At 33.0% G+C, this 144179-nt stretch overlaps 1 long non-coding RNA gene across 1 annotated transcript; it reads right to left on the bottom strand.

Moving 5' to 3' along the window:
* Positions 1 to 75515: 75515 nt before the first annotated feature.
* Positions 75516 to 138057, bottom strand: LOC147824482 (uncharacterized). Its single transcript, XR_015442304.1, has 4 exons — positions 137966 to 138057; positions 136204 to 136273; positions 107300 to 107475; positions 75516 to 77029 (listed from the first exon to the last, which is right to left on the bottom strand). It is a non-coding gene; the product is annotated as an uncharacterized LOC147824482 (long non-coding RNA).
* Positions 138058 to 144179: the final 6122 nt, after the last annotated feature.

The following is a 144179-nucleotide window of genomic DNA, read 5'->3' as shown; positions in this document are numbered from 1 at the left end:
TCACTTTATAGTATTTTGTTAAGGCAGATCAAGTAATAAAGACAACTTCTCTATTTCCATCTAAAGTTCATTCCATATTAAGTCACATGGCTGTTCTCAAAGTGAAAAGGTGAGGGAAAGAACAGAACATTGCATGCCCAAAATGAATGTAAGAGATTTGGACAATATTTACGTGATGTTTATTATTTTCCGCATTTCTACCCACAATGTATTGAGCTCATTCATTATCCTGTAAAAAGGCGTACTCAGATCACCTCTACAGAAGTGATCTTCCCATTGATTTTGATCCTGAAGTTCAAAGTCCGCTGTCTCTGGATGATGCACACAGTGTCAACATCAGGGGAAATAAAGATCAGTCTCTGCACTATATCTTGACATATCTCCTCTTGACTTTCATGCTCAAGAACAAAAAAGATGAGTATCTGTCTTCACAAATACTTCCATTCTGACTCCAAAACAGATAAAACTCGTAACTGGTCCAGGATACAGTACAAGGATTGATTCAAGCAATGTACAACCCTAATGGAACAGTACTTCCTGGGCTCTGTACCTTGGTAGTTCCTTGTCTAAGTTCCTGACGTAGTCTTCCTCCATACTCTTTGGTTCCACTCACGTGGAGTTAATTAGTTTGTATCCATGTTAAACTTAACTCCTGTGACACTGGAAGCTGATTGTTTACTGACTAGATTGTTCAAATCTACCTTTTACTTTTAGGTGTTTGGAGTTTAGAGAATACTTTAGGAATTAAACATTTCACATGATTTTGGTGATGCTGGTTATATGTCAGTATAGTTGGTATTTGTCTCAAAGATGTATTTCAATATTTTTTTCTGTTGAAAGTCAACATGAATTGTGAAGGGAGGGCAGGGGACTGGGGAAAAATAAGAATAAAGATATATTTTGTAAAGGTACAAATCTCCAGTGATGAATGTCATTATATTTTATGCCTAAACTGTACCAATAAAATTAATTAAAAAATATATTAACAGGGCCGAGGATTTAGCTCAGTGGTTCCACTGCCTGTTTCACAAGCTCAAGGTCCCGAGTTCGATCCCTAGTACCAAGAAAAAAAAAAAGTATTAACAATTTATTTGATTTCAACTCAATATCCACACACACAGATACTCACTTGACTTCTTTGTAAATTCTGGGAATATTTCCTAAGAATTTCATATGTCTTTTTATGGCATTATATCTTTAATAACCTTGGCCTTTTTATGGATATTTAGACTTATAACAATTCCCTAAAAGAGGCATAAGTGTTCTTATTTTTCTTTGACCCTCTATTTTTTCCAGTAAAAAGACTGAATAATGCCACCATAATCAACATGATCATTTTATCAGTGGTTATAAAAGCCATACAGTATTAACCTCATTTTCTCCTTTAGAGTCAGTTTCTCCAAAATTATTCAAATTTATAGTTTATTTATTTTTAGGGGAGCACTTGCCTTGTTCCATCACTCCTGCAATATGTATAAATTCTCTAATCCTTACTCATTCTTGCTTGCAAAACATCATATCAACTGTGTGGAGCATTTCTCTCTTTTTGAAACAGAGCACCTTTACAAGTGCAGCATCAAATTCATACTGATAATATTTTCTACTTTCTAGACTTACTCGCTATGTTTATTAAGTACATTTTTAGATTTATCACCACTGGTACATTATCAGATTCACCACCAGTGACAAGTATAGAAAACATATACACCTGATTTTATATATACTGATCACTATTATTTGAAACTTTTACAAGTGTTTCTTAATCAACTGTTGCTATCTTGTCTGTGCTAATCTGTGTAAAGTACTACCCGAATTTTATGTGCCAATTCCTGTTTCATGACTCTTTTGTGGGCTATAACATACAATGGTAGGAAACAACTCTAAAATCTCAGGCACTTAACTGAGCGAATTTATTTCTCTAGCATACCAAATAGCTAATTAAGACTTGTGAAAGAGTGAGGGAAGAAAGGGCCTTTGATTACCATCACCACTTATATTACCTGAATAAAAAATATTTCATCTCTGCAATACTCACGTGATGTAGAAAGAAGGCCATGTATTTCCTATTGTTTTCAGTTCACACACCATTTGTGCCCATGTTTCACATGGTATGTAAGTCATATGTACACTATCAAGTACAGAACAGTGAAAAATGACATTTTATCCAATTCTGAAGGAGTGCAGAATATAATGGTGTATAAAATCAATTGTTTCTATATTCGGTCCTTTGTCCCATTAAATTTAATCTAATAATTCTGAACATAAAATAGGCAAATGTCATAGATGACAGTGGCTATGTAAATTGAGAACGTTAACTTCTAAACTTCAAAAAATATATTCCCAACACAATAGGTAATACAATATACAGTAAAGGTATTTGATGATTATTAAAAACATAATTAAATGGGATATGTTATCCCTAAAAGTATAGTATTTCAAGTTTTAGATTTTTCCTCTGCATGTGTCCAAAAGATGAGAAATCAAAACTATTGTTATTCGTAATATCCCTTCCCCCTAAATTTCCAGTTTAGCAAACAACTCCACACAATATACTACAGCACATTTCATTTGTGTTCAGGCAAACTCTAAGAACTGAAATTATAAATTTTTTGCTCATACTTCCACTAAGCCTGCAAATTAAAAAGCAATTCTTCGGCTCCAAAAGATTTTTATGTGCCCTGGATTTTAGAGGAAAAGTAGGACCCTAGCAGGCTCTTGAAGTTTCTGAACACAAAGCTCAGCAAAGTCCTAGTATTTAATCCTTTTCCTTTTACTTCACGAACCAAAAGTACATGGGAGAATACTCAGAGAAAGCACTTACTAGACAGTAGAGATGATAGCTGATTTTATTCTTCCAAATAATCAAAATTATGTTCATTTAGAGTGCTGAGAGTGTATTTTACATATTGGTTCAACTCATTTCTTTAGTAGTGACAATTGAAGAGAAAGTTCTTTTATAAATACTTCCACTTGTCTAACCAAGGTCAAATGTATTTTGATAATCATTGTCACTACTAAGATATGTCACTTTATGACATATATGTATATGTATATATATATATATATACATATACATATATTTTTAAATGAACACAGTTTTTCCATTCCAGTGAACAAATATGATCTTTCTCCAATTTTAAAGTGGAGTACCACATGCAGAGTTTAACAGCTCAATGGAAATTAGGAAACATGACATGAGTCAGTGCTTAAAATGCATTTCTATATTGGGAAATTATCTCTTGCTCCTACTGTGCCTGTTGTGTGAAAAACATATGTAGCTGAGAAACAATCAGGGACATTTGTCCCATCACTCCTGTTGTTTCAGTGCACATCTGTGGAGGGGGCTCATACATACAGTCCCATTGCGCATTTTGCTGAAGCATCTAACACTCCAACCTGTGGGGAAAAGCAGAACAGTGAAGCAGGCTCTGGGAGACCTGATGGGAAGATTGAGGCCTAATTGGTCTCCTCAGCGAGCACTGAGAAGGAAGAGGGTATGCAAGCTTGCTTACATGCTGCAGGGAAAAGTAGAAACACCTGAGATCTTCTTGTTTACCCAGCAAACACCACGGAAGGAGAGGGACATATGAGTCCTGTGTAACTCTAATTGCTTGTTCCCGTGATTGAGTGAATAAAGCCAATGTCTGCCAGTCACTTGGGGCTGTATGTCAAAGGGAGACAAGAGGGCCTTGGTCCTCCACATTTTGTCCCGATTCTGTATGTGTTTACTTTTCATCCTCATCACTCCTTGGTCAAGTTTGAGCTAATAGGCTGGTTCCTACAGAAGAGCACACCCGCTCTTTTGGTGTCTTTATGACATCTCTGAAGTGAAAGAGTACATCTAAAAACTTGTTTTTAGGAACTTTAAGAGTAGAAGGGTGAAGAGCTGGGGCAGCAGGCATGGCATAAATGAGGAGTTTGTTCAATAAGTACTTAGTTACGGTTACATAGGAACAAGAAGCTATGGGATACTATTGAACAGTATGATGACTATAGATGACATTTATATACTATACAGTACACAAAGGTAAAATAAAGAATTTTGAATGTTTTTACCAAGAAGAATTGATGAATTTTTAAGGCAATAAACATATTTACTTGATTTAAATATTATTTAGTGTAAACAAGAATTGGACATTACTTAGTACCCCATTAATAGCCACACGTTTTATTATTTTATTTTGTGTATCCATTAAAACATAAAAATAAAACATGAGATAATATTTTTAAACCCTTAATCATCGTTCACTCATTTTCTTAGACATCTTGAAATTTGTCAGCCCAGTGCCCACCCCACCCATCTCTCTCTTCCTTTCACTCTCTCTTACTAACATTTTCAAATTGATAAAGTGGCATAGGAGGGCAACATTCATCTGCATTCCCTCTAGTCATGTGCATTTAATAATAACACTCAAAGTAATTAAAATCAATTCATTTTAGAAAGAAAACATGTGTTTTAACTTGAATTTTGCTGGTTATAAAGATAAGGAACCATGCATCTATACTTTGCCATTTTTTGCCTTCCCATGACCAGGAATATTAACTAAATTGATCTTTTTGATTTAGTTAGAATGGCAAAAGTATAATTCCTTAGTTACTAAAATTATTTGTGCTTTTTCCAATGCTCTTTTAATAGATATCAGATGGCAAGGTACACTACAAAAACTTATCTTACATTGTTTTTTCACGGGTTTTTTTTGTTGGTTTTTTTGGGGTTTTTTTTGGTACTGGGGATCAAACTCGGGACCTTGTGCTTGCAAGGCAGGCGCTGAAACCACTGAGCTAAATCCCCATCCCTGTTTTTCCACATTATAACCCATAGTATGCCAAGTAGCTTGAAGTGTTTTCTTTATTTTCTTTTCATTTCATGGTTATTGGAAATTTCCAAAAGAAAAGAATCGCCATATGTGCACCACCAGGCAGGAAGATGAAAGCTGTAATCTTGCGTCTGCCCATCAAAATTTTCTTCTAGTAGGAACAGGCATATAGGAGGTAAAAGGGACACCTAAGAAACCAGATTCTACCAGATGAAAACAATAAAATGAGAGTCTATTGGAATTTTTGTAATTATCATTTGTGAGAAATTAGAAAGTAGTACAAAAAACATAATTCAATCTCATTATCACTCCAGGCAAATAATTACACAAAATTATGTTTTTCAAACCTAGGCTATATATTTCAGCAAAATGAGGTTTTGGAAAGGGTGATGGCTCAGACATTTAGCATAAGATAACTTTGATCAAGTGTTCTTTTGTGTTATGGCTTATACCTAGATGCCTCCACAATGGCTCAGGAGAGAACAAGCTGGACCTTTGGAAGGCAGTTGGATTAGAAGTGCATTACTGCTGGTTTGCTGTTAGGAAGTGGCAGCTGGTTGTGAGTGGGGTTTTCATGTAAGTGACCCTTCCCAGCTCCTCCTTTGACTGGTTCCCTGACACTGTGACAGGAAAAGCTTCTGGATGATGCCTCTCTGTCATCCTGTGCTGCCTCTGAGACAGATGATCATGGGCTAAAACTCCTACAAACTGTGAAACTATTAAACCTCCTTTAATTTGTAGGTGTCAGGTATTGTGTCTTAGTCATGAGATAGACAATATGTATCTTCCTCTCTAGGATGACTGTCCTCAAGATCTTTTTGCTTTGAATACCTTCCCAATTGGGTTCTCATCTCTCTGCTATGGACGGGTTCAGAATACAGAGCCAGACATAAAATTCCATCAGTGAGCTCAAGAAAGGCTTGTGTCCCTGCCCTAAACACCCCCACTGGTTTGTCCTAAATTATATACTAATTGCTCAGCCTTTTCAACCTCCCCTATACCTTTAAAATATAGTAAATTCAACTGAAACATGCCTCAAAATGCAGTTTGTTTTTGATGAGTCTTATAATGAATTGTAACCCATCAGCCACCAGGTGGTGAATGCACACATAGTTTAAATTTTTCATGTTCTGTTACCCTGCAGTAGCTCACAAGATCTCACCAGACTCCTATCTTACCTTATTCCCAGGTAGGCTTTTATTATGTCCTGTGAGGAATAAGAGGTTAACAGTGTTCTAGTTAGCTCTGCTTTAGTTTGGAAGAAAATGTTTTGCCCAGTTGGCACACCTGTGTGTAAAGAGCACAGCAGGATATTCCTGGAATCTAAAAATAAACTGGATAGTGAAAGTGTTACTCTGATACCAAAACCAGAGAAAGACTCAACCAAAAAAAGAAGTATGTGCCAATCGTTTCAATGAGCATAAGTGCAAAAATCCTCAATAAGATACTGGCAAACAGAATGCAGCAAATCTTCAAGAAGATTATACACCATCAGCAAGTAGAATTCATCCCAAGGATGCAGGGATGCATATAGAAATCAATAAATGTAAGATATTCTATTAACAGAATCAAGGACAAAAAACACATAATCATCTTAGTAGGTGGACAGAAAAAGGCATTTGATAAAATTCAACATCTATTCATAATAAAAAAGCCTACATGAAACTGGAATAGATCATCTATATCTCAATCTGATAAAAGCTATCTATTACAAACCAACAGCCAACATCATATTGAATGGTCAAAACCAGAAAGCTTTCACTCTAAAATCAGGAACGAGACAAGGATGTCCACTATTACCACTTATATTCAATATAATTCTGAAAACATTAGCTGGAGCAATTAGACAAGAGAAAGAAATCAAAGGAATAAAGATAGGAAGAGAAGTTAAACTATTATTATTGGCAGATGACATGATACTTTACCAAAAAGACCCCAAAAACTCCACCAAAAACACTTCTTGATTTAATAATCAAATTCAGTCACATACTTGTATACAAAATCAACACTCAAAAAAAATAGCATTTCTGTACACCAATAACAGATTCACTGAGAAATTAGCAATACCACATATTTCACAATAACATCAAAAAAAGAAAAAGAAAATACTTAGGAATCAATTTAATGAAGGATGGCAATGGCCAAAGATACAATTGCTCAACCAGAATGGAGTTTTGCAAACGCAGGCATACTTACTCCTTCTTCCCCTTTCATTGTATCTGGGTTTTGAGGCTATGGGTGCACTCGCAGTCAGGGTGGGTCTTCCTCCTCCTTTGCTGTGTTACGTCCCAGTCACTTGTGCAATCACTCCTCGGCCACATCTACAAGTATATATAAGTGTATTTTGTATACAAAATCAATCTAATAAAAGATATTTTCATTGAAAACTATAGTACTCTAAATAGAGTTCAAATACAATATAAGAAAATAGAAAGATATTCCTTGCACTTGGGTTGGAGTAATGAACATAATGAAAATGCCCTTACTTCCAAAATTGTTATACAGATTCAGTACAGTTCCAATAAAAAAAATCATATACCTCTCAGAATGAGAGAAAGCAATCTTAAAATTCATTTGAGACCAGAAGAGACAGAATAGCAAAAACAGTACTGAGCAACAAACCCAAAGCAGGGTACATCAAAATCCTTAACTCAAAATGGTACTACAAAGAAAGCTATCATGATAAAAGCATCACAGTTCTGGCAAAAGAAAAAGACTGGAGGACCAATGGAACAGATTCAAAAATGCAGAAAAAACTCTCAACACTCAGAAACCTTATTTTTCACAAAGTGGCTAAATACTTTCACTGGAAGAAAGATAACTTCCTTCAAAAATGGTGCTGGAAAAATTGGCTTTCCACAAGCTGAATATTAAAATTAGACCTGTATTTCTCAGCATGCAGTAAACTTAAATAAAAATGGATTAAATATCTAAATATTAAAACAGAAACACTAAATCTGCTGGAAGATAGAATAGGTAAAACTCTTGAAGACATAGGTGTAGGCAAGGACTTTATGAATAAAACCCCAATCACACAGGAAATATTACAATCAACTGGTATCTCATCTTATTAAAAAACTTTTGGACATCAAAATAAACAGCAATAGAGGAAGGAGACAACACATAGAGTGGGAAAAATTTTGCCACCTATTTCTTAGACACAAGGCTAATATCTAGAATATATAAAGAACTCAAAAAAAAAAAAATCAAACCTCCCAAATTTAAGGACCAAACCAAAAATGAGCATCTGAAATGAATGAATACTTCTCAGATGAAGAAGTAAAGATGGCAAATGAAAAAAATGCTCAACATCACTGGTCAGTCAAAAGAATTTAAACAAAAAAAAAAAAAAAGAGAGAGAGAGAGATGAAAATTAAAATAACACTGAGATTCCATCTCACTCCAGAAAGAATGGATATTACCAAGAAATCGACCCATAAAGAATGCTGGCTGAGCTGCAGGGGAAAAAAGAGTCCTTCTCAATGATGGAGAGAGTGTAGACTGGTGCAACCACCATGGAAATCCGTGTGAAAACCTCTCAAAAAACTAAAACTAGAGGTTCCATTTGACCTAGCTATTCCCTTACTTGATATCTTCCTGAAAGAATTAAAAACATCATACCACAGAGATAGATCCATACCCATGTTTACAGCAGCACAGTTTATAATATCTAAACCTTGGAAACAGCCCTAATGCTGATCAACTTATTAATGGATATAGATGTTATTTTATATATATATATATATATATATATATAATGTTATATATATATAAATGTTATATATATAATGTTATATATATATATATATATATATATATATATATATAATGGAGTACTACTTTTCCATAAAGAAGGACAAACTTGAGACATTGCTAGCTAAATGGATGGATCTTTAGAATGTACTTTTAAGTGAAATAAATCAAATACATATGTTTAAATATTTCATTGTTTCTCTGATGTGAGAAATTGAAAGGGTAAATTAGGACCAAAATGTATAATAGGTATTGTGAAATAGGAAGAAAATGTTCAAATGGGAGGGGGAAGAAGAGAGGAGGGAAAGGGATTAGAGGAGAATAGACAGCAAAAATGGAAACAGTGATTTTGTAAATAAGGAGAAGAGGGGTTGAAAGGAGGGAGGGGATTGGGGAAAAAACAAGAATCAAGTTATATCATGTACAGGTACAGATTCCATATGATAAATTTTATCATCACATGTATATAAAATACCTCAATACATTTTGAAGAAATAACTCAAATATTGTTAGATCCATACTTTTTGATATATAAAAAAATCTAGTAGCATGCTAAATACTGCATTTTTTCACTACTAATTTTTTATTTACTAACTAGATCATTTTGATATCTGGGAGTAGATTACACTGATAAACATTACAATGTTTATCACATGAATTTCCTTCAGTGATATTATTGGGAAAATATTATAATCACTTTCCACTGTAAAGTGCGTGAAGCCTGATTGTACTTATCAATTTGAATATGAAATGGCTATTGGGGTGAGTAAAACACACTTCTAGATATGCCTGGGGAGTGATTGCACAGGTGACTGGGAAGTAACACTGCAGAGGAGGAGGAAGACCCACCCTGACTGTAAGTGCACCCATAGCCTCGAAGCCCAGAAAAAGTGAAAGGGGAAGAAGAAGGAAGTATGCCTGCATTTGCAAAACTCCATTCTGGTTGAGCAAGTGTATCTTTGGCCATTGCCATCATCAAGGGACATTGCACTCCAGTACTTTGGGCTTTTAATGCAGATTTAGACTAGCAACTCTCCAGGGAGCCTGGCCCTTCACTCTGGGCCTGGGAATGCATCTTTGATCTCTTGCTCTTCAGGTTCCAAACATTACTGGATCCTCTGGCTGTCAAGCATGCAGAGGGCTTGTGGACTATCTGACTCTGATCTCAGGAGTCTATCTTATCTAATCTAATCATTTTTTTCTTTTCTAAATATGCTCTATTCTAAATATGTTTTTTCTGCTCATCTAGCAAACCCTAAGCAATATAGTTTATTATTTTACTCACTAGGAGTTAGTTGTTGTTAATATATTTTATATTGCCTTGCATTCTTAAAAACTTTTGCTTCCTGTGTTATTCATTCTATAGTGTGTTTTTCCAGAATAAAATATTTGTACTTATATTAGTCACTGGCTTTTCCTCAGGTAGGTGCATATCCATGTGGGAGGACACTTGCTATGTAGAATGAATACAATCAATCATATCACATTCACAAGGCAGACTCATAGTTACAAGGGAGGGACTAAGGCAGAGACAGGACATCCAATGAGGAAGAAAACTCTAAATTTATTCTGCAGGTAGAGAATAGAGTTGAATTCTTTTGATAATACGCTAGATTGCAGAAGTCTTTAAAGGAAATAGCAATAATTTTATAAGTATAATTAGAAATAAGATGTAGAGAAACAAGTTCCTTATAGTTTAAATTTTATTTTTCTAGATTCACTTTTCATTTTTTAATCCAAGCATTGATTCAAGCACAACTTAAGAGATATTTGTATTTTTAGTCCTACTATGCTTCTCAAGGAACTCTCCTGGGCTGTGAAACTTCAAAAATTTAAAAAACATATTTCTTTCTTTAAAGGATTTAGAAACAGGATGCAAATTACATTCCCCCCAAACAAACAAACATTATCCTGTAGCATATCAAAGAGCACACAAAATAATCTAGAGAGGGAATATGAATGGGAGAAAGAAGAGAAGAGGAAAATTAAGACAAATTTCAAATAGAAGTGGTATTTATATTGCATCCCAAGGAATAAAATAGATTTAGATATGCAGATAGGAAAGGGTAGATTCAAACACACAAATCAAAATGTTTAAAATGACCTACTAATAGCGCATTATTTGTGCACCTTGAAAACAGTGATAAGATAGCCGTGCTTCTGCATTCATGAAGCACTTAGTCAGTAGCAGCTGTGGCAGGTAACCTCTATGCAGATATAGAACCACCATCCACATTCTGGGTTTCATTCAGCACACAGCATAATATATTTCTATTGGCACTATCATTCTAGGTACCGATGCTCTCTGATTTAAGTAAGATTTGATTAATGGAAGTCCTCAGAGAGGGAGACCGAAGTGCAGTACAAAGTAAAGATCAAGATATTTATGGTCCAAATCCGCAAATTCTTCTACCAAGTAGAAATTTTTATAGAAAGGATTCTACTTACAAAGCAGCCATGGAAAACATAGCTCCTGCCATACCCTGACAGGGATTGCATTTCTACACATAGAAACTGTTCTGAGATAATTAAATGTAGCTATTCACATATACTCTCTGGAAATAAACAAACAAACAAAAATCCCAAGCAACAAACAAACAAAAATAAATTTAAAAATAAGTAAATGTTTTCATTGTGATAATCCTGATCAAAGGGCTCAACTAGTACTGATTTCACTCGGTGTAAAGATAGAAGTATTTACAGCCATCAAAAAATAGGCCCTCTGCTAATCTTCCCTGTCCTTCCCCGCTGTATTTCCACCTCCTATGACACATCATTACATCTCGTGAAGTAAAGGTGACTAATCATTTTCTGTTTACCTGGTATCCGTTGAGAAGTAGACTTGAGCAATCATAGAATTCATAAGCGTTTTTTGCCCCCTCGCTGTTGCTTGATGTTATTCCATGTTTTGTTTAATGTTTTAGTTGTATCAGTGGGAAGGTGAGTCAATTACCTCTTACCATATCTTGTATTGAACTGGAAAATTTAAGGGAGTAAGAAAAAATATATAAACTGTACAAAAGTTCATTGATTAATATTAGAAAGAAATTCCACAGATAAAATTTTAAAGTGCTTTTATGCAGCTTCATAAATATTGTGTTAAGGAGCATAGAATTCTATAAAATTAATATCAACTGTGGTATCTTGAAAACCACCACGTATTTCTCACAGTTGTGGAGGCTGGTTTCCCAAATAAAGGTACTAAACAATTCAGATTCTGATGACCACCTTTTTTCTGGGTTGCAGATGGTGAGCTTAAAGCCAGTAATGAGAAGGAAAGATCTATCTATTGTCTTCTGATTAGGATACTGATCCTGTCGTGCAGCTCCAAACTCATCACCTCATTTAAACTGAATTAATTTTCAAAGACTTCACCTGCCAATATGGACATCCAGAACACTAGATGTCCAATATGGAGATCTAGACACTAATTTTGAGATTAAAAGATACACAAACATCCTATCCACACCAAATTTGTATTCTCCAGTGAGAGAAAGGTAGATGATAGATAGACACAATTGCCTCCAATTTATGATAGTTTTGAACAAAGATTGAGAAACATAAATTATTGAATATCATAAGTCTTTGCAGTTGGCGATTTGGAAACAGGTTTTTTAAAAAACTCTCAACCTATATATGTTGATAAAATTATGTTATGTTAAAAAAGGATGGCCAAAAATAATAAAAAAGAATTCTCTTACAGAACACACAACTACAAAATAACAGAAAAAAGTCAATCATATATATGTGTATATATATATATATATACACACACACATATATATACACACACTATATATATATACATATACATATATGTGTATATATAGTATATGTGTATATATATATGTGTATATATATATATATGTATATATATATAGTTTTGGAAGGATTATAATATTATATTGTACACCCTGGCTTGAGAAAAGAGTAAGGAAAAACATTTACAGAGTTTTCTTGAATGTTATGATAAAAAATGTTGATTAGAAAAACTAGAACTAAAATAACACATTATTTTTTTTTTTAATTTCAAGTTTTTCATGAGTTTTTTATTTATTAATCTGAGTTGAACTTTTAAAAATGTGTTTGTTTTCAGCCCATTCATTTATTTGTATTATTTTATTTAAATATAGCTATCAAGTTTTCACAGTACAATTTCATTGTTGAGTTTTATTAAAGTTTCAACAATACAACTCATAATATTTTTAAAAGTCCCATAAAAGAAACAAGCAGCCATATGCATGAGAACTTCATCAAAAGTATTTTGTGCAAAAATTTAAAAATTTTAAATTTTAGGTTTTATTTAATGAGCATATTCATCCTAATTTCTAATATATGATGTATTTTCACTCAAAATAAAAGATAAATGAGATTAGGGTTTCCCTATATCTTTCAAATATATGGGAAAAATGTTTCCCTAGATATAGATTCCTTACAAAATAATTATATTTTTGTAGGCTAGATTATTTAAATTCATTTGTTTGGAGTTGATTTTGTGGTACGACATTAGCAGTTAAACAGATTTTATACTTGGATAAGAATATAAGTACAATATGAGTAGGATATTATTATATTTTTTAAAAAACATTATAGGATAACTATCTTGTAAACTTCACTAACTTTAGCTTAATTATACTGTCTTTTCTATAATAGGATGATGGTATTAACCAACTATCAATAGGGAATGTGTTTTGAGGTGTTTTTTTCCAGTAATTAGTAAAGTGATTGAATATCCACTAAATAAAGTTGGGGATTTTGAGAAGACCACTTGGGAGAAAGTGCACATTAAACAAGCGTAGGCTTTCTATAATCACTATGCTTTAAACCTAATTAAACTCAAGAGAATCCAATTAAGTTAAGGGAAAACAATAAGGCAATAAATGATTTGAAGAAGTGTTTAATACTTGTAATCCAGAATTCTTTAAGAATAAAACCTATGATTAAAGTTTTAAGAAAGGGTAAATGGATGGTTTGTGAAATGGTAAACTCTGGATTTCAATTGAATTTTGAATTTTGCCAACTATATCACATTACTAAAGAAATTTAAAAAGAATCCTGGGCTGGAGATATAGTTCAAGGGGTAGAACCTATGATTAGCATGCCTGAGGCCCTGGGTTCAATCTCCAGCACTACCTATAAGAGAAACAGTGCTGAGTGTGATTGCTGCTAGTGACTCAAGGAAAGATATAGTACTTTCCTTTTCTCATATTAGTGTATATTAATTTTTAAATATGATTAATGTATATTTGTTCTAGCATAGAATTTCTATTGACTACATTGTGAAATATTTAAATTCAGTTTCATAGGAAATACATGCATTATCATATACAATAATAACTTTGTATATTACATATATATATATAAAGTAACAAATCTCACTTTCAAAAATCACATGAGTCAGAAAGAAAACAGTCTGACGTTTTATGTCTATAGAAGTAAAATGATTAAAAGGGTGATTATGAACAATTCGATTGTTAAAGTTACTCTAAATAATATACCCTCTCTTCATCAAAATGACCCTAACAGAAGTAACCTAGAGGAATTTGCAAGGACATGTGCATGACCTCTAATTTGCATTTCTCATCTGGGGTACTAATTCACTCATTAGCTTTATGGATGATAATTGCACCGAGAAATAATTTCACAGCTATCTGAGTTTGGTAGCCCAAACAGAACTTTTACACAGTCGTTTTGCCATGGAAATCATCATAAAAGAAAATGGAAAACTAAATCTATATTGGAGTAGAAGTAGAGATGTGTATTTTTTCAAATCATAGCACTTGATTGTAAAGACTGGGAGAAAGAAAATACCAACACAGTGATGCAGATAAAAGTAGTGTATGTATGACCTAGTTTACAGTATGAAACTGAGCAAATGTTTCCTGAACTGAAGACTTGAGGTACCACAGAAGGTGAAAAGAATGAGTAAATTGGGAAAAAAATGATTGAAAGGGCATAAAATTTTGCCTTATATTCAGAATAAATGTTGCACAGTTGAGAAAATCATCATCTACTAAGCAATAGGGTAGGCTGATGCTTTCTAAAAAAAAAAGCAAAAAACAAAACCGAGGGCTCTGAAAAATGACAGTGTTAATATGCTATGACAGAAATAGGAATGATATGTCCGTGAAATATGGGGAAACAAACTCTCTGCTATGTTTTGAAGGTAATTAGTTCCTTAAAGGTTCATGTGCACAAATATGGCCCCCAGTGCGGAGATGCTGAGAGATGGAGACCTGTTAGAAATGGGGCTGGTGGAAGGTAACTACGTTGTGTGGGATTGCCCTAGACAGGGACTGATGCTGATCTTGCAGGGTTACTTAGGGTTCACATGAGTAGGCTGTTATAAAGTGAGGCCAGCCCTATAGAATTTGTCCTTCCTCAATGTGGCCATTTCCCTGTTTCTCCATCATGTTGTGGTTCCCGCCAGAGGCTAAACAGAGGAGGCCAGCTGATCTTGGAATCCCACTCTTCAAAACTGGGAGCTAACTAAATCTCTTGTCTTTGTAAGTAGCCAGATTCAGGCAGTTTTTAAATGATAACAGATAACAGACAGGCATTTTCTTACCTTACTCAAGGCTTAAACTTGGTAGGCAAGAATTTGGAAGTTCTTCACAATGACAAAAATTCCTTTTATTTTTATCTGTGCAAGTTATTATGAATTGATTCTGATCTTGTAGAATTTAAAAAAAACACATTACCCAGATTGTCTTGTAGATAAGATTACAAGTTAAAATTTAATTTAAACTTTACTAAATTTCACAAAGTGGAAAGGAGATGAAATTTTTCTGTATGTACTGATGTTACATAAAAACATTAGTTATAAAGTATAATTATCGAGTAGAAGTTGTGACATCCTGATCCCTGAGTAGAGTGTTCTAATTCCCATGATGGACCTGGGAATTGGTTTCAATGGCAGCACTGATTTCCTGATATATTATAGTTATCATCTTGTGCCTTAAAATTAAATGAGCCAAAATACAGTGTGAGGCTGCCTTCTCCTCCTCCAAGCCATCACACAAAATTTTAAGTACCTAATCTCTGTAAATTCCTTCAAAATTTGTATTTATTACACTCACTGATCCTGCTTGATAGAATAACTACACTCTATATTTTATGCCAACAGTGTTTTCCCAATAATATCTGTGGAGAACACAGGGATGCAAATTCCAGGTAGCCCTTTTGTGCCTCATAATTTAATAGAAATGAAAAGCAGTCCACTTATGCTATTTGAGCTACAATCCTCCCTGGCATAAGAATAAGAAAATATTATATGTAAAAGTGATTAATGAAGACAGAAAGATTTAGGACTGTGAAAGTAAATACCAAAATTAAAGCAACTGATTCTATTTGGAAGAAGTAATAGAAGAATTTTTAGGTTATTTACATAATATATTATATATTATATGAATAATAAAATGTAAACATTTTATTGAAATAAATAGACCTAAATATAATAGCAACATTATCCTCTTTAAAACATGTACATAGGGCCGGGGATTTAGCTCAGTGGTTCTGCCTCCTGCCTCGCAAGCTCAAGGATCTGAGTTGGATCCCTGGTACCAAAAAACAAACAAACAAAAAACAAAAACATGTACACAGTTGGATAATTTATTGATGAATATTAGTTCATTAAAGTAAGGCTATATAATGATATATTTTTGAATAAATTCTAAATCAAGTATATTATATGTAATTTCATATATTGTGCATATGTAGCCATAAAGTGTGCGCTTAGTTTCTAATCTATTGGTACTTTGCTAAAATTTTACACAATTAGTTTGGTACAAATCATTATTGTTTTATAAACCTAGACTTGAAAATATGAAATTTCTGGTGGATTTTATATAATACAGAAATCAATGCGTGAAGAGCTGAGACCAAATGGTTTTGAAAAACATGATCTTTTAGTATTTTCCACATTGTGGATTTGGAGTTTCATAGTGTTTTATGAACTAAAAGGATCAAAATGAAAGGGATTAATATTGAAAGGAAAGGAAAAATAGTTTATTGATTTTCATTTTAAATAAAGAATTTGAGCCATAAAGATATCAGCCAGTTCCTTTATTCCATCTTCTTTTGATTTCAGACATAGTAATTGGAAAAAGTTTGTGTCCATTAGGGACATGACAAAAAAATCATCAATTTCCTTATTTTTAATAGAACTTTATGTCTTTTGTTAAAATGTATGACTACACATACTAAAAATACCTTTAATTTTCCCATGTAACTCCAATTACAATTGACTACACTTATCCTTTGTGAGCTACATTAAATATATCTCCTTCATTTATTCAGAGTCTTTATGTTCTGTCATACGAAGGTTTTACTTTCCTGTATCTTTAGTGTTTTTTTTTCTAGATAAAAGACTGGAAATAGGAGGATAGATTAAAAAAGAGAGGAAATGAAGAGGGTGAGGAGGGAATGGAGAAATAAAAAGAATCAAGATCTGTCACACACATATATATATATATATATATATGAGTCTCTAACAAGCCTGTTGTTTTTAAAATATAATAATAACCTATCTTGATGAGTAGAGAATAAGGGACTTATGGAACTACATTAAAATGGGTAAGTGCTAGAAATTCAGAATTATATCTTTAAGATTTTAACATGTCTTCATTCTCCAAGGCATTCCATATGCCACAGCTTGAATTTTTTTGAATTAACAGTAGGAAAGTAAAAAGTATGCAATGCAGTTAGACATGAAGAAGATAAATATAATCATGGCATCTGGATGTTAGTGGGAAGTCATCTATTGTGACGCCCCACTGAGAATAATTGACTGAATAAGTGAGTCAGGGGATACTAAAGGAATTAAGTTCCTGGGGATGGGTGAACTTTGTTACCTTTCTATTGGTGATTGTTTTCTTATATAGAAAGTTTACCCATTTAAAAAATTTGATCCAAAATCTACTTGGCAGTTGTATTATATAATGGTAGAATTTTGGTATACTTTTGTTTGTCAAATTCTATAAATGTGTCATTATTTTTACAAAATAGATTTTAAGATACCATTAAAGATGATGGATTTTCTACTCATAAATAGTTCACACTTGTTAAATATGTTTATAAAATTATGTATTCAAATGATTAACTTGTTAATAAAAGCTGGTATTTAGCTAATTTATAATCTTAACAGGTCTGACCACATTCAACACAATGAAACACTTTTATAGAAATTAATGTAAAATTTCCTGCAGGTGGGGGATAAAGCGAACCAATGATCATTCTTCTAAACACAAAGAGAAAGATATGATAAAGGGATACTTGAAGAACTCAAAAGTGATGAGGCAGGGCAGAATATTTAAAGAATTTACTATTGAAAGATTTTTAGTGTATCATGTAAGAATTATGTGTGGTATCCCCTGTCAGGGAGGAAACCATAGTCTTCAGTTGTGGTATTGCCCAGTAGAATGGCTGTAGGTAATCATTATGTATCATGCATCTCAAAAATGAGGAGAAAGTCAATTGAATGTTTTCCTCCTGAAGGAATGATCTAGGAGATAGATATGGTTAACCTTGCTACATATGTATATATGTGTCAAAATACGACAGGGTACCCTATTAATATGGACAAGTTTATGATATCATGTATCATTTAAACTATAAATAAATCATATACTCTCATATCAGCATGTGTACTTTTTGATGTTTTATCTATCAATTAAAAACTAAAATGAAAATATACATTACAAGCTTCAAGGCAGATAATAGATTTCAGAGCATCAGAGTCATTATACACTTAGAGTCATTCTGAAAGAGCATAACTTTTATGCTAATCTCTGCATGACTATGAAATTTTGCATGTTATATGAGACCTAAGGAGCCATGTGCAAAAGTAGACATATTTCCATACACAGCTTATATGGTAAGAAAAAGGCTTCCTGAACTCAAATGGCAAAGGACTGTCACTGTCTTGTGAAGACCTAGAATACAGAGATAAACCAACAGAAAGGAAATTTTAGGAAGACTGATCTAAATATTAGAGTTTGCCCACATTGTTAATTCATTGGTAGATTGAAAAGGTGCAGGGATAATCTCCTGAAATTGACATCTAAAAAATAAGTCAAATGAGCTAAGTGGAGATATTAGCACTGGAACATGATGAAGGAAACATTTTGTAGGCTGAGACCATTCAAACCTACTGGCAAATACACCAACTGCTAAACATTGCTAAGAAATTCTGGAGTCATTGACATGTTATGTATGATGTCTTGTTTTGAACCAAAAAACTATCAGACATGAAAAAACGCAGACGGTACCATCTTCTGCAGAACACCAAGTGACCTTGCATTTATGATTTAATAGATGAATATTTACAAAAGTTTGAAAAAATTAAATGAAACATAATACAAATAAGAAAAAATTCAGGGACATAAAGCTTGTATTAGATTTCTATCATGGCTCTAAAAATTATCACAAATTCAATGTCATTAAATATTACAAATTTATTGTCTTACAGTTCTGAGGAAAAACGATCTACAATCAATCTTGCGAGGCAAAATCAAGGAGCCAGTAGAACTAACTCTAGTTGCATGCATAGGAGAAATATTCCTGTTGTCTTTTTAACTTCTGGAGGATGCCAATATTCCTTGTTTTGTTTGTGTATCAGTCTGATCGCTAGTTCTGAGTTTATGGCAACTTTTCTCCCTTTTTTAAGGAGATCTGTGGTTATACTTAGGGCCTACACAGATAAAGCAGAATACATCTTCATCTCAAAATCTTATCTAAAGTAACATTTTAAATTTCCCTTTTGCCATATAAAAATATTTCTACATTTCGGAGATTAAGGCACGGGCATTTGGAGAAACAATTGTACCAGCTAATTATAATTTTCAGAAGAATATATAGTCACCAAATAAAAGTTCTAGTGGTTAAAATTAAAAATATTTTTTCATTTTTATAGCAACTGGTGTAACTATATGTGATATGGCAGATTCTATCATTATTTTTTGACATATAGGTCTACATAAGTGATTAGCAACCCATTTACTCTCTAGTATTTTTGGATAAATAGGTATTATCTTTTAGAGGAATTATTGCTTTACAGCAACTTTGGGCAGAAAGCGTAGATATATCCCATTTATCACCTTCCCTTACAAACACTTAGATTCTCTCATTGTCGGTGAGCCACATGAGCATAGTACAAGTGTTAAGATCAATAAAACTGTGTCGATGTTGCATAAGCGCTAGTGTCTAAGGTATACACATGAGTCGCTCTTAGGGTTACACAATCTCATTTGCGTTTAACTACACACAGTCGGTACACCATCATCCTGCATTTCCAGGTACTGAAAATTCTCTGTACTGTTACCAAATCCCTCCTCAAAACCCCTGGCCATCATTGATCACTTAACTGTTTCTGCAATTTTTCACCTTTTCCAAAATACCCTATACATGTAAGTAACATATGTAGTCTTTTCAAATTGCCTTTCTTTTTTCATTATTAATTTGCATTTAAAAGTTTTTCAAGTCTTTCCATGGCTTCATAGCTTGTTTACTTTTAGCCCTGAATAATATCCCAATATCTGTATGTTTCAGAGTACATTCATATATTCACCTACTAAAAAGGCAACTTAGTTATTACCAAATTCTGTCAATTATGAATTAAGCCACCATAACCATCTCTGTGCAGGTTTTTATGTCTATATTACATTTCACAAAACTTGGTACATATCAAAAACCACAAATCTTTAAGTGAATGGTAAGAGCATATTTAGAAAAGCATGTTTAGTTTGTAAGAAATAGGCAAATTGCCTGCCAAAGTGGCTGCTTTACTTTGCATTTTCACCAAGAATAAACGGGAGTTCCTGTTATTCTACTTTCTTGCAATAATTTGGTGTTTTTGGTGTTTTGGATTTTAGTTATTATCATAGGTGCTAGTCCTGTCTGGCTGAAAAAATAATTCAAATGTCCTGAACTTTGAGTTTTCAAATCTTCTTGTGTGTAAAGAATAGAGAAACCTGCATAATAGATTTCTCTTCAGATGAATGAGTTTTAGACTTTCATATTTGAAAAAAATGGTGGAATTTTGGCCATATTTTTACTTGCCTGGAAGTCCTATGTTATTTTTTGTTTAAAGTTTGCTTTTATACTTTTCAGTTTTCTATTACTTCCCATTCTTTCTCTTCTTTCATTAACACATAGTATTTTAGCTCTGTCAAATTTACAAATATTTCCAAAGGAAGCTAAGAACTTCATTCTACCAGAAGTAAAACTTTGAATGTATGTGTAACATAACTTTGAAATCTCACAACTTTGAATATCTGCAATTTTCTTTTCCTGCCATTGCTTGTCATCCATCTTCACATTTTTGTTGTCTGAAGCCCAGGAGCATGAAAATATTCTTCAATATTTCTCCTCTAAAATCACACACACGTGTATGAAACATATATGAAAATATGGATATTTATCTATATATGCATTTGTGTATATATTTCATATATAGGCATATTTGTATAAGTATGAAAAATTTTAAATGACCAGGAAAGAGAAAAAGAGGAACAACTCCTAACCCGGCTGCTACCATCCACTTGCTTCGATTTGCAAATCAAATTCTGAATTATTTCCTCCTTGGCCATTCATTTCTTCCTGCAGTTCTCCCAATTCTCAGGAGTATTCAAAATTACTTTTCACTTTATTCCATAAGAACCCTGCTTGTCTCTGGGAACCTGTGGCAAACTCTTCTCCTTGTTCCATTTATTTATCTCCATATATTTCTTCTCAATTTTCAGGTTCCCTGATATCTAATTCCATGTCTCAATTTTCTTTAAACACAGTCTGCAATTTTTCAATTCACTTATTGTCTTTTTACTTCTCATTTTTTATTTTATATATCACCTATGTGTTACTTTTAATTAATGGATATTCCAGATTCCACCTCTCCTCATTCCAAATCACTTACATTGATCTGTTATTCCCTAAATACATTGGATTTAATATATCCAGAATTGTACTTCTTATTTGTAATAACTAAATTTGCTCTTTATCCCTTTTTCCCATTTCATCAAATGTCATCACCATCAACACAGTTGCTCATGTAGAAATGTCCCCCTTACCAGCTATCTCATTATTTTTTATAGCAAACAACTTTATAAATTAGATGTCATCATTCTCATTTGAAAAAATTAGAACTCATTAAGAAGGCTCTAATAAGCTTTACAAAGTCACTTAAATTTGAGCCCTGCACACTTATCATTTTTATGCTACTTTCCATAAGTAATTATATAAAAATTAAATGTAATTGATTTAAAAAGAAACATATTACTCATTTCAGAGCTGCTTTCTTTTCAACTGAGGCAGCTGTGTACCTGGACATTTATTCCAATGTTGATTCCATTGTTGAAAATATGTGTTAGCATTTGGGCATGCTTATCATTGACTTTTCAAGAGTCTAAATGGTAGCAAATGTGTTGACATTTTCTGCAGTAAGGAAAAGATAAAAAATTTCAAAATTATATGAAACAAATGCAAGGGATCAAATATAATTGTAGAGTTGTCCTTAAAATTAGTGTAAAAAAGATTAATGATACAATTTGATGTGTAAAATTGTTTGCTTACGCTTACATATTTTATATTTAACTAAATTTTCTTTCAATATAGTCACTTTCAGAGGCATGTAAATATTCCATTGATGTTCTTTTATTAAGTATTTTTGAAATATTTTTGGAATTGCTGACTCTGATAGTTTATGAAATATAAAATTGATCATAAATTTGTATTTATATTCAGTTTTAATTACAAATGTATTTGTTCTAACTTACGAAAAACACTGTGCTAAATAGTGAAGCATTTTATCTATGCATTAAATTATGCAGGGCAAAGCATATCCCAATTGAGTATGGGAAACTAATTGGTTTTAATTAGTAATTTAGGCCTAGTAAACTACTAGCTATCCTCCTGTGTACCATTAGGAAAATGAGTTCCTACTTGGCTGATGTTTTGGAAGGACTGCTAAGAATCTTCCTGTGGTGTTAGATAGTTTCTCTTGCTCAACTAGTACCTATACACTAATATTTTAAGGAAAGGGAATATCATTTGTTCTTAGAAAGGTACTTTTCTTCCTTCTCTTGGAAAGCTATCGGATCATCCCTGTAAAGGATGAAGAAAAATAAATCTCTCTTAAATGCTAACCATAATAAAGTTAATCATAATAGAAATACTAAAAAGATTTCACACTCTAGGTTTTCTATGCAGTTTGGAGACTTTAGGTCATCAATTCCTATATGGGCAACTCATTTCTATAATTTCTTGTTCCCTGTTTTAAGGCCAAAGGGAGAATTGAAAAGCTAAACAATTAGAAAAGTTTACACAGCTATTAGTGGAGAGCCAGTAACAAAACCAAACCTCTTTATCCTCAAGTTCAAGAATAATAAGAAAAGATCTTAATCTAGTTAAATTTATCATTTCAAAATTGCTTAACTATGTAAAACTTTGTTGTTTTTTTTCACCCCAATAATCCATATCAACACTGCACTCATTTAATGTTCTATGGGATGCCACCCTAGAAATGAAAATTGCTTTTTATTTGTTCATTTTAGTATAAATATACTTTAATTAGACTCTATTAGATTATTTGTTCAAGGTTATAAAGAAAGTTAGAACAAGAACCTTGTCTCTTGAATTATTCTGATCTTCAATCTAACCACTTTCTACTATAGCCTGCATGTTTCTCAAAAGCAATACTGACAAAATGTTCATCAACTTAAAGGATTTTCACACCACTAAAAGAAAATTACTATTTATGATTCAATTATTTTCTACATACCACTTATCTAAATCATTTCAGGAGGATTACCTCGTTTCAGTTTTGGTTCTTTGTCTGGTGTCACAAGGACTTGCTATCTTGCCCAGGCTGGCCCAAATCCTTAGGTTCAAGGAATCTTCCTGGTGCAACCAGCAGAGCAAATCAGAACAATGAGGAGGCACTAAGCATTACTTCATTTACTTTTTAAAATGATTCTTTGAGGTATCATTCCCCCTTTTTTTTCATGTGCAAGAAAACTGATGCCAGAAGATGTCATTTTTCACAAGAAATAATTCCTTCATAATAGATTTGACTAAGTTCATAGTCAATAGTCAAAGAAACATTTAAGAGACAGAAAATGAGTTTGTGATTAAAAATTGAGAAGACAGAGAAACAGTAGGGTTTTTCCCTAAATGAGTAATTTCCTGTCTTTAGATTAGATATTAAAGCAAATAAATATCCATGAACTTTTTAGCAGATACAGATGTGTAATGAAGGCTGAGACCACGGAGGTTACCAGCCCAATATATGTAAAATTTAGAAGACTTTAAACCTTTAGAATGGGAATAATAATATTTAAAACTCTTGTGAAAATGATTATTAAGTCATCTTCATTCAAATGTGAAACACTCTTGTGCAGTAAGCAGGTTATTAAATAATTTTTCTCTGTCCTTACCACAATGTTCAGGACTTCACAGGCAGGAAAATATTTATCTTTTTAAAGATTTTATTCTCATGCATCAAAAGTTTTGTTTTTGCTGAAAATATGTTATTCGGTAATATGAGAGCAACACAATAACAATTCAGTTATAGTTAAATAATACTAAAAAAGTTATGTAATTTATATATTTATTCTTTATAGACATAGGTTGTAAATTAAGTTCCTTATGTTAAAGAAAGAATATTCTGATAATTACAGAGATTACGAGGAAGATTTTATTCAGGACTATTGTGATAGGTTTCACAAATATCACAATAAGGAAGAGAGATTGTGCTCCACTGTGAATACAATTGGGACCCAGATGTTTATTGAGATGAAGTACACTGAGGGAATTGGTAAAAAGAATATTTCTAAGAAGACATCAAAGTTCAAGGGATTTGTATTAATCTACTTGCCAGGATTTTTGTTGAAAGCCAGCCATAATAATCAGGTCCAAAGGTGAGAGATGAGGAATTGTATCAGTTCTCTAGAATAATTCTCCATCCAGCAGGACCTTTGGTAAAACTGGTTTATAAAGAGTCCAACATGGAGACAAGGATGTGGGAAACGTTAAGGCCTAGTCAAGAAAAGTTCTCAGAGAAGGCTGACTAAAGTTAGGTAAAGGAGAGGATGTTTTTATGTGAATTTTGATATTCTAAAATTCTTCAAATGGTGAAAAATTATCTTTCGTAGGGCATTTTATAGTTTTCCTTCTCTTTTTTATTTTGAGGACCGATAGACCTAGGTTTCATTACAAGCTGCCACATATTATTTAGTCAGTTGGCTGTCTTCTAATTCTGTCAACCAAAGGAAAAGGCAATCTCTCTAGAAAAGCACAAGTTGACATTTAGAATTCTACATTACAAATGGGATAGTAAAGGGATATGTCAACATAATTCAACTATATTTCCATCAAATGGTTGCTCGGGAAAAGTTGATATCCTAAACAGAAGTGTTATCCACAGCATATACATTATTTTATTTCAGAATTATTTCTAAATTCACTTTTTTGGAGCTTAGAAAAATATAATTCATAAGGATACTAAAATTGATATTGAGGCTGTTAGACAACCACAAATACGGTGGCTGCAAATTTCTCAAAATAATTAGATATGTTTTATAATGTTGTTCAAGTTTACATGGAAGCAAAAATATTAACATGACAACTAAATTTGAATATGCTCAAAATTAATATAATAGATGTGTGTACCACTGCAGATGCGATCGGAATTTACTGGCAGGCAAAGATAATAAATGACAGAAAATATCAGCCCATCTTTTTTTTACTGTAAATACAAAATTAAAGGAAGGAGTGCATGGGCCAGAAAGTAGATGGTTTGGTTGAATTAGGGTTATTGAATTTTAAAAAGAAATAAATGATATTAAAAGTAAAAAAAATTGAAAATAAGTTATTTTAAGATGCCACTGTTTTTTGCTTCCCCAGTTCACTTTTTGGTCAATTACTTATGGAATTTCATATCACTGTGACAATATTCATTTTTCCTAAGCAGTGCTAATGATCAGAAAATAATTGTAGTCTTTGGGTTTACAATTATTAATAACTTCCATAAATATTAAAAGTTTACCAGTAGCAATTTTATGTTTTATTTCCTTGTGTTTTTTCAAAATGATTTTCACTCTTAATATTTGTACAAGCTATTTTTGTAACATTTGCCACAATGCAATCTTTTGTCATGAAGTTGAGATGTATCATTGTAGTCTAATAATACACGTATTAATGTATTTACCTGTGTTGAAAAACAGAAAACAATTCATAGATCAATTTTTTGAAAATGTGTAAGTGCAAATCTGGATATCCTTCAAAGGAAAAGTCCTTTTAACGTATTATAAAAAGAAAGTATTTTGTAAAATTTTGATAAAATATGCATATTCAATAAGCTTTTCCTAAAAAATCTAGTTGATTGTAAAGATTTTCTTCAATATTAAATTAGGTTAAATGTATTTAAAAAGTAAGAAAAGGATATTATCATACTCCATTTAGAAATGAACTCATTTTTCTTAAAATTCAGGAAAGTATATTGGTTCTGTAGAATAAACAAGTCATGCACATGTTTATCTACAAAAACAGCAAGATCCTTGTATATGTTTTATTTCCAATCATAAGGTGTCAAATTTCTAAAAAAAAATTGTATTTTTATACTAAAAACACAGACTGAATATATTTTCTGAGATTTTCTTCACATTAATTCCTTTATGAAATGAGTGTTGTCACTGCAAGTATAAAAATAAGATTGACTATGAGCTAAAACATTGTTCAAACTAGATTGCGGATGTATGGTGTGGTTTAAAAAAATATTATTTTCTCCATTTATGCACTTTTTGACAAAGTAAAAATGATTTCAATGCTATTTGATATATTCCTGTAATTAGTTGTTCACTCTGATGAATCAAATTTTTTAAAAAAACCTCTTCTCTCAAAAATGAATTTTTTTCACAAGCTATATTTCTAATATTGTCATTTCTTCCTAACTCTATCACCACTGAGGTATATAGACACAGGCCACTCATCTAAACTTAATATCCCCTCTACACTCATACAGAAATATCTTCTTTTCAAAACAATGTAATCTCCTTGGGGATATTGGGATGTGAGTATTTCCTTTCGTTCCATGTTGATTTTCACCTCCTACCTCCGCAAGCTGCCGTGCATCCTCGCATCAGTGCAGGATCATTTTTTGGCTCTTGATTTTGTCCCAGTAAGACACCAATCTCAGACTCAGCTCCTCTCCACAACACTCAGACAATTCCTTTTATCTACTCTTTTCCCCTTGCTTAACGTATTTTACTACTTATAGGACAAAAAATGGTTGCTCTATTTTCCCTTAGAATAGTAATAAGGGTACATCTTCAATTGTGTTGTCATGGTAGTGTCAATATTTCTCTGGTTAGTATTAGTGATTTCCATAATTTGTAACAATATGATTTTGCAATCATTTGGATAAACTGACTAGTTTGTTTAATACCGTGTCCCACAGGAACTATTGGAGTCTCAGACATAGTATAGGCGTGCAGTATTAGCAAATATGGGCCAGGGATTTAGCTCAATGGCACTACACATGCCTCGCAAGTGCAAGGTCCTGAGTTTGATCCCTGGTACCAAAAAGAAAAATAAAAAGAAAGAAAAAACTTAGTAAATATATCTTAGATTAAAATATTAGTGAAAGTCATTCAATGAATGCTCTGAACCAAGAAGATATTGTATGAGAAAATGCAATTATATTTTAACTATGGAATGATCAGTCTGTTTTGTGTAAATCTATTTTGTATATACCTAAGAATTATTTACTAAAACAGATTAGATATGCATCCTATTACTTGTCCATCAATTCAAAAATGTGTCTGCAAAGAATAAATAATAATGTAGTGTCTAACCATAAGCTTGCATTATAGTTGAAGATAGTCAAGTAAAATCTAAACTAGTTGGATATGGTGGCACATACAAATAATGCCAGTATTCTGGAGGCAGAACTGTAAGTTCAAGGACTGCATGGGCTACATAGTGAGTTCAAAGACAGCCTAGACTATAGAGCAAGACCCCTCATTTTTGTGTATCTCCCTAAAAGAACTAAAGTCATCTTAACATAGTGATACACGCATACTTTTTTTAAATGACCACAACTCACAAAAGGTAAATAATGAGAGCAGACTATATGACAATCAACAGATGAATAGATAAAGAAAATGTGCGATTTATAACCAATGGAATAATAGCCTCAAAGACAGATAAATTTGAGTGATTTGCAGGAAAAAAGGAGTGGATCTTAAGACCAGAGTACTACATGATATAAGTGAGATACAGAATGTTAATTGCTGCATAATTTCTCTACTATGAGAGATTCAAAATATAAATAAAGAGTAAAATAAAAGAAATATGTTAGAAACAATGAGGAAGATTCTGTAGAGATTGGAAGGGGACAGGTGAAGCAGGGATAGGGGAATGTATGGAACCGGGGAAGTACACAGATCAAAATGTGAAGAGTACACGGATCAGTCCTCCTCTCTATATGTATACAACCCAGAAGCTGAATGGAATCAATATGTATGGCAAACATACACATAAAATTGGAACCTTATAAATAACAATCAAAATCAATCCTTGAGTTAGATTAGCTGGGATGAAAGAAGTGCTGAGAATTGAATTTAAAGAGTACAAACAAGTGGGAATTTTTACATAAAAATGTTTGCATATATTATTATAATGAAGGGGGGGTTTTGATCAGAGCCACAGTGTGAGGTGATGGGCCATGCTGCTTTCTGGGGAAGAGTCCAGACCAGGGGAGATTCCATTGCCAAGGTCCCAGGCACAAGGATAACGCCCTGATGGGGCAAATGGGGGACGAGTTGAGTGTGGCTGAAATGGTAATGAGAACTTTTCTGGGAAGATTTCAAGTTTTCATAAATTGAGTTTAAAGAAAAACAAATGCCTCAAAATAGATAAAAGAATTATATTCCCATTCTGTATCATTTCCACCAAAACATTTGATGTGTTTACTCTTATCATTAATCATTTCTAAGTATAAGCTCTAAATAAGACAGATACTTTTTTCCTCAAATGGAAAGACACCATAAACAACCTTAGTGAATTTGCTTGCCGGAATAACGTGCTGCTGTGAATGACCTTTTAGTTAGCAGAACATTTGCTAAATGTCTAAATTGACTTCTAATATTTATTTTATGACTTTTTTATTAATTTTATTTGTACATTTTATGTATACAATATAATTACATTCATCATTAGAAATTTGTACTTTGGGCCGGGGATTTAGCTCAGTGGTTCCATTGCCTGCTTTACAAGCACAAGGACCTGAGTTCGATTCCCAGTACCAAAAAAAAAAAAAAGTAATTTGTACTTTAAAAAAATATATATCTTCTTATTTTTCCCCCATTCCCCTGCCCTTCCTTCAACTCCTCCACCCCTCCCTATTTACAAAGACTTTGTTTCCATTTTTTTCCTTTTCTCATATTAATTCCATTCCCCTCTTTCCTTTACCCACCCCCTCCCACTTCTCCTTCACCTTTGGACCTTTTCTATTTTTAATGAGTATTGATTTAATTCTGTGACCTTTTTTGTATATTCACTTGACTGTATTCAATCTGCAAAAAAGTGTTTGAAATTTCATAAGAAACACATAGATATTGCATAGATTCAGAACCCAGGACAAATAAACCCATGTTTTAAAAAAATTATATTGGAAGATCAAATAAGAGAATAGAAAATGAATGGAAATTTAGGCTGTGGTAGGGGAATATTGTAATATAAATATTTAACAATGTTGTTTTAAACAACAACAAATTTGAAATGATTAAATATCTTTGCTGATTTACTCTTCCCTGAAATAATTACCTGTGAAGAGTATAAATCACTTTAAATATGGCATTTTCTTATGTAGTTTTACACATATCTGAAATAGTAACCAGCAGTATCATCCCTGAGAGTCTACCTGAGCTCATCTCAAAATTTGTATGTGAATGTTCGTTCATGATACTACTACTATTCATCGCTACCAATCTTTTCAATGGGCATGTGAGCAACTACATTGTGACATATCTGTGGAATGGAATACCAATCAGCAATTAAAAATGATCAAATTCAGATACACTCTAAACCAGGATAACATAAAAAGAGAATTATACAAAAAGAAGGCAGACACAAAATATTGCACCTTGTATGTTCCATTTCTATTAATTTTTACAAAAGGAAAGTATAGGAATGGAAATCCCACATGAAAAGTTTAGAAATATTAATAAATACATTGCAGTGGGCAATGTACTGAGACTCATGATAGAGTACAGTTCTCAAATGCACTAAAATTTGATCTGGTCATGTTTTGAATTGTGCCCAAAGTACTGTGCATGGAGAAATGTGTGGAATTGCAAGGCTTGGCCAGCATCTGTCCTCATTGTTATGAACCTGTTGGAGAACACCAGGAGACTTTAGAAGTTATAGAAGACACCAACAGAAGGACATTTTATATATGGACAAAAAACTCATCTCCTGACAGATTTTGATACCAGAACTTTAATTAAAGTAACCATTCTGACTAGTTCTGTGTGAACTGCACACTCACTGCTCTCAAAAAGAAAATCAAAATTAGTTTAGCTTCTAAAAATTCCAGGTGTAAAAGAAAATTTGGGCAGAAGTTCTGCAAATCACTGTGAATCACAGATCACTCCACAATTCCTTAAATGCTCTGCTGTTAACAGCACATAATTTTTTCAATCTTGATACTTCCTACATACAACCAATTATGCTCGTGTGATACCCAGGGTGCTTTTGGGGTCCTTCAACTGCAGTAGGAAATGTAGCACCTTGAAATTGAACTCCACTCTCCCTGAGAAGCTTGCTGAGCCATGGCAGATGAGCTTGTCCTGAATCCTAGGCTTCTGTCTGCCCTTGCTGCCTATCAGTGCATAATGAAGTTGCTTGCTTAATGTGGATTGCAATGAAATAATTTGTTTTATTTCACTCATAAATATATTAGAATAGCTGTTTCATCGTGAACCAACTTCATGGCAAATATCAAGCTCAAAATAATATGATCTCAGCAAGGAAGCTATGAATAGTGAGATCAGTCTTTATGTTTGGGACAGTAGAGACCAGCAGCCATCCAGGTGTCCAAATCTTGTCTCCATGTATCACTTACCTAAAATCTAACCACACTCCCTTCGGTGTAATGGCTGTTTAGTGGTTAAGTGATTTTCTAAAGATCAAGATAAAAATACACAGGGCACTGAATCAATGAAGTTAGGTTAGGATGCTAGTAATCATTCTAAGAAGGGAGGAAAACCACATTTCTATTTGAGCATCTGAAGCAGTGTCCTTTCTGCCTTCTAATTTTTCTTTGACAACTCTGCATTTAGTACCCTCCCCAAGCTCCTGGTGTCCTGTAGGTGTGATTCAACAGTTGGTAACACCTGACTAAAATGACTAATGAGATGAAAGTGACAGCAACAAGTGTTGAGAAGTAAATGCAGACTTAATTTACCAATAAAAAAGTTCTTCTCCACTCTATGTTTCTTATGGTGCCAGTTGCACATTTCCTTTTTGTAATAACTTTTTTATTTTTGTAATGTTTTTATGAACTACCAAGTAGAGATCTTTATGGTGTCATCTTAATACATCTACTTTTCATTTGAAGACTTAAACTCCAGTGTTTTAAACATTAATAATTTTGGAATACCGATAAGGTAAAAACTCAGTGAATTTTGAGGAGATACAGAAATTCATAGAATTAATGGAAGTAAAATCGGTATTTAGCTGGATGAGAGTGTTGAGGGAGAGGTGATGAGTGTTTCAAGAGACTGCTATGTTGAGTTCTGCCTGTAACGTTCGTTGTTATTTTTTGATTCAGACCTTAGGAGGAAAATAAAAGACAGTTATTTAGTGGGCCCAATACACACTAGCAGTTGAGGGCAGCAGTGTTGTAGGAAAAATATACACTCAAGAGACATACATTATGTAGTCATCTACCATGAAGTAATCCTGCAGGACTGCACTAGGATGTGACCCAGAGCACATACTTTTAAAGCATTATGGTCAGGAGAATGGAGACTCAGAATAATCAGTAACCCCATGCCCATCAAGCACTGCTGGGTGGCTGTCTGCTGAAGAGATGTAATTTTCTCATCATTTCTGGTACTATCAGCACACAGTATGTGTCTCAGTGAGCCAGGGATAGGCTACATACTGATATGTGGTGACTATTGGAAATATGGCTAGAAGTCCTAATAAGATTATTTTAGTCCATTCAAACTTACAACAAAGTATAGGCACTGAGTGGCTTAGACAATAGACATTTATTTCTCACAGTTGTGTGTGCTGGGTTTCCAAGACCAAAGTGCTGACAGATCTACCTGGCAAGAGGGCTCTCTTTCTGGCTTGTAAATATCTTCCATTCCCTTTTATCCTCCACTGGCAGGTTGAAAGAGTGCTGAGATATCTCTCCTTATTATTAAAAGAACAAGGTGGTCTATATTTTCCTGGTTGTAAGTTACAGACTATCTAAGTACATTTAGTTTATTCAGTGATCAAAAAGAAATCCATAACATAAATAAATAGAAGAAACCGGAAATTGGAAAATATTTCTCTCTTTCTCTATTTGCTGACTGAAAACTTGCTTTTGTTTTTATTTGTTTTCTTGTTTTGTTTTGTCTTGTTTTGTTTTGTGTTTTTGTACTGGGGATCAAACTTGGGTCCTTTTGCTTGTGCAGTAGTTGGCAAAACCACTGAGCTAAATCGCTGACCCTTTATTTGTTACTTATTGCAAAGTTCTCCAAGATGCCTGGCCTGGGTCTGATGCATGTCCTGAAGAGATAGATATTCAGTTTATGTGTGTCCAAAGAAAGAGATCTACAGTTTGTTCAGTGCAGTCATAGGGTCACATTTGTTTACTTCTTTGTATAGGTGGGTGAGAAATTTTCATATTTGCTGATATTTAAAAGGCAGATGAGGCCTCTTCACTGTCAAAGTCAGTCCTTACACGATATGGAGAATAATCAGTTCCACAGGGAAAATTTGTGGAAGTCTTCTTTAAGGAGTGGCATCTGAGCTGGATTTGGAGAGAAGGAATAACTCAGTTCAACTCAACATGTATTGTGGGCTTATTAAGCATGAGATACTTTGCTAAGGTGCTGTGAAGAATAGAGAAGTGAATAAAATACAGCTCCTTCAATACAGGGATTTACAATCTAATGAAGGAGACTGACACATACACACAAGCCTCCGCAGCAGTTCTCTTGACATCATTAAGTTTAATCCTGAGACATCCTGAGATGCCTGGCATTTGTAAATGTCTTAGCCATTTCAACACATGCTGTTGCAACTTGGGACACACACTAGATAAACATGAGAATGTGGAGGATGGGGTTAGCTATAAATTGGCAGTGGGTCAATTCAATAAATAGTCACTGACTACCTTCTGACCAGAAAATGATGAGATCTTCTGGATACAGTGGTAAACATCTAGTTTGGTTTCATCAAAGAACTTGTTATCTACCGAAGGACATGGACTCATTATAATTCAGTTAAAGCCATGCTTCGCCATAGTGTTCCTCCCAGAATGTGATAAATCACAGGTGGTTTATATAAAAAAGGCTTTCAGTTGTGTGGTGTTTATGAGTCCTGACTATTTATTACAGTGACTCTTGTAGCTAGTGGCAATGGTGATCACTCTTTACAAATGAATAAGTCAATATGTAAAGAAGAGGTGAAGAATAGGATTTGAAAGAGGTAGCAGGCCTCCTAACTATGAAGAGAAGCAAGAAAGGTATGGAAATGTTCAGGAAATCCAGGAGGGTCTGAGCTTGGCATATTTAGCAAAGTTTTGGAGCAGGTGTGATGGAAAGGACTGAATAAGAAAGTTACAGAAAGGCCAGGGTTCTGGCCCCTGCCTTGCAAGCTCAAGGTCCCAAGTTTGATCCCCAGTGCCAGAAAAAGAGGTGGGGGAGAGAAAGGAGGTTGCAAGTTGTGACTTCTGAACTGGAATAGTTTTGAGTGTGCAAGCAATTCATGATTTGGCTCTGATTATTGGTTGTTGAACAGGTACCTTTTAACTGAAAGCGAGTCTTGATTTCAAAACTGTTGTAGTTAACAAAGCATATGAGACACAAACAAGATTGTCTATTGCTGCCTCATTCTCCCTGTGGTGAATTCTTGCCAAAGCAACTTTTAGTCTTACAACTTCTCTTCAGTCCATCTGCCAGGGTCTTATTTCATACCAATGACTTATACTATTTTAAATTAGTGGACCAAACTCTGAAGTGAACTTGTTGATGTAGATGAACACTTTTATTTATCTAAAAATATGAAACTAAAATTATTTCCAGGTAAGGTCAGTGTTAAATATTTCAGGTGCTCTTTAAGTGAAATCTGATTCCTTAAAGTGAATTAAATGGATGCAGGAGAACCATCCCTGACCTCTTTTTCTGCCTGGCCATCCTCCAGTCTCAACTCCTCTCTGATTTGTTTAAATTATTCTCTCAGCATTTTCATGTTTCCACTTAAAAGCATTTTTCTTTTGCTTCTCTTTTATTTCTTCTTCTTTTTTTCTTTTTTGCTAATATTCATAAAATTCACAGCCAATCTCATGTAGCAATTTCTTAGGCAACCTTTCTTTTTTGCCTCTAAAATGAGATTCTAAAATGTTTCTATTATTATTTCCATTTTAACTATTTGGTCATCATTATTATCTGTCATTATTATCATTAAACATGTCTATATTTACAGGGAAATTTCATACATGCTACATTGTTTACCTCAGTCTTTTTGATGACATTTTTACTCATTAGTTTTATTAATTAGTTCTATACTTAGCTTAATTCATGAGTTTTATAATTTACTCTTTCTCCATATATATATATATATATGTGTGTGTGTGTGTGTGTGTGTATCTTCTATATTTAATGTTAAGTATTTTTATATATTCTATATATTTGACTATATATATTTATAGTTTTCTATATATTTCTACAAATAAAACTATTATACATATATACTCTTGGCTGTGTTTCTTCAGAGAATCCTAATATATCAGCTAATCCCGCCAACACAGATGCATAATGTCATATGACAACTTCCTTATTGTTTCATCCTGTTGCTCAGGCATCAAAGTGTACTTTCCTGTAAAACTTGACTTACACATCATTTTCTCAGTCTTCTTTTTAAAATAGCAGTGTTGCAACTCTTTATTCTGTAAAACATTTCTCTCAATTAGATATTGAAAACTTATGCTTCCTGAAGACTTTTCAAGATAATAAATATTTTATTCTTTAGGGTTCAACTCTCTCTAGTTAATTTTACTCTCAGGGATAAAGTTGCACATTACTTACTGCTGGGTTCTTCAAGTCTATGTAAGCATATGTGGTGTTGGTTTCTCTTAGGCACTGATAGATTTTTAGAAATGACTATAATACCAATTAGATGAGATGATTTAGTTCTCCACAAATATTCTTTTATGCTTAATAGTTTATTTCAAATATAAAGATAAATCAATGTCTTTCTTTTTAAACTCCTGACATCATATTGTGCTTACATTTTTCCTTCCACATAAATTCCATAGATCAGCAAGGGTATTACATTTTCATACATGGAAAGACACATCAGCCAAGTGGGAAGCCTGGACAGTGCTAACATTCATTTGAGAATATCTCAACCTTCTTCAGAATGAGTGGTATGTACTAGTGATATTTGAAAGAACTGATAGCCACGAAAGGTTATCTTCATGACATCAGGCTTTATTCTGTGGTCACTGGATGCTTTTTATTTGCAACTCGGAACCATTTCTATTGCAGTAGCAGGCACAGAGTATATGATTGTGAATCCCAAGAGTGCTTATGAGGAGTAAATATGTAATTATTTCTAAGAAAATTGTTTAGGTTGGATAATGAGCCTTGATTTAAGTTATAAAGGATGAGTGAAAATAGATTCATAGAAATTGGGTGAAGAAAGGTCCTTGAAGACAGAGGAAAAGTTTTTTTTATGTAAATATATGAAGGCAAGAGAACAGATTACACACAGGGAACTGCATATTAAAATCTATCATTGTCAGTATAGTTAACCTTACCTTTTAAACCATTTTAAGTTTTGTGTTCAAATAAATGTTGATTTTTATTTTTCTATATCACATGGTCTGTTGTGCCTGAATGTGGGAATTCTTATTCATTAAGTATATTAGTACATTTTAGGTGTACAGTGTGATGACATTCATCATTGGGAATTTGTACTTTTACATGATATATTTTGGTTCTTATTTTTTTAAGCTCTTAACTCCTTGTTTTCATTAATAATTGATGCCTTTGCAAAAACATCCTCCCACCAACTGCTAGAAAAATAGAGTGTGGTGCTTTAAATAAAAATAACCTTTTTCTCATCTATGTGCTTACATGTTGCACGCTCATTGCAGAGATAAAAAGATATGTATTTCCCAGTGAACAATACTATTATTCTCTTCCTTTAATAATTGCCTTCTGTCTTCTCATTTGAGTCTCTGTGTTCTAAGGAATGTATCAATTTCAGGAAGTCCATCAGAATAAAAATGAAAAGCCCTCATAATTATCTGAGGAATTTCATGAGGTAACATGAGCATCTGCTATTGAAATATGCTCCCTGATGACTGCTTTCTTCTAGTCTCTTTCATTCCTTACTACAAAAATGTATGGAGAGTCCTGAAATGTCTCAAAATTTTCATACTTCATCATAATTTCTTTCTCCAATATCAATTTAAAACTGTTCTGAAGTGTTTTAAAACTGGTGTGTACTTACATATACACTTATTTATTCATTTTTCCAAGACTATAACTTTAAGTCAATGTTATGAGACTGGATGGTGTCTTTTCTGTGTTTATTCATAGCTATTGATTGATTTTCTGGGAAATGACTCCTTTTATGTGTAGGATATCAGTTAAGGATTCATTGAGTGACCAGTTTTTTCCTAATATACTTATTTTCAAGAAGTCAGTGACTCTATATGACTGGGCTAGTCTTCCACCTTGCTAAATAGCACATAGATTTGTTAAAATAAATAAAATACAGGGGCCAGGGATTTAGCTCAGTGGTTCTGTTGCCTGCCTCGCAAACGGCAAGGTACTGGTACCATAAATAAATAAATAAACAAACAAACAAATAAATAAATAAAATACATAATTCAAATTCCAACATTTTCTTTTTACATTTCCTTACTTTGTTAGAAAAATTGACTGCAGGCACAGAGTACATCTGTCTTTCTTTCGCATTTCTTTAAATAGCACCAGCCCTGATACACAGAACATTAATTAAATATGTACCATTCAGGGTTCTCAAGAGAAACAGATTCAAAATAAATTATATCTTTAATTATACAAAGGATTTATAAGGTAGGTTTACAGGATCAGAGCTGGAAGAGTGCCAGTGACCATCTGCTACATGAGAGGTGGAAGGATCTTGAACAACTGTGCACTGGAGAGCCTGAAGATTCAACAGCAAGTGAAGATTTAAGACCTCCAAGTTCACTGCCGAGTTACCAATAAGAGTCTCTCAGAAAATGAAGAGCCTGTATTGGAAAGCTGAAAATTCTGTGGTAGAAGCCCGACTGAAAAGCAAAGTCTCAAAGCAATGGCAAATCCCAGAGCACCCATCTGGAGTGAGTCTTACCACTCAGTTTGTGACCTACATATCAGTTATGGATGGACACACCCAGAACTTCACGATCTCTTAGGCGATTCTTCCTCAAGTCAAGTCGACACCTCTCAATTAATGATCACAATCCAACCTCTGTCAACTTAATAACCAGACACATTTCCTTCAACCATACTTAATCTCTAGATACAAAAGCAAGTTCATGATTATGCCGAACATGATAAAACTATCCTGCCTCCAAATAGAAACCTACTACTAATTCCTTCCAAAAAAATAGAAGGCAAATTTTCTTTGGATGATTCTTATTTTCCACTGGACATTCCATAACTTAAAAAATATAATGTATATTTAACAGTATTTAAGTACCAATATTAAGTTGACCAACATTATGCTATAATGAAAGAAAACATATCTGCTTAATATATGTGTGTATACGGAGAAACAGTAATGACAGAGGAAGGAAATTCTCTGCACAGTTATAATCTCCTTTCTATAACTGTTCATGCTGTAGTAGCTGATACTAATAACCAACTACTTCCACTACTTATTCTTTATACTCTTGCCTTTCAGCTATTTAATAGCTTTCTGCTATTGAAGTGTGCTCCCTGATGACTGCTTTCTTCTAGTCTCCTTCCTTACTCCAAAAATGTATGGAGATTCCTGAAATGTCTCAATATTTTCATACTTCATCATAATTCCTTTCTCCAATATCAATTTATAACTATTCCAAAGTGTTTTGAAACTTGTGTGTACTTACATATACATTTATTTATTCATTTTTCCAACAATATCACCTTAATCTAAGTCAAGGTTATGAAACTGGATGGTGTCTTTATTCTTTACTTGGCAAGGTGACCCATCCCTTTATTTGAAGATCCAGGGCCATTTGTCATTCTGGTTGGATTTTGTTGTAGTTTCTCATTTACCATAATAACAGGACATGGAATACTAAGAGATGTCATAAAGTATCTCCTACATTCCAAATATATTCTTCCTGAGTCCACTGTGGAGTAATTGTCCAATTCCTCCATTTTAGTCTGGATCATTCACCCCTGCAAAACCATAACTCACTTTTCACCTCATTTATTTAGATGCATAAAGGGCCCCAAATGACAAGAGGGACGTCTTAGCTTCTAGTTCATGTAGTCATTGTTGAGCTTCCTCCCACAACCCTTCTCCACTCTGGAACTGAGTTCTAGCCCAGCAGGTCCTCCGCTACTGAGAACAGGAAGCAAAAACTTTGCCATTGGATAGCTAAGTAATGATGAATGCTACCATACCCACTTCTACCCCTTGATTCCTGGATGTATGAATCCTGGTTATGGGAGAAATAGTAACATATACTGGACTCTCAGTAAAAGCATACAGAGCTTTCTGGAGAAACTTGCTCCAGCTCAGTCTCTCTCTTTTATTATAACAAGAAGAAACATTGAAGAAGCCAGAAAGGCAAGAGTTGTATAGGCCATATCAGTACTCCCCCCACTTTAAGCAGCCCCATCTGGAGATACCTTCTCCTTTGGAGAGTGAGGAAGAATTAAGTAGAGACATTAGATTTGAAATGCTGGGCCTGTCAATTCATAGTAAAATTCAGCTAGATTTCTCTTTTGGGGTAGCAAGACATGAATATTAGCATGAGACATGATCTTGAAGTTTTATACCTAGCAAAACTTTATTGGAAATGAAGAATGGACAAAGACATTACCACACAAAAAAGGCTAAAAGAATATATCTCCAATTCACTTTACCTTGTTGACTTTATAAAACAATAATTTTTATAAATAAGTGTTAGACAAAGCTTTAAAGTAAGTATAAATAGTTCAAATTGGTATATAAATATAACCATACATAAATAAATACAATTAAGCAGTGTCATAATTGTTAGAAGTAATACATTTTGTCAAACTTTTCTTACCCTAACTTTTAATCAAATGAAGATTGAGAAAGTAGAATGAAGCTTGCCAACATAAAAAATAAAATGTGATATATAAGGTTTACTTTTTCACAACTTTATTTCAGGAAGATGGTGGAAAGAATTATTAGTTGGTGCTAATATTTTGTCAGATGAATCAGGAAGGATCTGTTGCTCTCTATGTCTCCAATTTACTTCATGCCCTAAAGTAGGCCATTAGCTTGATTTTGAGTTTTTAAGACAATTTTATTAAGTTGGATATTCTAATAAGCACTGACATTCGGAAACCACAACACAAAGTCATGGTAGGAAAATTGTGCCTCACTAAGACTGTCATCAGTGTTTCAACCAAAATGTCACCACCTGTTTCTAGTTTCTCATAAATCTCACTGTGTGCAATAATTTTCAAGTAGCCATTATTAAAATATTCATGATTTAATATTACGGTAATTTAGGCAGTGTTATTTTTCAGAGACAAGTATTCCCATGCTTGTTAACAGAAAAAAATTAAATTTTGCCCTGTTAAAGACTATAGCAGGAGAAGAAATTTCTTTTCAAAATGTTCAGTAATTGAAATTTCAAAATGAATTCAATTTAAGTGTAAAATACAATGCTATGTAGAATAAGTACATTGCAGGAAGTTTCCACATTTCAAAATCAAAGACTATGCTTCATAGTTTTTGGTCTTTATATTTTGCAGAGTATATAAACCACATAAGTATTAATTTGAAATTAATGGAGTATCAGAAAGTTCAAATCATTGTAAACAATGAAATATCTCTATATGGGTTTGTGATATCACTAATTTAATTCAAGTTTTGCTTCAACAAAGCCACAACCAATGAACTGTGCTAAATATTAAATGTTCTCTTATATTTTGAAATAGTATACTACCATCTATATTTATGTTATTTTTCTATCAAATTTATCCATTTATTTATGAAAGTTTTTAAATATATGTCATAGGAATGTAGAGTGAAATTTAAATTCTAATACAAATGATTGTGTAGTCTTATTAAGTACCTGGTGTTTTAGCTATATCTTCAGCCGTTAAATAAACATACATGTATATTAGTTAATTTGAAACTGTTTCATACTTCTCTGTCTTTGAATATGTTTATAATTTCATAACCTCATAAAGTCTAATTTTACTACTTAGTTACTATTCCTCAAAAATGATTTCTTCTTTAACCCTAAAATATGGTTTATGTAATTTTCTATACATGTGGTTAACATTTATTAAACTAATATAGTCATTCATCATTTAATGAATGGGATAGGTTTAGAGGAATGTATCATTCAGCAGCTTCATGATTTTGCTGCTGTTCTGGATGAAACTGAGACAGCTATGACATTACTAGGCAGTGGGATCTTACTGGAACCACCATCTCACATGCAGTCCATTGTTAAATAAAATAATATTATGAAGCATAAACTTGTATTACTATTAACTATCATACCACACAATGTTTGATATGCTTTATATGTTTTAAGACATTTGAATCTTGGAAAAAATAATAAGCTACAAGATACTTAACATGTTGATCACTCGGTGAGAAAAGTGAGTTGTAGAGCAGTTCTGTAACTTGCATAAGGTCAGTAAAACTGAGAATCTAAAACATGTACACTAATGTAAATCTTATCCAGAGATCCCAAAACTTTCTTACTTCACAGAGCTCTTAATTTGATTTCTTGTTAAAAAGACTTTGAAAGTGTTCTAATTTTAAGTTATTAAATTCAAAATCCTTTACAGGAATTTAACAGCATGACAGTTGTTTGATATAATACTATATGCACATTTAAAAAAGGAAAAAAAAGTATTTTCATTTAAATTATTCCTAAATACAATACTTTTATAAACAGGATACATGCTCAAACTCACAGCCCTCTTGCCTTAGACTTTCGGAGTGCTGGGACTATACACATGTGCAGTCACACCAGCTTTAAATTGAGACTTGTCATTTAGTTACATTCCCACACATATGCACCTGATTAGAACATAAACATTCCTCTCTATATTTTGCCAACAATTTTCAGAAAATGTTTTCTATTCATTAATATGCATATTTTTCTTTAGTGACAATAGTTTATATTAATTCATTGTTCTAAATTAAAAGGCAATACATCGATATAGCTTCCATTGTATTTTTCCTTATAAAACCAAGAATATAATCAGAAATTTTCCAATTTTTTAAATAAAGTATTTTGTGAAAATTTCCCAACAGTTTTCAACCAAATTTCACAGCTAAGTTTCTGAATTTGAGTCTTTTGTAAGCATCAAGCTTTGTGAAAATAATCCCAGATGAAAAGAATTGAAAATTGTCATTATGTTTGATTAATATTTGGCTAACCGTACAAACAGTACATGGCAACCTCATCTTCCAAAACAAAGCTAAGAGCTATTATATCTCTACAGCATGATATTAAAATTAGATATTTTTATTATCCTATGAACAAGATTTTATTCTTGATGCTCAAAAAATAAACTCAATAATAACTAATTATCACTATATGATATTATCAGATATAAAGCTAGTTCTTATAACAAATATGTTAGAACTTTCTAGCACTTATATAAGCAGGATGAGATAAAGCAATATCAAGTACTAGATTCACATCAAATCCCCTTGCAAAAGGATTCGGAAACAGTGCTTAGCCAAGCATACATTACAACAGAGACAACCAATGAACAGGAAAATTACTGAAATAAATGAACCAATTAATATAAAATTAATATCAAATTTCTGAAAGAATCTTTTGAATATTGTATAATAATTTCACAATCCTTTTGCTATCAAAATTATCAATACTGTGTATGAGTGTATCCAGTAAGGAATATTTTATATTTTAGTTATTTCACAATAAGAACTTGCACAAACGTGTAGGGGAAAACATAGTTAAGTTTTATGCAGACATGACAAAGTCTTACCTCTAGTGGAGAGCCATGGTTACATGATGGCATTCACCTGGTAGCAATATGTTCTTTTAAATGGAATAGTAACAAATTTAAAAGTAAATTTCAACCGTTCTTATTTTAGAATTATGATAAAAATGTAGACACTTCAACATTCTGTTGATTTATTCCTTCCCCCACCTCTACTACAATCTTCAAGTAATATGCTCAAAATCTTTGTGAAATGCCTCCTTCTTCCGTTGTAACCCATGTGTAAAAGGCCCTATCGTGATTTCTGCAGCTTGCATCAAAATGAGAAAAGCTGAGCCATATGTTTCCATTTTCTTTCCTCGTAAATTATCCTTTCCCTCCTTTCCTTTCCCCTTGCCCTCCCACCACCCCTACCCCTTTGGACCTGTTCTTCCTATTTCAATTTATCAATTATTCATTTTAATCATTTTAATTCTTATTTACACGTTCAGTTTCTCACATTAGAGAAACTATTCGGTATTTATACATGTGGGTTCTATTTATTTCACTTAAGAGTATGGCCTCAATATGCATCCATTTAGCTATAAATGTTTCTATTTCTAGTTCTTTATGGCTGAATAGTACTCCATTTCATTAAAAAAATATATCTTTTATCCACTTTCCAGTTGATGGACACTTGGGCTGTTTCCAAGCTTTCACTCTCACAAACTGTGCCGCTATAAACATGGGTGCACATATACCGCTATGGTATGATTCTTTTATCCTTTTGGGAAGATCCCCAGCAGAGGAATAGCTGGGTCAAATGAGACCTCCAGCCCTAGTTCTTTGAGGTATCTCCATACTGATTTCCACAGTGGTTGCACCACTCTGCCCTCCCACCAGCAGTGGAGAAGGGTTCCTTTCTACCCACAGCCCCGCCAGCATTTGTGTTAGTGTACAGAGATGAAAAACTCAGCATGGTGTTGTTCTTTTAACTGTTTTAATCTGTCTCTGAGAGTGACATGCTGAGTACATTTTTATTTGTGTTTAAGAGTATGTTTTTTAGCAGAAACAACTCCAGACACACTCAGCCACCTCATCTTTGACAAAGGAGCCAACCACCCTCACTGGAGGAAAGATAGCCTCTTTAATAAATGGTGTTGGAAAAACTGAATTTCAACCTGCCAAAGATTAAAACTAGACCCAAACCTATCACCATGCACTAAACTAAGATCAAAGTGGATTAAAGATTTAAATATTAAGACAGAAACACTAAACTTGCTGGAAGATAAGTTAGGTAGAACTCTTGAAGACATTGGCATAGGAAAAGATTTTATGAACAAAACCTCAGTAGCACGGGAACTAGCACAAAGAATCGAGAACTAGGATCTCATCTTACTAAAAAGCTTCTGTACTGCAAGAGAAACCACCAACAGAGCTAAGAGACAACTTATAATGTGGGAAAAAATTTTTAGCAGCTGTACCTCAGACAAAGGACTACTATACATTCTTCATTCTATAACTGAGCCTCCTCTGTTACGCTAACATTGCATGTATCTTTTCAATTTAAACCAAAATGTCTTTAATGTAAAAGGCTCAGATTTATAAGACAAGTATATACTACAACGTAGATCTAACAAATTTAAAAATTGAAATAACAACGTGAAAGAACCTGCCTCTTAGGTTAAAACACTCATTAGCTTTAAATCTAACTATCTTCACCTTTATAAATCATGTTTACAGAAATTATGAGCATTGAAAATTTGATCCTCAGACATTGTATTTGAAAACAAACAAATAAACTTAACAACCAAAAATTCTTTCTTTCAACACCGATGTCTTTGGTATTAGATACATTTGACTATTTTTGTTAGAAAAAACAATATATTTTATGAAACCCATATAACTTTTCATGCCATGGAGATGGGCATATTCCCTTTTACACCTATGTTTTCACTGGTTTGTGTGTTTATTCTAAGAGTAAAAAATATTCTTTTTATCCTACTTTAATAATAATATGAAAAATCATTAGGATTTTAGTAGTCATACAATGTTTTGTTACCTTCAAAGAGCTGCTGTTAGCTATTCCTAAACCAAATAGACTACCAAAGTGTCTTAAAATTTGACGAGTTGTAAAAGTTGTTTGGAGCTGTTATTTGACTTCTAGAAGATTTCTAACTATTTCCAGACTGTGTAATTTGAAAAATAAATAATATTTTTCTATTTTAATTCTATCAATTATCAGTGTAAAGGAACTGCCAATTATCAATATTTTTTTTCACAAAAAGAAATTTTAGCGAAAAACTAGGAAAGGATTATAAGTTATAGACCATAATCACTTTATATTTATGAAATATCTAAAATAATGCCTTTATTTTTCTTAATATTAGTGGTGAAAATTGTTTTTCATAAATCAGTGTGATCTATGAATAGACTTTCTAAAGAACTGATTTAGATCTAACTAAAGTGGAAATAATTCCTAGTGTGCATTTAATCAGTATCCCAAACTGAAGACTGTCAATGAAACCTATTTTAATTTTATGAGTTACCTACCATGAAATATTCTCATAAATATTCTCTCTAAGAATGTGTAGGCTTTATGGCAGCATAATATGCTAAATTTATGCATGGTGAAAATATTTCATCTACCATTTAGACTCATTCTTTAGCATCCACCTGCAATTATACAATGTCTCTCAAAATCACTTTTTCATTATTTACTTTTCAATCTCAGAATGCAAAAACTATTAGAATATAGTCATTTTGTTTGTTTCTGCATACTCAAGAAAGAAAAGCACTCAGCAATAATTCAGTAAGTATTGAGTCATTATTTCTTAAACTGAATGAATTCTTTGAGTTAGCTGTGACTCACATTACATGTCACATATTAATTGATTTAACTTTATAATAATTATATATGTTTTACTGATAATAAAAGACTATTTCTGGTACAATGTCTGCACATCATAACTTTTGTACATATCTTTACATGTCAAGCATATTAGAGTGCATATGTGTATAAAACACATAGTCAGATTTAACATAGTCCAAGATTCTATGAATGGAAAACCTTCAAACTTTAGATGCAGCCCAAAGAAGCTGTAACTAGAGATTTTATGCATCTCTGTTACCCAGAAACTGTCATAAAATCTATGTTTTTACTCAACTGAGACTAGACTTCATATAAAAATGAATAAAATAAAACCTACCTGTATTTTATATCAAAGGATTACAGAGTAATCACAGAAAATAGATATGAGGCAAAGGAAAACTAAATTTTAATATTTGTGTCATAGTAGTCATTTGCAGGGTGTATTTGAAGGAATAAAGTCTACCATTACTGCTGTTAGTAAAAACTATAAACAAATGAGTAGTCAGGAACAAATTGAGACAGGTGCAATAATTTGGAAATAGTAAAGCCTTCTGGCAGGAGTAACTTTGACATGTTTGAAGATCAAGTGAGTGTTTATTGGAGATGGAGCTTTGTGAAATATTCTTGGAAAATAACTGACTTATGATATTCATGAACAGTGTAATTTCTTCCACTTGGTTGAAGCCTGGCCCTCCATAAAATATGGTTCTACAAAATAAAATGTGGTAAAATGATAAGATGTCAATTTCAAGACTGGATTAAAGAAATGTGTGATTCTCTTTCTCTCCCCCTCCCTCTCTCTCCCTCTGTCTGCTCTCCCTTTCCCTCTGTCTCTCTATATGCATTGATGTTTGTGCTTTACCTTATTTGTGGTTTGATAAGCAAGCTACTGTGCTGTGAGCTGACCTAGCAGGAGGACACATGGCAAAGAACCCAATCTGGTCTCTGACCAGTAGGAAACTGAGCCCCTGAAGAGTCTGAACACACAATTGTCCTGACATAATGTACCTTTAAAATGTTATTTCCGACTTAAATATTAAGTAAGCAGTACAAATTTGAAGTCAAGTTATTAGATAGAAGAATCTTCTTTTTATTCAGTGCATAGTGATAGAATTACCCAGGTGATAATGTTGGATGGGTGAAAATTAGTCAGATTCTGGATTAATTTTGAAGACAAGTCAAAATTACTCAACCTGTTCTCAGATTCAGTTGAAAAGAGGACTCAGAGATAACTCCAAAGAATGCTACTGATCTGCCAGAAGAAAAAAAAAAAACAGTCATTGAAAGAGATTGGAAGAACAATGATTAGAAAAGATTTATTTGGGATAACAGTTAAATTTGGGCTAGAGACAGTGATTGCATGGAATTATAGGTGCACACATGGTGTATTATGAAAAGAAGGTTAGACTAAATGGAGGTTTTACAATTTAGAATATTAATTTTTATCTATGTCATGTAGGAAATGGAATTTAGGAATTAAGTGTAAATATGTAGAAAGAAAATAGCCATTTCTATTAAACATTTCAGGTAAAATGAGGGAAGAGTATAACAGAATTGCTTTTTCTTTTTTTTGTTTTTTTTTTGTTTTGGTACCGGGGATCGAACTCGGCTCCTTGCGCTTTTGCAGCAGTTGGCGAAACCACTGAGCTAAATCCCCGGCCCAAGAATTGCTTTTTTTTAAACAGATATTAAAGTGCTACATAAAAGTTTCTGAAAAATATTTATTTAAGAAATACTTCTTTACCTATTTCCCAAATGGAAAGAAAATGTTCAAATGAGAAACAAAGGATGGGAGAGAAGAAAAGGAAAGAAAGGACAAGAAAAAAAGAGAGAATGGAAGGAAAAAATGGAAACAAAGCTTCTGTATGAGGGGAAGAAGGGTCAAGGGGGAAGGAAAAAAGAAGATGGAAGATACATCATGCACAGGTACAAGTTCCCTATGGTGAATGTGATTACTATGCATATCTAAAAAGTACCACTAAAGGGCCAGGTATTTAGCTCAGTGGTTGTGCCGCTGCCTGCCTCACAAGTGCAAGTTCCCAAGTTCGATCCCCGGTAACAACAACAACAACAAAAATCAAATATAAAATGTACCGCTAAATGTTTTGCTTTAAAAAAAAAGAACGAAAAGTAAATAAATATTTCTCTAATGATAAAATTCTGCTGCAGTAATAGTACTAGTTCATAGAACAATTATGGCTAAAAAATTATTGACGCTTGGAACATGGATAAAATGGAAGTGGGCAAATACATATTGGCTATCATAAGTATTGTTTTATTAGTCACGTCCCTCTTACCTTTTTACTGAGTTGTAATCTAAAGTACAGGAATTTATGAGCTATCAATTTACAGTGTCAGAACAACCTTTGTTAGGGGATTAAATCCACACTATAATTAGTCATTGTTAATTTACAGAGCTTAGTAATGTTGAAATTTTTCTTGTTACCTTTACAGCTATGCTATCTTGAAAGTAAATATGTCAAGCAAGAAATTCTGTCTCTAATATAGAGTAAAATTTACTTTAGACAGTTTTATTGCATGAGAACTATGAACACTATGAAGTTAAGATTTATATGTTAGACATAATTGCCCATTAAAGTGAGTAGGAAACATACTGTTCATTTTAAGTAATAAAAATCACTGAATGCTATCTTAAAATATATGCTAAGGTATAATTAATGCAAGTGAAATTTGAAATAACATAATTTACCTTATTATCATTAATTTTACAAGGTTAATAATCGCTTGACAAAGCTTTGCTGGGATTTTCTTTTGACTCTTTAATATTTACCATTGATTTACTAAATAAGAGTAAAATTTTATTAGTTTTATTATCTATTTTTGCATAAGTCAAAGTTTTTATTAAACTCTTTTTAAATCTTAGATTAATAAATTTTTCCTACTCTTAAGAAAAGAGGGGCAATCCACTTTCCAGTCCCCCTTCTGTCTCAGACAGAAGTTTTTTTTTCTCTCAATAAATTTTTCCTATTCTTAAAAAAATTAAGAAATCTTAGAATAATCCTTTAAGGTAGACTTTATTATTATGCTGCCTAAATAGGTAAAGTCAGGCAAAGAGCAGTTAATTTATCCAAGGTGTAATAGCTAATTAATTTTAAAATCTGACTTTACCTGTAATTCACTATTTTCAAAGTCTGTCTCTTAATATAGTAGTTCAAATTTTATTTTAATTAAATGAAGCAAATTCAGGGCCAGGGATTTAGCTCAGTGGTTCCTGGCACCTGCCTCGCAAATGGAAGGTCCTGAGTTTGATCCCCAGTACCAAAGAAGAAGAAGAAGGAGGAGGAGGAGGAGGAGGAGGAGGAGGAGAAGGAGGAGGAGGAGGAGGAGAAGAAGAAAATCAGATAAATTCATAATTGCTCAGATGATTCTAAAACTAATTTTTAAAGAAATAAATATGTCCAACAAAAGTAAATTACAGTAGACATGCCAGAGAAAGGCTGAATTTTTAAAAATTTATTTTTATATAATACCCATTATTATTAGTTACAAATGCATTTAAAACCTTTTATTTTAAATAGCTAATTAAAATGCCTTTGCAGAATTAAGTATTATTTGTCATACGGCACATATTCAATACTTAGGAGGCATAGAGGAAAGGAAAGAAGGGAAAGGAAAAAATGTAAGAAAAGGAAAAATTGGAAACAAAATCTTTGTAAATAGGGAGAGGTGTAGGGGTTGAAGGGAGGGCAGGGGAATGGAGAAAAAATTAAGAACCAAGATATATCAAGTAAGGGTACAAATTTCCAGTGATGCATGTCACCATATGGAATACCCAAAATGTACCAATAAACTTAAGGAATAAAAAAATGAACGAGATAAAACTGTGCATAGAATTTTGAAATCAGTTTCAAATTTGGTAGTGTAACATATCCGTTATTTTGTATTCTGTGAATTTTCACTTTAGTACCAATTTATTTTAGATAAAATGATTATGATTACACTGTAAACTATCTTTTTTTAAGAGGAAATTTTATTTTGATTTCTAAAATGGTGCCCATTAGCTTACTAATAATTGACAAGATATTCTAAAGATGCTCTAAATAAAATCACTATAGAGCTCTGTTAGTTTTATATTCCAAATAGTAATTATATTATATTAGTTACATTTTCATATTTCTCCACTTTAAAATTCTTCCAATTTGTATAGCAATAAATTAAAGTGTGATGGAAATGGATTTAATTAAAATCAATACACATATGTAATTTTATAGACATTTGGAAAAGACTAAATGAAAATGTTTTACAGGAAGTTATGCATTACTAATAATCCTAAGGATTTTCAAGGGAATTACATGTTTCCATGAGTAATATCCCTTTTTTCATCCTGAAAAAATGAAAATTATTTTGGCTAATTGATAAATACAGACAATAATTAAGGATTATGCTTGGTTGTTTCAAAATTAAGGTAACCTATTGAAAAATGGGTTTATTGATGTTAATATACTTTGCATATTAATTATTAATAATTTTATAGATGTTTGATATATAGTCATTTTAATAACTATGTCCTCACACCATTTCATTTTAACAATTTACACTTAAAAGTTTGGAAGCAAGTATTGCATTGTATTGTTCTTTTTGACTTTGTAAGAAACAGTACCATTATTTTGTCTGGTTTTGGTGTGCTAATATGAAAGCATATAGAGTTAGAAAGTATAACCAACCAGATGGAAATACTCAAATACCCAAAGCACATTAAGATAAGGATGTCTGAGTTTGGAAACAAACCCTGTATCCCTTTTTTGCCTTCAATATTTTAATGATTTTTTTTATATAAATGAGTCACAAAATACATGGGCATGGTCAGTCTGTTAGTTGTACAAAGATGTACCTTTTTTAAAGGAAATGGTGAAAATAATGGTGAATGAATGCAAAACAACCTACATTAAATGGTTAGCAGATATTTGGCCATGTGATGCATGCTTCTGGAATTCCTTACTAAAGAGAAAATGAAATTTAAGTTTGTGAAAAGCTTACACTGAAATTTTATGGTTCACACTCTGCAGAGATATAATTACCAGATGTGATAATATAGACTTAATGAAGAAGAGATGTATGAGTAAAATAAATAAATTAGTATATTTACTAAAACTGTATTAATAAAAATAACTGTAAAGAACATTATAAAATTGCAAATTTTCTCCCAATTATTAAAATTTCTCAAAGAACTGAAATGTTGAATAAAATGTAGTTTTGGTGTTATTTGTATGGCATTAATATGATGTTATTAGTATGAATAGTGATGGTGATCACTATAACTGCTTCTTTGATATTGACATACATATATTTGAAATTGATGTATATAAATTGATATTATATAAACATATACACATATATAAATTGGCATATATGTATATGAAGTTGACATATAGATATATATGTATACACACATATATGTATGTATACATATAAGTGTGTACATACATGTGTATATATGTGTGTATTGTGTGGAAGTATGTGTGTATACTTACCAAGGAGGATATATGAGAATGTAACTCAGTGTCCAAGTACTTGACAAGAATGCATGAGACCCTTGTTTTGATCCCAGACCTGCCAATGAAAGAATCATAACATAAGTCTTTTCTCTGCCTAGCTACAAAATAAAATTCTAAAATTCCAAATGAGTTACAGAAGTATCAATGGACCTCTGAAATGGGCCCTTGAATGTATAGCAAATATTTCTTTGTCCACATCATTAGCTAAAACTAGATCCATTTATACGGTGCCATTCTGTGGAAGGTATGCTACTTCTCACAGTTATAGACATAAAAGAAATATTAAAAAGTGTTGAGGGTACAGTAGGATTTCATTTGTTTCAATAAAATTATTATTGTTTTTCTCAGAACTAAAGCTGCTTCAAGTGATTTCCTTGGCAGTATAGTAAACAATCTGTAAATAAATACAAGTATGTTTACAAAAGGAATTTACCCTACAGATATGTTTCTTTTCATATAAATTTATATTTTATCATTCTCCAAAGAATACAAGGATATTTGTACTATTTCCATCTCAACTGAACCAAATATTTGTTACTCCCGTGAGTTAACGAAATTATACAAAATTGTATTCATTAAAACTTAACAGTATCTCATGTATTGATCAATTTCTCTCTCATATTTGTGCCTCCAGAAACAGATGAGAGGTTGATAATTTATTATTGAAAGGACTGTAACTCATGCTGTCCATTTCTAATAAGATGTTTCAGAAGTAGAGTTTAGGTAGTAGAGAAAAGATGCCGCTTAAAAGAGGGATTGTTACCATTAGGGATACTTCATAAACACAAAATCTAGTCATCACATTATTATCATTGTCCCCAATATATGTTATTTATTTATTTAAAATTTGTATTAGTTATGTAATTGAATGATTGAAAAGTGAAAATGTGTACAAATTCTTTAAAGTGATTAGAAAGATTAAATTTAAATTGACATTATTTTTTGTTTTATTGTAAATAAAGGTGAATTCTTGCAAAGCACTATAAGTGAATTTCTCTCAATTTACAGTTATCCTGGGCATGAGCAAGAATATTTAAAATATATCAGCTCTACCATCTTATTAACTAACCATATAATATGACAATTCTTTAGAAAAAAGAAAATTTGTCATTTTTGCTCACATCACCTGTAATGGCATTATTGTGAAAACCTTCTCTCCATAATGATTCTGCTTTAAGTATGAAAAAGATCCTATGTAAGTATATACATTTAAATCTGCATAGGTTGAAAGAATGATTTACATCTGGGTGAATCTTATGCAGTAACTGTGGGTTGGTAAAGAATCATTAGGTACAGACAGGTGGGTGCTGTCATGGATGAATGAATGTCTTGCTCAACAGACCATAAGAACAAATTAAAAGCTACATTTTACAGTTTTAGTTATCATATTGATTTTTCAGGCTGGCAGCTTGTAATACCCAGAGGAATCAGCCATTCTCATTTTGTTTAAAAGAAAAAAAAAGTGTAGCACTTTCAGTAACCTGATCCAAAATTATTAAATTCTAATAAATTTCAAAAGCAAATGAATTTGAAAAGTTCTCTGTGATTTTTAAAAATTTTGATATACTCTTTAGAATTGGAAACAAAGTGAGGTAATTTGTTTCACAATATGCAGTTGGGATGACACCATCTGTGCTTGAGCGTCTCACAAACAACCCACACTGCTGTGTTCAGAGTGAATCCATTAACTGTGGCACATAGTTGTAGTGACTAAGAGTCAAACGTTATTTCTGCATACATATGGACTTTGTATTCACTAGACAATGCATTGAACTGGACAATCTACTTCATTTTTCACCTCTAACAGAAATAAATCCATTGATATTAAAGGGAACTCAGAACGAAGATTTAAATACATTGAAATGTGTAGAGATTCTAATATAATGGCTACAATACTAAAAACGTTATACAATTATTAGGTGAGTTGATTCTTGAGGAACTATTGAGGGTTATCACATACTGAGTTCTGTTCAATATTTTTCAAAGTGCTAACCCATTTATTCTTTAGAGATTCTACCAAGTTAGTTACAATATTCATCCGTATTTTACAAATTAAAGTGAAGAAAAATCAATGCCTAAGGCATTTGAAATCAGTAGGCTGTCTCTTTTCAATCACTAAAAATAAGTTTTATTCCCTCGAATCAAATGTTATTCCCCCCAAATTTACTTTTAATTACAGGTAAATTGTTGTTTATGCAAGTTCACAAAATTGCCTATTAATGTTCAAATTAGTTGCATACAAGTAACTATTATGTACTTAGAGAATTGCCCTACTTTCATATCACTTTGTTTATTATTTGTAGAGTATTTTAGAACTAAAGTACTAAATTTGAAATGTACTTTTCATATTACACATAGGTACAGTAAGCCAACACATTCAGAGTGCACTAATGATAAGAACTCATTAATCTCACAGAGTATCTGCTTTTCCAAATGTGAAACTCTCTTATTCTGAATTAAAACTTATTTAAAGTTTTTTTAGAAAATATTTATTAGAATTTGTCATAACAAAGAAATTTCATTATAATCTATCAATATCACCACTCTTTCTGATGTTCACATTGTCCCAAGTTTGGCCAAAGCCAGATTCTTCCAGCTGGTGCTGAAGTTCTGTCAAGTTCCCATTTGGTATTTGCAGAATACTCACCAGGCCAAATTTGAAGCTGCACAGAAAAAAATGATATTTTGAAACACATTAAATATAGCAAAGAATTCAAAATGTCAAAAAGTATTGGCATAGGAAAGAGACTTTAAATATATTAAATTGCTTCATTATTTTATATCCTTAATATTACTGCAATATTTGAAGAGAACAGTGCTGATGGGAACAACCAGAAAGGCACAAATTCATGGTTAGTTGTACTGATCTTTTCCTTTTCTATTGGAAATAATAATTAATATTTCCAGCTAACAAAATGGAAACTGTACCAATGTATTGATATGACTGTTATTTTATAGAATATGTGTTGTTTGGTTTAATTACTGCCTAAAGTAAATACACTAATGCAATTCATTAAATTAAAAGTTTTATCCAATTCGATTTTCATAAAAAATCCATAGGTACTTTGGAAGTATATTATTGAAATTTAATTTGTCCACTTCATATTACATAAAGCATTAATTTCTACTCTAGTCTGGTTGAAAACAAATCAAAGTTTCAATGTAGTTCCAAATATGAGAAGAAATTTTAATCCATAAAGGAAGAAGAACTGAAAAACTGCTAGTAATTTGGGGTTTTTTTAAGTTTTTTAAGTTTCTGGGCAATGAGTGACTGTTCTACAGACTTCACATTTGCTAGTATGCCATCCACATTCATCTCTTGGATGAACTGCAGGGTCTAACAGAACCAGCATTACACAGAAGTATCATATAACAGAGCTGTCAGGGACAAACTCATAAGATCATCCCACTTCCTGTCTCTGCCACTCCATACTTACCAATTTCCTGTAGACGTTGCTCCAACGTGTGTAGTTCTACAAAGGATCTGTGAAATTCAGTTTTATTTTATCTTCTATTTCACTCTTTTCTATTATAGTCTGTCTCCTATATTATGTTCTATTCATGTCTATTCTTATTTTTTTAATTAATAAGTTTTTTATCGCTTCTCGGTCTTTTGGCTAAGATCAAGTGTAATTAATAAGTTTTTGATGCACTCTAACTGGTATTTCTCTTTCCTAACAAGCAACAAAAATAAGTTTGAGGAACACTACTATAAAGGAGTGGTACACACCTAGTATTCTTATATAATGTGTATGCTGATAATAGAAATATACTATTTTTAAAAATACATGTGGGCATGTAGGTTTACAGAGGCATTAAAAGAGAGAACAAAATACAATCAAAACAGTAAGGGAAAAGTACAAACTAAGAGCAAAACAAAGGAAGGATGGATGTAGACAAGGGCATGGATCTCTTGTAAATAGGAAGGGGTCCAGGGGACCAAGGGCCAGGGGAGGGAGAGGGGATGCAGAAGTAGCTAGGGGGAAGATATGCCAGGAACAAGGTCCCAATAACCTCCATGACTGTGGATGTTGTATGCCATAATCATGAACTAAGATTAATAATATCAACATGAATGAAAAGAGGGAAAGGAGAATGAGAGGAGCAGGAAAAGAAGGGGAAGGGAAGGGGATTAAAATAAGCAAGCAGTATTACATACATGTACCAACTCCCCAAAATGATTGTAAAATGCATGTACTGCAAACATGTACTAACAAACAAAATATATGTAATTGATAAAAAATCAAATCAGGAAATTTTATTAATTCAATGTCATATTCAATGTCATTCTGTGTGAAAAAGTTTAATTTTGTATTGGAAGAGATTTAAAAATTGTGTTCTATTTTATTTTGAAATCTCTATGCAGTACCGGTCTATTCCGTAAAATCATCCCCAACATCTTCCTATGTGTCTTTCTTTTCTCCCTGTTGTTGAGGGCCCAACAGTTGCTGGACTCTAGTCTGGTTTCCTCTCAACACACTCATGAATGAGCAAAACTCACACTGCTATTCCTTCTTGCCCTTCTCCCTTTCAGGCTCTAGATGTATATTTCTTTGTTAAATGGGTGTTATTTTGATTGAGACAGTAGTTTTACTTCTTTATTGTGTACATTTTGACAATCTAATACATGTATAAAGTTAGTAATGTTCAATTCAGTATAATAAACATCATCTATTCAAAAATTAATAATATTTTTCTGTTGAGAATTTCATTTTTTAAACCATTTGATTTTTTATTTTGTATATTCTTTATTATTTTATATTATATACCAGTATTGTAATCATTTTTATGTGAATATATGGGGTTGTGGAAAGTTATAAATTTCTATAGGAACACTTCATTGCTATATGAGGAGGGACTTTGTGTTTTAGTCAACTGTTTCATGCTTTTTTGAGTCCGTGATAATACCCATAATGCCTATTGGTTTGATTTTAAGTGGGCAAACCATTTTATGTGCACTTTGAAAGTCATGATGATGTACAAACGTAGGTGTTTGCTAATATATCTTCTAAGCTAATTACTCGCTAAATGTCTTTGTATATTTGGTTCCACATTTTACTGCTTATTAATGATTAATTATTATAAAAAGTAATTAAAGTTACTTTTGTTTAATTTTTACTCCCCACTAAATAATATCTACTCTCTTTTTGTACTTGGGATTAAACTCAAGGCCTTCACACTGAGCTCCATCCCTATTTTATTTTACTTTTGAGCAGGTATCCTTAAATCACTGATTTACCAAGACTGGGCTCCAACTGACAATCCTTCTGCCTCAGCCTCTGAAAGTGCTGGGTTTCCAGATACAGTACATACCACCATATCTGGCCAAAGCTATTTATTTTTTTAATGTAGATTCTACATCTAAAACTAAGTATAGAGTTTCAATTATAATATTGATGCAAATCTTGTGCGACTTTTACAGGTGGTAGATGTTCAAGGAATTTACTCCACGAAGAACTTTAAGATGACCAAGATATATCAAAATAAAAAAAGATCCTGGAATACATGATGGGAGAAAATAAATGAATGATAACTTTGCATACTTTGTACATCTTTTTGAGAGTCTACTTAAAACTAGGAATCATAATTTTTGTAAAAAACTAATTTAATTCACTTTTTCTTATCTTTCTCATTCTTTTTCTTAAATATTTCCATAAAGACAATTTCTGACTTTGCAGTAGGAAGAGGTACTAGAGCTCTTTTGCCCTCCTTTTGATCTTGGTTCTTTGCACACATGCAAAGAAACTATGAGGAGTGGGTCTGCTGGAAAACTGACACCAATTAGGCACTTGGCGCAGTCAGCCAGGAAAACAAAGAAGGTGATTAATTCCTACACAGCTTCAGGTCGTTTTCTTACTTTATGTTCACAGATACACAGGAACATTCATACACTCACGCAAATGCATTCTCTGGGTAGAGAAAATAAGATCGTATTTCTTACAGATTTAACCACATATTTAATATTTAACTCAAGATTTTGCTTTTCTTTGGACAGACTAAGGACTCTGAATTTGGAGAAAAAAAATGGACAGAGAATGAGGAAGTATACTATGTAATTGTTATCTTTTTAGTATATCTAAATCCGGGTTTTCAGATTTTTTGGACACATGACTCTTTTCAGGTGTTTAGGGAAAAGTCAAGAAAAGAAAAATGTGGTTAGTAGTGTCACATATCTTTCAAAATTTGTATTTCCTAAGGACTGAATGCTCCCCCATTAATGTGATAAAATTTGGGGGCTGGGGATTTAGCTCAGTGGTTCCACCCACTGCCTCACAAGTTCAAGGTCCCCAAAAGTTAAAACTTTTCTCTTCAATGTGCTGTAATTAGGAAGTGGAACATTTGGGAGGTGATTAAGTCTTGAAAGGGACAATCTGAAGAAATAATCGGTTCTCTGCCAGTAGGAGATACAAGAGAGCTGATCTCTTCCTCTCCCTCTCCCTCTCCTCCCCCTTTCCCTTCCCCCTTCTCCTTGTTTTCCCTTGTGAGGAGTGAGGATACAAGAAGAAAACATCAGTCTACAAAACAGAAAAAGACCCCCTGACAGTGGATACATCTCTCAGGACCTTGATCTGGAACCTCACGACCTCCAGAACTGAAAAACACATTTCTTTTATGGAAATCATTCCATTTACCTTATTGTGTTATAGGAGCACATGCCAAGGTAGTAATATCTCTCCTCCAATAAAAGAAATTAAAGTACTTAACTTCTCTTCAGTATTCGAAAATATTTTACTATTTAGGAGAACCAAATTTTATTGATAGCTTCTCTTTTTTTCCATTTATTTTATTTTTTATGGATACATTCTCCTAGCACATAATGGTTGTATTCACTGTGAAGAGTTGGTACACGTATATGACATTTCTTAATTATTTTAACTCCTTCGCCTCCCCTCCCTCCTCCTCCTTACATACTTTGAACCCCTTACATACATGTCTGTAGTAAATGAACATCCCTCCTACGGACTTGGTGCATGGACACAGCATTTCACAATGACCAATCCAGCTTTTTAAGTCTCATTTCCTTCCCCTCCCTCACCCTTCATTCTATCCCTTGATCCCTCCATATATCCTACTTTTTACTATGAAAAGAAATGGATATATATTTTTATATTCACCTGAAATCTATTATCCATTTCTATATTTTCCAGAATTGTCTATGAAACCTTTTTATTGAGTGGGCATGTAAAATTATAGTTACAGAAATAATGTCAGTAAGTAAACAAATAATGTTAATTTTCAATTTATCCTTGTGAACAGTTTAGGTGTACAAATTTTTAATTATTATGCCCTGAATTTCCCATGTACTGAATATTTCTCTGTCTGATTATTGCTATGAAATTTTTGTAGGAATTTTTACCTACAATAAAAACCATAGGTTTATCTCATTCTTACCACCTTCTTTCCACCACTCAAAGTACATTTATGTGGTGGTAAGATGTAGAGGAGTTACTTAATTAGTGCTCTCACAGTCTGAGAATAAAGGACCCCTATTAAAATAGCACAAGAGTTCAGAGGATAAAGATGATATTGAAAGCAGAAACAACTTTCAATTGATTAACCTCCATGTGCTTAGGAGACTTTTTATTCTAAGTCTAAGTAATAGCAAAAGAAGTTAGTTTCTGCTTGTTGTATCACTGACATAATTTTGTATAGCTTGGATAAAATTAATAATTAATAGAATTAAAAAATCAGTAAACATATTTGTTGCATCGTAATTTATTTTAATAAATTTATTTTTAATTTCTTTTGTTAATTCCTACTTAAAAAGTCTACCCTTGGATGCTGATTATTAAAATATCCACCATTTAAAATAAATTTGACACTTCTTAAATAGAACTGTATTTCTAGCAAGCTTTATCTCAAAATTACAAGTTGGTCTTTTGCTTAGTATAATTTTGCACTAAATTTCTGTATCAAATGAGATCAAAGGAGACTCAATGTGAAAAAAAATAAGAAAAATGAATTTGACAATACATTAAACAGAAAAAAGGCTTTTGTTCCATAACAATTTAAAAATAGATGAATTAAGAAGTTTTACTGAATGCATTTGAAGAAAAATAGAATAAAACAAAATATGCATAAGTGAAGGCCATATGTGCCTTATAGACATGAACATATATTCTGGAATAAGCGTGAAATCAGATTCTTACAGATTAAAGCTTATTTGAATCCAGTTGGTCTTAGTCCTATGTGATTAAATATTACGCTGATGTTACATTTATAAACCCGACTTTAATGATTTTATTTTGTATTTCCTGTCTTTTGAACATAAACTCTATTTCACAAAGATTATTTGGCACAAATTTTTAAACTGAAAGCGAAACTGTAGTGGGCTTTTTATGACAAAAATTGAGTCTTATACATGAAGACAGACATACATCAATTCTAATTTAATATGAGTTTGTACAACTAAACACTCTATGCATGACACAACAAGGTAAAGGACAAAAGCTAAATATTAAAGTAAGTGTTTACATTGGTAAGTATAGAATAATAAATAGTAGTGGACATGATATAATACATAGAAGTTTTTTTATTTTTCTGATATTTGCCCCCCCCCCCCCTTCTTGGTGTAATAAGCATTTAACCCAAGGAGCATTGAATGAAATTGTTTTGCTTTTTTGGTACCAGGGATCGAACTCAGGACCTTGCGCTTGCACGGTAGGTGCTGGAACTATCCAGCTAAATCCCCAGCCCAAACCAAGGAGCATTGAACTGCATCCACAGTCAATGTTACTTTTAATTTGATATAGGGCTCTGTTAAATTACTCAAGGCGGCCTCAAACTTGAAATCTTCCTGCCTAAACGTTCCCAGAAGTGGAGATTATATATGTGACTACCACACTTCATTTGTCTTTTTTAATTCTCATTAAAATATTTATCTACTGAATATTATGCACTTGTTAGAATTTAATTGTATGTGGGTAAGATTTCAGACACACTCAGACAAAAATAGACATAGTAACAGTGTCATAAAGAGGAGATGAGCATAAATCTATTATAAATTAAAAACTAATGTAAATCAGAAAATATAAAAGAACAATTAAGATTTAATCAATATAATCTAAAAGATTGGAGTTAAGGAGTTAAATATTACGTGTTTTCTATAGTATAGCATACACATTATTTTCCAAAAAATTGTTCATTAAACATGAAAAAGCAAAATTATATTCTCAAGTCTCAATGTAACCAACCTTGTGAACATTATATAAATATGTGGAGTGACACATGGTCACATTCATTGGCAATTTAGGATAATAAAGGAATAATAGGGGGGGGAAAGAAAAAGTTAAGTTTGTGTTTTTGAGTTTCAGGATGGTGTTTCATACTTTTGACATTTACTTTGGAATCTAGAACTGGTCTACTCTGGAAAATTAGCCTTAGGGGACAGCTGAAATAAAGTGAATGTATTTTAGCTGATGTTAAGCCATCTCCCTTTCTGTTGTTATTAGTTTTTCTCATCTAGCTGAAAAAGAAACCTTAAAGTTGTTCCAGTGACTAAATTTATGTGGCATAATTTGGGAAAGTAAAGACTCCATGGTCTTCATTTTTCTATCTTCATTTGTTAGAGATTTTAAAATGGTCTATTGCAAGCAATATTATTAAAAAATTAAGACATATAAAGTTTCTTAAATGATCTTGACAAGGTTATATTCTTTCTAATCTTGCTACAGAACATTTCAGTCTTGATACTGGTCTCTAAGGCCTGAATATTTGGGTCCCCACAAAATGCATGCTGATATTTCCACTTCAAAAATATTGGTATTAGGAAATAGAGCCCTTGAGAGTGGATTAGGATGTCAGAGCAGTATTTTTTAATGAAAAGAATTAGTGCCCTTACAAAGGGGCACATGTAGCTAGGTTCCCATTTCACCACATGGTGACATTGCAAGAAGGCACCACCTATAAAAAAAAGAGACTGGAACTATACTCATCCTGGATAGTCCAGCCTCCAGAATGGGGGGAAATATATTTCTACTCTTTATAAGCCATTTATTCTATAGTGTGAAGCTGTAGCAATCTGAACAGATTAAGACATGCCTGAAGCAAGACTGACAGTATTAATGTATGAAATGTTTAACAAAAACCTCCACAAAAAAATTCAAACATTTGGGTTATTTAATGCATGAGACACTTCAATGACATTTTAGATCTAAAATCTAACAGCTCCATAGCAATGGTACCACTCAGATGGTAGAGTATTTGCAGAAGGAAAGACCTTATTGTATTGTAAAATAAGAAGCCAGAGCATGCCTAAAGCATCAGGATCAGGCTTTTAGAACAAATCCTGAAGACAGATGTGTATTTCCTCCCAAGGGCAGTGCCTCTAATAACCTAAAGAATTTCTTGTAGTCTGTAATTCTTAAAGATTGCAGCAAGCCCTACATTACTGGACTGAGTATTAAGACTCTATAAGGTGGACCTTTGAGGGATGAAAAATATTCAAACCATTTTTCAAATGGCTGAGTGAACAAGAGATGGAGGGAAAGGAAAGGAGAGGAGGGAAAGGGGTAAAAATGAAAGGAAAAATTATAAAAATAGCCCTTTTGCAAATGGGAAGGAAGGAGTAAGGATGGAAGGGTCTGGTAGGTGATAAAGAACAAAAACAAAAAAAAAGAATGAAGATGTATTATGTATGTAATCCAAACACATACCAATAGAAAAAGAAGCAATTAGCCTTTCAGAGATCTCAAGAGAAAAACTCCCAGTGGAGACTTTTGTTTCCTTTTGGATATGTGATCTGGTTTTTTAACAGATGTGCCATCTTAAAGCTGTCAGTAAACTAACTTTCCCCATGGTTTCTGAGTTTAAGCAGCATGTCGTGATGGATAATTTTAGTTGTCAACTGATTGGGTATTATAAAACCCCTCACATGTAACCTTGGCAAAACTCAAACGCACATATCCAGGAAATCCAGACGTATCCCGTCAAGCTACCATCAATCCTATCCCACACACCTACAGTTTGTGAGGCCCCATTCTAATATGGTAGAGCAGTTATCAAGAGATCTAATTTTCTTCCTAGAAACAAAATATATTGGTTAATTAAGTAATCATTTTTAAGCTGTGTAATGATAGTTCTATAAAAAAGAAAAATACATGTATTTACTTATGTTGTTGGGGTGATGCAAGTGTAATTTTAGATTGAATGGCCCCAAAACTTCTAATTTGCAAAATCTGAGCAGAGACTTAAAGGAAGTGAGACTGTGCCTTGCCTTTGTCTTGAAATAACATTCCAACCTCAAGGAAGAACAGGTTTCACCACAAAGCAGGAAGAACTGGCTTGTTCCAAAAGATGCAGGAAGCCAGTGTTACCAGAAGAGGTACCACAGTCAGAAGAGTTAAAGTTGAATTAAGAGTGGAACTTGCATGTAAATTACAAAAGCCTGGGCAGTTCCTTGCTAAGATCTGTATTCTTCTGACTGAGATTGGAAGCCTCTGCAGGGTTTTTAAAAGGAGGCTATATACAATCCTGCATTGTTTCACGATGAAGACATGTTCCAAGAAGTGCATTCTTAGCTGATTGTCTTGGCCACTTTCTCCTTGCTGCGATACAATACCTGACACCCACAATTTAAAGGTGAAGCAGTCAGTCCCTGGTAAGATGGTTTCAAGAAAGAAAGGCATGGTGGATGTATCTGGGAGAAGAAAGCTGCTCACTTCATGGGAGCCAAAGCCAGAGAGAGAAGCAGGAGCAGAGAGGAAGACATAGCATTCCAGATCATCCTTATGGTGACCTGCCCATTCAGACAAGGCAAGTCATGATTCAGTTACCTTTCCCAATACCTGTCTATTAGCACGCGAGGCTTTAGGAGGAGCATTCTCTATATAAACCATAATAGTAATATATGAGAATCATAGACTACATTACATAAACGTAGATCCTGTACATGCAAGGATCACCTAGTGCTGTCAGGGCCATTATGAACAAAGTGACCTTAAGTTAAGTCAAACAGAAGAGAAAATGATGGAATGAATTTGGTTCAAAGTAAAAATAAGAGATTTGAGGCTGCTGCCAGTTAACTAGTTTCAGTTTCATAGCCAACTTTTTATAAGTAGAAGCATGCTGTAAAATAATAGAAGTGTAATATAATACATTCATAAATCAGTAATAGTTATTATTCTCAAGTATTATGTACTTTGCATAATAATACAGTTATATTTATATATAACTACCAGAGGTTTCTACCAGTGAAATGTCAATTGATTGGCCTTTGGGGTTTGCCGAGTGATTAGTGGAGTGCACTTCCAGGTGTATTTGGGGTGAATCACAGAGGTCTGGTCTTGGGGTATGAGTTTGGTCCTTTCTGCATTTCCCTCTGGCTTTGTTCCCCTGCTCTGCCACCAGATAGCTTCAAACCTTAGCAGCTTTGCTGTGGCACGGCCGCCGCCATGATGTTTCTCTCCCGTAGCCAGCAGAATCTCCAAACTGTGAAACAAATTAAATCTCCGGACTTCAAATGATAGGAATTGGTATTATGTCCAGCACATGAAAAGCAGTTCCAGGAGCACAAGGATGTATGTAATCCAATGTGCCATTACGTGTGCATAGTTATAATATCACTAGATAATACAAGTTTTTAGTTTCCTTATGATATTATGGAAATACCATTGTATATGCAGACTGTTGTATATTAAAATTTCTTGTAAGGCTTGAGATGGTGTCATGACATATTGGCAGCCATGCTTAAAGAGCAATAAAGGGAAGCAACAGCAGAGGCAAGTAATTTGGTGTGTATGAGTTACACCAATAATTCAGATACGGAATACTATTGGTCATACTTGTGCATTTGTAACCCATCTATATGTCTTCAGAGCTGTGCTGGCCCCAAAGGAAGCCTAGGAGAATTTTGAACTTCAAACAGTCCATTATTAATCATTCTCAGTGGAATATCTCGTCCTAATATCTGCCATAAGTCACTAGCAGGCTTCCCAATATCATTGAAAATAAGCACAGACCTGTCCTGGGCACGTACAACTGGGCAATTTCTCACATACTCCAATTTCTTGGCTTAGCCAAATAATTTTAATTATATGCTAACTTTTTATTTGCATTTTTCCTTCATCTTTTGCACTATTTATAAAACTATAAAGTCAAAAGGAAGATTACTGAATGACTATCCGTATCACCCAAAGAGCTAATACTTTAGAGTGATAATTCAATTAACCAAAGAGACCAATGCAAATTTGTCTATCATCATGCACAATTGGGACAATTATTTTAACTTTTTTTTTAAACTAGGTTCTTTGTTTCACCATGTTTTTCTAAATTAGGTTTCTCTTTATTGTTTCTTGTAATTTTAATGTCTCTGTTCACAAATGCTTCTTTTTGCAAACAATTTGATTTGCAAAAAAAAAGCCTTTGACAAAATTTTCACAGAGTGATAAACATGATCACAGCCATCTTCCTCACACAAATGCAGACATCTTGCCCCAAATTGTGAAACAAATTCAGTTCATAAACCAGGTACCACTGTAATTCATGATTCTCTTACAAATCATAAAACTAATCAAGATTTTTCTTCTTAGGAAGACATAAACTCCAGATGACTCCATCCCTCTTTGAAACTCTGGTCTTAATGTAATTTTCCATGTTTGTATTGCTTGCCATTTTTTTTAAAAAAACATAATGATTTTAACCTCTCTAACATATGTATTAATATTGCTTTTATTTCTATCATTGTTATTTTCAAAATTTCTTTAAATTTATTAATATATTTTATATTTCTCTTCCTTATCATTGGTTCTTAAATCTTAGTCTTCCCTTCTTTTCTTTCTTTTTAAACTGTCCTTCATACTTAAAGTTCATCTGTTAGTTATTCTGTCAGAGTGTATGGGAAACAAAATATCTTGGCTTTTGTGGATCACACAAGATTTTTATATTTATGATTAAAGAAATGTTGCAACATATTTAGGCTTATTATCCAAATCTGGTCTGGCTTCATCATTTATGCAGCAGTTCTCTTCTTTTTTTTTTTTTTTTTTAATTAAGGGCTTCTGTGATTTTGATGGCTACTAGCTATCCCCTGTTATAAACTCACATACATGGATATTTAGCCTATTTGGCTAAATCTGTATTTATACAGACTGAAGACTGGATTTAGAATTTCTTGTCATTGAATTTTAAGTTATTTTTTCAATTTTTCTATGTGTTTAGCAACTGAATATTGTATTTTTGTGCATCAGCAAGATTTTTAACATTGGAAGAAGTAACTGTTGAATGTGATTCTCCAAAGACTGATGCTTTGATTAGTTATTGCTGTTTTCAAGTACATGGTAGACTTCTTAAAAACTGATTCCTTCTGAGTTTTGAACCTCTAGTTTAGCACATAGTCAGGTTCAAAATAGCACTTGACAAATATTTGAAGAATAAATGTTTCAGTATAATATTCAAACAATTGCCAAATAACAAACTGTCAAATAGAACCTCGAGCATTTTTTTTTATTAGTACATATTTGCTGTACATAATGATCACATTCCCTGTGGGAAGTGTGTACCTGTTACTAAATTATCTTAATTCTTTTTTCATCCCTTTTCCCTCCTCCTTTCTACTGCCCCCTGTCTTTCCTTGAAAGAAAACGTGAAGTGACTTTTCTCTAAAAAGCAACTAAATATCTCTTAACCATAAATAATACCATATAAACTGAAGGAAAGATATTAGCACTATGTTAAAGATTCCCATTTCATTTGTTAATAAACAATACATTTATAACTCATAATAAATAACATGCTAATTATGTTCAAACATAATACTCTAGAACATAACCTATTTAAAAGAACAGAACAATATCAGGTGAAATTAGATGTATTAGAGGGAATTTTATGAATCATGTTGAACTACACAAAAGAAAATAACTTTACATTAACATATAAAATGAGTCTTGTTCGGTTATATTTTTCTGTAAATCTGCTCATTGAAATATGCAACAACATTATTTTTTATGAATAAGCTATGTAAAGATGTTTTAAAAGTACAATTACATGTTAAGTAAGCATATAATTTTGTATTTTAGTATATATTGATTATTGCTTTATGCAGTTTTATACATACCTAGGGAATTAACTAATAAAACATAATTTTTCTCTAATACTTCTCAATAGAGCTTTGCTTTTGTAATACATACATATATATGAATTATATATGTATATATTTCTATAAATATACTGTATCCATCAGCTATTAAAATACTATGCTCCAAAATTATTATGTTCCCTTAACCTGGTTTTATTTTTTATTGAAACTATACATTGTTGAGATAAATTACTGCAATCCTTAATGTTATATATTTAGCAAATATATTTTATTATTTGTATTCATAGGAATTTAAGGTTCCATTGGTCTTCTACCTATTTTTACATGAAAATTACTTTTTAATGTCAAAAAAATGAGAACTGAGAATTTCATCAATTAACATCCTACATACAAAGCTTCCATAAATATTTTAACCTTTTGGAATCTTTTTAATTTTTGTATTCATAGTCATTAAACAACCAAAGATAATCATTCAAAAACATATCTGTAACATATCTGTTAGCTACATTACTTATTTATGCTATGAGTGATACCATTTGAGATTACAAATTTGTATAACACTTACAAAAATACTGAATGCTCAGGGACTTCCAGGGAAATACAATTGCATGAATGAATGGAATTTTCAACCTGTGTAAATAAAAGAATAGTTATTTAAAAGAAAATCAAATGAATTCATATGAAAGCAGAAGAATGACAAGTAGGTATGTATGCTACAATTTATCAAAATAATTTAAGTATTTCTTGGAGATATTAAAAAAGAATGAAAAATGAATGCTGAATTATTAAACAGAAACACTAGTCTTAAACAAGTTCAGGTGATTCTTTTTTGGTAAAAGCCATTTTTGTCCAAGAAATTGCAAGAAATTGAGCTCAACTTTGTTGAATGAGTGTTATAAATTTACATCACGGAGGGTGAGTGGCCATTCTACCATCTTTTTAGTGGATTTATTCATTCACAGACAAAAGCAATGAGAAACAACAAGTGTCCTTCATGGGTCACTAGCTCTGATCCCAGCTCCCCAGCCAAAATATATTTAACCCCCTTTATTTACTCCCTGCTGATTCACCCAGAGAATTCTTTCCATCAATTACTTATTGGTTCACATACATATTGAGAACTTGCTAAATACCAGGTACTCTTCTAAGTTCTTTCCATATCCGTGAGCAAAACGGAAACCCTTGACTTCACGGAGCTTCCATTTAGCAGGAGCAACCAAGATAAGGAAAAAAAAGGAATGAATTGTGTATTTTGTTAGAAAATTTTAGTAATAAAGGCAGAATAAAGAGATAATATTCTTCAAAGAGGTGTTTTGTGTTGCAGAACTCTACTGGTGGGGGTAGGCCCCATGGAAAATTTCCTAGACAGCAAAAATGTTATGAAGGAAAGAGCCAAGTAGATGGATGATTATGCAAGATAGTAGCTGAATGTAATGTTACTGAAATGTGCACTTGTAAATGGTTAATATGATAAATTTTAGGTTACATATACATTCTTCAATAAAAATAGCTATGAAAGCACAAAAATTTATGAATCTTAAATAAACATTACTAAACTAATGAAGCTTGTGTGAAAGAATGCACATTCTTTGTTCCCAGTAACATGGAATTCTGGTAAACAATATACAAACATTGTGGAAGCATAAGTAGTTGCTAGATGCTAGGGATAGGGAAAAAAAGAAAACAGCAATTTTAAAGTGCTGAAATTATTCTATACAATCTTGAGAATGTGAATGCATAACAATATTCATTTTCCAAGTCACCTTGTAGAACAAAGAATGAATCTTATCATATATAATTATTTTAAGTCATTTATGATGTTAGAAAAAGCAGCAGAAATATTCAAATACAAAGATATTCCATAAAATACTTGACCTGTACTCCTCAAAACTGGGAACATCATAAAAAATAAGAGGACCCTTCTGTAACATCAGGACTAAATAAAAGTGCTGCATTACATGAGATATTGGAATAAAATAAAATCATTAAGGGAAAAAACTAGGAAATCTGAATAATGTTTGAACTTTAATAGTAGCTATCAGTACAAATTTATTAATTTTCATAGTTGTACGTGACTGGTAACTTGAAATATTGACAGGAGTAACTTAGTTGTAAGTTTCCAAGTAAAACTGTACTATCTTCACATTTTTTATAAATCGGAAACTATTTTAAAAGAATTTTTATTACAAATATTAACACTATTGGATCAATAGGTTTTTTGACTTACAAGTATGTAAAAGTATGGAAATTGCAATAATCTTTTTTCATAATATAAATTACATATTGTCTAGTAGTAGAAAAGAACAAATTCTGTACATAGATAATTAAAACATTAAATAAGTCTTAAATAAAGTTACATTATCTGCATTGATGTATTTAATTTAAGACTTTCTTCTTTGTTCCACAAAATAGGTCTGTATTAGCTTTCCAGTGCTGAAACAAAATACCAGACACAAACAACTTAGGGGAAGATTCAATTAAGACTCACAGTTTTGTTAAATTTCAATCTAGGGCGGTTTACTACATTGCTTTTTGGCCAATCATAAAGCAGACTGGTTTGGTGGAGGAAAGCTACAAAAGAGATAACCAGAAACCAGAGAGGCTGAGGTCAGGAACCAGATATTATCCCTAAAATGTGCCCACCTTCAATTAGAACCCACTTTCCATGTCCTTCATCCCTCAGTAATGACATCAAGCTGTAGTTCTTTCATACATTAATCACTGATGAAGTTAGAGTCCTCATGATCCAATTGCTTCCAAAGCCCATCTGTAGCCAAGCCTCCATGTAATGTGCCTTTTGGGAAGATATCTTTTCCAGACCATAATAGGTTCTAACAGTATTATTTTATTTGACAGAGTGAAAATTTTCTAGTTATCTTTTGTTAGTTACATTTTTCCCATTTCCTGTAAACAAAAATTGCTTAAGACCAACTGTTGATTGACTTTGGTAAGTCTTCCATGTGCCCTGAAACATTTCTTTTAACATTTGTTATTCAATATATATTCAAGTTAAAATATAGGTCAATTTTGTTTCTTTGTTCAGATATTGCATATTTTAATAATATTAATCTGTTACATTGATTGTTTATTGGGTAAATTATTTTATTTGTCTTAATTTTAATAAATAATAGCATTACAAATTTAGGGCACATATCTTTAACATGTTATTGAATTTCTGTTATTGAGCTCTATTTTAATTCCATAGTGATGAAAGTCTTCAAATTTCTTTAATGTGCAAGTTTAATCTCGTCTACAAATGCTAGCAATACAGTCTCTGTCATTTCGCTCTGTTGGCTAAAAATCAATGTTTATACTGGTGCCTATCCATGTAGGGGTAAAGTATGAAGAAGGAGGAGTGTTTGTAATCTTCTGATTAAATCATTGTCTCTAAGTGAGCCTTTATCTCAGGTCTGTGTCCTCCACAAGTGATTCTCCAGTGACATAGTTGGTTTTCCCTTTTTCTTCATTTTCCCATCATTGTCTGCACAAAATATTTTATCAGCTTTATTAATATAAAAAGGCACATGCTTAATGTGTAGAATTTAGTGAATCACTGAAAATAAAAGTTAATTCTGTGAGGTAATTTACAAAGAAACTTGTAAAAAAATTACCTTCAAAAAATAACAAATGACAAATAAGAAGAATGAATGAATTGTAAAGATTAGATTCTTCACCTACAAAAATAGTAATAAAATACTGTGACAAATGTAATGCAGTTGAATGGTTTTTAATCTTGTGACACAGAGTAACAAATTTTCTCTCAAAACTAAACATCTTAAAAATCATATGTTGAAGAATTTAATATCTAATGACATTATTTGTGCGTTTTAGCAAATATTTATGGAAGAAAGGTAATAATCACATGTAAAAAGTCAATTGAAAAGTACAATTGAAAGGATAATTCAGAATAGTCTGTGTTAATCTGATAACAAAATCTGAATAAAGATTATCATAATTATAAAACTAAAGAATATTTTATAAAAGAGAATAATTTTAAACAAAAAATTTAACAAAATTGTTATAAAAGAAAAATAACACCTAATGATCAATTTATTTTTATTTTAATTTCTAGAAGGCAAGTTAGGCTTAGCATTTTAGAGTTAATCAGTTAAATTCACTCTATTACTAAGCAAATACAAAAGTACTCAAAGCTATTACATAAATAGAAAAATCATCTAAAACAATATAAATTTCATTCATAATAAAACTTTCAATGAATAAAAAGAGAAGTTTCTCAATTTAATGAAGATGTCATAAGTGAAAAGTGTACAGGTGAGAAAAAGACAAAAAATGTAAGCTCATCACCTTCTATTCAATATTGTCCCTGAAGTTCTAGTCTGTGTAATAGTCCAATAAGGCAAAGGTACATAAATTTCAAAAGGAAGAAATAAAACTACCTTTTGTCACAGAAAATCTGATTATATAGGAGAGAAAATAAAATCTAAAGCAGTGACACTAAATACACAAAATTATATGTATTACTGTGTTAACAATTAAAATTTGACAACTTATGTAAACAATAACATTTACTACAGCACACAAAAATATTTTGGGATGAATAGGATTTTATTTATTATAGTGAAAGCTTTGGTAATCAGAGGCTAGTAGCACTCACAATAAAATCTATTCCACCAACTAAAGACAAAGGAGTTTTTCCATTTCCATCTATCCACATATGGCTATTACCTAACAGGACGATTTTCTATGAAAATAACTGGATAGGAAAGTTATACACAAGCATACAACAGAGCTTATTTGTTGAAGCTACACAAGCCTTTCCTTTGACTCCAGTATTTCACTCTCTCTTCTCCCTGTGAACATGTCCAAACTGAAAGAAATTTTAAGCCTCCTACTTCTCCACTGCACAGTTTAGCTTGGTAACTTGATATCCTGTATCCAGTGGAGCCATAAAAAATCTATAAACCTTCCTGCCCTAAGTATCCCCAGAGTGCTGTGATGGGTATATATAGCCTTAGGTCTGACTTAAGAACCAGCTTACTAAATCCACACCCCTCACCATATTTTATTTTTTGACTTAAAGCATCTAAGGTGTATAGAATGAAAGGAATGGTACTAAAGATCATGGACTCCAACCAGCAGTAAGCAAGTCTTTTATTTATATTTAATTTTTTAATTAATTTTATTTGTACATGTTAGGTATACAATATAATGACATTCATCATTGGAAATTTGAACCTTTACATAATATATCTTGGTTCTTTTTTTTTTCTTTTCTCAGAAGACCCCAGTGTGAACAGCCAAATTAGATCCTAATGTATTGGCCTATGAAAAATTGTCCGCACTCAGGTTCAATGATTTATTTGCTAATTGGACACTGTGTGTCTTAGTAGCTATCCACCTTGCATTTGTGATACTATGCTGTCCACACAGCATTGGAAATGAACTGAACGTCCACCAGAGCCCTATTAGGTAATACCTCCAATGATGGACTGTCTAAACATTTATCAATAATTGGTCCTTGGGACCTTCTTCCTTTCTTTTTCTGAGAACCATGTTATCTTTTTTCTGAAAGCATCACATCTTCAAAATCTACTGATGCTACCAAAACTCTGAGATTTCTGCTCTGCTTGTAAGCTCAGATTTTAACCTGTCACAATTTTATGTATGGTGGCAGAAAACAGCAGACCACTGTGTAAGACAAAGGCCGTTATGACCCATAGCAGAGCAAGAAAAATGAGCTTTGTGTTCACGAAAATGTGCCTTGTGAGAGGATTGCACATACAGTTGATTCATGTCATAGATGATGAACTTCACATTTAGGGAGCTTGCATCTATTATAGTCGGCTGCAAGCAAATCTGCCAGACCTATACCTTGGGCAAGTAGACTTGCCTAACATTTTTCTTGAGTGTGACATTGTATTTATTATATTAGACAAGAAAAAACTTTCCTTCTGTTACAGAAGAACACAGTCTCTATATAAAAAGTTGTTTCTTATGTAAAGATCCACACAAGGAAGAGTTTGGAATGGAATCTGTCTCTAACTATACATTTAGATAATATGAAAAATATGATAATCTCTGATGCTTACATTTGTATATAGTTTTGTATGTTATGTTTACCTATTTAACTTAATGATAATATTTTGATTGTATTATCTACAATTTATTTGTTTACTTTCTTCTTATAATGAAATTTTGAATCATACAGCAGGTGTTACCGTATTTTTAAATTTATACTCACAAGTATACACAAATAATATAAACACATTACATAAATATACAATTATATCTTTATAAGAAATTCTTTACTTTTTTCTAATTAAATCATTTTTCTCATATAAATATACTTTTTATCATTTATATTAAGCATTATTTTAGTGTAAAATAATTATATATATCATAGATGCTGTGAATCATTTGGGCTAATGAAAATTATAATTCAAAAAAATGTAGAAATAACTTTTCTCTCAATACCTGTGTTTTAATCTTATTCTCTAAAATTTCAATGACTCTAACAATCTAATCATTGAAATAATATTTAGTGTTATAGGAATTTAGATAATTATTGAGTTATTCACTGTTATATTCTCTGAGAAAATAAGAAGAAAGAGAGAAAGAGAAAAGAGAAAATATTCCATTCCACGATTATTGGTTAATAATCTCAAGAAGAATTGACATCTAAAATAACTCTTATCATTACAATTTTTACAGAGAAATATTATTACTACTTACAATAGATATTATGTTTAGGAATTTTAAGCACAAATCATTCAATTAATACTATTTTAAGAAAGAAAGTTGTATGCCCCATTTGGAGGTAACTATGTATAATAGCTAAATATCAACTTTAACCTAAAGTTTCTGTGTAAGTTATATTATATATTTTTCCTTATTAGGGTGACGTTTGATAAAAGCCAGTGAGGATTCTAAAATGACTTGGACTGTACTTTTATAAGGAACTTGCAATAAATATGGCATAAAATATATGCATAGACTCTAAAGTTACCTATATATAACTGAGAAATCAAATGAGAGATTTACGATTTTCAGGCTAGTTATATTTTCCATTCTTTATAGTTTTTAAACATTCCTTTGGTTTTCAATTTAAAACTTTAAAACTTATTTTCATTTTGAGTTTGAAAAATATATACAAGGTAAGCCTGTTACTTAAGATTTTACATAATTTGACTTTCTCAAACAAAAATGCTAAAAGTGCTTTAAGCATTACATAAAATTGAACCATAGTATAAAATTGAGTATTTTTATATTTGCTCAAATATATACTTCAAATTCATGCATAAAGAAATTCAAAGTGTAGCAAGATGTGTTAAAAAGACATTATAGGACTGAATGCATTTTAATTCAAAAGATTTATAGTACATATTTCTCTTTTAAAGAAAAATATGACAAGCTGAACCACTTAACTCCATTTTATCCCAAATAAATTGCTTTCTTATGTTACAAACATAAAAAGCTAATAAAAATATTGTAACAGCTATAAGATTTGGATCCTTAAGAAATATTATAGTACAAAGCTTTTTTCCTCTCTCAGCCTTCAAAACTTTTCATCTCTGCTCTCTGAAGTTCTAAAATATCCTTCCATGTCTTTGTGGGAAATCTCATTATACTGCTTTGGGTGTTCTTTGCCATTACTATATTTTGTGTTTGCATCGTCTTTGGTTACTGTCTGTATCTACAGTGTATTATTTGTCTCAATAATTTATTGCCAGGCACTGTTTGATTCAATCATTGTGTAATATTGTTTATACTAATATCAAAACTGATTTAGTTAAACTTTTCAATCTATAGTTTTTGAGTTAAAAGTTACACACAGTGAAATACACAGATCTTAATGCTACTTCGGGTGAGCAGATATTTTAAATATTGATGACTTTTAATTTATCAAAATTTTGAGAATGTGTTCTTTCTAAGAAATCTTGTTTATGCTGAGGTTGTAGAATGTTTTCCTATATTGTCTTCTAAAATATTTATATCATGACAATTACTTTTAGGTCTAGAATCTACTTGATATTAACATCTCACAGAGTATTTAGAAATACCTAAAGAAGAGATTCCAAAGTTACAGGAACTACTGACTTAGAGTCATATTTTTTTCATATTATCAACAATCACTCATCCCGAGTTTCCGAGGATACCTCACAATGGCATCTTCAAATGTCATTGTCAAATGTGATGTCAAATTCTAGGCATTTCTAGGAAATCTACTCAAAATATTTGCACAAAATTTTATATTAAGAATTTGAAGACATTTTAGTCTACAATTTTTGTCTTTTCTTCACTTTTGCTATAACCTTTTGCAGTGGTGTGAATGTGTACCCTAAAAGCCATGTGCTTGAAACTTAGTCCCAATCCAACAATGTGGAATGTGGAAGTTAAAAAGATATAATTGTATCATAAGGATCCACCTAGTTGAATGGATAAATATTATTATTGTTTGAATGGGATGCTTTTTACAAGGATGGATTTGTTATAAAAGTGAACGTGGGTTTCTGTTACTCTCTGACCCACTGTTCTGCTCTTCTGTCTTCTGCCATGGGACAATGTAGCACAAAAACCCTCTCCACAGGATCTCTCCATGCTCTTGGCCTGCCAAGTCTCTAAAGATATGAGTCTCATCTCTGCTCTTTATAAGTTACTCACCATCAAGATTTCTATTTAAGCAGCAGGAAGTGAACCAAGACACATTTATTTTCCTCTTTCTCCATACATAGTTATTAATAAATGTTTTGAGTATTTTTAATTTGTAATATGAATTCTTCTGTGTAAGACTAAAAATTCTCTTTCATGCTCATGGACACCATGGTGTATTTTCTTATTGCATTGCATTTACCACTGGGAGTCATACCTGATAGCTATTAGTCAAGTGTATCATGGCACACAGGGATATTATCATAATTAAATATTTCACCATTTTCTGTAATACAGTGGATGCATTTCATTTGGTTTATTTAATAGTCTATATGGTTCTCAATGTGAAATGAAATAATAATGAATCAATTTTCTTGTTGAAGAACCAATGCATATAGATTAGACTTTAAAATTATTGCTTTAATTTTGTGATAGCATCCTTAATGCCTCTTTAAGTGTCTGAAGATTGTAAACTTCCTCTGAATAACTGTATGGTGGGATTACTGCTTTCATGAGACAATTTTGGAATCTATATCAATATCTAGTACCTCTTTAAGCCTTGCTAAATGTATAATCAACTAATATAAAGAAATTACATTTTTGGGGAAAATCAGAAATGAATTGAAATGTATTGGACAAAATGGATATACTAAAATAATTTTTAAGTTATCTGAGTTTACTAGTGTATGCTTCAAATTTTTTCTTATATTGCACCAGATATGAAACAAATGCTGATATTTCAAATACATAGAGATAACTTTTCAATGTTAAGCCCTATTCTGAAATGAAATTTCTGGCTTTATTTTCCTAGATGTTCTTATAGTGACACAACAGAGTAACTTATCTCAATATTTAAGGGTCATTTTATTCGTGCACCAAAGAGAAATATAAAGATATGTCAGTGGAAGTGGGGGGCAAGAAAATGCTATTTTTTATATTTAATGAGGTGTGGAAAATCCTTCTGTAGACATCATGTTTCATGCATCTACATGTTACTTCAACTATTTCAGAACCATAAGATCCATTAACTCTGTATTTTTTTTTTTCTTTTGGTAAAATTGAATGCCATTAAAGTAAAGAGTTACATTAATGAATCATATGTGTGTGTATTTTTACTGTATATACAGTAAAATTTGTAGAATGAAAGATAAATTGTAACTCCAATATAAAATAATGTACAATAATGTACAACAATTAATTTACAAATATCAACTAAAAACAAAAGTACAAATAATAATCAGTTTTCTCTATTCACAAATGGTAATTATATTTTGTTACTATTGTATTATATTATATAGTATATTGTACTATTATATTATATTCTGTTACTATTAAATTACTATTGTAATTGGTTGAATATATAAATCATTATTTTATCTATCCCTAAGATATTTCTATAAATCCTCAACAAATAATTCACATTGGATAATACTGATAATAATTTTATATTTAAATGCTATATGAATATAAATTACATATATTTTAGTGATAAAGTACTTTTTATTAATATATTAATATAATATTCACATAAGAGTAAAAACACAAAACTACTGCACTTTACAAGTATTTGATTTAGAAGTTTTCAAATCTTACTTCCATCAGCATTAAGCTTGAATTAATTCTGTTAAAGTTGTCAATACCAAAGTAAAGTAATTTATATCAGAACCTAACAAAATGCAGCCAGAATGCTGTAAAAGAAAGACCCTCATGCATGGTCTCCTAATAAGAGAGAGGAACACAAGAGACTGCCACATTACCACCTTGCGTAAAGACCACTGGAACTCAGCGTAAAGGCACTTCTAAGGGCACAACTGCCCACCAATGGCCTCATCGACAACTAGATTGACATTACCCTATTAAATACCAATGATAATCGTCTTAGAATTTCTCATGCAACTTCCCTTATTCTATTTCTAAAAAATAATGCCCTTCTTTGCTTCCAGAAAACAAACTCCTGCTATTCCCAAATAAACCTTTGTTTAATTTTTTTCTTAGATGGATATTTTCAAAATTTTTAATGAAACAACTTTTTGGCATTTTAATCAATTGCTTCTACAAAGTTTAGAGGAACAGAATTTTTTAATCCAACACTTTGTGTGCCTCAGCAGGAACAAAATGTAAAACACATATTACAACTATATTTCCACACTGTATAAATCTCAGTGAATATAGCGTACATATTATTTAATATTCTGCATGATAAATGAGAATATCTAATTAAACCGCATCAAACAATGACAACAGCCCATGTCACAATAAGAAAAGATAATTTATAAGGTGGATATTTTATTCCTAAGAGCACTAAACACCTTAGAAATGTGAATGATCAATCTCGGGCTATATAATACACATTTAAAGATATCAAATAAAATTATTTTATCAGACTTACATGTATGAAGACAGTAAATTTTCAAAAAAAATTGAAAATTTAATTCTAAACTTGTTTGCTAATAAAAAACATTTATCCATTAAACAACGTTTCACATGCTTCCTTTTAATAAAAATAGGTGTATAAAAATTCAAGTTCCTTATTTTCAGTTTTTGAAACAAAACTTAAAATTCAATATTTAATTATATCATGATTTTGAACATATTATCAAGGTGCTCTATTTTACAAGTTGCATGTAAAATAACCACAACTTTTTTTTTGAAGTGTAATAAAGTCTGATTTTACCAAAATTCTTTAGTTATTATTTGTTTTCAGAAGTTATTAATACCCATTTAGCATTAGTAATTATCACAATATTGCTCAGACTTTAATTCTATAAGGAATTACATTTTTCATTGGGTACACTTAATACACATTGGGTACACTTTGGTGGATTTATAAAGCTAGAACAGTGCACAAAGAAAATACGCTCTGGGCTGAAGGTAGCTAAACAGGTTGAACTCATGACAAATGTCTCGTCCCTGTAACATATTATATGACAGAAATAGAATGGTAAAGAGAATGACAATTGGAAATTGAAGCCTGCTGCCATCTTGAAAGGCTGAATTTTCAATTAAGGTCTCATTTCAAGGTAGTAGGAGTTGAGACTTCAATACATATGTCTTCGGGTATGTAATGGAACCTATAGCAACCAATAACAAGAAAATAGATTCAATGGTATTCTATGTTTATAAGAGGGAAAGCAATAGTTTTAAAGTAAGCTGAAAAACCAATCTTTTAAAACTTTCCCCTTGAACAGAAGACAAAAAAAAGTAACCTACTAAATCCAAGATTCTAAATGCATTGACAATGTTATTTTAATGAAATAAAAGAATAAAATGAATGTTACGTTTACAGTTCTGCGAAAGACTATTTTATAGCAAATAGTTCTTAAAAATATGAAGCTATGAAGGATAATACTGAAAATAACAGAGTATCATAATTGTTTTGAAATCATCCTTACAAACAACACAAATGAAAAAAGAAATGAAATGCATTAAATTCATTTAAAAAGTAATTTGCATATTACTTGTACTTTGCTATAAAATTCTGCAATTGATTTCTTTGGAGACAGAAAATAACACCAAAAATTTTAAATTTATACTAGCATTTGTATATAATACCACATTCTTCACACCACAGTAAAATAAATCCTAAAACACAAAAATTATAAAAATTTACAAAAATACGGTATAACTCAATAAACACAGAACTTTGATAGACTGATAGAAATTGCTATCAATTAATTATTAATTTCTATTGTACTGAATCTTTCCAGGGAAAAATAATGTAGCCAGCAATATATAGTCTCATTAAATACAAGAATCATTTCTCTGGAGTAGTAAATCAGTCTTTAGCTCAGTTTCTCTCAAAAACACATTCATATCCAAAAAATGTTGAATGTTTAGCCTCTGTATATGTGGAGCTCAGTAACATATTTTCCTTTCATCTGCAGTTTCTCATCTTTTCCAAGACTGTTTTAATCACACAGGCATGTAGGAGGGTCAAGTGAAATGGAAGAAAAAATATGAAAAAGAAAATCAAATGTAGGGCACACAAAAAAATGCACAACCTAGAAGGTGAACTTCATTTCTAAGGCCATAGTATGGATTGTATTGCCAAATAATAATTACAGGACTCAAGTGTAATTTTAAAAATTCATGGCTATGATTATTTAGAGGTTAATAAATCTTAGTATGTATCAGTTTCCTTTACTGTAACAAGGAGCTAAATCTATTCCACAGAGTTGTCCTGTGTGATAAATAAGATAATATTTAGGAAATATTTAGTGTATTGCCTTGGATATCATAATCATTTATATTTTCATCTAATTTGTTTCACTCAAAAATATATATATTGTAGATAGTTAATACATGCAAACAGTTATACATGTAAATTTAAAAACTCCAGAAGAAAAGAAAAAGCAAATTTTACTATTAAAGAAATGTGTCTAAATAATTCATGCTTCAATTAAACCCATAATGTTTATGCTTGATTAAAATACTGAAGAAAGTTCTGAAATTAAAATTTATGAATAAATGTATAACTAAAACCAATAATTTAACATTTATTATATTTTTTCAAAACCTCATTGATATAAACAGTAATAAGCAGGAGAGGGGCAGGAAAATTATGCAACATCTTATGTTCTTTGTCTTGGATTCAATGAATGGTTTTTAATTAAATATAAGGATGGTAACTATTAAAAAGGCATTTACATAACTGTACAAAATGCATTGAGAAATATTGATTTTGTAATATGAATACAGTCTAACCATCTATGTACTTATTTAATTTATTTATTAATTAATTTATCGGGTATTAATTCAGGGCCTTCTCACTGAAGTACATCCTTAATCATCTTTTATACATTCATTTATGTATCCTTTTGAACATTTAATTTAAGAACATCCCTTTCACATGTGCACATTTAGAAAATATAGTGACAGATGAATAAAGAATTTATTTTCTAGAGAATATAGTCAAATTCCTTTGGAATAAAATATTGATTTTTTTTTTAATTTTCAGAAATTTAATGTGAGACTTAACTGATTACTGTCTTCCCTTTTTCTTTTGCATTACTACATGTTTCTAGTATGTAATGTTTATATCCAATATGTGCAATAGGTACATGAATATGTTATTTTAATTCTTTTTATTCACCTCCTCCCCCTTTTCCTCCCCCTCCCTCAATCTCAATCCCTTTCACTTTTACAAAATATCTACCTTCCTATTTCCTCTTCCTTATTTCTTCTGTTTTTTAAATTGTCTTTACTTTGGATTCCTCACATAAGAGGAGTTATACAATATTTTAGCTTCTTTGTCTGATTATTTTCATTTAAAATTATGACCTGAAGGCATCTCAGTCATTTTCTTCTCTGCTAAACATTTCAGTCCAAGCTTACATTGCTTTAGAGAAGAAACAGATAGCAGAGGAGTGCTGCTCATGGCATGGCAAGCAGGAAGCAGAGCCAGAAAAGGAACAAGCCAGGAAGGAAATGTACACATTCCAGCTCAGGGCTCCATTGACCTGCCTCTCCCAACCAAACCACACCCCTAACTGCAAGTCAGCTATAAATTCCCGTAATCCAATTACTTTTCCCAAAGAATTGCAGGTAGCTATAGTGGGACACATGCATATAAACTATAATACAAGATACATCCATTTTCCTACAAGTTACTCAAATTTGTCCTTCTTTACTTCACTTTAGTACTCCATTGTATTTTAAAAGACATATTTCTTTATCCATTTATCTGTTGCTAGATACATGGCCTGCTTCCAAGATTTACCTACCAAGTGTAGTGATTCTATAAACATGGATATGCATGTATCACTGTAGTATGATGTCTAACTGTTCCATGAAGATACCAAGAAGGGGGATAGCTAAGTAAAATGGAATTTCCTATATTTTTAAGAATATCCTTACTATTTTCCATAGTGGTTGTACCAGTTTACATTTCCACCATCAGTGTTAAAGAATGCCCTTTCCCTGCAGCCTTGCCAATATGTGTTGCTATTTGATTTTTTGATAGTAGCCATTCTTCCTGGAGTCAGGTAGAATCTCAGTGTTGTTTAAAACACAGTTGCCTGTTTCTTGATTGAGCCTTTTATTTTGGAAAATCCACTATTTTTTAGTTCTGTATATGTTCTAGATGTAAGTCCTCTTCTGGAGAAAGAGCTGGCAAAATTTTTCCCATTCTGTAAGTTGTCCTTTCACTCTGTTGGTTTAATTCCTTTGCTATGCAGAAGCTTGTTAATTTTACATAATCCTATTTGTTGATTCTGAGTATTATTTTCTGTGTAATTGAGGTTCTGTTCAAAAATTCTTTACCCATACGTATATCTTCAAGGATTTTATCTATTATAGCTTTGTTTGTATTTTAAGACAATATATCATTAAATTGATAAATTTACCAGGCTGGGATGAAACTTGATATTCTTCTCTCAGTCTCTCAGAGTGCTATAATTACAGAAGTGTGCCACCACATTTTGCATTTCTCCTACATTTACAATGTTTTAAAAGAAAAAAAAATGATTGAATTGATCAATTTTTCAAATAATAATAAACTTCTTTTTGAAGTTAGATTTTGAAATATTTCTATAGCATATATTATGTAATAGCTTGGTTGGGATAATATTAGAAAAATAAACAACTTGTACTCTGCAACAGATTTTTAAAAATTAGATTAATAGAAAAAATACATACTAATTGTTTGATGAGTCTTGGGTTTGATGAGACCAATATCCTTAATAAGAAGAAAGACAATAGAATTAAATAGACCCATCATAAATGAAAACAGGTAACTTATATTTGTTATTAGAATTAAAAAGTAATAAAAATTCTCTGAGTAGCAAGTGTAGCAAGTGATATATTTAATTATATCATTCAGTTTTTACAATAAAATCTAGTACTACTTTGGTCATTATTTGGAGCCTTGAAATTTTAAAACTAAATAATATAAACCATGCCCTGTGAAAATTAAAAGTAGTATCTCTTTAAAATGGGCAAATGTATATTTTAAAATGAGTTAGATTTCAAAAAAGAAAAACGAACAAATGATTCACCTAAGTAAATTTTCAATTTTTCATGTTTTATTTCAACATTTTTCTTTCTGAAAATGAGTACTTAAGTGGTCTCTAAAATTACATAATTTGAGAATGTTATGACCTATAACATGAAGGTCAGCCATCAATTACTTAGAACATAAGAAAAAAGTGAATAAATAGCATACCATTTGCATATATGTACTCATGGAGCATGAACCTGCAAGAAATATGGTCTAATCCATGTGTTAAGGTAGGTTAAACACATTGTAAAACAATATACTTTTAAAACACAGTGTTCACTGATGCTATGAAAAAAATAATATATTATTTAGTTAACATGGAAACCTACACTGCATTTTGCAAAATTTCCTTGAACGACATTGCTTTGTATATAATAACAACACTGTATGTGTAGTATTTTAAGATGAATGTTAAATTTGCAAAATAATAGGCACAAGTTATATTTCTGTTACCAAAAACTCAGCTTATAATTGTAAGAGTTTTGAGATATAACACAAAAATTAATTTTGCTTATTTGTAAATATATATAATAGGAAAATACTCATCCACTTCAGTATTTGAATAATTGTTTTTCAGCTCTGTAAATAATAATGATGGATCTATTCATTTATTGTCCACTATTACCTATTTTAAAATATCCAATATATAGTACTTAGTAGTAATGTGACTTAAGAAGGAACTTAATAATGATTTTGTATAGAATATACTTGTTTTTATCTGTACCCTTTTTACTTTTTTATAAAAGTTTATCATTCTTTTTTTTTTTTCTCTCTTTTCTGCAGACAGTATCTGCATGGTAGTTTAGGCTGGCCTTGAACTCACTATGTAGCCCAGGCCAACCTTCGACTCATAACAATCTTCCTGCCCGAGCTGCCTCAATGCTGGGTTTATGAGTGCACCATCACATCAGGCTAAAAGTTTATATTTCTTAAAAAGGTATTTTATTGTGTGATTAATGAAAGAATAAGAGCCTTCTAATCACCCTTGCTTTCACTTTGTCACCCTGCAGACTATTCTTCAGACAGGTGGCAAGATGACAGTATGAAGTCCAGACAGTGTAATGTGGTATCATAGGATCTCTAAGAACAGCCACACCCTGACTCTATGACACATGCTTGATCCACATACTTAGGTAATGTGACAGTTTATCATGACTGTCAAGGTGACTGACTTGGGAAATACATAGGGTATTAATAAAGCCCAGCTCTGTGTACCATTGGGAGTGTCATAAGGATGGAACCCTGGGCCCCACTTATGGTCTCTAGTTTTATGTTCTCAGGTGCTCTTTCCCTGTACTCTGCTTCCTAGTTGCCTTGAAGTGAGCAGGTTTGTTCACCCTGTCCTTCTACCATGACTCATTACTGCTAAGGGTCAGCTACTGGTGGACTTAAACCTCTGACATATTGAGCCAAATTAAGCCTCTCCTCTTTTATATTGCAAGTATTAGGTATTTATTCCCAGCAGTGGGAAAGCTGACTAGCACATTTTAGATTTATTTACCTTCTAGAACTTTTACATGACAAATTCCTATCTTGGGGCCTTTTAAAATTGTTGGATCTGCATGAAGACTTTTTCTTCAAATTTTCATGATGTGGTTGTATATGGGGATTTGTCCTCAACTGAAAGACCAATAGAGAAGTCTTCCCTCATTCCCATTATAAATTATGCCCCACAAATTAGGCAGCACCTGAATATGCTTGTAGAAGATGGGTTCTGATTGGATATGGGTTACTATGTGATCCAGAAAAGTATATCCTTCTTACCAACTCCTCACACATCTTTGCTTTTTCTTTGTTCTTTTGTTGCCTTGGGTTGAGCAGCAATCTTCTACCCAGACCCTTCTACTATGCTGTATCTGCCAAAATAAACCTCTCTTTTACATTGTGGGAACTGTTTTAAGCCTCAGTGACAGTGAAGTGTCTAAGACAGATTTTGGTACCTGATATGGGGTTACTGTGATGATACCTTTTCATTTATCAGAATGAAAATGCATGGAGATGTTAGCTGGAGAATATCTAGATGTTGTAAGCCAAATTTGATGGGAAATTCTGGTCAAATTTCAGAAGACCAGAATGCAGAAAATAAAGACCAAGTTTGAGAGGTTTCAGTTGAGAGTATAGAGTCCACTGGTGATTAGAAAAAGACAATGTATGCAATGCCCTGGCAGAAAATTTATCTTTAATGTGCCCAAGTCAAGAGAATTTGAGGAAACATGGGAGTAAGGTGATGAATAATGCAGCCAATATTCAGGCTGTTGACATAGGTATTGCTACGTGATTTTAGGCAGATCTACAATAAAAATCAGAAGTATGAAGAAAATATGAATTGTTTGTGGATTATCAGATAGGAAGCACCTGAAAAGTTGGGGCCACAGTTTTTGCAAAGATCGGCCTCAAAAAGAAGGCAAGTATTTTGATGAAGATAATAGGAAACATGGTCTGAAGGCATCTCAGGAATCAGTATGACCCCACCCACCCTTTGCAGGCTGATAGGTCCAAAACTGTAAAGGTTTCTTATAAGAAGAGAGCCATGTGGCCCTTGCTGGTGATGGGATGCCTCCAGGAAATTTGTTTTATAGTGCTTATCTCTCCAGGCACTCAGAGGCCTCTGTAGCCATGGGCTAAAGGGGCCTAGAAATTGCTGAAGCAGGCAGCACACCATAGCATCATTAACATGATGTTGGTTTTACAAACATGTGAAAGAAAAGACTTGTTGGGTCAGCAAGGGTTCCACTTAGTTTGCAGAAGAGGGCCTGTGCTCCTGAGAGGGTAGTACACATGAGGCTGTGAGAGTAATAGAAAAGTATAGTGGAAACCCCATGCAGTTGCGTATGCAGAAATGTAGAATGTCTGTTGAGAAAATTCACAGGAATTTTAGAGCAGGGCCACTCTACGAGAGAAGCCATGAGGCCTGTAACCAACAGTTCCTAAGAGGAGGGAATATGCAAATGCGTGAGAGCTCACATCTCACCACAACTTGCCTCAGGTACAGCTAAAGAGCTACAGGACTTAATGTTTGCCCTGCTGGATTTTAATCTTGCTTTTGACCCATTCCTTTCTGTCCCCCTATTTCTTCCTTTTGAATTGGGAATGTTTATCATGTGCCATTCTATGTTAGAAGTATTTAACTCTCTTTTTGAGATCTTCAGGCATTCACAGCTAAGAATTTAGCTCAAATGTTCAGAGAACATTTGAGATTGATCCTTCTTGGCAATACTAGAACTGTAGAGATTTTGATGATCTTAAAAAATGCAGTAAATGCACTTTGCATGATGAGTGGGACATGAAATCAGTTGGAGCCCAAGGGAAGAATATTACATTAGGATTTAAAATGTTCTTGCAAGTCTTCATTGTTGGGAAGGTGATTGGACTGTGGTGAAGATATATTAGTTAGTGAATTGACCCTTAATATGTTCAGCAGCTGAAAGTATTGTTATGAAATGATATCTGGTTGAAGATGAGTCACTGCGGACATGACCTAAAAATGTGTATGCTTTTCCCTGGCTGTCTCCTGCTCTGCTTCTTGGATATTATGGAGGGTTCATCCACCCTCCACTCAGGCCATTCCACCATGTAGTTAATGCCTAACAACCAGTTGACCATTACTGAAACCATGAGAAAACATAAACCTTGCTCTTTCTATTTGTGAATGTCAAGTATTGTGTTAGTGACATAAAAGAGACTAAGATAGCCTTGTTTTATTTCCCTTTGATCATTTTAAAATGAGGAGTTTTAGTTGTCCTTTCTATTGTTTTGCCAGTTGATAATGCAAGTATGCTTATTCATCTATAAGTTTAAAGCTACATAGGTATTTTAGATTGATAATAATGCTATCATTCAAAGTACAGATATAGGCTTAATATTATTCTTTCTGTAGAAGGGAGTTTAATTATAGAAAAGACTAATTTTATAGGTAAAGAAAACAGTATCATGTCAAACATCAAAAGTAGAAACAATACTTAGATAATTTTTGTATTAAAAGGAACTAGTTGACTAATGCTGACTAATTTTAAGTAATAGTTAATAAAAACATTATGTTCTTTTATAGGTTTAAATATTAAATTTAAATATATGAATCTTTTGAAAAGGTTAATAAAAATCTTCTTCTAGTTGCATTAACTATCCCTAAATTTTTCATCTGTTAAAATCTTCATTCTTTTTTTTATTAAACAGAGAAATTCCCTATTACAGTAAAATGTAGATTTTGCATTTAAAGGTTCATACATATATATTTAATGAAAATAGAAAACTATTTTTGAAGGTGTATAAAAAATGAAGGCAATGGAGTTGACTATAGATAATGTGTATAAATGAGACTTTCCTTCATAGAGGTTCCAAAATTAGTTTCTGACATTTGCAATTTGTAACTATGACTATTCTTTTCATAAAAAGATGAGGTTGGATACTCCCTGATTGACTCTGGAGCCTGCATGCTACACATAGTCTATCCTCTACTTACATTCTTATTTTTGCCTCTTTCTATTTTTCCTATGATGTTTGACACTAGGCAGAATTATTTATGCCTCCTCATCCCACGAGGCCAATTTCACACAGAAGTTATTGTCATATTTCAGATTCTAGTCAAATGTCACTCTTACTTCCTTTCCACCCCTCTACATCAGCAGAAATTCTTTTAGTTGTGAACTCTCAACAAAATGTATATTCTTCATTTATAGCATTTATTGAATTTTCTTGGGTGATAACTATATTAACAGGGCAGAATTGAGTACAGTAAAACACTATATGGCAAAGAGAACCTGCAGCTTACTTTCTTCTTTCTTACCTCAATCCCAAACCAATGCTTGATAGCAAATGTTCAATAAATATTTTGGAAATATTTAACAGAATATCTGGCTAATTTCATGAATAAGTGAATGCATTCAAACTTTCTTTATGTGCAGCTATATACTAAAAAGGATTATTACACAAGCATTTGAAATAAAATATGCTTATGGACTTCCTCATAAAATTTCTATTTCTAAGAAGCATTATCTAAGTGATTGCTCATGATGGAAACATGAAAACATACTTGATGATACCTTGCAGTTTATTTTCCATACAAATTGTTTTTCAAATTATTTTAATTCCTCTAATTCATGGCTTTTGAGTTGAACTTCTAAATCACCCTCACGCATATTTTGGTGATTTCTTTCATACTTTAGTTAGTGCAGTAATAATTTAGTTTCTGAATTTGTTCATTGTACATCTCAATATGATACATGCAATTTAAGGTTTTTGATATTTAAATCTGAGAGTAATTCTTTCCCTCATCTTTAGAAGAAAGTTCCAGCTTCAGCTGGCAGGAGAGATTTGAAAGTTGATGACTGGAAGCATATTTAAGCATATCTTCAACACTTTTTGGTCGTCTGAGGACACTAAAAGAAAAGTGATGAACAGGTTTATTTTGAATGTCCCTCCATTGAATTTCTCATGCCTCCATTTCTAGTAGAGTCTCTAAATGGCTTTAGCCAAGAGTCATTTTTGCAGGAGGAATAAACCTTCTAAGATGAACAAAAATTTTTGTGAGGAAAGTCAAACTCTTGCCTCACTCCCTGACGGCTTCCATTCTGGGTTATGGGACAGCTCAACTGGAGGTGATCTCATATGTAAAACAAAGATTTGAGGAAAACATAAGAAAATACTTGAAAATATTGGTGTAGCAATGATGATATACATAGCTCTTAAATGAAAGCCAAAATTCACAGACCGGATTGTATAAAGCAAAAAGCCTCACTCAGGACAGGGATTTAACTCAGTGGCACCACTCCTATCTCACAAATGCAAGGTCCTGACTTCAATCCTCTGTACTGGAAAAAAAAAAAAAGCCTCTGTACAAGAAATGAAACATCTGACAAAGAGAAAATCTGCATGATGGTTGAAAATATTACTAGTTATTTCTAGTTACTCATGTGACCAAATGTTAATATCCAGAATACAAATATAAAGTAACAAAAATAGTTAAAAGTAACAAATTGCTAAAAAGTAACCAAATTTTTAAGTAATCCAGTTTAAAAACGGGATGGGCAAATGTTCTGTATAGACATTTCTCAAAAGAAGAAATGCAAATAACCAGCAAATATATGCAAAAAATACTTAATATAATGAGCCATCCAGACCATACAAGTCAAAACTACAATGAGTTATGTCATCATTTTAGTTAGAATGCTTACAACTGGGAATAAAGAGAGAAAGAAAGAGAAAGAAGAAAGAGAAAGAAGGAAGGAAGGAAAGAAAGAAAGAGAGAGAAAGAAAAAGAAAGAAAGAAAGAAAGAAAGAAAGAAAGAAAGAAAGAAAGAAAGAAAGAAAGAGAAAGAAAGAAAGAAAAGGGTGATGAAGAGGAGAAAAACTGGGAAAAAAGGAAGAGCAAAGGAAAAGAGGAGGTAGAGGAAAAAGAAATATTCTATACTATTAGTGGGGATGTAAATTAGTACAGCTATGATAGAATGCAGCTTGTAGGCTACTCAGCAGAGTAAAAGCAGATTTATTATATGAGCCAGTCATCCCACTCCTTAGTATTTTTTCCACACTCAAAGCAAATGAAATTGGTATACAAGAGAGATATTCCCATTCCAGTGTTTGCTGCAGAGCTATTCATAATAACTAAGACAAGAAACGAGACCGAATGCTCATCACCAAATGAATGGACCATGAGAATATGGTATATATACATAATGGATTATTGTTCAGTCATAAAGAAAAATAAAATCTGAGAATTTGCAGCAAAATGGATAAAATCATAGATCATCATATTAAGTAAGGTAACCCAGGCAAAGAAAGATGAATATTGCACATCCTCTGTCATGCGTCAAAACAGAGTCAACCTGGAAGTGAACAGTCATTACTAGGGACTAAAAAGTGTACTGTGGGAGGTAGGTGGAAGAAGGTTGGACACAATCAATGCACACTCTACCCATGTAACTAAATCCCATTAATACATACATTAAATATGTATTAATTTAAGAAAACAGGTGTTAAAAAACAAAATTACATAAAATCAATTAAAATAATTTGGTCATGTCATTATTACACACATCACTTGAAAGTGCAACAAGACATGTTCAGAAGTTATTGAAGTTTGAATTAAAAAATGTTTGAATCTTTAAAACTTGAACCATACTTATAAAGTAGTTGCAATTTAAATTTTTAAGAAAATGCTTGCAGGCAGGATTGTTGTTGGCACATGACTGTAATCCCAGAACACTGAGAGGCTGAGGTAAGAGAACTGCAAGTTCAAGTCCAGCCTGGGCAACTTAATGACTTGGTGAAAGTATGTCCTGAAATTAATAATAATAGTAATAATAATAATAATAATATAATAATAAATGAGCTAGGAATGTATTTCAATGTGAAGGCCACATGCCCCATCCCCAGTATTACCAAAAAGCATGTCTGCTGCTCATTTGAAAGAAAAAAATATGAAATCAAGCCTAAAAAGTCAATTACTTTTAAATATATATTTATAGTGTTAAATAATGTTATTTGAATGAAATGGATGCACCTTGAGAAATACAATGTTAAGTGAAATAAATCACACACCAAACTTAAATATCCCACGGTGTCTCTTATATGAGAAACGCAAAATATGCATAAAAAGCAAAATAAAAGATAGATAATAGGATATACAGAGATAGATCTTTTGCAAAAGGGAAGTGACCAAAAAATTGAGGAAAGGCAAATGAAGGGGAGAAAAAGAGGATAAAAAACAATCTGTTCACAACCAGTTAGACTATAATCATATTACCAAATTATCAAGATTTCTCAATGTATTCTTTGTACCATTACATAAATTCTTTTAATAATGATCATACTCATATTGAATTAACAACCATTCACTGAAGGCAAAGAGAATACCATAACATATGTTATGCCCATGTGCCAGGTCCCTACAAGGAAGGTGATCATTATGTACCTCAAATATGCACTAAGCAAAAAAGTAAAAAATATTTTTAAAAGGGAATTTCTCCTTTAATTCTTATTTCCTGATAGTCCTTCAGACAATGCTTTGTTTATACCAGGTTTTCACCCAACTGACATATAGTTCACATGCAGAAATTGAATATAAGTAACTATGACCTAAAACTTTTAAATCTTGGAAAAAATATGGATTATGATTATTTCAGGTACAAACAGACTTCAATTGATAATTAAAACTTCACCTAGTAATCTAAAATTGTAGGTGTATTGATTCCATTATTGATATTGGTAGAGATAAAATACTTTTGTAAGTAAACACTTACAAATTCCTAAATTTGCAGCAAAGCATTATAGACATTTCTTTTATGCTTGCTTGTTTGTACATAATTTATATGCAGAGCTCATTTGTCTAGACTAATTAACTTAATGAATAATTCTTTATTTGCAATCTGCCCAATTCAAGTGAGACTGTGAAGCCTGGTGGTGTTTTACCTGACAGCTGCATCATAATAAGAGGTAAGATAGAGAACAAGTGGATTTTCTTGGCCAACCCCACTTTTCCCCATCAGCTTATTTACAAGGAATTACTGCCTCTTCATCTTTATATCCATACACTGCTCCAATTGAAAATTTTACTGGAGATGAAAATTATTCCTTGAAGAAAAGGAGAAACTGTACATTTCTCACATTTTCATAACTCATTTAAGAATTACAATTAAAGAAAGATATGAGTAATCATGCCCCTGTTGTCATTAATATACCTGAAGTTAGGGACTGTATTGTTCTTATTTTCACAAGAGTATTCTATGAGTAATTTTAATAAATGCAATAATTTTTATAATTTTGACAAAAGATTAAGATCTTGTTATCTGGAATTCATATAATGAACACCTTTCTACATCTATCACTTTATGCTTTGAATCATTAGTTTTATGGGGAAGATCTACCTAAAATATTTGCTTTTGTTTCTTTGCAGCATTTTGCTACTTAGTAAATTTTTATTTCATTCAAATTTCACTAGACATCTGGAAACAATATCGTGTTATCTGTGTGGTCCCCTAGCTCTTAATTCATGATTTATGGGTAGACTATGGGAAGTAGAAAGACACTCATTAAAATTAAGGAGCATCACTCTCCTCTGAATTTTGTCAGGTGCAAAATGTGTCACTGAGAAAGCTTTCTGATTCTTGTCAATGCAAATTTGGAGAGCTGAGCAATAAGCAGGGGAAAAGAAAACACTCATGAATAAAAATAAGATGTACTGATTCGTGTTCTATTTGAATTAGTCGAGAATAATATTAAACAGCACATATCCATAATCACTAAACTCAGCCTCCTAGAGCATTTTGTCATGTGGATTAACTAGATTGAAAGTAACTTCCTTACTTTTTGTTTAACCTAACCAACTTACTTTAAAAAGAAAAGATTAAAGAATATTAATAGAAATATTGTTGGTGAGTACCATGCAACTGTAAATTCATAATAATAAAGGACTCTTTTTAAAAGGCCTACTCTTTCTTTACCTATTTTTTTTTAAATTACAGGGCCCTAAGTCTCTAGAACAATACCTTGCAAATGATAAACTCCAATAAATGCCTCTCTTATTTCACCACATTTTTTACCACTTTTTTATTTTGAGTATCTTTGTGAAATATAAAAATGTACTTTCTTGGATATATGCATAACTTATATCACAACAAACATGGAGTAACACATAGAATTTATATCCATAATTTTACTCTTTATTTTCCTGACAAATCACTCCCACATATGGTATCTATTTCAGTCTTCATTTTCCTGAAGTATTATAAGTAAAAAGTGGCTATTTCATTTGTCTGTCTTTTTGAAAGACTGTTGCACATTATGTAAAAGAATCTATGACAGATCATTCTGCTTTACAACATGGATAGTGAAATTTTCTTATCAGAAACACAGATATTGCTTTTTACTATTCTTCCACTTTTTCTTTTCTTTTCTTTTAGAGGACTTTAGTTAGCTTTCTCCTAATCAATTTATGGGTTCTTCTCCGTCTTTCTACTATAAACATATCTAAAATATTGATGCTTATATTAATGTCATTGGTATTTATGCCCCTGTCTTTAGCAAGTATAATTGCTATAATGAGATATTTAGATGAAAATGCTGAGGCATCTAGGATTCATGGAAGGACAGACATATTTTCCTCCACACAGATTTCTCCTTTTCCATCTCCATAATGTGTGCATGAAAAGGTAGTCTGGTTATGTGAACAGTGAGTCAGGTATTTTGACTTACATTGACCTTATCATCAGTAATTTTACCTTTTTTCTTTTTTCTCATAGCTTGACAAAAGCTTTTTAATTTATAAAAACAAGTTTTGTCTCCTCCTGCCTTCTCTTATTGGTAACTTTCAGTGTTGATCTTTAACTTCTCGTCATCTGGGTGCTATTTATTATTTGAAATATTTCTCATTTTCTAAGGTGTGAAATGCGAATATTTTCCTTGTTTATTTTTAGCTCTTTTCTTGTTTGAAGTTTTCTCATTGTAAGAAGCATTACATAATACCTGATTTTAAAATATAACAATGTTTTCAGATTTCTGTATGTTCTCATGTTTTACACTTAAATCCTCAACAGTTTGGTATTTGTCTTATAAGATCATGAAAATATATTTATGTGTATTTATAAAGACTATATATTTATATTTGTATGTGTGTATTTTTGTTACAGATATATACATATGAAACAATGATTAAGAATTATTTAAATTTATCATTATTTATTTCTTTTATCTGTAAGATTTGGACTATTGGCACATGATAAAATATATTAAAACATTTTCACCTACCGGGTTACTCATCAGCTCCTAGGCTAAATTCTCTGTTAATCTTATACTGTACTACTTCATCTAAATGTGAGAGATGCTACAGATTTTTGAGAAAAAATTAGCAGAGTTTATGGGAAAGTCATGTTGGGTATTTTTTCTAAGTCACTTACATTTTTTTTTCTTTCGCTTTCAGTAAGTTCTGGAATTGTTCAAATAGCACTATGATAATAATCCTTTACAGTATATAATGTAGAATCTGTCCTAATATATGTCAATGAGCCATGAATATGTGGAATATATGGAATCAGGCCTTGCATGAGGAGAATTTTCTTTGATAATATTATTTAATCTAAAATTTTAAATGTATACATACTCTATTTTATAACTGGTTAACATTTAAAAGTTCACTTAATTTTCCTCAGAACACCCATATAATGTGATTTATATTTTCTGCATAAAATTAAGCAAAATATGTCTAATGCTATCTTATTTCCCTATATTTTCATGGCTATTTATTGTCATCTGCATTTTGTATAAATTTTTATATCCCTTTCCCTTTTAGATGATTTGGATAAGCTGAATAAATAAAGCATATTTCACAAAACCATAAGATGATTTTAAGAAATAAAGATAATTCTGTATATATAAATATAATCAAATATAAATTAAATTTAATAATCTTCATAAAATTGAATGGGCAAGAAGCATCAAAGATTGGGAAGTTATTGTGGTAAAAGAATTTTTCCTGATGACAAAAGGTCAATTCACTAAGAGTTATACAATTTTGTATGACCATGTTTTGTTTTGGGGTTAGAGTATGTTTGTATATGTGTGTTTGAAGTATAACAATAGAGCCATGAATGGAGTAATGTATATATAGCAAGTATACATAACTGCCACCAGAAAGGCAATATGTTTGGGGAATATTCATAAAAACATGTAATTTATTTTGTCAATATTCAATAGAAAATATTTATTCAGTAAAACTAACAATTAGAGTACAGTTCCAGAAAATATTGTCAATTCATTGAACAAAACCTAACACTTCTAAAGTTACTAAGATATGTACTAGTGTGTCAACAACTTCTAGAGAATAAGTAAAAACTAAAAAAAATAATATTCTACTACATGAATACATGGTAAAATAATGTTTCTAAATCAAAGAAAAAAGTCAAGACTGAAATTATATTTCTTTAAACAAGGAATAACTAAAATACTGTTTATTAAAACAAACTAGCCAATAAAATCTAAAGCTTGAAATTTTACATTAGTACAAATAAAAAAAGCAAGTAACTTAATAAAATTATTCAGTTTTAATAATAGACAAGATACATACTAAAAATTAATGAAGTGTAAAGGATTCATTGAAGAATAAGTGAGAAAGTAATGAGCTAGAAAGGAGTAAAGTGAATAGATTTAAAACCTTGTATTTTCAAAGTTGCCAAAATAGTTATTTCACAGGCTAATGAACCTAGAAACCCAGAAGCTAAAGATCAACGCTCCAGTTTTACAATAATAGCAGTCATGGGGAGACAAACAAAAAAGAAATATGTAAAAGCTTTTGTACATATATGAGAAAAAAATCAAGTTAACTCATGATAAAACAAATGTAAGTCAAAGCCCCTGAGTCTAACTTGTCTCCTTGGGGTACAGCACTCCATGGTCTTTCCATGGTGGTGGAAAATGAGCAGTCATTGTATGGAGGAAAATCAAACTGTCCCTATCAAAACCATGGGTTGCTCCACACTTTCATGAGGTGATTCCATTACTGCAATTATTCCCCACAAATACAAGGAACAGAACCACAAAGGGCATTAATATAGCATAATTAGAGTAGAAATGGTTTAGGAAAAGCCAGAGAAGCACCTGTATGTGGATTAAGAGAAGTTTGTCAGTTATCAGATTATAATATTAAAATTCTGGGCACTTTAACTATTACAGAATCTTTGCTTTCATTTGTGACATTGTGAAGGGCTTAGAAAGATTAAGGTTAATCATCATCTTTTTAACAAGAAAAGCTCAGTAAACTGAAAATGATTATTTTTCTTGGACATATAAGAGAACAGATGTCATAGGGAAGAAAGTCAGAATTTGCTTAAGCAGGTTCTCTCAGTTTTACACAGTTTCCCTCTCAGATTCCTCCTCCCCATAACTGCTAACCTCTGTTACAAATAAGGCAAGTAAATTCTTGCAAAGAGTCCTGTGATGTCCTTGTTTCTCAGGTATCTTCTTTTCTTCAAGGCTGACCTCCACTCAGGTACTGATAAGGTAGACAATTATATTCCTGTAAATGGAGGCCTGTAAATATTGGAAACTGTGTTCTCTCAAGAAATACAGATAAGGTTGACAATTATGTTCCGGTAAACAGGGTCTTATGACATCCTGGAATTCCTGATATCTCTTTTCTTTCAGGGCTAAGCAGTAATCTCACTGCATCAGCCCCTTTGAGAAAATGTATAAAAACTGGAGCTCTTCCTTTGTTCAGGGCTCAGTCCTTTGGATAGAAGTCTAGCTAAGAAGTTGCACCTAATAAAATCCTCCTGTAACCCAGTGGGCTTTCCTGTCTCTTGAATTCTACAACAAATCCCCATTATCTCAAATAGTAATAGAAATAGTTATGTTGATGAAAATGATGATAATTATGATGATAATTTTTTGGTCTTTAATTCTTTTATTGGTACATTTTAGGTATGCAATACATTTACATTTCTCATTGGGAACTTGTACCTTTACATGATGCATCTTGGTTCTTATTTTTTTTTCCTCATTCACAGCTCTCTCTTCACCTCCTCCAGCCTTCACTATTTACAAAGACTTTGTTTCCATTTTTTCAGTTTCTCATAATTTTTCCTTTCCCTTCTTTCCTTTCCCCTGCCTCTCCTACTTCCCTTACCACTTTGGACCTTTTCTTCCTATTTCCCATTATCAATTATTCATTCTAATCATTGGTACATTTTAGGTATACAATATAATGGCATTCATCATTGGAAATTTGCACCTTTACATAATCTCTCTTGGTTGTTATTTTCCCCACTTCTGCTGCTCTCCCTTCATTCCCTCCATCCCTCCCTATTTACAAAGACTTTGTTTCCATTTTTCCATTTCCTCATATTAATTCCATTCTGTTCTTTCATTTCCCCTTTTCTTCCTATTTCACATTATCTATTATACCTTTTAGTCCTTATTTACACTTTCAGTTTCTCACACTAGAGAAACTATTCAGTATTTATACATGTGTGTCCTATTTATTTCACTTAAGAGTATCGCCTCCATGTGCACCCATTTAGCTATAAATGTCTCTAATTTCTCATTTTTATGGCTCAGTGGTACTCCATTTTATAAAAAATACCACATGTTCTTCATTGATTCAGCTGTTGATGGGCATTTGGGCTATTTCCAAGTTTTAGCTATTACAAATTGTGCTGCTATGAACATGGGTGCAAATATATCACTCTGGTATTATTCTTTTAATTATTTGGGGAAGATACCCAGCAGGGGACTAGCTGTGACAAATGGGACTTCCAGTCGTAGTTCTTTGAGGTATCTCCATACTGATTTCCACAGAAGTTGCACCAGTCTACACTCTCACCAGAAGTGGAGCAGGATTCCTCTTTCCCCACAGCACCACCAGCATTTGCCATTGGTTGATTTCATGATAGCAGCCATTCTCTCTGGAGTGAGGTGGAATCTCAGCATTGTTTTCATTTGCATCTCTCAAATGACCAATTATGTTAAACATTTTTTCATGTATTTATTTGCTATTTTTACTTCTTTGTCTGAGAAATGTCTGTTCCTTTCAGATCCCCATTTTCAGATTGGGTCTTTAAATTTGGGAGGTCTGATCTTTTTAAGTTCTTTATGGATTCGAGATAGTAGACCTTTGTCTGAGGAACACCAGGTGAAGATGTTTTCCCATATTGTGGTTTGTCTCTTCACACTTGCTGTTCAAAAGCTTTTTAATAAGAAGAGATGCCACTTGTTGATTGTTTGTGCTGGTTCACGGGCAACTGATGTTTTGTTCATAAAATCTTTTCCTACACCAATGTCTTCTAGAGCTCTACCTAACCTCTGTTCCAGCCGGTTCAGTGTTTCTATTTTAATATTTAGATATTTAATCCATTTCGATTTTAGTTTAGTGTATGGTGAGAGATATAGGTCTAGTTTTAATTTTTGGCAAGTTGAAACTCATTTTTTCCAGCAGCATTTATTAAAGAGGCTATCTTTCCTCTAGTGAGGGTGTTTGGCTCCTTTATCAAAGATGAAATAGCTGAGTGTGTCTGGCATGGTTTCTGCATCTTGTAATTTGTTCCACTGGTCCTCAAGTCTGTTTCTTTGCAAGCACCATGCTGTTTTGATCACAGTAGCTTTGTAGTAGAGTTGCAGGTTGGGGATTGTGATATCCCCTGCCATGTCTCTGTTACCTAGAGTTGCTTTTGCTATTCTGGTGCTCTTCTTGTCCCAAATGAGTTTTTGGATTGTTTTCTGAAGGTCCATGAAGCATGCATCTGGGATTTCAATTGGAATTTTATTGAATCTATATAGTAGTTTTGGAAGTATGGCCATTTTCACTATATTGTTGCTTCCTACCCAGGAGCATGTGATGTCTGTCCATTTTCTGATATCATCTTCAATCTCTCTTTTCAGAGTGCTATAGTTTTCAAAGAAGAGGTCTTTGATTTCTTTCGTTAGGTTGCTTCCTAGGTATTTCACTTTTTTGGATGCTATTGTGCAAGGAATTATTTGGCCTGTTTCTCTCTCAGTGAGTCTGTTATATGTGTAGAGGAAAGCTATTGATTTTTGGGTGTTGACCTTGTATCCAGCTTCTTTACTGAATTTGGTTATTAAGTCTAGAAGACTTTTGTTGGAGTTTTTGTGCTCTTCTATGTAGAGTATCATATCATCTGCAAGTAACGACAATGTGACTTCTTCATTTCCTATCTTTATTTCTTTTATTTCTTTCGCTTGTCTAATTGCCCTGGTTAATGTTTCCAAATCTGTATTAAACAAGAGTGCTGATAGTGGAAATCATTGTGTTGTTCCTGATTTTAATTTGAAGGATTTCAGTTTTTGACCATTTAGTATGATACTGGCTGCTGTTTTTTCATAGATGGCTTTTATCAGTTTGAGGTAGAGACCATCTATTTCAATATTTTGTAGGGCTTTTATCATAAATGCCTGTTGGATTTTGTCAAATGCTTTTTCTGCATCTATGGAGATAATCATATGGTTTTTGTCTTTGCCTCTATTGATATAGTGCATTGCATCACTGGGATGAATCCCACTTGATCAGGGTGTATGATCTTCTTGATGATCTTCTACATTCTATTTGGTAGTATCTAATCAAGGATTTTTTCATCTATATTCATTAGTGGGATTGGCCTATAGTTCTACTTTTCGGTTGGGTCTTTCTCTGCTTTGGGGATCAAGGTGATGCTTGCTGCTAGGGATGAATTTGGGAATATTGCTTCTCTTTCAATTTCATTGAAGAGTTTAAACAGTATTTGCAATAGTTCCTCTCTAAATGCCTTGTAGAATTCAGCAGTGAAGCCATCAGGCCCCAGAAATTTCTTAGTTGGTAAGTTTTTAATTCCATTTTCAATTTCCTTGGTTGATATTGGGTTATATAGAATTTTTAGGTCTTCTTCATTCAACTTTAGTAATTCATATATATCTAGGAATCTGTCCATTTCTTCTGTGTTTTCCATCTTATTGGCATATAGGTTCTGGAATTAGGTATTGATGTTCCTCTGGATGTCCACTGGGTCCATTGTAATTTCACCCTTTTCATTCCTAATTGGATGGATTTGGGCCTTTTATTTCCTTTTTCTGATAAGGTTGGCTAAGGATTTGTCAATTTTGTTGATTCTTTCAAAGATCCAACTCTTGGTTTCATTGATTTTTATATTGTTTTCTTAGTCTCCATTGCATTGATTTCTATCCTGATCTTTATAATTTCCTCCTTTCTATGGGCTTTGGGCTTGTCCTGCTCTTCTTTTTCTAGTAGCTTGAGGTTCAGCATCAGGCTGTTTAATTGGGCTCACTCTGTTTTCTTAATATGAGTATTCACTGCTATGAATTTCCCCCCTAACATTGCTTTCATTTTGTTCCATAGATTCTGATATGTTGTATTGTCATTTTCATTTAATTGAAGGAACTGTCTGATTTCTTCTTTAATTTCCACTGTGACCCATTGGTTATGCAGTAGTGTGTTGTTCAATTTCCATATGTTTATGAAAGTTTTGCTGTTTCTTTTGCCATTGTTCTCCAATTTCATCACATTATGGTCTGATAATATACAGGGCATAACTTCAATTCCTTTGCACTTACCTAAATATGTTCTATGAGCATGTGTGTGGTCTATTTTGGAGAATGACCCATATGCAGCTGAAAAGAATGTGTATTCTGATTTTGTGGTGTGGAACACTGTGTAAACATCTGTTAAGTTCATTTGTTCAAGAGTTTGATTGAGATCTAATATTTCATTGCTTGTTTTTTGTCTAGTTGATCTAAATATTTGTGACAATGGTATATTCAGGTCCCCCACTACCATTGTATTAGTGCTTATATGGTTTTATAAGTCCGTTAGTATTTGTTTTATATAGTTGAGTGCACTAGTGTTTGGTGCATAGATATTTATAATTGTTACCTCTTCCTGTTGGATTGTTCCCTTTACAAGGGTGTAGTGTCCTTCTTTGTCTCTCTTAATCAGTGTTTGTTTGAAATCCACTTGGTCTGCAAAGAAGATAGCTATTCCTGCTGTTTTTCGGGTTCCCATCACATGGAGTATTATTTTCCACCCTTTAACTTTCAGTCTATGAGTTTCTTTATGAATTAAATGTGTTTCTTGTATGCAGCATATTGGTGGATCTTGCTTCTTGACCCATTCTGCCAGTCTATTTCTTTTGTTTTGTGAGTTGAGACCATTAAAGTTGATGATTATAACTGATACATATAGACTTATCATTGTCATGACTTTTTCTTTTCCTTTGATCCTCCCACATTTGCTTTTAATTTCTTGTTGTGCCTGTTGTATTCATTCTGCTGGGCTTCCTGGGATTGCGATCCTTGTTGTCTTTTCCTAGGATTTTGTCTAAAATTTTTTGAAGTGCTAGTTTGGTATGCATGAAGTTCCTAAGGTGCTCTTTGTCATGAAAGTACCTTATTTCAGCATCAATTTTGAAAGATACTTTTGCAAGTTATGTCAATTTGGTTGGAGGCTGTTTTCCTTTAGGCCTTGAAACACATCACTCCAAGCTCTTATTGCCTTGAGGGTTTGCACTGAGAAGTCTGCTGTGATTCTGCTGGGCTTTCTTTGCTTGTGATTTGTTTCTTTTCTCTAACTACTTGTAGAATTTTGTTCTTCTGTTTGGTTTCTGGAATCTTAAAAATTGTATGCCTATGTGTAGATTTGTTTTTTTTTGATCAAGGCTAGTTGGAGTCCTATATGCCTCACTTATCTGTATGTCAAATTATTTTCCCTTTCTTGGGAAGTTTTCTGCCATCACTTGTGTAAACAGTTTTTTATGTCATCTGTACTCTCTCCTGTTTTTTCATTGACTCCAGTCATTCTTATGTTATTCTTCTTTGCATCATCTAGCAGCTACTGGATTTATTTCTCCTGGTCCCTTAAAATTTTAAAGAACTTTTTCTTTTCCTGGTCAGTAATTCCAATCTTATCTTCTATATCATATATTCTGTCTTCACATTGGCTAATTCTGCTGCATAGACTTTCAATGGAGTTTTTCTTCTCCTGGAAATCTGTTTGCATCTGTTTTATGGTTTCAATTTGTTTCCTGTGTTGGCATTCCATCATGTTCCTCAGAACCTTTATTTTTTTAATCTGTATCCTCTCTAGATTTATCAATCATGTCTTGCACTCTGGGCACAATCTTTGCTGTTATGTGAGAAAGTATTTCTAATTTCATTTTTTCCAGATCCACTTTTGTTTCTAGTTCAGGGAGTCCAGGTGGTTGAGTTTCAGTGTTTCATCTCATTTCTCTTTGGGGTTGCTGTAGGTGATCTAGAAGTCTGGTTCTGTGGCTTGTTTACCTGTCTTCTCATTTTGATGAAGGGGTGGTGGTGTGTTCCTGGTGCCCACAGGGCTCACCTCCTCTGTGCTGGGAGCCCAGCATCCCTACCTGGAAGCCTCCTCCTGCCTGGGAGCCATGGTGCACTGATCTGTTGGTCTCCTCTGAGCTGGGAGCCATGGCACACCTACCCAGAAGCCTCCTCCTGCCTGGGTGCCATGGTGCGCTGATCTGGTGGTCTCCTCTGGGCTGAGAGCTGTGGGACACCTACCCGGAAGTCTCTTCTGTGCTGGAAGCCATGGCATTCCTACCCAGAAGCCTCCTCCTGCCTGGAAGCCTCCCCCTGCTGGAGATGTCCTCTGGGCTGAGAGTAGTCTGCATTGTTTTTCTTTGAATGCTTTTAATTTCTGTATGTGTGTGTTTGATTATAAAGTTACTTTTAAATAAAAAATATATATTTTGTATTCTCTATGCCTCCTGTCACTGACTTCATTCTGGGACACAACTCTTTGTGCTTTATTTATTTATTAAGTTTTATGTCTATTGGTAATAATCCATAATTAAATCATTATTAGAAGTTATTTTACAAATACATTTTATTTATGATTATATATGCATGTTTTAAAGACAATATTCTCTTTGAAATTGAGGTTTGAAATTTATTAAATCAAACATAAAATCTTATGCCCAGAATAAAATTTGTTAAGCATTACAGTGAACTTTTGACTTATGAACTGAATTCCTGCTCAAGGGCTGATTATAACTCAAGTTTGTCAATTGAAGGCTTAGGCTCCTCTACACAGCCTTTAAAATCTTTGTCCTGTACACTTGCAGATCTGTGTCCTTAGAGAGACATTGCCCCAGGACTTCTCAATTAACCCCACATAGGAAAGTGTCCCGGCCCGCGGGTAAGTCAATGGAGACCCTAGATGGGGAGCGAGAATGACAAAGGACAGGGGACACGAGAGATGGAGACAAGACAGGTTTCTGATCAAGTCTTGTTTATTGCGGAAGCTGCTACAACATATATACCGTAGGACTAGAGGGGAGGAGCAAGAGGAGGGTACTGGGGCTACTTCCTTGTTGCCGGATAGATTTGCAGTGGGCCCAGATATGCCCGTAAAAGGCACTCAAGAGTTCTAGTGGGGGGGGGCAAAGCCCCCCACAGGAAAGGATGTTGTATTGTTCCTTCCAGAACTCTTTAATGATTAAATTTTTATTTGAAACCATCTGGAAACACAAGCACCCAGCAATTGGGCCATAACTCCAGACTTGATCATAAGTTAAAGCAAAAATTCTGGTTGTAACCCAAGTTTTTCTTATGTCAGGCCTGTTATAACTAAAGGGGCCACTGTAACTATATTTGTCCCTATATAAAATATATGTTGAAATTTGTTTACAGTTAATGTGCAGATCTTTGGATATGGGGTCTTTGGTGGGTAATTAAATCATGAGTCTGGTGCCCTAATGTTTGACATGATTGTTTTCATAAAAACCATTAAGAGAGCTCACTTTCACCTTGCCCCATCACCATATCATGAGAATTTGGATGCCCACAACTCACAAGAGGGCCTTCTCTGTAACACAATCACATTTGTTTTATAATTTTGGACATACAGAACCAAGATCTGTGAAAAATAACTCTCTGCCATTCATATACCACCCAATCTATGGTCTTTTGTTAATAGCAGTCTGAGCTGATTGAGCCACCATTTAGGAAAAAGTATTATCTAAGGCTACAACTAAATTAGAATATGCCAAGCCTTTTGTAATCTGTTCTTTGTTTCTTATTTCCTATCTCATGTATAAGAACTCATTTCAATAAACAAAAGAATTGATCATAATTCATTAACTTTATCAATTTTCTTCACAACTTCCTGTACAGTCATCTCTTAGTCTACAATGGCCCTCATTCTCCCACAGGCTTCCCTCCATTTCCCTGATTTTGTAAATTTTATTTACTCAGTCTCAATTTAGCTGTTTTTTCATGAAGAAAACTTTTTCGATTTACTGAATTTTGGTTTAGAACTCATCTAAATTATTTTTCACTCTTAAGTAATCACAGTAAGTTAATTATCACAATAAAAACAATAGGGAATATTCACCTTTTCCATCTATATTGTGTGGTAAATATTCAAGAAATATTTGTTACAGTACAAAATAAGTAAACTAAGTTACACTTTCTTAATGAAATGATAAGTGTTCCAATAAATACATTAATTTACTATTAGGTAATTGGAAAGTGCTCCAATTTCTTAAACTTGACAATAGTTCTCCCTACTCCATTTTTTTATTTGTTCTTTATTTAGCTCAAAGAGAATAATGTAACTCTTTACAATTTTAAGGAATTTGGATACATTTACCATAAAAATAACCCTGCAGGCCTGGAGAAATTAAACAGTCTATGTAAGGCCACAAAAGCAGTTCCAAGCAAACTGTATCACAATTTTTCAGGAGTTGTGTTGAAACACATCCCTACATTTGTCTGTGCATCAATGTCCTCATGCTGCATCACAAATCACTACAAATGTAACAGCTTAAGAATCACAACACATATTTATTATCTCATCAATTCTATGGTCTTATACTTAAGTTTTTACAGGTGTGTATTCAAGCTTTCACCTGAGGCTAAGATTTCACCTGAGGTCATCTTTCAGTCTCACTAATTTTCTGCAGAATGCAGTTCCTTACCACTCTTCAAAAGATGGATTTTTCTTTCAAGATTGGAAGAAAGGGACTCTGTTGCTTCTAGGCTCTCTTCATCAGAGGGTTCAAAGGGTGGTTATGAGCTTCTCAGGAGGATATGCTTTTTTCATTAACTTATAAAAACTGGGGACCCTAATTCCTTTTGCAAAATCTTTGTCATATAAAATAATAATATAGAGACACCAGTGGCTTGGCATGCAGACCCCACCCAGAAGCCTGCCTAGATAATATTGGAGTGGGTGCCCAGGCACCAGCCAGGGTCCACCCAGACACCAACAACTAGGGTACACAAGCCTCAGCCAATGGTGTCCCTGGAAAAAAGCAGCTGGTGTACTCAGGCTCCAGCCAAAGACCCAGCCAGATACCATCAGTAAGTGTGAGCAGATCCTAGCCAGAATGCCACCTGGACAATAGCCCAAAAAAGTGATCTAGAAGGCCATCGTCTGAACCCAGGTATGGGCACAGTGGTGAGCAATACAGAGAAGGCCTCTCTGAGGCTTGTTGAGAATTGAAGCCCACTGGGAGTTCAAGGAATCACCTCAATGTAGGCACAGGAGACTGCATTGACTGAAATAAGAAGACTCCTAAACAAGTCTCAAAACCAGACTTCCAGATCACCAAAGGCAACCCCAAGGGGGAAAGTGGTGGAACAATCTGAAACTCAACCACCTGGACTCCCTGAACTGATAAAAAAAGAGGATCTGAAAAAAATAATATCAGAAATTATTTCTCAGATAACAACAGAGATTTATCCATAGTGAAAGATGATTAATAACTCTACACCAGGCAAACATAAAAAAATAGAAGAGCTAAAGGACAAGATGGAATCCCAGCATAGAAAACAAATGGAATCCATAGAACAGATATAAACAGATATCCAGGAGATTAAAAATTCCATTGAAATTTTAGGCTGACGAATGAGCCAATGTGACAACAGAATTTCAGATATAGAAGGCAGGATTGCTACTAGTGACCAGGAAAAGAAAAATTTCATAAAAATAGCAAGGGACCATGAGAAATCAATCCAGTACCTGATAGATGATACAAAGAAGAATAGCATAAGACTCATCAGACTCAATAAAGAAACAGGAGACAGTGCAAATGACACAAATGTTGTTCACAGAAGTAATGGCAGAAAACTTCCCAACCAGGGGAAAAGAATTTGGCACACAAATAAGTGAGGCATATAGGATTCCAAGTACCCATGATCAAAAAAATCTACACCTAGGTATATAATAGTTAAGACTCTAGAAACCCAACAGAAAAACAAAATTCTACAATCATTCAGAGAAAAGAAACAAGTCACATACAAAGGAAATTCCATCAGAATCACATCAGACGTCTCAACACAAGCCCTCAAGGCAAGAAGAGCCTGGACTGAAGTATTTCAGGCTCTAAAAGAAAGCAACCTACAACCCAAATGGATGTACCCTACAAAACTCTTTCAAAATCAATGGAGAAATAAGATACTTTCATGACAAAGAACATCTGAGGAACTTCATGAACACAAAACTAGAACTCCAAAAAATTTTAAACAATATCCTAGGAAAAGATAATAAGGGTATCAACCCCAGGAAACCAAGCAGAATGAAGCCATCAGTCAAGACAAGAAATTAAATGGAAAGGGGGAGAATCTAACAAAAGGAAAAGGTCATGACATGGATAAGTCAATATATATCAGTTATATGGCTTAAAGAATACAATTCTGGGGATGACCTGGACCGAGCCATTGAAGAATTTACCCTATCCTGTGCTGGCTACTGTGTAGCTTCTTATGTCCTCGGGATTGGTGACAGACATAGTGACAACATAATGGTCAAAAAAACTGGCCAGCTCTTCCACATTGACTTTGGACATATTCTTGGAAATTTCAAATCTAAATTTGGCACTAAAAGAGAACGAGTGCCTTTTATTCTTATTTATGATTTCACTCATATCATTCAACAAGGAAAAACAGGAAACACAGAGAAGTTTGGCTGATTTCGCCAGTGTTGTGAAGATGCCTACCTGATTTTATGAAGACATGGAAATTTCTTCATTACTCTCTTTGCACTGATGTTGACTGCAGGGCTTCCTGAGCTTACATGAGTCAAGGATATACAGTATCTTAAGGACTCTCTTGCCTTAGGAAAGAGTGATGAAGAGGCACTCAAACAATGTAAGCAAAAATTTGATGAGGCACTCAGGGAAAGCTGGACTACTAAAGTGAACCAGATGGCTCACACAGTTTGGAAAGACTACAGATCTTAACATCGGCCTTTGCTCCTAATGTACCTTTTAGTTTTGTTTCATTTTCATTTTGCACTTGCACTAAACTGAACATGACCCTGCCATAGATGTTATAAAGGGAATGAAATCCTGGAACTCAGTTAAATTAAGAACAAGGCATCCCACAGAATCTAATCTGAACAATCCCCAATGAGCACACTCTTCTTTTTTAATGCTTCCATGACCCATCATGAATCCTGTCAACATTATGGATAATCATTTCCTGCTGACTTTGCATGCCAAGGAATGCTACTAGGGATTGTCTGATACGTTATTCTTTTATAAGTGTTTGGTACTTTGCCTGAAAGTTGTAAATACTTCTTTTCAGTATTGTGGCCAAGTGTTACCACCCAGCCAAGAACTTATCCATACTTGGGGGCTGGGGGATGACCTTACTCCCGAAATGAGGCTTCCAAGAAAGGTATCTTCCTTACCTTTTAAACTATAAACTACAAATTATGATAGTTTCAATTTATGATTAGTTTTCAAAAGAAATCTTTTAAACCTGTGGAAACTCATTAATTCTTTTGTTAATTACCATGACAGCATCATTCCAACCAGACTTGCTGAAAATCTGCTGGTTAGGCAAATATATATATGCTGCATATATATCTATAAAATTTCTAGAGGGAGTTGTGTATAAAAAAGATGTTTCTTTGGTATTCATCCTGTGTTATAGTTTTACAAAAAACAGAGCTTTTTTCTGAGTTACTTTTTAAGTTAGTTAACTGAGATCCAGTTCTTCCATCTGCCTCTGTAATGAGGCACATATTAATACAGTTTTTATATGATAGCTATGAAAGAGTTGACTTCATAGAGCATAATGCTTGAGTAAATGTATCCAAGAAAGCAAGCAAATGAAAAGGAACCTATTATGGAATAAACTCCAGATTTAAAATTCAGTATTTTAGTAAAATGCCAGCTGTTCTTACTGTATTTATTAAAACTTATAATAATGTGAGTTTTCAGGATATTAGTTCAAATTGAAATGGTTTCATGCCATATGGAAATCTTTAATTTATTTGTTGAGGTACCATATATTTATGGTGCTAGGTGCCAAATGTTAATATGTGCAATAGGAACTACTGGTTTGAATGTGTAAATGGATGCTCTGAGTACTGGCAACATCCAGCAAAACTACTGCTTATTCTCTCTCCAAAGAATATTGGGAGCTCTCAGTCCTCAGTGACATGAGAAAGACAACTAAATAAGTTCCCTGTGACTGAGTTTTCTGCAGGAATCTTATTAAAGATTGTTTAATTTTCTTAAAAAATATATATCAGTTATAAACATCAATGTTAATTGTTTCAATTCGCAAATCAAAAGAAATAAACTGGCAGAATGAGTCAAGAAACAAGATCCAACAAAATGTTCCATACAAGAAACACACTTAATTTAAAAACAAACTCAGGGACTGAAAGTTAAAAGGTGGAAAATAATACTCCATGTGACAGGAATCCCCCCCAAAAACCAGGAGAAGCTAACATATTTGCAAATAAAATGGATTTCAAACAAAAATAGGAGAGAAAAAGAAAGTCACTACATCCTTATAAAGGGAACAATCCAAGATGAAGAGATGACAATCATAAATATATATGCACCAAATGATAGCACACCCAACTATGTAAAACAAATATAAATGGACATGAAAAATCAAATAAGCACTAATACAATACTAGTGTGGGCCTCGATATCCCACTATCACAAATAGATCAGCTAGACAAAAAATACACAAGGAAATATTAGAACTCAATCAAACTCTTGAACAAATTGGCTTAACAGATGTTTACAGAGTGTTCCTCCTCACAAAATCAGAATACACATTCTTTTCAGATGCACACATATTGTTCTCCAAAATAAACCACATACTCACTCATAGGACATGTTTAAGTAAATTTAAAGGAATTGAAGTTATCCTCTGTATATTATCAGACCATAGTCTGATATTGGAGATCAATAACAAAAGAAACTGCAAATTTCATATACACATGGAAGTTGAACAACACACTTCTGAATAATGAATGGGTCACAGAGGAAATTAAAGAAGAAATCAGACAGTACCATCAATTAAATGACAATAGAACATATCAGAAACTATGGAACACAATGAAAGCAGTCTTACGAGGAAAATTCATAGCAGTGAATGCACATATTAGGAAAATAGAGTGAGCCCAATTAGACAACCTGATGCTGAACCTCAAGCTACTAGAAAAGAAGAGCAGGACAAACCCAAAACTCATACAAGTAAGGAAATTATAAAGATCAGAGGAGTAATCAATGCAATGGAGACTAAGAGAATGATACAAAAAATCCAAGGAAAGAGTTGGTTTTTCAAAAGAATAAACAAAATTGACAAACCTTTAGCCAACCCATCAAAAAAAGAAAGAAAGAGCCCAAATCTATGCAATTAGAAATGAAAAGGGTGAAATTAGAACAGACCCAGCAGAAATCCAGAGGATCATTAACATCTACTCTGAGAACCTATACATCAATAAGATGGAAAACACAAAAGAAATGGACAGATTTCTAGATACATACAAATTACCAAAGTTGATTGAAGAAGACTTAAAAATTCTAATAACCCAATATCCATCAAACAATTGAAAATCTAATTAAAAACTTACCTATGAATAAAAGCTCAGGTCCTGGTGGTTTCACTGATGAATTCTACAAGACAATTTTGAGAACATTTTCCACTACTGTTTAAACTCTTCAATGAAATTGAAAGAGAAGCAATTCTCCCAAATTCATTCCTAGAAGCAAGCATCCTCTTGATTTTGAAAGCAGAGAAAGATCAAACCTAAAAAGAGAACTGTAGGTCAATCTCTGTAATGAACATAGATGTAAAAACTCTCAATAAGCTACTGGCAAATAGAATGCAGAAGATCATCAAGAAGATCATATACCCTGACCGATTGGGATTCATCCCAGGCATGCAGGGATGGTTCAATATATGCAAATCAATAAACGTCATACACTATATTAACAGAGCCATGGGCAAAAACCATATGATCATCTCAATAGATGCAGAAAAAGTGTTTGACAAAATCTAACATACATTTATGATAAAAACCCTACCAAAAATCGGAATAGACGATCTGTACCTCAATCTGACAAAGGCCATCTATGTAAAATCAACAGCCAATATCATACTAAATGGTCAAAAACTGAAATCCTTCACACTAAAATCAGGAACAAGACAAAGATATCCACTATCACCACTCCTGTGCAATATAGACTTTGAAACATTAGCCACAGGAATTAGACAAGAGAAAGAAATAAAGTTAATAAAGATACTAAACAAAGAAGTTAAATTGTCTTATTTGCAGGTAACATGATACTCTATATAGAAGACCCCAAGAACTCCACCAAAAGTCTCCTAGATTTAATAACTAAATTGAGTAGAGTAGCTGTTCAACATACAAAAATCAATAGGTTTGCTGTACAGGAACAAAAGACACACTGAAAGGGGAACTAGAGAAACAACTCCTTTCACAGTAATAGACTAAAAAATGAAATACCTATGAATCAACATAATGAAAGAAATCAAAGACCTCTACTCTGAAAACTACAGCACGTTGAAAAAGGAGATAGCAGAGGATATCAAAAAATGAAAAGACATCCATCCCCTGCTCCTAAGTAGGAAGAACCAATATAATGAAAATGGCCATACTTCCAAAACTGTTTTATAGATTCAATGCAATCCCAATTGAAATTCCAGGAACATACTTCACAGACCTTGTGAAAACAATTCAAAAATTCATTTGGAATAAGAAGAGACCTGCAATACCATAAGCAATTCTAGGCAACAGAGACATGGCAGGGGGTATCACAACCCCCAACTTGAAACTATAGTACAAAGCTATTGTGATAAAAAAAAAAAAAAACAGCATGGTACTGGCAAAGAAACAGACCTGAGGACTAGTGGAACAGATTAGAAGATGGGGAAACAACTCCAGACACACTCAGCTACCTCATTTTTAACAAAGGAGCCAAACACCCTCACTGGAGGAAAAGATAGTCTCCTTAATAAATGGTACTGGAAAACTTGGTTTAGATTTGCCAAAGATTAAAACTGGACCTATGTATCTCACCATGCACTAAACTAAGATCAAACTGGATTAAAGATCTAAATATTAAAACAGAAATGCTGAGCCAGCTGGAACAGAAGCTAGGTAGAACTCTTGAAGGCATTGATTTTATAAACAAAACCTCAGTTGCACATGAACTAGCACAAACCATCCAACAAGTGGGATCTCTTCTTTTTTTTTTTTTTTGGTACCAGGGATCAAATTCGGGTCCTTGTGCTTGCAAGGCAAGAGACGGAACCACTGAGATAAATCCCCGGCCCTGGGATCTCTTCTTATTAAACAGCTTCTGCACAGCAAGACAGAGTGAAGAGATAACCCACAATGTGAGAAAAACTTTTCACCTGCTTTTTCTCAGACAAAGGTCTACCATCTAGAATATATATAAAAAATTAAAAAATCAGACCTCCCAAATTTAAAGACCCAATCCAAAAATGGACATCTGAAATGAACAGACATTCTCAGACAAAGAAGTAGAATTAGCAAGTAAATGTATGAAAAAAAGTTCATCATTAATTATTTGAGAGTTGCAAATCAAAACAATGGTAAGATTCCACCTCACCACAGAAAGAATGGCTGCTCTCAACAAATCAACCAATAACAAATGCTGACGGGGGCATGAGGAAAAACAAATTCTTCTCCACTGTTGGTGGGTGTGTAGAATGGTGGAACCACTGTGGAAATAAGTATGGAAATACTTCAAAAAACTAGGACTAGAGATCCCACATGACCCAGGTATCCCTCTGCTGGGTATCTTTCCAGAATAATGAAAGGAGTAATAACACAGTGAATTATGTGTACCCATGTTTATAGCAGAACAGTTTGTAATAGCCAAAACTTGGAAGCAACACAATTGCCCATCAACTGGAGACTGGGTAAACATGTGTTTTGTTTTCATAAAATGGAGTACTACTCAGCCATAAAGAATGAGAAAGTAGAGATATTTGTATCTAAATGAATGCACATTCAGGCCATACTCTTAAGTAAAATAAATTGGAAATACATGTGTAACTACTAAATAGTTTCTCTGGTGTGAGAAACTGAACGTGGAAAAAGGAATCAAAATATATAATAGATAATGTGAAATAGGAAGGTAAATTCCAAAGTGTAAGGGGAGGTGAGTGGGGTAGGGGAAAGGAAAGAAGGGAAAGAAAGAAATATGAGAAAAGGAGAAAGCATAAACAAAGTTGTTTCTAAACAGGGAAGGGTGGAGGGGTTGAAGGGAGGTTAGGGGAATGGGGAAAATATAAGAACCAAGATACATCATGTAAAGGTACAAATGCCCAAGGATAAATGTCATCATATTGTATATCTAAAATGTACCAATAACCTTAATGAATAAAAAAGCATATAGTAATGGCAGTCCATCATGTTTTTGGTGCTGCCCACAGTCCACAGCAGGGGATTATTCTAAGGCAAGGTCTTTGGTATCATCATAGTGTCTTACATGCCATAGAGATGATATAGTTTCATTTTTTTAACATTTGAGATAAAGACTTTGCTAATTTCATTAATATTTTTAAAGAAATAAGTATTTTTAATTTTTTAGTGTTATTAGTACATTTGCACTATATAATGTCTACATTCATCTTGGGGAGTGTCTGCGTGTATTTAATGCAGCTTGTTTCTTTTCTCAGTCCTCTCCCCCTTCCCACACACCTCCCTCCTCCTCTAAATCTCATTTCCCAATTTTTATTCTCATTTTTCTTAGCTCATGTTTATGATATATGATATTTACATTCATTGAGGTTAATAGGTTCACATCCATGAAATTATTTTAATTCTCACTTCCTCTTCCTCTCTCCCTTTCCCCTCTTCCTCAGTTTCCATCACCCCTTTTCATTTGTAAGAGATTCATTCCCTTTTCTTCTTCTACTGCTCCATTATTATACTCTTACTTTGTACTCTCTCCAACTCAAATGACAGATACTGTACGGTGTTTCAGCTTGCATGTCTAATTTATTTCACTCAAAATTATATTTTCCAGGTGCATCAATTTTCTTACAAATGTCTCAAAAGTATCTTTCTTTATAGCTGGGCAAATACTCTATTATGTACATATACATTTTCTTCATCTATTCATGTTTTGATGGGCAAACACTTTCAGGATTTAGTCATAATGAATTGTACTGCTGTAAACACTGTTGTATGCCTATCACTGTAGTATGGTGTTTTTAGCTCTTTGGAGGTGATACCTAGAAGGGGAATACCCGGGTCATGTGAAATTTCTAATTTTAGTTCATGGAAAATTCTTCATTCTAATTTCTTTAATGGCTGTACTAGTTTACATTCCCACCAACAATGTAGGAGGGTTGACGTTTTATGTTAATTCGTAGATAAGTTTACAGTAGCAAAATAAATTTAGTCTCTTGCCATGAATGTTATTAGCTGAGAATAAAATAGGCAATGTTCCACTTTCTTGATTTAGCTGACAAACTAGATCACTCAAAGTGTGTGTTCCATCACAGCATTATAATGCAAAAAGTTCTAGTTTTGTATTCAGTAATATAGCATTTAAATGTCAACTCTAGATCATGTTAGAAAGGTATACTTACCTCTCAAACATAATCATTATTTCAATAAACAACATATATTCATATGTATTTCTTCTACATACTTGTATTTGCATAACTGTTCCATGCTTTTTGTTAAAAAATGCTTAATATTTATTACTTTATTTTGCTTTTATTTTTATTATGTTTTTCTTATCCCAGTGATTGTTTCCAAGCTTCTTCTTGATTTTCACAAGTTAAATAATATGCTACATTGCTAATTTTTATAAATGACTACTATTCGTTTTACTACTTATTATTTTTATGATTTAGTTGGTATTTTCTTTCATGAAAGGAGGGGTGCATTATTATTTAAAATTACTTTTGCACTTCTGCAAATAGTTCAATAATTGTACTTTAAAAGATTGACTATTTGTACTATGAAAACTTATGATGACAATTGTACCAAAAAATGAACAGAAAAGTTAGATTTACCTTTTCCTTGGATGACCTATTTTACACCGAAGCAACTCTATATTTCTTTGTTTACATGACAAATGAGAATAATTGATTTAGTTTCTTATCACTTCAGTGCTTTTAATAATATGCTACAACTATTGACGGATTTCTTATAAGTTGTACAGATGTTAACAATCAGTTTTATAATCATAAAGTTATTGAAGTTTACCATGAATTGCCATTTCAGCCATAACATTATTTTTATTATTTCATACAATTATTTTGTCCACTCAATGAGTTTTTTCTTTTTCCTGATTATCGTGAAAATAGATTTAGTTTTCAGCTTTCAAATACATCGCAAAAATCATTGCATATGGGATTATTTAGAATGCTTATGAAAAAGTGTCAAAAACTGATGATTGATTTTATTAATTGTTAATATAATTCAATTTAATTCATATCCATGGCATTAAGCCTTGTATTTGGAAAAAAGGGCTATTAGTTATAGGGGATTGTAAACTAGAAAAATCATGTTAAACTTTTTGCTTTGTTTAAATACTTATTTTTTGATTCATTTTGTTTCTTGAAATTTCTAATAGGAGGGCAGGGATTTAGCTCAGTGGTTCTGCCGCCTGCCTCACAAGTGCAAGGTCCCGAGTTCGATCCCCAGTGCCAAAGAAAAAAAAAAGAAAGAAATTTCTAATTTGAAATTTATTATGTTAAATGTTTTAATATATTATTAAGAAATCATTTCTCTTATTTGTCTATACGTGGATATGAAATTTGGGAAATAATTTAAGCATTTTATTTCAAAACTCATTTACATTTTACTATTCTTGCCACATGTACTTACTAACAAACCCTCCGTCCTCTACTTTTTCTAAATAAGGAATTGGTATCCAAAATTATTCTCACATATTTCTTGGACCACACCATATCTGAAATAATTGTTACTGCAAATAGTGTTTATACTACTGGTTATTTTTTACTTGCCTTCTAAAGGCATTCTTTGGCACATATCAGCAGTATTAACTGTGCTTTTGGAAATGCAACCTCCCACATTTATTCTCCATGATCTCAAGAAATGTAGAGACAGAAGAATTCATTTTTTTAATGTTTTGTTTTTAATGTAATGGTGCTAATAATATACCCTCTGATAAAAAAAGATTTGATTTTCAACAACATTATTGATTAATACTATGCTTTTATATTCCAGAAGAATATAATAGTATATTTAATAATATTCTTTTTTGTGGGAGAGGTGCATTAATTATCTGTTACTAAAACAAAATATAAACATGAAGAAAACTTAAAGGTGGACAGGTTTATTTGATTTCTATTTGAGATGATTAATTCCACAGTCAGCTGGCTTCAAGCCAGAAACTGCATGGCAGAAAGGCGGGACAAAAGCAAGCTGTACACACTATGGCATCCAGGAACCAATGACAGAAAGACAGATCAGGGACAAAGATACACACTTTCAGGTCAAACCCCTAGTGAACTGCCTCTTCTACCCAGGACCCACTTCCTAACCATACATTCAGCTATTAACTCATTAGTATATAAACTCACTAATAATTACAGCACTCCAATGGTCCCCTTCCAATTGCCCCAATTCCAAACATACACAATTTGGGGGGGATATTTTAGATTTAGATCATTACATTCCACCCTTAGCCCCCATCTCTTTAAATCTTAAGAGTTCCAGCATTGCTGAAAAGTCCTGAGATTTAAGGGAAAACTCTTACCTTTGAACCCCTGTAAAAATATAAAAAAGATAAATACTTCCAACATGTAATGGTTCACAGTTAACATTACTATTCCCAAATGGAGAAATAGAGGAACAAAAAAGGAATTGGACCAAAGGAAGATTAAAACTCACCCAGGGAAACATTGATTCTCTATTCTTGACAACTCCAACTTTCTAGTATCTCCATTGCACTTTCAATTTCACCTTCAAAACTTCATACATTCCCTTCTCAGGGGGACATTATCTAGCTTCACAGGCCTTTTATTGAAATCTAGGTGAAAGCCTACATGACTCCACAACTCTTGCATTTTGCATGCCAGCACAATGTAGATGGTGTTAAGATCTGCTATCAATTTGAGCAGTAACTGAGCCCCACTGGTCTATGGCTGCAATGTTCTCTGAGTGAATGGATGGATAAACTCAGAGAAACGTTTCCCTAGGAAGCCTTGATAAGCGGAGAACCCCAAAGCTCCATTCTGAAGGAAAATATTTCAAAGGAATATAGCCTTTTTCATCCTAGAGTGAGATTAGTGGGTGCTTGTCATTTCTTTAGATGCCTTCAAGGGATCTTTCCTCTTGTTCTGATAAAAAGCACTTGGATTCTTTTCAATGGCACTGATACATCTTTTTGGCTCTATGTTTACACATTTTATTTCTGTCCAGACTACAAAATCTTCACATTATTCAGCTCTGCTTTTTGTTTATATCACTGTTGCTCTGTCTAAAGCATCCAGCTGTCCCCATACCATACCTTTAATATTGGGATACTTTGTATTTATTCTACCAGATCAGTTAGTCCACTGAATTTAGACATAGACTCACACAATGACATAGGACATGGAAAAATATAGACAATTTTTTGCTATGATTTAGGGCACGTGATTTAAAGTCCATTTCCCAGTAAAGCCCTCATTCCCAACTAAAAACTCATGAGTTTGACTTTCAGTGTTTGCTTTCTTATTAGAATTTTGGTCATTTGAATTCTCATCACTATTTGCCACCAAACTGTCCTGGCAGCCTTGTAAGGATTTTTGTGAGGGTTTTTTCTCCTTGTTTCTGCAGGCTTAAATGATACAAAAACCTTCCCATTCTTGAAAAGCCATAAATATTCCAGCATTCCTGTGAGTTCCCTTGACAATAACTAGATATCTATTAACAGACCTCTTACTAAATTTTACTTAAATTTCCAGCCAAATGCATATTATAAACTTTGACAGCAATCTGCCCTAATACATGTTATCTTATTCTTCCTATCACCTGCTATCAGGAAAAAAATTATCTCTGCCATATGTTTTTGGTTGGAGATCTTAGATGTAAAGGGTTCCATTATATTTCAAATAATTTGCTTATAATCAAAACATGTTTTACAATTCCAAATTATTATTTCTAAGGAAGATAATAGATCTTTCCATGTCACTTGACATTAGGGTAACATTTAGGAACATTACCAAACTATTAAAATGCTTTTGGTTTAATTAACTTGGTAAATTATCTTGTCCTAAAAGTTCTTGAAAATATAGGTAGTTAAAAATCTCAAACCCAGTAGGATCACTCTTATTCTAAATAGTGGTCTGAATTTATAGGTGTTGGGCATTAAAATAGAATAAAATGAAAAGGAATTTTATAAAGTTAGATACATACATTCTGTTATTTGTGTACTTAAAACTTATATATCATTCAGTTCAATGTCTTTAGTTGAATAGTTATATCAGAATTCTTTAAAATGTAGACCAGATTTTTATTAGAATGATAGTAGAGTTTTGCAAAATTAAAGGACAAATTGGTTCTTTTCATTCATAATATGAAAAATCTATCAAAGCTTCTAAGAGGTACTTCTTCCTCTCCTCCCTCAATGTTATATCATTGTCAGATTTTTCTCTCATTCTACAGCAGCTAAAGAAGAGATTACTATTTTTAAAATTGGATTGTCATCAGTAGTAGAATTAATCTTAATCTCAGCTTTTTTAAAGCATACCCTTCGAATTCTGCATTTTTGAAATTTTTATATGAAATATTAAATTATTCTTTTACTTTAAAAATTTTGATATAGTCCACAAAAAATCTGTTTTTAACCATTTACAAATGTCCATTGCTAAACATATTTCTAAATATATTCACTCTTATGGTTTTGACTTATCATGTCTTCCAAAAACTTTATGTGTTCAGAGGTGGGGCTTTTGAAAGCTGATTAGATTATGGGGCACTACATTCATCATAGATTAGGTCACCGATAAGTTCACCATTGAGTATGCTAACAGTAAGAGGGGGTCAGTTAGGAATTGACCTGGAAGAATATTTTCTTGTGCTTGGTCTCTCTCTCTCTCTCTCTCTCTCTCTCTTTCTCTCTCTCTCTTTCTCTCTCTCCTTTCTCTTCCTAGCTGCCATGAGATTAACAGCTTTCTTCCACCATACCTTTCTGCTGTGCTATTTCTGCCTTCCGCTCAATCAACCAATGACTGGACCTTCTAACACTATGATCCAAAACATACCTATCTCTTCTAAGGTGTGTGTCTGGTATTTTGTCCCAGTGATGGGAAAGTGACTAATATATCCATGTTGTGATATAATTTACCCCATAACCTCTCCAGCTTTCAATAATTATAAGCAAACAAAATTAAAACTATATACTCTTGCAGCACTTTCCTTTTTTCCATCTATCAATGCAAAAAGCACAATGCTACATTCTTTGTCTATCTGTTTGTCTACTATAAACAGAATACAGCATTATTTATAGTATCCAAGATTGGATACCAACCAAAGATCCATTTCTGATGAACGGATAAAAAATTCTGGTATCCCTGTGTGTATATGTGCGTACATATGTATCTAGTCACTCAATGCAATGGAATATTGCTTACCCTTCAAAAAGGAAATCCTTTCACATGTTACATGTAGATAAATGAGGATATTAAGCTAAAGATAAATAGGTCTGTCATAAAAAGACAAATTTTTATCATCCCACTTACAAGAGATGTTCATTTAATTTATATTACTTTCTAAGTAAACACACTTCAATAATACATTTATTAGACTTCTCCAGAGAAACTGAGCCAATAGGACATGTGTATAAATGTAAGAAATGAGATTTATAAGAGAATTTGCTCACTCATTATGGCAGGTAAGAAGTCACTTGACAAGTAGTCTGTAGTCTTGAGAACCCTAGAATATTAGTAGCATGGCTCTTCCCAGTTATAAGGATTTAGATCCAGGGAAGCAAATGGAAAAATCTCTCAATGCAGTGTCCAAAACCCGGAAACCAGAGGTGTCAATGTGTTTTGTAAATCCTAGAATCCACAGGCCAGATAGCTTGGAGTTTAGACATTACAGGAAATGAGCATTTTGGATTTCAACAGATGTTAAATCACCTTCTGTATTTGTTTACTTCCAGCCTCCTGCTGATTGGATGGCTCTCTCCACGATGAAGAATGGTCTTCCACCTTAGTCCACTAGATTCACATTTACCTTCACAGAGACACCTAAAATTATGCTTTATCAGGTTTCTGTGTATTCCTTAATCCAATCAAGCTAACACCCAAAATTAACCATTATATACTTATTATTTACGATTTTGGTATAAATCAAGAATTTAGAACTTATCAATAGATATTTCCCACAGATATAGGGAATGACAAAATCTTGGGGCTTGAATTAATACGAACACTGTCTAAATCATTGAAGTAAAGAATAATAATTCACCTTCTAATAAAATAAAAAAATTAAAATTTGGTATCCATTTGCTTTCAATTAATCTATGATAAACATTTTGCCTATGAAACTTGAGGTAATGCATACAATATCCATTTTACATGGATAGTAGCATTTTTTTCAAGATTAAAAATTAGCATTCAGAGAGATGCCCAAATAATGATTTTTCTTTCAATGAGAAGTTTATTGTTGTTCAGCCATATGAAAAAAAATTCTTAATATATTTTCCTTGCAGTATTATTATCAAAATGATAATAATAAATGAATAAACAAATGATACTCTTATGGCTTCTTTCTAGATGTCACCTCAAAGCCTTATGCAGTCATCGGAGGGGCTTTTTTCAGAGGTGGCTGAATCTAGAGTGTGTGATGCTGGGATTAAGGGTGTGAGATTACTAGATCACTGAGCAGTTTGGCATTGCCCTAATCCCTGTAGCCTGAATATAATATAAGGGACAGAAAAAGGCTTGTCTTTGCTCTTGCTCCCCTGTTGCTTTCGTTACTGTGTGGGCATCGTAAACTAAGATATGCCGCTCTGCCTTGGAGCTAGCTGATTACGGACTGAAACATCTACAAACGGGGAGGTAAAAGAACCCTTTCCCCTTTAAATTTGGGTGTTGGGTATTTTTTCTCAACAATGAGAGAAAAGTAAGACAGAGACCTATGAAACTGGCACCTCCACTTTGACCCTTTGTAGCAGCTATTATGAAGAAATCCCCCAAAATGTAGATACTTAAGATTTTCTTACATTCTTAAAATTGTCAATTCAAAATCTCCATTCAAATTTACTTCTTAACACAAATGCTACAAAGAATCCATCAGGATTATACTCACATAACAGCACCACTTCATACTCTAAGACTCAAAACTGTAAACTTAAGGTAAACAAACAGAGCAATATTTAAAGTTGTTGCTTTCACCAATATGCCTGGCCATTCCATTGTTTGATCACCTTGGAACTATTGTACCTCATCTTTTGAGCTTCTATTTCTCCAAAATGCTTGAAGATATGAACATTGTACAGACCAACTGGATCCCTTCATACTCGAAGAATGCCCAGATTAAACTGTTCGTAAAAGACTGACTTTAGGATTGAAGAAAAAGCTAAGATGAGACGTTTTATATGAAATAATTTTCCAGTTAGCACCTTCTTGTATTTTCTGGGAGAGAGGGGAAGAGAAGGGGAGCGGGGGGGGGGGGATAGCTTCCAACTGGCCAGAACAATTCCCAGTGAAGAAGACATGGGTAAGCCCCTACCAGTTTACAATAAATAACTTTTTAATGTTAAAATCTCCATAGAGAAATGAGCTAAAGCCTTATTTTCACAATTTTGAATCCATGTGGCAGCCTGTTGTCCAACTATGCATGAGGGGATTTATTCCTTGCTGTACATATGAAGAAAAAATTTGCCTTTTAAATATTCACTTTCTACTCCAATAAATTTACCTATCTGCATACTTAACTTAGGGCCCTTACAGCTCTATAAATGACTCCCCATGGCTCTTTTTTACTGCAAATCAAAACAAAGCAAAAACAAAAACTAAGAAACAACCAAAACTTTGCCCTGTGACCCTTCTGATTAATCTGTGTCAATTCATTGCTCATTAAGAGGTGGACATAAATCATATATGTAAAACAGATAAAAATATCATAAGCATTGAATGTTTTTATTTGTAACAATATTATCAGTGTCTCTGTCCTAAATGCATTCCTAAAATAATTTCTAGAGAAATCATTCACAGTTTGGCTCTATTACCACTCGAACCTGACTCTACCTCTGCCACCTTTACCAAAGATGAGCCCCTCTCATTTCTTATATATTCTATCCGCACTCACAAACTCATGGATAAAAATTCCAGTTAATTAAACTGTACCTATTCTGACAATAATTTAATTTTAGATAGGTCACTGAAAAAAGATAACATGTTCCTAATTGCTATTAATTTTGGAATTAAGCTGAAAAATACAACTGACAGGAATATATAATTGTTTCATTCAATAGAAATAATTCTATTTTTGTACTTTGGTGAGAATAAACAAATAAAGCCTCTCAGTAGTCTCAGAAAATAGACCCTGTTGAAAAATATATTTTCCTTAAGGAATTTTTTTAATGATTAGATAAAGTAAAATATTTTATTTCTAAATTACTTAAGTTAGAATAATCTATAGAACTTGTGGCTAGGTAGAATTCTTGATTCAATTAGAGCATCACTTCCAAATTTTAATTATTGTTCCATTAATTTCAGCACAGGATCCAGAAGGCTTGTTATAATGCTAATTTTGGTTCAGCACCAACTTTAATGACAAAAACAAAGAATTTTATTTTTGTAGGATTTTATGAAAATATATATTGCATATTTAATGTAGTTTTTCCACATTTTTCTAGCTGAAGATCATTTTCCCTGGTGCAAAAGGAGCATAAGCCTAGTAAGTTGTGCAAAATTTCTTTCCCTTTCACAGTTTCTGAAAATAGTTGCACTCAGTTTAAAAAGTTTAAAATCAATATTACAATTATTTATACATGTATTCCTATCAAAATTATTAATAAGAACTGTTCATTTTACTGATTCAATTATTAAGACTGATAGCTATTGCGCAACATTCATTGTACCTTCCTTTTAGATTTTTATAAATCTAGGGTTTCAGGTGACCATAAGAGCACTCAGAACAACAAAAACAAAAAAAGAGCACCCAGAATAAATATTACCTGTCCTAACTTGAATCCATGTGGTCAAATATCCTGTTTTCACTGAAAAGACACGTTGAAGTATCTTATATCAGCTTCCTAGAATTTTCTTAAGATATAATATGCATGAGGCTTTTTCCCTTTTCTTTATTCTTACAGAAACACAGAACATGTTCTGATAGGTAGAGCCACAATTGTTTAAATTATATAGCAATGACCAAGGATTTAGTGCACTAGTGCCATGCCTGCCTTGTAAGCACAAGGTCCTGAGTTCGATCCCTGGTACAAAGAAAATTATATAGCAAAGACAACCTAGAAAGTGCCAAAACCAGGAAAAACTGTGAACCAGAGCTGAAATAACTGCTCTAGAGATGCTTTCTGTATTCTTCTCAATCAAAGATTATTTGCAAGTCAATTTTAAATACTGGTATCTATGAGTCATGGACAAATTTAATGTCAAATGACTGAGTTGCTTAAAGGACTCTGGTCTCAGCTAATATTTTAGAAATGGGCCTGAACACAAAGTAGGTTTAGAAATGTTTAAATCACTGGAAAATATCAGGAATTTATTTATGACATGTTGGGAGCAATGCTACATAATTCTAGGGATAAATCATTTGGTTAGCCTAGTTCTCTTGCCTACAGCCCGGCTACAGAATAACTCCAGTTTGGCCTCCGGTCACAACTGAGACTTCAGTGATCCAGTGATGCTGTGATTCTCCAGGACAAGAAACATCCTGGGAGAACAAACATCTGCTCAGTTCCTCATTGTTCTTGGACTGATTAACATCTTATTTGCCGGAGATGTACTGAACTCTCTGCAAGCCTTCCGTTACACCTTGTTTATCCCAATGTGAACTATTGAACTCTCTGCAAGTCATCTGTTACATTTGTTTCTCCCGATGTACTGAATAAAAGGTGTGGTAAGCTGGGGGCTTTTGTCTTTGCTGCCCAGAGCAGCACTGATCAGACCCAAAGCTCAGCTTCTTCTCGGTCTCATTTTTCTACCTTTCCTGTAATTCGCCATGTGCTGCCGTGGCTCGCAGGAGACCAGGACTAACTGCAGAGGTTCTGGTAACGTCCCCTTCCCCTGTCCCCTACAATGACAAATAATCTCACTAGATCTCTTTTCAAACTCTGAGAATGCATTCAAGACTACAGAGGGAAGCTGGACTGAGCTAAGTTGTATTTATTAATAAATAAATCTAAATAGAGAACTGGTAAGAAAATAATCAGAATACATTTTTCAGGTACTATTTCCCCTGCTCAAACATAGAACAAATACTTGGCTTTCTCAATAGAACATGTGTGCAATAATCAAGCTTATGAAGAGATTTGTGTATATTTCAAAACTTCTGTTAAAATGCACTGATAGATGCACACATTGATATACCTGCATTGTTGAATCTTATGTAAAGTGAAAATCATTCAGTACTGGATTTTTTTTCATCCACAATAAGATTATCTTTAGTTACATTTGGACAAAGAATGCTAGTTTGTGGCCTTAGTGAACTGGCCATATTACAGGTGGAGTTCACCCTGCCAATAGTCCTTCTCCAGTAAAATGTTCCTTTCTCCATAAGCCAAGGTCCCAAGAAACAGCACAGGACTGGTTCCAGCTGGACAAAAATGAAAAATTGAACAATGAGGACTAGAAAAATCACAAGGTGGCTAGAATAAATTGGTCCATATCCCAGGGATGATGGTAATTAGTTCAGATGATAAAATCAACTCCCACTTTAATTAGAAAAGAAGATAGATTGCCTTTTGAAATAAGCACACGAGATAGCACCTTTTCTAGAGGAAAACAAAGATACTGAGAAGGAAAGAAAAATCAAGTACATCAAAATCAACTACACTCAGTGTAGTTCATAAAACACATTCCATTCTCAGAACATATGCTATAGGTTTATATCAATTAAGCCTTCCCTAAAACACTCACCTTTTTTTTCTTACAATTAGATGAAACTCACAAAAACAAAAACAAAACAAAACAACAAATATACTGCCTCACATAGAAAGGCTTCACAGATCAGTTACTATAGAAAATATATGGCACCAGGTATAGCTTCCAGGCTAGGCATGACTCAGTGAATAAGTCCTTAGCTTCATCCTTGGATAGGCATTGTAGTTTACAATAATGGAAGTGTTAAATAAGCAGGTGTATTTATATTACCTCATTCTAGAAAGTCTGTCTATTGACAGTGAGAAGGGGAGGACTTTGTCACATTCATAAGCACTAAATAAATTGGAAGTAAAAACATCACGTTTCATGGATTTTTCTTAAAGAAAAAAGCAATTGATAGAGAAATGAGGAAATGCCCCTTTTCTGGTTTTATTTCTCATACTAGGGATTGAGCCCCAGATGGGACCAGCAATTCAAGCCAGCAGGAACATGTTAAACAGATTGCCTGCCTAGAAAGTTAGAGAAAAATGGAGAATAACTACATGAGCTTGGCAGTGTTCTCTTCTCTGACCTCATCTAGTCACAGGTGAGTCTTACCAGTGTCCAGGAGTTAACTGTGGTCACCGTTCTTGCCACTCCCTACACTCATGACACCCTATTCTCTAAGAGACACCATGAACAGAAAGTTAATCCAGAAAAAATTATTTCAGAGAACTGTATGTGACATCTCCCAGAGCTTGGTGATAACACTTACCAAACAAATCTTGACAAACACAAAAATCAACTTTTTACAGTTAAGGGGTATTTGCCAAGTCTTCCATTAAGATTCTTCAACAACTTCAAGGTGATCTTTACAAATAATAAATAAGCCCATTGTTCTCTCATCTTCTATAAAGGCACATATGAATGGGGTCATGTTTATTTGTCCCAAGATATTTAACATAGACATAGAATCTGTGCAGCAATTTCTTTTGGTAATATTACTTCTGGTTTCTTGTGTCAAATGTTTTCAATTCATTCCTCTGTCTCTGGATATCGTCAGTATATGGATGGAGGAACTGAATTAATTAAGATAGTCAAACATTTTGCTTAGATGTATTGGTGTCAGGCAAACAATTTTTTTTTTCTTTTTTGGTACCAAGGATCAAACTCAGGACCTTGTGCTTGCGAAGCAGGGGGCGGAACCACTGAGCTAAATCCCTGGCCCTTAGGCAAACAATTTTGATTGTCCTTGGTAAGACAATACAGGTAAAATTTTACAGGTGGCTTACATATCTTCTTCTGAATCACCACTTAGTGAATTACCACTCCGTTTCTATAAGTGTTTGTGATTGCTTTTGGAACACTGAGGAACATCTTGGAATTTCATGTTGACTCAATAAAGTGTTTCCAACGTTAGAGGCAAACTGGAAATCTTGTTAGAAATATTGTGGAGAAACCTAGTGTTCATAACAATGCCATCCTCCATTTGGAATCGTTCCTTCAGGTCCTCCCATGTTTCAGCTCTGTCTCCCTGAAAAGTCCACATCGTATTCTAGCCCAGTGGTTGCCTCATACTCCCCACCAAGCTCTTCTGTGTCCAGCTGGAGTCAACTTAGAAAGCCTTTTCTTTCCCAGGCTCAGCAACATAGGTACAAGTATCATACCTCATGCCACAGCCTGGACATCCCTCATCATTTGTAACCATTTGTAAAAATCACTTAGCATAATCAGATTATAAAAACACTCAAAATTAACTGCACTAGAAAAATTACATAATAATCTCAATGACCACAATTCACGACAATAGCCTGAGGTTATCGACGCAAATACATGTCCTGCTTGTTCCTGTTTTCAGATTTTAGGTAGTGAGGTGGGCAGCATACACAAGTGAAAACTCTTAGAGAATGATTATTTGCTCCTTTTTCTCTCTATAGTCCCTTTACTGATGTAGCCTGTTTCATGGACTTTCGGCTTACTCTCAAATTCTAGTATGTTACTAATTGACTTACACAAGAGATTTTGAAATTGAATTTTGGAATAGTTCCATAAGAAATAATGAATTTGTACTTGGTCTTATTTTGGAAGTTTCCTCTTTTCATTGAATCATCTGCAGAAATTCATGAAGTGATGAAAAGTGATTGGTAGTAATCTCTGGTTTCTTGGATTTATTAATATTAAGTACAACTAAAGCCCTTGTACAATTTATAATAACACTGCATACTCTTGAGAAGCTGTGTAGAAAACAATCAGAGGACATGTGAAGGAGAGTGGGATTTTTTGAGATGTACATAGTTTTTGACCAGGAAGATATTTGCAGTACTTAAAACTGATAGAGGAAGTGCCTCGTTTTGACTTAAATACTCCTTTCCCTTTTTGGGACAATTTTCTCTGACACTTTGAATTTCTTGGATGAGCAAACTTCTCAAGAATTACATTTGCAAGATTAAGGAAAATCTTTACTCATTTTTTTCTTTTTTTTTTGTTTTGCTCTTAAGGGTGGAAAAAGAGCAGTAAGAATGATAACAGTTTAAGAAGAATTGGCCATTTACTTGGTTAATGACTGGATGATAAAAACCTCAATATCTGTTTATCTTGCTTTGAACAAATTTTTTTCTTATTTTACTCCTTAATCTGACTTTCCTATGATGATGAAATCTCAGCTTTTGCAGATAGGTCAGAGAAAGAAGGAAAATATGTTATTAGTGCATATTTACAATTAACTTGCACTTGTGAAGGTTAATTAACATTCTGGGAATTAAAAGCTGATGAGAGGCAAGATTTTACCAAGAAGCATATGGCAAAAAGCACATGGCAACCACTGGATGTCAAAAGACTGTCTCGGGAATTACTGTAAGAAGCACTGTAGGGGCAAGAAAAGTTTCAGTGTGTTCCCAAACATGCATTTAGTGAAGAGCATGCCGTTCTGGGGATGATTTCTCAACTTTGATGTCACTGACATTTTGGGTAAAGTATTTTTTGGAGCAGTGTTACATATATTGCAAGATTCTTACTTACATTTTTTATTTCTGTTCAAAAATATAATATCCATCACCCTTTCCTTGTGGTACCGAAAGCAAAAAAATTAAACAGTCATATTTACTTTTGTTGACAAAATCTCCCCAGTTGATAAATATAACCATATATATATATATATATATATATATATACAATTTACATATTCTAGTATAATAATATAACATAATATGATTTATAAAGTGAAATATATATTCTTTTTATGATTAGTCCATAGTGCATGTTTGGAGTACATGGTGCTTACATTCATTTTAGGGTGTGGGGAAATCTATGTCTATATATATAAATATCTCTGTATCTATATCTATCTCTCTACTTATATATTTAAAATGGGTTTCTTCATATGGCAATGAGTAAGTCTTAAAGATTTGAAAATATAAAAGAAAATCTGTTCATTTTTATTTTTGTAGCCTTTTAAGAAGTATAACATACATACAAATACATACACATAACATTAATGCAGGGGCTGATGAAGGTTACCACACTGAATACATCTGGGAGACTTACATCAAGGTCATGAAACAGAACTTAACACAATAAAGACTTCAGCCCCTGCTATATGTTATTCCATCTTCCAGTTGCTGAGAGAAAATACTTGGCACAGGTAATTTTAACGGAGAGTTTTATTTTGGCTCCCATTTTCAGAGGTTTTAGCCATAGCTAGTTATTACAGTGGATGGAGATAGCGCAGGAAAGCTGTTCACCTCATGGCAGTAGAAAACAGACATACTGAAAAGAGCCAAAGAAGGAGCCAGGACTAGGACATAACTGGCAAAGCCACACCTGCCATGATCACTTCTTCCTTCTTGGCCCCACATGCGGATAGCTCATTCAGCTGTGAACCCATCAATTCATGTAGGAGCTCACCCACTGAAGAGCTCAGTGCCCTTACAAGCTAGTCACTTCTCCAGGAGTCACTTAAGAGACAATCCGGATTAAACAGGATAGATTGCCTTCTACATGTTACCTTCCATGCATAACCTGATCTCTTAACAGTCCTCTCTGATTTTCTCTCCTTTGTACGTACTTTATGTGACTAAAATCATAGTCAGGAACACGTGTTTGAATTTTTTTCCCTCAACAGTATTCTTATGAGATTCATTAACATTTTTCTATGTAGTTGTAGGTTATTATTGTTCATGTTTAATATCACATTCTTTAAACATAACTATTCATTTGTGTATTATAAATAAGCATTTTAGATTATTTTTATTATAAATGAAGCTGCTATGAATAATTTGCAACATAGTATATATGTACATGTGTACTGTGTGTGTATGTATAATCAAGTATTTTTTTTATTTCTCTTTGATGTATATCCAGGAGTAGAATCATTGAGCAAGTAGCATATTTGTTTTTGGATATTTGTATTCTATAGGCCCTAAACAACATATTTTAGAAAAACTTATTTTTCCAATATCATAGAATGTTTGTTGTCATTGTTATAAATCAGTTAACTATGTGTATATAGATCAATTTATGAACTTTCAATTCTGCTTGATATTTGGTACTACAATATTTTCTATTTCATATTTATTTGGCATTGCCATGACAGTTTTTGCCTTTGAAACTATCATGAGAATAAGAACCAGCTCATCCATTCATACAAACATACACACACAGACACACACACACACACACACACACATAAAATTGCTGAGATTTTAAGATTGCACAAATTTTAATTTCTGTATATTGCTCATATTTAAAATATAAAAACTTTTAATATGTTTACATGATACATTTTTCATTTATTTGGGCATTCACTTAGGTATTCTTAAATGTAATGTATTTTATTTTTCCTTTCTTAGGGTAAGAGTACAGAAGTTTTCATTAATTATATTTTTAACATGACATTTTTATACTATTGTAAATATACCTTTGCAATCCTTATTAAATTTAATTGTTCTGATATTTATTTTTTCTTCCTATAAACATCATCTGCTATTTTTATTTAGCTACTTGTGGTAAAATCTTACTTAATTATACTCAAATTTTTCTGAATAGATGATGTTACTGTAACCACATCTCTACCTTTATCGCATAAAAAACAGTACAAAATTTTCACTCTCCCAGTCACCTGCCTCTTCTGATCAGGCTCCATCTCCCAACAACGTACTTGGCAAATGACTATAGACCCCCATGATCAAATCACCTTCATAAAACTCTGCCTCTGAAAACATGAGTCCTTTGGAGGAAATTCTCCATCAAAAACATAACATTCCATCCCTGACCCCAAAAGATTAGTGTGGATTTCTTTATGCAAAATGCATTAAGTCCATTTCAAAGAGTTACTAAAGTTGTATCAGCTCCAGCACTAGTGAAAAGTCCAATTTCAAAGGCTGCTCTGAGGCTCAAAGTGTCACGAAGTGACACGAGGTGATGACGAAGGTTGTAGAAGAATCAGTTAGAGATCCAAAGCATAGAAGCAAAGTTACTTTTATTCAGCAAGCATGCAAGAGTACAGCTGCCTTCTCTCAGCAAGACACACAGGGGTGCCTGAAACAGAGCCACATTGGAAGGGGGGCTCAAGGGGTCCATTTATAGTGGCCGAGGGCCCACCCTGTCTCCGGGTGCGGGCGCCCCTACTTGACTGGCTAGTTGGTTGATATGGCTCCTTACTAGGGAAGGGTCCTGGGGGCTTTCACACCTTTAGAGTCAAATTTCCTTTTTTTCCGTTTTGATCTTAGCAAACCAAGCTTTGCAGGGTACAGCATAAAGAGGAAGTGTGACCACAGACTGTCAGCTTTTCACAGTTGTTTAAGCCTGTTCTGCCACCCATCTAAAATTCCTTTCCCTGCCTATGGGGCCCTATCCCTACAAGGGCAAAGTTTTATTGCGAGCCCCTGTAGGAATAAAAAATTAAATTAAATGCTCACAACATACAGTAGCATATTGTAAACATTCCAAAAAGGAATAATAGGGGAATAGAATTCAAATGAGAAAAAAGCAAGACTGAATCCCAGCAGAGCAAACTTAACTCCCATAGTTCCATATTTCACATTTGAGATATGAACTCTGGACAGTTTGGGCAGCACCTCCCCCCCCCGCCCCTGCCATTTCACACACACAGATTGCAAATTGTGGCCCCAGTGGCTTCTCTCTTGGGGTGGCTTTGCTCACTCCTCATAGCACTTCTCAGAGGACATTCCAAGTTCTTGGTTTCTCCAACTTCCTGAGGTCCCCACTCTGCTTTAAGCTTCAATGTCACAGCTTCCTATACTACTCTATTAGGAACACAATGCCAAAAGTCTCAGTCCTTCTGAAATGTGAGTGGCAACATCCCTGAACACACAACTCTTAATTTGCATGTTCATGAAGAGAGCTCTGTGTGAATTATGCCAAGGTCTTTTCTCAACTCAAGCAGGAGCCAGGGCCTCTTGGATCATGGTTGAAGAGATCTCTGAGTGTCTAAATGGCTGAGTACTATGAAAAGAATCCTGAGGAACCAATTCACTAGGCAGCTATTTTTGGCCAAAGAACCTGGGGGTTCTCTTCTCAAATCAAAGTCTTTTACTTTAGAAACTTTCAGCCTATGAAAGATGGTATCTTGTTCATTCCAGCATTTCCTCAAGGCAACCTTCATATTGTCCTGATGACAATGATTTGTCTGCTTTTTAATGAATTTTTTTCAGCAATCAAACTCTCCTGGGACAAAATTTTTGGGCCCCAAATTTACAGGAGTTTCTTTTCCAGTGAAATTCAAAATTTTAAAATCACTGAGTTGTGTCATTTGTTCTTGATTCTCAAAGTACAACTGTCTTAAACCTTGGAACAGTATCTACTCCACAGTCTGAACTTTGGCCTGTTTAGTCATCTGCCTTTAATGTGAGGCACAGGACATGAACAAAATGAAGGCACATTTTCTGCCAAGGCACAATATGCATGATCTTTGATGCAACTGCCAGCAGACTCCTTGTTCCCAAGGATTGAAACTTCCTGGCCTGATCTTACCATCTGCATTTTTATAAGCATTCTAGTACTCTGAGCTCTAAACAGAATCCCACATCACTCCCTGGATTACAGCATTTCATGGCTTCTCTCGCCAAAATTCTAAAACCTTTCCAAACTCCTCCTAGTGGCCAATTCCAAAGGCTTCAAAACCACTTAGTTATCCAGTGGCAGCAAAATCCTCACTTCTCTGGTGGAAAAAATCTGTCCCAGTTGTTTTCTGGTTTGTGAGACATAATGCCCAACGCACATGAGTTAAGGGAGGAGGGCTTTATTTTTGTTCATGTTTAAGAACTTTCAGTCTATTTTCAGCATTCTTAAATAATGACATGTCACAAAAGAAAGGTCTGAGCAGATGAAAGCTACTCCCAGCATGATGCTCAGAAGTAGCAAGAGAAGGTAGGAAGGAATCAGGGAGCAAGACATAACCTTCCAGGTCATGCACTGAGTTACTTATCTCTTCAAAGAATTCCACAACTCCCAGTAGCACACTCAGTCTCCAAACTCACTGATACCTGCATTCATAGTAAGTATAGTAGTCACACAATCCAATCACTTCCATAAAGTCTTCTGTGCACATCAGCCATGGGGTCATTCTCCATCTAAACCATAACACCATTCAAATGAATTTCCTAGATAATATGGTAATCATATGAGTAGTTTTCTAAAGAGGAGATGCTTTCTTTTGCTTAATATCATTAAGGAAAAAGTCAATTTAAAGCTTTTATCTAGTAAATCGTATGTCCATATTTCTTCAGAAAGACTTCCTGTTACTTTCTTATCTAAATTGGTAAAAATGATTTTATTTCTTTATTTTGTTGTTGTTGATGTAAAAGAAGACATTGTGAGTATTAAAATGTGCTAATGTGTACAGTCAGAATTTTCCCCTTAATTATCTTTTGGTTGTGGCGTATCCTGTAATCTGTGATATCAGTTTTTGTTTGTTTTTCCATTAGCTTTTATAATTTGTATAGAGACTATAATTTTGTCACATGTGATTTCTGAAAACTGTTTCTATGGTCTATGGTCAGTAAGGGTTTGGTGTGAGACTTCTTGAAATATCTGAGACAAAAAAAAATTTAAAAAATACCCTGGTATAGTTGCTCAACCCTTAGCCAGAACATTTAGAAATATAGTTAAGCTTTTATTTCTACTTTGCACTAAACTTAAAGATCAGGTATAGGTGAATGTTTAGGGTCTTTTTTTTTTTAGTACCTGGGATCAAACTCTGGTCTTTCCGCTTGCGCAGCAAGTGGCAAAACCGCTGAGCTAAATCCCCAACCTTCAGAGTCTTTTTTTGTTCTGTGTCCTTTCCAGGGTACTATGCGGTTTCCTACTTCCTTAGTCGAGAGGATCTAACTCTCCAAGCAATCTCCCTTCTTAGCTTTTCCTCTTAGGCATTCAGCATATCTTTTATTATTATTATTATTTCAACAGTCACCTTTTGCCACAGGTAGTAGGGGATCATTCAGTTTCCATTGACTATTGTTGAAGAATACTTTTCTATCAGCACGTCCTTTTGTATCCTCAGAGAATCATTCAAATTAGGTGAAACAAAGGCAAGTTGCTAGCTGCAGCCCTTTAAGTGTCCATTCAAAGTGGACACAACAGTCTTCCAGAACTAAGCTGGTCCCACTGGGTTGAGGAGCAAAAGTACCATGCTGGGAACACAGGCTGTTATGTCCAAGTCTATGGACAAACCAATGAGTGGGTTGCAGGGCTAGGAAAGCACGACGGCTATAAACTTTCCTCACATTATTAAATACATTGACTTTTACTTTTTTATTACTGGGAATAGAACCCAGTGCTTTTGCACTGAGGTATGTGCCTAATCCCTTTTTCATATTACATTTGGAGATATGGTCTCTCTAAATCCTCAGTTGCCCTGGCTGGGATCGATCTTGTCATACTACTGCCTCAGTTTCCCAGAGTGTTGGTATTACAGACATGTACCACTATGCCTAGATTAAATAAAGTGATTTTTTTCAGCACTTGTTGATTTGTCGATTGTTATTTACTTTTAATTTTTTTCTGAAAAGTTTATCTTTTCATAATCAGTTTTGAATATATAACTTGAGTATACTGGACCAAATGATTTAGAATTGCTAGTTAGAAATGACATTGAAATTATATATATATAATATATATGTAAATTATGTGTAAATACAGACATATGCATTCATATAAACACATCATATACACATAAATATAAGAAAATAATATATGTGACTAGCCATAGCATTTGGAATATGCTGTATGAAGTGTCATCAAGATACACAGTGAATGTTTAAATCTAAAAAAAAGAAAAATTATAGCAAAAGACGCATTACCTCTAATAATCCTTATAATATATCCCTTCTGGGCCGGGGATTTAGCTCAGTGGTTCCACTGCCTGCCTTGCAAGCACAAGGACCAGGGTTCGATCCTGGGTACAACAAAAAAAATTTAAAAAGAAAGAAAAAAATAGATATCCCTTCTGTTTGAATACACTTATTCTATCATTTTTGTGACTTCTTAAGAAATTCTGGAAGTGTACCATTATGCTTTTATAAGATGTTATTAAAAAATCCAATGGCTGCTACTGCCTGAGTGCTATGCAATGGAAATTTCCTTGTGTCTTCATCCACCTTTTTCTCTGCCTCTGGCACTGTGGAACTTCTAGCTGTTCTCCAAAAGCAAAATGACCATGGAAAGTAAATATTTTGAACTGATTTAGGATTTTGAAGACGCCATGACAGGGCAACCAAAAGACACTCACGAAAGGGGACTTTGGTAGCTGCTTTAGTAAATGACTGATTAAGTGTTTGAAGTGATGGGACAGTATTTTAAGAGGAGATAATGGTAATGAATCTTCTACTGTAATTTTTAAAAATTTTACATTTACCGTATTTTATGATCATACCACATATTATTTTGAAAAATATTTTCAAGTGAGACACATTTCTATATTTAGCCATACTATTCATTATTTGGAAGTTTAAAACACTTGGACATAAAATGTTTTATTTATAGCATCTCCAGCAATTTCTACCAAGTTTAGTCTCTTTATTCCTGAAGGAACTTATACTATCAAAGTTGTAGTAGTTAAAGAATAAACTCTTAACCTCTCTCTTTCTCTCTTACAGGGATATGAGTGAGTTCTATCTGCAGAGACTAGGAAGGGTTAACAAATAATAACAGCAGAATGTAGGAGGTCAGAGCAAGCTAGCTGTATTTTTAGCCAGAAATATTGAGTGGTATTCCATTTTCCTGAACAAAAGGACATGAGAAGGTAAAGAGGTCTTACCTTTTCAGCAGAAATACAATTTGAAATTTCCCAAATACAATCTGCTTTCTTCTAAATGTTAAACCTTAGGGCAGACAGACGATGATTTTGTCTAATTCTTTACATATGACTCAATTCTTTTGGAAAAAAAAATCATAAACTGAACCTTTGGAGACCCAGGATTGGGATGAGTTCCCATTAGAGTAAATGACTGCATGACTTAGAGGTGGTTTGAGTCAAAATATTTTGCAAATAAATAGAAGCATATGCTATGCAGTCTTCTTGGAAATAATCTAAAAGCATTATTTTTTCAGATTATTGCAGTGAAACAGAAACAACTGATTGATTGGGTTGGATAGAAATAATTTTTTTTTTGTTCCTTCAGGGAAGTGTTCTGAGATGGTCAGATAAACACTCTAATATCTTAATCAATAATTACTAACACATTTTGTATACTACTAAAATAGTGACAGATGCTCTTAGTCGCTTTTTGATATCTGAGGGAGGTTGTCCTGAATTCAATCCCTTTATATGCTGAGCATCAGCTCTATGGACATTCTAACAACTTAATAGTAACTGGGGTTAGTGAAGTGTTCATTTTCCACAGTAACCCTTAAAATAGTGACATAACTTAAACTGGAATCTAGAAAATCAGAAAAAAGTTTTTGAACAATTTAAGTTAAGAGATGATTCATTTCTAATACAAGTACTGAAAATGTAGATATTTAGGATCTATATGTTAGATAGAATCAATAGGAAGCAACAAGAAACAAAGAACCAAAAAAGAAAGACAAAAAGGAAGAAAGAGTAAATTAGAAATTTATGTTGTGGTGCCTGGGTGTGTTTTGACTTTTAGGGCTGAAGAATACTGGAGGAAAACAAAAAGATTAAGCAATTTAGGTACAAGAAAGTGGCATGCATTATGAAGCTTGAATAGAAGTACATGGCAAAATGGAAATCACTGGTAAAGATATATCTTGAAAGATGATTATGGAATTCATGAGAAGAACCATTCAGAGGAAATAAAATGTTCTAGAAGAAAACATGGTATTCTAATCATGGTGAGGAAAAACAAAACAAACAAAATAAAAATACACGTGAAAAGCAAGAATAAAACAAACCTCTAAGTGGCCAGAGATGTATAGTTAATTTAGAAAAACAAAATATTTTTCTGAATACAAAAAAGAATTTATACAATTAATTAATAACATGAAATTCTTAGCAGAGTCAACCAAAACCTTATTTAACTAAAATAAAAGTCATTAAACATTCAGACTACTGGATATCTATCCCAAATTTTCAGGGTCATTCTCACACATGTAAAGCTGATGTGATAAAATGATATTAAATTAATGCATGTCTATGACCTTTTTATATATATTATAAAGTAAGCAATATTCATAAACTTCTTCCTTCCGAAATTTAACCACAAAATTCATGGAAATATCCAAGTAATGAAAATCTGATGGACATATATGTTAGTTTATATGGCCACAACTATGACCAGTTGACTTTATGATAGGACAACTACAATGCCTCAATGTAGTCACATGAGATTTTTTTAAAGTATAGCATGTCCTCTAGTTGGTAGCAGAAGGGGAACTGAGAAAGATTTGAATTGTGTGGAAGGCTAAACACATGGTTATTGGCTTTGTAGAGAGGGTTATGTGATCACTAATAGAAGAGAGAAACACTTGGTGAACTGAGAACAAAAAATATCTAACATCAGTTATTCAGCTGCATAGAACTCTGTTTTGGCATTGACCTGTGTACTCAATTCTGGAAGTTGTTTATTGTTCAGAGTTTCTAAGTAAGAGTGTATTACGGTCAGCACCTGATTACATAGGTATACTACACTAAGCATATAATCCAGTTGAACCCGCTCAGATTTTTGACCTACAAGGCTATGAGCTAATAGATGAGTATTGTTTCAGGTCATTTAATCTGTGATAATGTGTTTTATTAGAAATAAAAAACTAATAATCACATAAGAAAAATAAGAGCCCAGTGTTCTCTTTTACTTTGACTGGTTATTAGAAAGATCAGATTAGATTTTGCCACATCTTTTCATTAAGACAGTAAACATTTGCATTGTATATTGATGCATGCACATGAATCTCTGGTTTAAAGTTACTCAATTTTAATTTTCTCTTCATTGATTTTAGTAAAAATTTTTTGCTGTATTAACTGCATGTGTTTTTTTGTTAGTTTTTATTGTCTATTTTGAAAAGAGATGAGGTATTGCAGAAATAAAGCCTTAAGACTATTATCTCAATATATAGCAGGGAGATATTGTGTCATAGCTCGTCAACAATGAAACAATTGAGATGTACTATGCATCCTTATATGAGTATGGAGGGATGGCTATCCCTCCAGTGAAATATCTACTTTTTAGCATGTATTCTGAAGAAATCTATACTTCATGCCTGACAGGTTCCTCATATTTCTTGCAGGAAAATCTTACCCTGAACCAAGGAAGTGATCTTATACTAGACATTTGTAGACACAGAACATTTATAGACAAGCAGCACACCGAAGTATAATCATACTTTGTATTATAATCCTTGCCTTTCATTTGAATCTCCTTTACTTGAGTCAAATACATGTTAGACTTAAATTGTATTCTCCACAATAGACAAAGGAATGTAACCACATAAAAGCATGATTTATGTTCCTTATATGTGACTCATGAACTTGAAGGAGGACAAGTAAGTGTGAGCATAGCTTTTCAAAACTAAGGAAAGAAACACTTGGCCCTATGCTGATGCGATGATAATTATAGCTAGATCTGGCTCTTGAGTCCTCCGCATTTAAAACACTGATATGAAGTAAAAGACATACCTTCATTTGCTATTCATGAAAACGTAGCTATACAATTTCTATTCTTTGTGATAGATACGTGTTCCTTGTTGAAAACTCCAGCTTGTTGATCATTCGCTAGAGCTGATTTTGAGTTTTGAAATAGGACAGTGGTTCAAGTCTCATTCTTCTGAATTCACTGAGATTCATAATTTTATAAAATCATTCATGTAATTTAATATCTCATAAATTAAATCATCTGTATATAATTATAGCAATCTATCTAACGATTAAAATATTATAGAATGTCTACCATATAATTACAATCCTTTAATGAATACTTTTGATATATCTTACAATAATAACTCTAAAATGTGCTCTGTTTCAAGATTTTAAAGACCACTAAAATCATTCTTTACTACCAGATGAATGAATTTAGCAACACTCTATGCCACCTTTAAAAGAGTGAAATCATATTTCCATTCTTCAATTTAAAACATAGACACTTTGCCAGAGGATAGTATCCTTTTTAGAAGGCCACTGTCATTTTATTTTGCACATTTGGGTTGCATAAATGCTAACTTTAATGATGCAATATTTCCTTTCTAAAATTATATTTTATGGTGGATGAACTGATCATTAATTTTACTGTAAAGACATAATTTGTACATTTTAATCTATTTTTCAACTAATCTATTTGTATCTGTGTAACAGCTGGTAGTTCCCAAAAGAAAAGACAATAAACACTCTACCCGAGTTCCATAATTTCTTTGATTTATCTTCCCTGCCACATAAAATCCAGCTTTAAAGTTTATGTCTCTCTTATGCCAGTATTGTAGTTATTCTGTATACAAGTGTACTTATGGCATATGAGGGTTGCACTGGTAAAGCAATTACACCAAACTGTATAATAGTTTGTTAAATGCTCCATTACTTTTTCATGCAAACAGTTTAAAGTGAAGAGATTGGCATTTAATTACTTTATTTTTATTTCTCCAAATTTATTTCCTATTTTTAAAAATTTATCTACATTTTTATTATAAATATTTTTCAATTTTTCCTATTTCAGTTATAACCGAATCTTCCTGAAGCCAGTGGTTTATGAGTGTCCAATTAAACTAGTACTATTTTTTTCAGCAAGAATAAAGACTTAAAATGCTCTAGGAATCTCTGAAGTCTTACAAATCTATTGAAATTAAAATATTTTTATGTAATTTGGGGTAAAATAACAAAAATTACATTACAATATTTGTACAAGTTAACTGAATATAATAACTTCTAAAGAAAATATTTTTTGTATAAAAGAAAATCAACTGCTCATGAATTAAAATAAAATTACTGTAAGAAAGTCCACTTTCTGTTGATATAACAAAATATATGAAGCTGAATAATTCATAAAAAAAGAGGCTTACATAGCTCTTAATCCTTGAGGTCCAAGAACATGGTTCTTACACTTGCCATGCTTCTGATGTGGCTCATATTCTGTGGAAAGAGGTAGACAGCGATGTATGCACATGTGTGTCTGTCAGAGGAAGGGGATGCTGACTTTCTTTAAACCATATATGCTCACAGTAACAGGTCCAGTCTCTTCAGCCCTGACTTACATGAAGAGAAGCAATAATTTCTCTTGATCACTACTCATTTATTAAAAATATCGCCTCTCAATACTGCCGTCAACATCAAGTTGTCATAGGGACAAGTGTAGTCAAACCATAACAAATATCATTCACTTTGATTTTATTTACTTCCTTTATAAAAAAAGCAAGTGGGGATTTTTTACTCCTTAGTGCTATTATGGGGAAAGAATGTTTCTAGTAGTAAGATTCAATATTTATTTATATGGCTTTCAACAAAATGAAAAATATGTAAACAAAATAAGGTACACCAATTTGAGGGAAAAAATAACATATCCATAACATCATCAGGAAATACTTCCTAGTGAATACAAAGATATGTATTAGTCTTGCTGAGTACTTGCATTTCTTTTTTGAGTTGTATAATAATTCTTTAGTATCAACTAAAATAGAATGTATCTGTTATAAGAAGTGGGAAGTAATTGTCTATAAACAAAGGTTTATTACATTCTAATACAGATTATTTATATATGCAAGGTTTGTTATTAGAAAGCTTCCACCTTTTTTGTGTACAATTTGCAAAACTATTCTGAAAGTGGAATATATATGCTCAAGTCTGCAAAGAGTGCTAATTGAGTATATTGTAATATTTCATGTTATTTAAAAAACTGCCATAACTGAGCCTTTATATTGTCATCTTATTTAATCAATATATTTTGATACTAGCTTTGTTTCCACAGCCCAAAATTCTGATTATAGCAAGTTGTATTGCCAAGGAACACTTCTGAGCACAAACTACAATACTAAAAAAAGTGATTTAAATTGAATAACCAAGTTTAAAATAAAGAAACAGACATAAGGAACTTGTTTTCATTGTAGAAAAGAAATTATTTATATTTATTTGAAGTAAAATTCCTGTGAATGTCTAAATGTGTTCATGAGAAAGGAAATGGAAGTTTGAAAACTTATGATGAAAGTTAATCATCTTTCCCTTTCTTCCCCTTAGTTCTTGTCCCTTGAGCCTTCTGATAACATATTAACTAGGGTACTTATTCACATTTATCATTATGTAATAAGTCTAGTAACAATAAGAGCAATTATTATATCTTTGCAGTTTTCCTGATTTATACATTGCTGTAAGTGGATTAGTGTTGTTAGCAAAGTTGTAGCACTGCATTGCATGAAGCAGAATTTAATTAAAATCATAAAGACCAACTAGAAATACACTATATCATGTAATCAAGGTAGAGAACTTGCTGTGGTATAATATATTTTTATCCAAAATGTTTTAATACTTTCATTTCTATTTTCCTCCATATTATCACCAGTCCGATTTTTTATTTCTTGGAAATATCTCCTGAGTCTGACAGTTACTCATAGCTTGAACCTACTGTTTTAAACAAAGTCACTAGGACCATGCCTCCAGCCTAATATCTGATAACCTTGCTCTTGTGCTGCTCCAGTTGATTCTTCTCCCTCTGGAAGGCAGGCTAATTTATATTTTGAATACAAATCATATAATACACACTTCTCTGCTTACTATCCCCAAAGCAACCCTTCTGATAGTCTCTTCAGATCCCACATGATGCTAGAAAATTACCTGTACACACACCCCCACAGACAAACAGCCATTCCACTGAGCTGTTCTCTTGTAGTACTCTTTCGTCCTCTGTTTGTCCCAGCTATAACAACTTCATGATATTTTTAACACGCCAACAGCATTTCTGTTTTGAAGTGTCCTCTCACTGCTCTCACTCCCTGCAATTTTCTGCCAGGATGTCACTCCATTACTGTACTTACATCTCTAGCCTATGAAACATTAGCTGAGGGGCTTTGTCAAAACCCTCTAAAATAATGCTATATGCCCTCATACTTCTCTTTTCCCTTTACCTTAAATAATTCTTCTGTCTAAACCCTTGGCTAACTGACATATGATACATTTATTTTCTGATTGAATGACTTGTGTCTCCTTAATAGAAGGTAAATACATAAAAATAGAGTCTTTGTGGGCTTTTCTAGTTTCAGAATTAAAAACAGTGTCTATAATGCTCGGCAACCTCACATTATAAGGGTATACATTGCAAGGTTATGATGTCTATAACCTTCAAACAAAGCAATACAACCATAATGTGAAACATTGAAATCATACTCTTTCAGAATGAAATTGAAAAGATTCCATAGTCTGATGTCAGGATGTGCTTTTCTGCCCCATTGCCTCCACATTTCATTTATTTAAAATGTGAGTAAATCCCAATGCCAGAGAAACAGAGAATAATATGCCTTTAGATATGAAATTCTACTTCAATATATATTATGTTTTCCATCTCCAAGTGGAATTTTGCAATTGCAATAGTTCCTATTTCTTAAAGCTCAAAACTGGCCATAAACAGTTATCAAGGGCTTATACATATTTTAAGCAAATAGTATGTGAATCAGATATACCACTACATTTTGTAAAAGAATCCTCTTTCACAAAGTATTTCTGTGTCAAATTCTATTATGTCCTCCCAGGTTTTTGAACACAGACTTTTTGTGGTTGATATTTTTAAAACCTGAATTTATATTTACATCGCTTATCCATGTAGTATTTTGTTCTATAACTATCAAATAACATAACACTATACTCTGGAATAGAACAGATAAGAGCTTGGGGAACTATCATGTACAATTTTACATCTTTTTCACTTAACTTTTGATTCATGCATGCTTTTCTAAATATTTAAACAGTTTTTCTCCCTGTGGTGCTGATTGTAGCTAAATATTTATAGTCATGTCTTCATAGCAAGGTCCCACCTAGACAGCTATTCTTGTTATCTTCAGTTAAATTTGTTTCCTTTGACACAGAATTCAACTCACTACATTTATTTTTAATGGGCTTTTGTTTTTAGGATTCTCCTCCCTGATACAACACATTTGCACTGAAAAGATGGCAATATCTGAATCAAAAATGTACTTAGCATATGAAAAAGTTTCTGGTAAATATTTCATGTTAATTTTTCCATTTATTGAGTGAGAAACATATCTTTATCTCATTTGGCCCACTGCCCATTAGAGGATGTGAACTTATGCAATAGTTATTTAATTATTTATATAATATTTAAGGAAAGAATATGAAAACTCTCACAGCAATGTCTTCCAGATCCATAACATTTATTAGAGTTTATGTCTTACTTTTCCAGAGAAGATCATGATCAATAGCCACATAAAATGTCTAATAAAATATTTAACTAAAAATGTATTTTATGTAAACATAAATAAATGATGCTTTAATACTGTTTTTCTCTCAATAAATTCATTTATTAAATAACACACGTTGAGTGTTTAATATGTTTGGTAATAAGATAAATGTATGCAAGAAGTGGCCGTAAAGAACTGATTACAATTCCTTCATTTACAGGAAATAGGAACATGTATAAAGAGAATGATTCTAATTATCACACAGTGCATATATCACATTTGCATAATAGTGAAAATGTAAGTTTGGAATTTTCATGTTTCTGTAGTTGATAAATTGGCAAAACTGTAGTCTCTCCAGAAGGAGATCAACTCTTAAGCACAAAATACCCAGGATTCTGAAAACTATAATAAAAATTGTGGGGAATTTGGGAGTTTTGTTGCCCTGGAAGGGTGGTTGATTCAATCTGGAGCAGATGGTAGACAGAAAAAATTCTCAGAGAACAAATTGGAATAAAATAATTTATCTCCCTGGGAAAATCAATGTGTGCTCCCGGATTGCATAAATCAATAGCATTAGCAAAACATTGTATTCCCTAAGTAAGTCTGACTTGTTGGTTTGTCCAAGAGGTTCGGGAAACAGGTGGATTATTGACTAACCTTAGGCATTTAACTTCCAGACATTTTTCCTTTTCCAACCCACAAGCCTGTTTCTGCTGGACTGCTGGAGGGATATTCTGACTTCTAAGAGTGTTTGCAGCATTTTATTTATGAATGAGCTGATATTTTTTTTGTTGAAGCCTGGAGTTTCTCCATTCTAATGTAGTCTCATTTTAAAATAATGTCTGAAGAAGTAACAATTTAAAAAAAAAGACAAATTCAAAGATGACCATAATGACAACAATAACAAAAAAAAACCTTGTTTACATAATACTTATATATACAAATGTTACAGTGGAGAATTTGATTATAATGTTATGAAAAATATATTATTGATGTGACATGAGGTGGAAGAATCCCTTTGCAAATACAACTTTATATGGAAACATAGTAATTAAATTATATTTAAAACTGGCATAAATACCAAAATGTATCTGAAGAATAAGTTATGAATTGGAAAATAAATTAAAATTATTTGCGGATGTTGTACAAAATGACAAAAATTCTTAAAAATAAAAATGACTGTTATATCTCAAGCAGAATAAATGGAGAAAGACAAATGACAAGGAAAAAAATCAAAGTACAGAAAATGAATAGTGAATATGAAATATTTGAAGACATAATACAAATAAATAGTTCATAAATAAAGGCTCAAAGAATAACAAAAAAGGAAATATAAAAAAATTGCCCTGGGAAGAATTTTAGGAAAATTTAAAGTATCAAGGACCATGAGAAATTCTAAAAGCTCTCAAGAATATTTTTTATCACTTTAGAGAGAAAAAAAAATAAAAATAGTATCTTAATATTCATTAGCAAAACAGAAGATAGAAATTACACATATATATGCATGTGTATATATTTCTTAATTAACTTCTAATTTTAGTTTAAATATAATTATATATTAGCAATAAAATTTACTCATTGTATTTTACATATGTATGGAATAATACAGCAAATATTTTGATTCTCTAAATATTTCAGTAGCCCAAATACTTAGAGATGGTAAAATATAGATTTTGAAGCAGTAGTTGTTACATACAAAATTTGGTTTATGAGAATTCTGTAGAAAAATGATGGATCATTTCATAAATTATATTGAGTAAATTGGTTATCCACTATGAGAAAATGAAAATATATTTTGAAATTGACTCCTCCTTGCACACCCAAATTAAATATTAACATATGAATGTTATTAAACATTTTAAATTATAAAATACCTTTATATTTTAGCAGGGAAATTTTATTTAAAAGGAAAACACACAAGAAAGTTAAGCATGATAGATGTGGTCCCATTAATATTTCATACAAATGTGCTGCAACTAGTTAAAAATGGGTGAAATATGTCGACAAGTGTGATTTATTAAGAAGGAAGAGTATTTTGTAGCCCATGAATTGGATAAAGGACTAAAAGGAGGACAGTATGGCAAGAGCATAGGTGAGGAATTTAGTTACAGAAATTTTTCTGGATAGAAATACAGAATTAAAAAATTTAAATTTTATTCTAAGTACAAAGGAGGAAAACATATGCATTTAGAGTTTTCTTGTTTTAATATCTGTGGGACAGCAGTATGGAGAAAGATTTTTTTCCAAAGTAAATACTGGTGAAGGAAAGACCAACTTGAAATTTGGAAACTCTTACACTGATCCACATGGAAGAGGTTGATTTAGCCTCATGTGGTTGTCAGAGTTGGAGAGAAATACACAGTTTTGAGTTATAATTTACAGGTGTTTTCTGATAGACTGGAGTTAGCTTAAGCAAAGGTAAGTAAAGAGTATGTCTAATTTCAGCTTGAGCAACAAGATGAAGAATAATTTAATAATAGTTTAACAATATAGAGAATGTAATAACCATTGGAGACAGGGCTAGCATATCACATTGTGTTTAGTTGCTAACATTTTACTTTCTGCCATCCAGCTGAATGGAAAAGTTGATCATTCTGTAATACTCATCTAATGTGAAGAAAAGATGCACAGCCTAACAACAGTGAGTGATTGGATGGAGGGATCTGAAAAATTCTGCCCATTAATGAGATCACCTACAGTAGTGAAAGTGTAGAAGAAGTGAAGCCGTTAAGGGCTGAGAAGCTGATGCATAGGCAAGGGGCAGTAGAAGTGTGAATAAAGAGAATAACGAATGTTTTAGAGATAAAGACTAGAAAGAATCCATTGAATTAGGGAATTGAGGGTCACTGCTAAGAGCCCATTCTAGGGCCTGTCTACTCAGTACATTTTTATGAAACATCAATGTGACAAAATGTAAATTATTTAATTTTCTTGTATGTTTTTTTAAAAATTTACTGTTAGTTATAAAGTTATTTTATAATTTGTATGTCAATTTTTTTTTTGTACCAGGAATCGAACTCAGGGCTTCACACTTGAGAGGTAGGTGCCATGCACTGAGCTATGTCCCTAGTCTTGTATGTCAATCTTAAACTTGTGTGTCCATGGATGAGTGAATTTATAAACACATTTTCACCTTTGGTGTGGATAGTGGAAGAAATACTCAGCTCTTGAGCGCTACAGTCAGTATGGTAAGAACTGAACAGTGAATGATTATTAATGTAGAAATGATAAAATTGTGATTTTGTGAAGAAATTTAGGTAATAAAACCCAAAGAGAAAATTTGACAGCTTGTTTTCCAGGTGTGCCAAGAAAATTTAGTTTTAAAAAAATTTTTGATTACTATTTTTCATGAATCCTTACATTATTGGCAAACAGGAAGCTAAGAGACATTAAGAGGGGCAGACATTTATCCTCTCTCTCTCTCTCTCTCTCTCTCCCCCCCTTTCTCTCTCCACATAACCCCTTGTCAGTACTTTCTCCTCTTTTACATAGATATGTCCTATACATATTCTGTTTCTTTTGCTAGATTTTCCCCATGTAGCACATGAAAAGAGAGGCTCCTATGACACTACAATAGTGGTTTTGGCTGTGTGGCCCTATGTGAAAGAAGAGGGAATCTTTGATCTCTGCGTGAACATTCCTGTCCTCTTGTCTGTATTCAACAGTGGATGTCTGAAATCAATATATTTTATCAACACCAAGTTGTCATTTATCTGTGAAGTCTGCAGCTAGAAAGAAAACTTCCATTCTGACATAGGAAATATGACAAATGTGAGTCAGGGGAGGATGACAGGACTGGGTACCAACGTAACGCTGTAGTCTCAAGCATTTGAGGAGTTTCTAAAATCAGATCTCACAGAAGTAGAATAATGATTATTACAGTCTGAAGAGTGTAGGGATGGAAACAATAAAAGACAAATCGGTGGATAAAAATATATAGTTACATAAGGTAAATAAGTTTTGGTGTTTCACGATGATGACAATTTCATTTGAAAATTTTGTTTAATTGTGTTTTTAAAACTGAAATAGAAAGAAGAAAAGACATGCTGGGGATGTAGCTCAGTGTAAGGGTCCTGGATTACATTAAAGAGAAAGAAAGAGATCTTGAATCTTCTGACCATAGAGAGATTAAGCATACCTAGGTCAGTGAATATGCTAAAAACCCCGCTTTTATAATCATGCAAAGTTTGCATGCATCAAAAACACTGTACTGCTTAAATGTGTATAAGTTCTGTGTTGACTGAAATTTAAAAACAACTTTAAAAAAAGAAAATCTGAAAGATAGTACATGCTTACAAGTTGAATGAATAAGTATTCAGAAGAGGAAGTTTTACTAAATCTTACAGTTCACTGTGATGTATCAAGCAAACAAATTTAAAAAATGATCTGGAAACAAGAATGCTATATATGTTTGTATATTCTTCCAACACATGGAAATCTTGTTGCTCATTAGTTTCAAACATTTTAGACTGGTGCATGTTAAATTTTGTCAGTTATACTCTACCTGGAAAAGTAATAATAGCTCATCAATTACAGGATGTTCCTGGAAAATCCATTAGTAGATGGAGATCCATATAGATGAGTATACAAAGAGCTTCGCTAAACTTGGGTTCATTAACCATACATATAAAAAAAAT

The sequence above is a fragment of the Heterocephalus glaber genome, unplaced genomic scaffold, assembly GCF_053883595.1.
Source record: "Heterocephalus glaber isolate CG9 unplaced genomic scaffold, H.glaber_assembly_v1.0 deba00001538, whole genome shotgun sequence".
Taxonomy (NCBI): Eukaryota; Metazoa; Chordata; class Mammalia; order Rodentia; family Bathyergidae; genus Heterocephalus; species Heterocephalus glaber.
This window is presented reverse-complemented; position numbering and strand designations above follow the sequence as displayed.